Raw genomic sequence first — 131199 nt, forward strand, 5'->3', positions numbered from 1 at the left:
GACACAAACTAACACGGCTACTCCTCTGAAACTGTGCATATGATAGATAATGCATTCAACCTAGCCATGTCAATGGAGTACTTACATAGAATGTATGAGAGAGATTATCAAATAGCCCAAGCTCAGGCTATCAGCGCTTGGCATGTTGTGTAAAGGAAATTCCACCAATGGCCATTTTAGGATATAGAGTGTATGGATGATTATATCCAGTACAGTACTTGTGCTCTTCTGACAAAAGAGTAGAGATTTGGCCTGTGTTAATGCAGTTTAGTGAAAGAAGAGTCTAAGTCTAGTGATTGTAAAACCAATTTAAGTAATAATCAGCCGTGTTCCCTAAAAATGTCAGTTCCTGTAGTCTGCAAGATTCCTGTTGAGAGGAGTTACTGCTTGAGAAGCATGACAGAGAAACCTGGGTCTTTGCTTTCAGTGGGATTTTTTTTTCTTATAATCTGCCACGTCAACACTGAGGACACAAGAGAAAACTCAGAGTTTGGAAGGAAGAGTTAGCATTTTGGCAAGTGCATGTGAGTCTTGCTATCTATTGTGTCATGAGACACTAACAGCAACATAATCTGAAAAACAAAACAAAAAAATTGAATTTTCTCTCCTGTGTTTCCAAATGATTCAGGTTGCAGTTGCTGATGGTGTTAATAGGTTAGTTATTTTCCACACTAAGATCTTTAATAATCTGCATTAGGCTCCAGGAGATGAACTCAACCTGATGTGATAGAAATTTTTATATAGAAAACAGCTATGAAACCACAGTCTATGCACTTTATGGGAAATGAGCCTTATAAACAAAGGGAGGCAGTGGAGCAAAGGGATTGAATTTATTTTTCTGTGGTGTAATTTGCCAGACTGCATCAGTTCAGCTTGTCTCAAGTCATTGCACTGAGACAAGTAAATAGGTAAGTAAAGAGAGAAAACTTGCAGATACATTTCTTCAGAAAGACAAATGTAAGCGATTCTACCTTGAAAGTGGGACTGTACATCAGTAAAGAGAATCACTATGATCAAAGGTTTTCCGAGATTTTCAGACCACATGATCCAAGTACCTTCTGTTTTCAGATGATTCATCTTAATACTTGAGGATTATTTTTTGACATCTCAGCGCTCCAGAGCTGCAGCTTTTCACTGCAGTGCAGAGAGGCTGCTCCAGCTGGCTCCCTACCAGAGGGGGAAAAAGGAACAGGAGACATACAAATTGGAGTGAAGACTAAAAACAATGCCCCGTCATGGTGCTGTTCCACAGAGACTAGAACCTCTAGGGAAGATTGCTTACGCTTACAAATGAGACTGCTTTAAAATGGACAATGCCCTTTCTGCCCTGCCAGCAGCATACAGATGGAATAACTGGTAATCTCTTGCTTTCTAGTATGAATATACATATAATAGAATCTGCATAGCAATTGCTGTCCAAATTTTTTACTTCAAAGAAGCTATGACAATCTAAATTATCTGAGGATCTGCCCCAAAGATTTTTTTACTATGTGATATTTATTGCTATCATATTATTATTTATTTGTTTGTATTGTGGTAGCATCTAGCAGCCCCCGTCAGGAATCAGTGGCCCACTATGCTAGGGACTGTTATACGTATGTAATGAAAATATGATTCCTGCCCCAAAAAGGCTTTTACAATCAAAACTTATGATGGGAGACAACAGGTGAATACAACAGACAGTGGGAGTGCCAGGTAACAATGAGATATTTATGGTTAGCAGTAGTCATGAAAAGGGAATAAAGCAAATAGCCTCAAATCATAATAAAAAGGCTCTTGAATGTGCCAGAACAAAAGTAATCCCCAATATTTCAATTTTCCAGTCCTGTAGCCCAGGACCTACTGCTACAGAATAATCAAACCGATCAATGTTCATTAAATGTCCACTCTTCCTAGCCAAAAGAAAAAAGAAGAAATGTCCATATGAATAAAGTCCTCTTGGGAATTGGAGACCTATGAGAGCATCTAAAAATGTTAAAACATTTAACCAAGTAAAATAAGACATAATACCAGTGATAGCAACTGTTACATGTATAAGAAAAAGAGGTGAATTACTAATGTGACTTTTTTTCTCCGAATGCACGGCCTTGATAGATTTCCATGGTGAGATCACCTGCCCAAAAGAACCCATTTAAAAGCAACTGGGGGGAGGGATAGCTCAGTGGTTTGAGCATTGGCCTGCTTAACCCAGGGTTGTGAGTTCAATCCTTGAGGGGGTCACTTAGGGATCTGGGGCAAAAATTGGAGATTGGTCCTGCTTTGAGCAGGGGGTTGGACTAGATGACCTCCTGAGGTCCCTTCCAACCCTGAAATTCTATGAACTGGATGAGTGTCAGAGGGTTCCATTTAAGGGTAAGCTTTGATCTAGCATATTCTCTGGCCCTTTAAGAGTAGGCATTCTGAGAACAGTAGACCTAGGGGGTCATGTCACTGCAGGTAGGAAGTAAGATTTGCTGAGTAAGCGGGCAGAACTGAGTAAGAAGCAGCCTTTCTTTCAGAAGGAGAAACACAAGGGACAAAGCAAGATCTGGTGTAGGTCTCTCCAGTGAGGTAGAACTGAAAAGAGGAGTGCTAGTAACTGATTGGTGAAAGTTCTCAAGTACTATGGGTCTAGATAAGATCAGTTATGGGGCCTTTTGGAGAACAAGACTGGAAAAGGAGCTTGGAGGGGTTTGGAAGAGGACTTGTAGGGAAAGGCCAGGGAGAAGGTCTAAACCAAGGTGCATTGTAGGAAGTAGCCCAGTGAAGCAGGTCAGTTTTGAGATTAGTGCACACAGCTGCCGTATGATTTAGGGTTCCAGGGCAAGGCACCTCTTCATGACACCAGCTAGAGGATGAAGGCTGGTTTGATTCCTTTTATAAAAGAGTAGGAGAATCCCTGTAGGAGGGGGTGAAGAACTATGCATTTTTCTTTTATTCGGAACATTTGTTCACCTTAAGAAGGAAAGGACTTTTGATTAGTCCAGTGTGTGAGAGGAAACTAAGGAACAGATTACCTGACCCTGACCCAGGCAACCTGACTTTATCACAGAGTGCAAGTGGATGCCCTCTGCCCTGTTCCAGGATTCTAGGACACACAATATAAAAGGTTCACCCCAAATTGTCACTTAGCTCCTCTCTAACCCTGGGCATATCCTTTACGTTTCCAGGGTGAAGGGGAAGAGGGAACTTTAGTGTAAATCTATGGCGGCAACATATTTGGAGGACAAAAGTTACTTCAGTATGTAATATTTTCTTCATCATGTGACTGGTTCCATAAATGGTCTGATTTAAATAAAAATCCATGATCATAGGCAAGAATTTGGCATGATATTTTAGGACAACTTCATCCTTACAAAAATGTGTATGAGGATGATCTGCCATCCAAGCCGGCAGTACTGGAACATTCTTAATAGACCATCAGATATTTTGTGCTGTCAGTCGTTCTCAACGGGGGAGGGGTCCATGGGCTCTTTCAGAGGGGCCGCGGAGCCCTGCAGAGGAAACCCAGTTCCTGAGCCCCAGTCCCTTTCCCCCCGACCCTTCCGCGGGGCTGAAGCCCCGAGCCTCCCTGCGGGGCTGCAGCCAGGAGCGGCGTGGGGCTGAAACCCCGAGCTGCCCCCCTCCCCCCACTGCAGCTGGGAGCAGTGTGGGGCTGAAACCCTGAGCTCCCCTCCTCCACCATAATTTGAAAAGGACTAACTTGTATGACAGTAGAGAAGTGTCAGACACGAGATCTGCTGTCTTCATGAGGCTCCTGGAAGGAGACTCATTCTCTCTACCTGGGGTAAAGGGGTCAGAAGCACACACCAAAGGTCATACTTGTGTAGCAAGAATGATAAAAAAAGAAAGCGAAGAATCATAGCACTTAGAGATGGAAAAATTCTTTTTGACCCCATCTAATGAGGAATGAGAAAGTATGACGTCCAAACTGTCTTCATTCTATACAACGTGCTTCCATATCTTTTGGCCCAGAACAATCTCAAACCAAGATCTATTGACAGAGTGCAGCCAAGAGGATCTGAGCACCATCATTGCTGGGAGGCATTGGAGATGGATTGGTCATGTGCTTTGAATGGAAACTGATTCCATCACCAGAGTAGCAATAAGATGAACACCTGAAGGCAAGCGAAAACGAGGCCGCCCAAATACAACATGGTGAAGAGCTGTGAAAGCTGAGCTGAAAAACCTGGGGCACAGCTGGGGAACCATTGAAAGACTTGCCAGAAACAGACAGGAGTGGAGGAGCTTTGTCACTACCCTAAATGCCAGAGTTGTAATAGGAACATGATGATGATGAATTCTTCTTGACTTCACAGTTTCTAGAGCCAGGGCAAGAAGTCAGCAGGCGGATTCATAGGTGGAGTTGAGGGGTTATGTGGTCAGAGTAACAGTCAAGGAAGTTGGTCTTTCCAAATGTATTTTGTGTTGGTTGAAAAAGGGTTATATTGGTGTCAGGAAAGCCAAGGAAGAGGATGCACTAGGCAAGACAGGAGATGATTAAGGCTTGGATGGGAGTTTTAGTTGTGAAGTCATCACAAATGCAGGAGAGAAAAAGAGAGCAAAAGTCAAACAAGGGAAAAGATAGGTGCTGGACTGAGCAGAGACAAGACAGTCTGACAGAGAAGTGGAGATACAGAGCAAATCAGCTAATTTGTAACCAGGACTGTAAATGTACTGACTTCTACAAGACCTTTAGGGAGGGGATTACTGGATGAGATGTAACACTCTTACCATTTCACCTTCATGAAGGTGAAAGTAAAGTAAAGTAAAACAGGTGTCATGTTTTGTCGTCTCCTCTAGTCTTGCTCAGAGTGTTGTAGGTGAACGTGAAAACAGAGCAGATTTCTCGGTTTACCTTAGATATCAAACTCAGAACAGGAAGTAGTTTCCAAACAGAGATATCTTTTCAATGAAGAATGAATGTTGTACTCTACTTAATGTTCTCTTTCTTCATCTGCTGTTTAGTCACCTAATTTATACCCTGTCCCATAATCCTGTTGTTTTGCTCCAGGTTACAACTGGATTAACTTAATCTATAGGCAAGGGTGTGACATTCTGTACCTCAAAGCAGCACCCTGAAACCGTGATATTCACCATTGTCATATAATTTCATTTTATACAAAGTATGGCTTGTGAGATATTTAAAAGTCTTGATCTATTGAACATTAATATCATGTTGGATTATATGTGAAGTTATTAAGTATTGTTATGTGTGTGTGTTACTGAAATATGTTGTGAGGTTGGGAATACCCACAACCAATCTTTCAGGTACAACAATGGAGTAGTCAGATGTACTGATCGCCCATTAAAGGGAATTCACTTTCCCAGCAGCCATCCCAGAGAGAGCACGTAGACAATGGAGATGCTTGACCAATGAGGGTGGATCCCCACCTCACAAGCATAGATCTTTCCTGCAATCTGAAAGAAACTATAAAAGAGGGGAAGTGACATCATCACTTGGTCTCACTCCCCCCCTAACTGAACACCTGGAAACACATCTGGAGGACAAAGACTTTGAACCGGGGAGGGTGGTCTCAGGCTGGGAGGCAGTTCCAGCCTGTATATTGAAGATTTGCAACCTGTTTGTACCATCTGTCAGGGTGAGACACTGCTTAATTCAAATCCTGTTTAGTTTGTAGAATGCAGACTGTGAATTTATTTTTGTTTCTTAGGTAACAACTTTACTCTGTAATGCTTGCTACTTATAATCACTTAAAATCTATCTTTCTGTAGTTAATAAATCTGTTTTATATTTTACTTAAAACAGTGTGTTTTGTTTGAAGTGCTTAGGAAATCTACTCAGGTTACAGAGGCCGGTGTATGTCCGCTTTTTTCTGTAGAAGTGGCAAACTGCATAATGCTTTTAAATCAAGATTGGATGTTTTTCTGAAAGCTATGATCTAGAAATTATTTTGGGAAAGTTCTATGGCCCGTAATATAGAGGCGGTCAGACTAGATAATCACAATCATCACTTCTGGCCTTGGAATCTATGCAAGAAAGGTTTAAAGTAGGAAGTCCATGGGAACTTGTAAAGAGAGAGAACCTTACATCAGAATCTGTGTCTACAGGGCTAACTTTGTTTTAAAGGGCACAGGATTACTAGGAATTAAAGGCTCAGGAAGTAGAGTTCCTTCTAACTTGAGGAGTTTTTAGTGGCAAAATGTTTACAGTGTTACAGAAGAATCATCAGGTCTCCCCAAAACTTTCAGGCAGTCATATGATGAGACTGAACCCTGATTGCCATCCTAGTAACCAGCAGAACAGCTTTAGGTTTTGATGCTGAAAATGATTAAATTTGATATTATTTAACTTTGACAGCATTTCCCAGTAGAAATGGTTGGAGCTGTGCTGCCATTTATATTGTGATTTCTTGGATGAGCTTGGGAGGGGTCTATGGAGAGAGAAGCAAAGAGGAAAGGCTCTTTGTTCTGATAAACCACCCTCTGCTCCTCACTGACCTCTTAGGCGATTTGTCAGGGCAGAGCTCCTCTTCCCTCTCCACTACTTTCTTATAAAAGGCCCTGTAAGATGCTCAGTGTCTCCTGTGAGATCCTGAACACGCTTAGTTTCCATCTGTGTTAAGACCTAAGCACATATCTCTTAACAACCCCTCCCCCCCTACCCAAAGCTACTGCATGTTCTCAGTATACAATTTTCAAAGTCTCTTAGCTTTGTAAAATAAAAACAATTATTTTTCAAACTAAGCAAAACCACTAATCCTCAATGAGGACTATATCCAGGCCAGGTTTCAAGTTGGAAACATGGAAAGTGATTCTATGGCTTGAAATTTTTAATGGAAGAAAACTATTTGTTCATTTTTCCACAATCAAAAAATGGTTGACACAATGTAACTTACGTTAAAATAAACAATTCACCTTCAGGCAGAGAACAAGCATAGAAAATATCTGATCCAAATGCATTGGAAAGCTACTAATATGCAAAAATGGAAGATTATAACTAAGTATTCTGCAACCTTAACTCTAATTGTTGCTAACAGCCCACCTGTTCAAAGGATCTCCACACACAGCTAGGAATATGGAGGAAAGTGCAGTTCCTTTGAGCAAGTGGGGGCTATTAGCAACTGCTAAAGTTCAAGTTGCAAAATACTTGCTGTTGTTCTCTTCCTTTCATTTTGTCTTACTGCAGGTGTAAGGTGATGTGTCATCCCTGAACTAGAGCCTGATTAATCTTTTGGCATTGGGAAGGAAAGGAGGGACAGAGGTCAGGACTATTCGGACACCCAGGTCCTCCAGCGGCTCCAGGGGGACGAATACGCCCCCTCCCCCACCGCCAGGCCCTTCACCACCACCTCCTGGGCGGAGGCCTCCGATACTAGGAAGAAGATGACCTTTCCATACATTTTGGAGGTTGCCATGACGGCTGTGGGCCCCACCACACCCGCCAACGCCCGCACGTAGGTTTCTACGTGGGGCGAGGTGGGCACCAGGAGGTAACGGACACCATGTTTCCTGGTCAAGCTGGGGAAGGGGCCCCAGCCGCTATAGATGCTAGCAGAGGTGGTGGTCGGGAGAGATGACGTGGCAGCAGGCAGGGCAGCCGCTGCCACCTGGGTGTACGCCCTGGGGGCCGGGGGAGGGGCACCCACAGAGCTGGTGGAGGGAGCAACGGGGATGGATGCTGTGGCCGGTGGCGGGGCCGCAGCAATTGGGGCAGCCCCTGCCATGGAAGGCCTAGTCTTTTTGGCGGGGCCCTTCCCCTTCTTCCTGCCCTGGCCTTTCGTGCCAGCTGGGGGAATTGGAGGAGGCGAGGGACATGGCAGCAGCGGAGTTCACCCCGTTGCCTGCTGCTGCTGGTGCCCCAGCGGGGGCGATAGCAGGTGGTTTGGTAGCGGTGGTTGAGGTAGAGGCTGGGGGGGCGATGGGGGGGCAGGTGGGGGAGGGGCGGCGGGGTCCACCTGAGGGGTACCACCCGTGTCCCCCGTCATAATGAGCAGGGAGAGAGGGGAAAACACCAGAGAGAGGAGGGGAAAGGGGAAGCAGGTCAACCACTCCTCCCCACTAGGCTGCTTAAGCCAGGTACACTAAGTCATTCCTGTGCTAGGCTCCAGCCAATCCACAACCCAGGAGCTGGTCTGGAGACTTTTAGGGTAGGTATATAAGCCTCACAGGAGGCACAGCAGAGCAGCTCACCCTGATTACTGTTACTTGAGGGCTGTGAGCTTGCTCCTGTCTGAGAATAGCAGTGGATGTGCCAAACCTTAGCCTGCTCCAGCTTTGGTCTCACTCTGGTCTTGTTCCAACTTCATACTGGACTCTTGATTCCAGCTGTGACCATTAGGAATGGCTGTCCTCATCATGGTTGCTGACTTGAAGGCTTGTAAGATGAATATTGTTAATTCTTCTCCAGTAAGATTGTCCAGATAAATTTATTTCTATTTAACTTACAACCTTAGATGCACATAGATAGCATTTGGTATTACTGTATATGTTTTGATCACGTAATAAAAGACCCTATGGTAATATGCCCCACAGGACAGCTAAACTGTTGAGAATTCTGAATTTCCTAATGTTTGTGTGATGAAAATCTGACTTAAGGTTGCATTAACCTGTTTTTTGCATGTATGATAAACATGTGTTTATTAATCTATTTGTCATATTTATGGATTTACATATGCTGCAGTAATACAGACATAAACTTAAAAAATATTTTGTCTGAAGAACACTACACAAAAGTGAATTGGCTTGCATTACATATGCTATCAACTCCAACCTCCTCTCAGTATTCCACAGTTTTAAGAGCAGCACAGCATTTGACAGAGTTCATTAACTATTGGTAATCTGATCATATACTTGTAAGTATGGTAGCTTGATTCCACTGTAATTCAACATAATTTAAAAGCAAACTAAACAGCCCTTTAAATATATACATAATCCGATTAAAGTAATTTAAACTAAAAATGAGTGGCTTTAAAAACTAGAAATGAGAATATTTTATAACAAAATATTTTAAAAATTTCCTGTTTTACTTTCCTTTCAGGACCTGGCTTCAGGAATCTGTGTTTCTCCTGCAAGAGTTGATGGCATCACTGACATCTAAAGCAGTGGTTCTCAACCAGGAAGTACACATAATCCTGGGGGTATGCAGAGGTCTTCCAGGGGGTACTGTGATGGGTTGGATCACAGAAACCCCTTTGGGGCTGCCAACTGATGTGCCAAGACTACTTCTGCCCCTGCTTTCCCTGCCAGCCTGGGACTCCAGAACCCTGCCTGGTTGTGCCAGACATGCTTGCTGGCTACAAACACAGACCCAGGTCTGAACAACATCCCACAAGGTGCAGGCTTAACTGAAAACAGCTTAAGAAGTGTTCCTGTCTCCACCACTCAGATGCCCAACTCCCAATGTGGTCCAAACCCCAAATAAATCCGTTTTACCCTATATAAAGCTTATACAGGGTAAACTCATAAATTGTTTGCCCTCTATAACACTGATAGAGAGAGATGCACAGCTGATCTCCTCCCCCAGGTATTAATACATACTCTGGGTTAATGAATAAGTAAAAAGTGATTTTATTAAATACAAAAAGTAGGATTTAAGTGGTTCCAAGTAATAACAGACAGAACAAAGTGAATTACCAAGCAAAATAAAATAAAACACACAAGCCTATGCCTAATACAGTAAGAAACTGAATACAGATAAAATCTCACCCTCAGAGATGTTCCAATAAGCCTCTTTTACAGACTAGCCTTCTTCTAGTCTGGGTTCAGCAATCACTCACACCCGTGTGGTTACTGTCCTTTGTTCCAGTTTCTTTTAGGTATCCTTTGGGGATGGAGAGGCTATCTCTTGAGCCAACTGAAGACAAAATGGAGGGGTCTCCCAGACATTTAAATAGACTTTCTCTTGTGGGTAGACACCCCTCCGTGTAGAATCCCAGCTACAAGATGGAGTTTGAGAGTCACATGGGTAAGTCACGTGTCCATGCATGACTCAGAACTTACAGGTAGCAGCCATTGTTCAGATGCCCCACCCCCACTCCACCCCTTCCCCTGAGGACTGCAACAGGGGTAGGGCACCCTGCACGCACTGGGCAGCGGCGAATGGAGCGACCCGGCCTCAGCCCACTCCTCGCCGCTGGCTCCCAGCTGTGCTGCTAGTGAGTGCTGGGGGGAGGTTCCCCCTTGCCCCCCAAAGCTGGGAGCCAGGGGAGCAAAGCAGAGCGGGCTGGGGCCAGGTCACTCCACTTCCTGCTGCCCCGTGAGTGCAGGGTTGGGCCTGCCTTGCACTCACCGGGCTGCAGGAAGTGGAGTGACCCAGCCCCAACCCAGTCTGCTCTGCCGGCTCCTGCTGGGGGGCAGTTTTCCCCTCCGCGGAGGCCTGGGGCCAGCCCCTCCCATGGGGGGGACTGCATAGGGCACCAAAATGGCTAGGAAAAGCCCTGAGTACATCCAAAGCAGCAAACTTGCCAGTGAGTGGGGCCACTGGATAATCAAGGTGCTAAAGGAGAACTCAGGGAAGACAAGACAGTTGTTAGAGAAGCTAAATGAATTATTTGTATTAGTCTTTACCGCAGAGGATCTGGGGGAGGTACCCACACTCAAGCTTCTCTTTTTAGGTGGCAAATCTGTGGAATGGTCCCAGACTGAGGAGTCAATAGAGGAGGTAAATTAAATAGCAGCAAGTCACCAGGACCAGATGGCATTTACCCAAGAGTTTTGAAGGAACTCTTATATGAATTTGCAGAACTACTAATTGTGGTATGTTTCAGAGTAGCAGCCATGTTAGTCTGTATTCGCAAAAAGAAAAGGAGTCCTTGTGGCACCTTAGAGACGAACAAATTTATTTGAGCATAAGCTTTCGTGAGCTACAGCTCACTTCATCGAATGCATTCAGTGGAAAATACAGTGTGGAGATTTATATACATAGAGAACATGAAACAATGGGTGTTACCATACACACTGTAACAAGAGAGTGATCACTTAAGGGGAGCTCTTACCAGTAGGAGAGCTGGCGGGGTGGGGGGGGGTGACGACGACGACAAACCTTTTGTAGTGATAATCAAGGTGGGCCATTTCCAGCAGTTGACAAGAACATCTGAGGAACAGTGGGGAGTGGAGGGGTGGAATAAACTTGGGGAAATAGTTTTACTTTGTGCAATGACTCATCCACTCCCAGTCTCTATTCAAGCCTAAGTTAATTGTATCCAGTTTGCAAATTAATTCCAATTCAGCAGTCTCTTGTTGGAGTTTGTTTTTTTTTAAGTTTTTTTTGTTGAAGAATTGCCGCTTTTAGGTCTGTAATCGATTAGAGTGACCAAAGAGATTGAAGTGTTCTCCAACTGGTTTTTGAATGTTATAATTCTTGACGTCTGATTTGTGTCCATTTATTCTTTTACGTAGAGACTGTCCAGTTTGACCAATGTACATGGCAGGGGGCATTGCTGGCACATGATGGCATATATCACATTGGTAGATGCGCAGGTAACGAGCCTCTGATAGTGTGGCTGATGTGATTAGGTCTGTGTGATGCTTTTGCCGGGAACAGAAAGGGAATGGAGTCTTAGAATTTAGTAAATAATCTAGCTAGATATGCGTTAGATTCTGTTTTGTTTAAATGGCTGATAAAATAAGCTGTGCTGAATGGAATGTATATTCCTGTGTTTGTGTCTTTTTGTAACTTAAGGTTTTGCCTAGATGGATTCTCTATGTTTTGAATCTGATTACCCTGTAAGGTATTTACCATCTTGATTTTACAGAGGTGATTCTTTTACTTTTTTCTTCAATTAAAATTCTTCTTTTAAGAACCTGACTGCTTTTTCATTGTTAAGATCCAAGGGTTTGGGTCTGTGTTCACCTACGCAAATTGGTGAGGATTTATATCAAGCCTTCCCCAGGAAAGGGGGTGTAGGGTTTGGGGAGGATTTGGGGGGGAATGACGTTTCCAAGCGGGCTCTTTCCCTGTTATATATTTGTTAGATGCTTGGTGGTGGCAGCAATAAAGTCCCAGGGCAAAAGGTAAAATAGTTTGTACCTTGGGGAAGTTTTAATCTAAGCTGGTAAAAATAAGTTTAGGGGGCTTTCATGCACCTCAGCAGGTTACATCAAAGAGGAGCTGCAGTGACTAGGCATGGGGATGCCTGTGCCTTTAAGAAAAAGCATTGGAATGCGTGTGCCTCTAAGAACCCAGCCCTGGGAAGCCCATGCTGAGAGGTGCTGTCGGTGGCAGGGGAAATAAAAAAGCCCCTCTGCTCCCCCCACCCTATTGTTTGCTAAGCACTGGTGCCTCAGTCCACCGGGGTAACTGTTACCCCCTCTGCCCCTGCCTGTGTCAGGGTTTTACCCTCTGGCAGCGCCTCACGCCTGGGCTTAACTCCGTCTCTTCCCCCCTCATTCCTGATTTTGCCTTCAGCCCTATCCTAACACTGCTTCCAGCTGCTTGACTCCCCTTGACCGGTCAATTTTCACCCCCTGCTCAGACCCTGGCCCCCCCTCCTCTGATTTGCCCCTTTGCCACCCTGTGAATAGCAGTCAGCAGACTCTCACCGCGAATAAGGGCAGAGTGAAGGGCAGTGGCTTCAGCAGATCTTACTGAGCATGCTCAGGTCGTGTGCGCATGCTCAGTCCACCCGAAGTAGCCCATTGCTCCACGGAGCAGTTTCCTGTAGTGCACCTGGCCCGCGGCTTGCGGGAGGCAGGCCCAGCCGCTCCCTGGGAGCGTGCACCGCGGGCGGCCCTGCCTCGCTTCCTCCGCAGCCGCCCCGGGCCCGGGCCCGTGCCCGTCCCGCCCCGCCCCGCCCGCAGCTGCTGGGGCCTGGTCGGCTCCCCGGCCCCGGAGCCCGAGGGGCGGGGAGAGAAGCTCGGCGTTGCTGTGGTAACCACGCAGCCGTGCGTGGGGCGGGACGCGCTGCGGCGGCTCCCAGCGGCGCGGCTGAAGCATGAGCGGCCGCGGGAAGCAGGCAAGCGGCGGGGCTGGCTGCGGCCCGGGCCGGGGGGCCGGGGGGCGGGGCGCGGCGCGGGGTCCCGACGTCCCGACACTGCGGGGGCCGCCCCGCCTTTAGGGGCGTCGCTTGAGGTAGGCCCTGTTGCCGCCGTGCTGATTGTCACACTTGCCCTCTGGGCACCCTGCCGGGGGGGTGAGAGCCGGAGGGGGGCTGTGAGAGGCGGGGGGCGACAGAGCCGGGGCCGCCCGAGCCGGGGCCGCCCGCGGGGTGAGCCGAGCCGAGCCGAGCCGGGGCCGCCGCGTGCGGGCCTAGCCCAGGGCCAGACGCTTGCCCGGGCTCAGCCCTGGTAACTGCCTCCCTCTTGTCCCGCCTCACCTTGCAGTGCCCGGGGGCAGACGGCGCACGGGCTCTGGGGAGGTGAGGGCGTCCGACGGGACGGGACGGGGCTGTGCCGTGCCTGCAGGGAGTACCGTGCAGGATGGGGAGCTGAGGGACTGGGCACCGGCCCTACACAAGGCGGGGCGTGAGAGCTAGAAGCTCTGGTTTGGGTGGGTGCCTCTGCGTGCTGGTATCTGTCTCCTGTTTCTGCCTAGGCTCCAGGGGGAGACAGAATAACTTCCACAGTACCTGGAGCAAGTTCCAGCTGCACTGACCCCTTTGTCCTCTCTCTTTAGGGCAGTGGATGGACCCCAGCCAGAGCCAGCTAGATTTAGGCTTCTCTCAGCAGGACACTCCCTGCTTGATAGTTGAGGACTCCCAGCCAGAGAGTGCAGTGATCGAGGAAGACGCTGCTCATGGCTGCATCAGCCTGCTAGCCCTACGTCTTCCCAACTGCAAGAGCCCAGTATTGGTGAGTGGAAGCTCCTTTGAGGGAGGTAGGAAGGAAGTGAAATACAAGCATCTATCCAGCAAGTATATATGTGTTTGCTTGGGCTGTGTGGGAGAAGTAAGCTCAGTTTAGGCTGAATTCTCTCCAGGTGCTTAATGAAGAACTGGAGATGTAGAAATCAGGTGCATGTGTTTTACAGGAGATGACCAGCCCTCAAGGTAGCAAACTGGCTGCTGGTGGTGGTGGAGGAGAAGACAGAGGCCTTGAGGAAAAACAGCTCACAGGTGAGGGAGCCATAAGTAACTTTACCTTTTATTTATCTCTGAGAAGTTAACGTTCTCCGATTGCTCTAAAATTCATTCTCCTGCAATGCTTGTGTTGATGAGATATTTGGGGGTTGCTGGCTTTGGAGAGGATGGTACCAGGGCTTTGGAAATTATTGTGAAGAGTTGAGTATCAGGGCATGTGACCGTGAAAGGGGTGAGTGGGCTAAGCAGATATAACAGTGAGCTGTTCTTGTCAGAGCGCTGCTGACTTCCTCACTTCTCAGTGTCTGTCCCTATAGCCAGAAGTTTGCCTCTCTTCCATTCTAATGGCCTATTATGTTTTCAGAGCCCATGGACAGTTCTACCCATCAGGATGCGACAGGTTCGCTCAGCCAAGTTATTGATCGATTGCCTCAGCCTACCAGGAAGAACAGGTGGATAGAATATTCCTTGACTTTGTCCCTGCCCCCATCTCCAACTCCATTTCTGTTTGTCTTAGAGGGATTATCTTCGTGACGTTTCCCCCTTATGTGGTGGCATACCTGGAATGCCAGTGCTGCTGGGGTTAACTGATGTGTAACAGGACAATAGCAAATCAGTTCAGAATGCAGAAGAAAATCCTATTTGTGCAATTTAGCTCATTTCCTGGATATCTGTGTGATCCTCTGGGATGGTTCAGATGTACTGAGGAACAGCCCTGAATTCAAGGGACACTGATTTTTTTTTTTTTTTTTAAGATGCTGAGGGTGTCTGAGGGACCCATGTGTGAACAAAAATAAAAATAAACTTAAGAAAACAGCCTGAAGAAAAAACCCAGTGTGCTATGTTTCTGACTGTCCAGATCATCTCTTCTCTCCACTGCAGGGTTCTTGAGATGGTAGCAGCTGCTGCTGAGGAGGCAGTTGAAGATGCTGCACACTGCACTACCCACTTGCTGGGTGCTGAAGGTAATTCTTCTGCTCTAGAGCCTTCCGTGACTTCCTCAGAGCATTAAAATCTGCTTGGAGCTCCACTAGCTTGTGTCTGCATTCATATAATTTTCCCCTTCAGCAGGCTCACTGTTTTCCATCAGATTAAGATAATATGAAGCAACTGTTAAGAAATCAACAATTTGCCTAGAGAGCTCATCCCCAAATACTTTAGGGCTTTAGAAATCAATACTGATTGTGTGCCGCGTGTTTGAAAACTACCAGTTTTCTACCCACCCATACACCCTCTCAGATGTCAGTGGAGTAATTCTTATCCTTGTGCTGGCTCAGGTCTTTAGGACAGGAAGGGGCTTAGGAGGGGCATGGAAGTAGCCAGATCATTAGAAAATAGTTGTTTTTTTCCTAAAAGTTTGTTATGCTAGCAGTAAAGGAAACTTGATGTGATGGTTGTCATTAAATGTTAGCGTTTACCCACAAGTGCTACACTTGGAGGCTGAATTACCACAATTATTTCCTGGGATACTGTACACTACCTGATACCATTGTTTGGTAACGTGTTGGCAAATGATGGCTTTTTAATGTCAACCATTATACCGATTATGTTGTTGGGTTTTTTTTAATTATCAAAGAGGGGCTGTGCGGCTTTTGTAGAGTACTGAGAGCAGCTGAGTTTCTGTCTCCGTGGGTAGTTGCTCATAGTTATCGTAGGCACTTTAATGCGTCCTCTGTCTGGGAACATGTCTGTGAGCTAGCTATTTTGTTTGTGTGCAATGGGTGTTAATTCTAATGGCAATTTATACATAAATTATTTTTTTCTTCATGGATGTTTGGTGCTAGACTCTGGCACATCGCAGTTGGGTTTTGGAGCTCTGGAACTCTCACAAAGTCAGGACTTTGAGGGAGACTCAATATTGAGTGAAGAGGGTAGAGGTCACCAGCTTCAGCCATCAGGCACTGTCCCTACCTGTTCTAATCCCATGAGGAATGACCCTAATGAGGGTATGTAAATGGTCTTGTTCATAAAAACCTTTTCCTTAGATGGTAAATTTCTCTCTGCTTCCTTTTGAGTTGTAGATGGCATGTTTCCTCTGATACGAAGTGCAAGATCAGGAATGATATTAAAGCTGCCCAAAGCTTGAAAAGGAGAATTCTGACTTCCTTTTTTCCTTCGGGCTTGTTCCTTCACTGTTGTGGTGTTGCCCAAGTGTCAACATCTGTCTTTCTATGAGTGCCTCTTTTCTTAGCTAACTTCTAACAATCCAGAAAATCTGACACTGAATCTATTCTTTGCTACAGACCTCACAATCCCTTTCTAGTTTTCTCTATCAGTGGACCTTCTATATTGTAAATTCATGACAGGGTTGTGTTGATATCTGTGTTATGTGAAGTGCCAAACACTTGTTGATACTTGTCAGCACAGATTATTTAAACTGAGTAACAAATGTTTTCTGTGTCTCCTGCTAGAGCTGCACATAGTTAGGAGTGAAGCTCTGTCCGCTGGAGAAAGTTACACAGGTGCACAGTGCTGGCAAGAGAAGTCTGGAAGGTAAAACAACTGCCCTCTCTGTAGGTACCTTGGGTGGGGGCATGCAGAAGGAGGAAAGCTGAGAAAACAGCAAGGATTACTGGTTGTAACAATGTGCTGCAGGGCCCTCTTGGCTCCTGCCCCTTGGGTTGATTAAGACCAAGAGACCCTGGGTTCAGTAACCACTGGTGCAGTTTATTTACAGGCTGTGCTCCCACCACATTTTCACCATTTCAGTAACTCTTTATTCTCTGCAGGCGGAAGGAAGGAGAGAGCTACCTCCCTGCTTCCACTACCTGCCTTTTCCCTTTCTTCCTGCTGCCCCCTGGTTTTTATACAGCCGCAGCCTAATTAGGCAGCAGCTGTCTCTGTTTCCCAAATTACGGCCAGGTGGTCCAACCAGCTCCAATTCACCTCCCTTAATTGGAGCTGGAGTGACAGAGGGCTGGCTCAGCAGTTCTGGTTCAGTGACCTGTCACACTGCTTGAAAACTTCCTATAGTGGAAGTTGCTGAAAGGAATGTCTCAGTAATGGTGGCTGAGGAGAGCTCCCATCCTTTCCTGGCTGGGAAGGGGGGTGGGGTGGAAATGGTGTAGGAGCATTCAAGGAAACATGACCTTTTTTAATGTGGCAATGCAATAGGCTAGAAGAAAATGTTAGTGTTTCATTTTTAACTTTAGAAAGCAATATATTTATTAAAGGCCATTTTGAAACCCACGTCACTGTCTGTCCCTGTTTTTAGGGAATTGGCTGTGGTCTCTCAGGAGTCTAATGATACTCCCAGCAGGGACTTTGTTGGGTATTGGAGAATTTCACTGTTGTAAGTTTTATAATTATAAGTTGTTTAACCAAAAAAGTTAAGTTTTTATTAGGTTTCAGAGTAACAGCCGTGTTAGTCTGTATTCGCAAAAAGAAAAGGAGTACTTGTGGCACCTTAGAGACTAACCAATTTATTTGAGCATGAGCTTTCATGAGCTGAGCTGTAGCTCACGAAAGCTCATGCTCAAATAAATTGGTTAGTCTCTAAGGTGCCACAAGTACTCCTTTTCTTTTTGCGAAGTTTTTATTAGTAACTCTTAATTATAAATCTTACAGCGGTTAAACTCTCCAGTTTCACTGTTAACTGGCAAAGTGTATTCTTTAGGTTCCATTTGCATTGCCCTGTTTTCATTAGGACAGGAAGCCGTCATCTAAGTAATAGGGCTGTCAAGTTGATTAAAAAAAACCAGAATACCATTTATATAAATATTTTTGTATGTTTTCCACTTTTTCAAATATATTGATTTCAATTACAACACAATACAAAACGTACAGTGCTCACTTTATATTTATTTTTTATTAATATTTGCATTGTAAAAATAAAAGAAATAGTATTTTTCAATTCACCTAATACAAATACCATAGTGCAATCTCTTTATTGTGAAAGTGCAACTTACAAATGTAGATTTTTGTTGTTGTTACATAACTGTTTTATTTTTGAGTGCAATGTAAAAGTTTAGAGCCTACAAATCCACTCAGTCCTCCTACTTGTTTGTCTGAGCAATTGGCTGAACAAGTTTGTTTACATTTGCAGGAGGTAATGCTGCCCGCTTCTTGTTTACAATGTCACCTGAAAGTGAGAACAGGCATTCACGTGGCACTGTTGTAGCCGACGTTGCAAGATATTTACGTGCCAGATGCGCTTAAGATTCATATGTCCCTTCAACAACCATTCCAGAGGACATGCATCCATGCTGATGAAGGGTTTTGCTCAATAAAGATCCAAAGCAGTGCAGACCGATGCATGTTCATTTTCATCATCTGAGTCAGATGTCACCAGCAGAAGGTTGATTTTCTTTTTTGGTGGTTCACGTTCTGTAGTTTCTGCACCGGAGTGTTGCTCTTTTAAGACTTTTGAAAGCTTGCTCCACACCCCGTCCCGCTCAGATTTTGGAAGGCACTTCAGATTCTTAAATCTTGGGTCAAGTGCTGTAGCTGTCTTTAGAAATCTCACATTGGTACCTTCTTTGCATTTTGTCAAATCTGCAGTGAAAGTGTTCTTAAAACGAACAACATGGTGAGTTATCATCCAAGACTTCTGCTATATATTTCATGTTATAGCATGCAGGTAAAACACAGAGCAGGAGACCTACAATTCTCCCCCAAGGAGTTCTGTCACAAATTTAATTGATGCATTATTTTTTTAACAAAAAGAAAAGGAGTACTTGTGGCACCTTAGAGACTAACCAATTTATTTGAGCATAAGCTTTTGTGAGCTACAGTTCACTTCATCAGATGCATATTGTGGAAAATACAGAAGATATTTTTATACGCACAAACCATGGAAAAAATGGGTGTTTATCACTACAAAAGGTTCCCCCCCCCCCAAACTACTCTCCTGCTGGTAATAACTTATCTAAAGTGATCGCTCTCCTTACAATGTGTATGATAATCAAGGTGGGCCATTTCCAGCACAAATCCAGGGTTTAACAAGAACGTCTGAGGAACAGTGGGGGGTAGGGGGGGAGAGAGGTTACTTTTTATAATGACTCAACCATTCTCAGTCTCTATTCAAGCCTAAGTTAATTGTATCCAATTTGAAAATTAATTCCAATTCAGCAGTCTCTCGTTGGAGTCTGTTTTCGAAGTTTTTTTGTTGAAGGATAGTCACTTGAGATCAGAAATCGAGTGACCAGAGAGATTGAAGTGTTCTCCGACTGGTTTTTGAATGTTATAATTCTTGACATCTGATTTGTGTCCATTTTATTCTTTTACGTAGAGACTGTCCAGTTTGACCAATATACATGGCAGAGGGGCATTGCTGGCACATGATGGCATATATCACATTGGTGGATGTGCAGGTGAACGAGCCTCTGATAGTGTGGCTGATGTTATTAGGCCCTGTGATGGTGTCCCCTGAATAGATATGTGGGCACAGTTGGCAACAGGCTTTGTTGCAAGGATAGGTTCCTGGGTATGTGGTTGCTGGTGAGTGGTATGTGGTTGCTGGTGAGTGGTATGTGGTTGCTGGTGAGTGGTATGTGGTTGCTGGTGAGTGGTATGTGGTTGCTGGTGAGTATTTGCTTCAGGTTGGGGGGCTGTCTGTAGGCAAGGACTGGCCTGTCTTCCAAGATTTGTGAGAGTGTTGGGTCATCCTTCAGGGTAGGTTGTAGATCCTTGAAAATGTGTTGGGGGCTGAAAGTGATGGCTAGTGGCGTTCTGTTATTTTCTTTGGCCTGTCCTGTAGTAAGTGACTTCTGGGAACTCTTCTGGCTCTATCAATCTGTTTCTTCACTCCCACAGGTGGGTATTGTAGTTGTAAGAATGCTTGATAGAGATCTTGTAGGCGTTTGTCTCTGTCTGAGGGGTTGGAGCAAATGTGGTTGTATCGCAGAGCTTGACTGTAGACGATGGATCGTGTGGTGTGGTCAGGGTGAAAGCTGGAGGCATGTAGGTAGGAATAGCGGTCAGTAGGTTTCCGGTATAGGGTGGTGGTTATGTGACCATCGTTTATTAGCACTGTAGTGTCCAGGAAGTGGATCTCTTGTGTGGACTGGACCAGGCTGAGGTTGATGGTGGGATGGAAATTGTTGAAATCATGGTGGAATTCCTCAAGGGCTTCTTTTCCATGGGTCCAGATGATGAAGATGTCATCAATATAGCGCAAGTAGAGTAGGGGCGTTAGGGGACGAGACCTGAGGAAGCGTTGTTCTAAGTCAGCCATAAAAATGTTGGCATACTGTGGGGCCATGCGGGTACCCATAGCGGTGCCGCTGACTTGAAGGTATACATTGTCCCCAAATGTAAAATAGTTATGGGTAAGGACAAAGTCACAAAGTTCAGCCACCAGGTTATCCGTGACATTATCGGAGATAGTGTTCTTGACGGCTTGTAGTCCATCTTTGTGTGGAATGTTGGTGTAGAGGGCTTCTACATCCATAGTGGCCAGGATGGTGTCATCAGGAAGATCACCGATGGATTGTAGTTTCCTCAGGAAGTCAGTGGTGTCTCGAAGGTAGCTGGGAGTGCTGGTAGCGTAGGGCCTGAGGAGGGAGTCTACATAGCCAGACAATCCTGCTGTCAGGGTGCCAATGCCTGAGATGATGGGGCGCCCAGGATTTCCAGGTTTATGGATCTTGGGTAGCAGATAGAATATCCCAGGTCGGGGTTCCAGGGGTGTGTCTGTGCAGATTTGATCTTCTGCTTTTTCAGGAAGTTTCTTGAGCAAATGCTGTAGTTTCTTTTGGTAACTCTCAGTGGAATCAGAGGGTAATGGCTTGTAGAAAGTGGTGTTGGAGAGCTGCCGAGAAGCCTCTTGTTCATATTCCGACCTATTCATAATGACAACAGCACCTCCTTTGTCAGCCTTTTTGATTATGATGTCAGAGTTGTTTCTGAGGCTGTGGATGGAATTGTGTTCTGTATGGCTGAGGTTGTGGGGCAAGTGATGCTGCTTTTCCATATTTTCAGCCCGTGCCCGTTGGCGGAAGCACTCTATGTAGAAGTCCAGTCTGCTGTCTCGACCTTCAGGAGGAGTCCACCTAGAATCCTTCTTTTTGTAATGTTGGTAGAGAGGTCTCTGTGGATTAGTACATTGTTCAGAGGTGTGTTGGAAATATTCCTTGAGTCGGAGATGTCGAAAATAGGATTCTCGGTCACCACAGAACTGTATCATGTTTGTGGGGGTGGAGGGGCAGAAGGAGAGGCCCCGAGATAGGACAGCTGCTTCTGCTGGGCTAAGTGTATAGTTGGATAGGTTAACAATATTGCTGGGTGGGTTGAGGGAACCATTGCTGTGGCCTCTTGTGGCATGTAGTAGTTCAGAAAGTTTAGTGTCCTTTTTCTTTTGTAGAGAAGCAAAGTGTGTGTTGTAAGTGGCTTGTCTAGTTTTAGTAAAGTCCAGCCATGAGGAAGTTTGTGTGGAAGGTTGTTTTTTATGAGAGTTTTTTATGATCACTTTAGATAAGCTATTACCAGCAGGAGAGTAGTGTGTGTGTGGGGGGGGGGGGGGAAGAGAATCTTTTGTAGTGATAAACACCCATTTTTTCATGGTTTGTGTGTATAAAAACATCTTCTGTATTTTCCACAGTATGCATCCGATAAAGTGAGCCGTAGCTCATGAAAGCTTATGCTCAAATAAATTAGTTAGTCTCTAAGGTGCCACAAGTACTCCTTTTTGCGAATACAGACTAACACGGCTGTTACTCTGAAACCTATTTTTTTAACGAGTGTCATCAGCATGGAAGCATGTCTTCTGGAATGGTGGCCACTTTGTATTGGTGTGGTGTAATGGTGGTGTACACTTTGTATTCTGTGTGGTAGTTGATATCAATATTTTTGAAAATGTAGAAAAACATCCAAAATATTTTAATAAATTTCAATTGGTATTCTATTGTTTAACAGTGTGATTAAAACTGAGATTAATTGCATGAGTTAACTGCAATTAATCACAGCCCTAATAAGTAATGTTTTAAAATTCTATTTAAAACCTGTTTTTGCAACTTTGTAATGAGCGGAAATCAGAATCTTGAGTTTACTTTATAATAAAAAGTGTTTAACTCTGCTTTAAATTCTACTTACCCCCACCCCATATTCACCTTGGGCAGGTGTATTTTGACATGGGTAAAAATATTTTATTTGTCCCTGCTATTGTGGTGAGGACGAGTGAGAAGATTTTTGTACCTGGGCTGGTAAATATTCATGATAGTTCTGCAACACTACTATAAATTGAATTTCCTAGGTCAGAGGTTATGTCTAGCTCTCCCAGAATTCCACAGCAACACAAAGAGACCAGCAGGATACAAATGTCTGTCTGTGATCTGCTTGAAAGTGGGTTGCAGGCTGAGAAGACACCTGATCCTGGTCTGCAGGAGTCAGAGATTTTGTCAACTCAGGAAGATATGTTTTCCCAGAGCCACACAACAGGTAAAAACAGACCAACTAATGCCAAAGTATCCATCCTAAGGGACAGTCACTGTTCTATTTTTTAGCTGGGGGCTATGCATCTGTCACAGGGTGACTGGCCCCTTTAAGAGGAAATAAGGTCCAGTGTAACTGGACTGATTATCTGCTGCCCAACTGGACTTGAGGGAAGGCACCTGGGGCTTATAAGCGTGGTTGTCTGCAGCTGCCTGGAAACACTGTAGGAGCAAGAAAGCTCCTATGAGGCCCTGAATCAGCAGGGAGAAGTCATCAGAGGGGGGGAAGTCCAATGGAGAAGGCCAAACTCTAGGCAAGAGGTGCTGGGAGATCAAGAAGACCGATCCTCAGCGGGAAGGGCTATGCCCAGCTTGGGTTTGGGGCAAAAATATTGAACTGTAATGAGACGACAGATGCTCAGCCTAGCTGAAATTGGGATGAAGACTTTGTAGGTTTAACTTCTGTTTTGAAAGACTTTATACAAGATTTAAACTGGATCCCAGATGGCGAAATGTTTGAATATCTCAACTGTGTGGACTTTTTAAGGGACATTACTGGGCAGATGTGCCCTTTGATGGCATCTTACAGGGAAGCAGGTTACAGTGGGCAGAATGCTTTGGGTGTGTTTTGATTAAACGAATGTTTCTGTTCATGTGAAAGTACTCTGGAAAGCAAAACACAGCCTTCGCCTATGTGGGGAGCGTTCAGATGTTCTCTCGTTGTTCTGAAGTGAATCATAATAATGCCATTAGAATGGGTTGTTTGAGTATTCCTCACTTTTTCCTGCATGCTCTCCCCCCCCGCCAAAAAAAAAAAAAAAAAAAAGCATGGCCGTAAAACTGCTAATTGTTTTTGTGACGCTAGAAAAAGCATGGGCATGTATTTTAAGCCTTGTCCATGTTGGGGAAACTTACCCCAAAAATTCCTGTTGGTTCAGCTGAACCGGCATTATAATTGGCACAAGTGCTAGTGTAAAGGCTTCAGCAGCCAGAATAATTTTTTACCATATTTCAGTTACACTTGCTTTTCAGTAAGTTTAGCAAAACTTGGCTGTATGAACAGGAATATACAGAGGAAGAATAGGGAGGTTGTGTATATGTAGCACTTATAAGACCACTACTGGAATATTGTGTCCCCTTCTTGTATCCATACTACAAAAGGATATTGAAAAACTGAAGAGGTTTCAGAAAAGAGTTACAAAAATGAATTGCGGTCTGTAAAACATGCCTTACCATGAGAGACTTAAGACATTCTACTTAGTTATTGAAAAGAAGTTTAAAAAGGTGACTTGATCGTGGTTTAAAGGCTGGGTCAAAACAAAATTGCACTGGTTTAACTAACAGGTGTGATTTTTAAACAGCTTTAGTTAAATTGATATAACTTTAAGTAGATTTTACATCCAGAAGGTTTATCTAACAAAAACGGTAAAAGCAGTGAGTTTTCTTCTTTGTTGTTGCCAGAGCCTTGTCTATACTTGTGCTCCCACCAATTCGAACCTTGATTTGGCTGAACTGGTATTGGAACCATTGAGAATTTTTTCCTACAATTCTTTAGTGTAAACACTTATAATCCAGTATGAGAGAGCAGGCCACTTTTGCCAGCCAGTAACAAGCCTTTTACCTTTTAGGGATATGACGCTTGCATTTCATGTGCCTTGGACCTGTGGTTCCAAAATCCATTTTTGTCTCACTGAGAATATTGGTCTTTGTCAAACTGGGAGGTAACTTTGCAGAAGTGAAAATCATCATCATGATTTTATCTGGATAACTTGCTTTATAATAATCCAGTCTGTTTCCTCTTGCTCCAAATAGCTTCAGAGAGTGACTGTACCATAACCAGGGTGGAAGTGGGAGGTTCCGTGGCATGCACCCCTGCTGGCACTCTGCAACTCCTGCATCTCTCTGTGCAGGGGTCCCTTGGTCAGGAGAGTCTTTCCACGTAAGCAAAAAAAACAAAACAACAACACAACCCCACAACACACAACCAACACCTCTAATATGCACTTGTCCTGCATGGGATGAAAGTCACTGAGATAAACAGCCCAGCACAGCAGGTGGGGTTAAATCTTCCAACATGGATTACATTGTAATTGTGGTTTTCTGCAAACTGAAGTCTTTGAAGCTTAATAGCTAATAAGGTATAATTCTGGCTTTTCACATGGGTTTCCATGGGGGGGGAAAGACACTGGGCTCATTGGTAACCTTTCAGCCTTCCTCAAGGAGAATAGGGGACCTTACAGGGTTTTCTGTTAGATGAGTGGGGACTTCATGCTGCTTGGGAGAGAATTACTCTTTTTTGCCTTTTGGTTCTATTCAGGTTATGCCAAGTTGCAGGATGTAGAGGAGTTGTAAAATCTGTTTGGTTTTAGCCTCCAAAGTGATAACTAAAAAATTAAGCTACATTATCTTCCATCAGTTTTCCTGAACTCCCAATAGCTTTCTTGGGGAAGGTGTCCCCAGCTCCATGCACACTTCAGGATCTCCTTGCTAGCTGTCTCTGAAATAAACGTCAGTGCAAAGCTGACTGAACGGGGATACTTCAGAGTGTCTACCTACAGCTGAGAAGAGGGTTTAAAACTTGTTAGGCATTGAGGAGCTATTTGGGGAAAGGGGTGCCTACACAAAAGGAAATGTCTCCATTTTATTCAGAGGAGCCATACTTTTGATGCAAAAACACCTTGTTAATTTTCTGTGGCTAGGGTGGAGGCGTATAGTTTAAATTAGGAGAAACTGGGGGGAAGTTGACTGGTACTAAAGATGACTGTGGTCAGACAAAGTTCTCTGCTGATGATACAAAGATAACTCTTCTGGTAAAGGATAGAACAGATTGCTTCTTTTGACCTGCAAACTGGATCAACTTTCCCATTCCCTAGGATAGCCATTCATATCTTCACCAAGCACTGATCTCCTCTTCATCACTGAGTCCCCCACTCTGCCAATCACCTGGTCTCTCTCAAAATAGGATATCTGCCTGCTGCCCACCATCTTATGCTTCTGAGACTTCCAGACCATCAGTGTTAGTGACTTCTCTTCCACTCTCAGCTTGCTCCTCCCTGTTGTCTCTTCCCATGACATGGTTGTCGATTCTCTGCATTCTACACTCCCCTCCACACTTCTTTGCCCCTCTCTCCCATCACAAGGCCCACCCTAACTCTTCCCCATCATCTGCATCCTCCACTGCCACATTCTCACAGCAGAACATCTGGCAGTAGTTCAGTGAGCATGGTTACTTTCTCCACTACTGTTCTCTCCTCCTTCAATTCTGCTAACATCCTAGCCAGGCCCTCTGCTTCTCCACTCAGATTCCCCGTGTGCGCAGTCCCACTCACCTGTTCATCACCTTTGACTCCTTTCTCAAACCTCTCCCCAGCCCCACTTCACTCTACACAGGATCTTTACTGATTCTCTTCCCCCCCCCCCCCCCCCGACAAAACTGCCAAATTTTGATGACTTCTAAGCCTTCCCTTCCTCCCCACTACTTTCCCCATTGCCCCTGTCACTCATGCAGGAGCTTTTCATCCTCTGGTGTTGTCCTCTAACCCTTCAGCCTACCCTCGTAACCCCACCCAGGCACTAATCTCCCTTTCACCCATTCTTCTCTTCACCCTTTGTCCTTATTATTCTGTCTCTCTTCTCCTTCTACTGTACAAGCTGCTTTAGTCTCTCCCACCTTTAGAACAAACAAACAAAAAAACCTCCACATGGTTGACCCCCATGTAGTCCTGCAGCGACCGCCCCATCTCTTCTCCCCTTCACTTCTAAATTCATTGAACAGAATGTTTACAGCTTCTGTCTGGAGTTCCTCTCTTGACTATCTCCAATATGGCTTTTTTCTTTCTCCTGCACACCTCTATCATGTTTTCCTGGGCTACAGTTCAGAACTGGTACTCCATCCTCGTGATAGAAGGATACAAAACAATGAACGGTATGAATGATTCCCATTTATCTCTTCTCATAATAGAAGAAACAAGGGGACATAGTTAAACTCAAAGACAGCAGTTTAAAGCTGTTGAGAGGAAATTTGTGTACAATGTATAACTAATCTGTAAAACTCATTGACTTCAGTGCTATCTTAAGGCAAGATCTTAGTAAAAATCAGACTACGCACTAACATGAGGAGTAATGCACAGCTTCATTAGGTAGAATAAAAATGGTACAATGGACTTGAGAGGCTTTGGTTCAAGTACATGCCCCACCACAGACTTCCTGTATGGCCTTGGGCAACTCATTTAGCCTGTCTGTGTCTGTTCCCCATCTGTACAATGGGATAACAGCATTTCCCTGTCACTGTAAGGTACTGTGAGGGTAAATTCATTAAACATTGTGAGGCATTCAGGTACTTTGATAATGGGGAGCAGATAAGTACCTGAGATGATAAATAAGGGAACATGCTTCAGAGCATTAGTCAACCACTAACTTCCTCTCCGGGCAGGTTTCTTCTTAACCAAAGGACGTTATTGCATAACTTTCTACCCCAGAGTTCCTTGCACTTTCCTCAGAAGTATTCAATATTGGCAATTATCTGAGACAAGATAGTGAATTAGAGGTCTCCTCCATTCTTGACAGTTTTTTTTCTGTATGTCAGTACAATGCTTGTTTTCACATCTGTCAAGTTATTTTAACTGCAGTCTGAATATGTAGGATTCTCCCTGCTTTTGGGCTGTGTTGTGATCTGTAGACTGTTGCTACATGGAAACTGAGCTGCGGGTCCCCTGCCTGTACTCCTCTGCAGTCGTTTGAGGGATTTAGGCTCATTGGCTTGATTGTGTTAGCTGGTGAAGCAGGCTCCCGTTGTGAAAGGCTGGAGCTACTCTTGTGGAGTATGAGAAATAACTAAAGCATTAAGTGATCTGTGATTTTATTTTTATTTATTTATTCCTCTGCAGTTATTCTTCAGGCCTGATTACTCCTTCTCCTGATGCCTTTAGATCCCATCCTCTTATCTCCAGCAGTCCCTCAGAACAGGAAGAAACAAAAGGTAAAACTTCTGTGAATACTGATCTGGTTTTGGCTTTTCCCTATACCCACTCCTCCAGCCTGTGTGTCTAGCTTCCTCCAAACACTGCTTAGAATCATGTCATATGGTAATCTGCATAACAAGCGCCTCTCCTTCTCCCCCTATACAGCTCTTCCTCAAGAGTCTTCAAACTTGATTGATTCCTTAAGTGCACATGCAATGGGCCACTCCCGCATTGGCTTTCCCTGTACCTTTGGGAGAAGGTGATAGTACGTCAAGAGTAGGGCATCATCAGCTAGTTTCCCCTTCTCTCTTGGTAAGATGGGGATGCACTGAACACGGGATGCCGAGGGCCAGTTGCCATTGTGCTTCCTTGGAGGAAAGGCATTCATGCAACAGGATAGGTACTGCAGGGCAGCAGGAATCCCTCTTCTCTTTATGTATAAATATATTTGGAGGGGCGGGGAGCCGACAACTACATTAAAGAATCACTGTACCTTAATTCAGACCCTTGGTGCATTATAATACCATCTTTAATTTTATAATCACATACTACTGTTTCCACAGGACCCCTGCCTCATTCAGTGCACGGAAAGGACAGTGCTCAATGAATGGGTAGCTATTTGATATTTTTCTTCACCCCCCCCCAAATACTTGATATTTTTCTTATCTTTCTCATTCAAAGTGTGACTCCAGGCCTTATTAAAACATACACTATCCAAACCCTGCACTGAATAGAAAATTATTAATTTCCTCATGAGTGTTGCTATGGTGTATTCATTGTAGCATCTGGGGGCTTCAGACATTATTTTCAGATGATTCTCTTACCGGTACCCATGCAAAGTCAGGTGGTATTATCCCTATTTTACAGATTAAGAACCAAGAAAGTGACATTAAAGCCAAAGTTATCAAGTGTTCACTAATTCTGAGTGCCCAACTTGAGACGCTTAAAGCTTGATTTTTTTTTTAATAGTACTTAGCATTTTTTAGCACCTTTCATATTCAAAGCACAGAACCCCTTGGACTTCACGTACAATTGAAAAGCTCAGCACTTTTGCAAATGTGGCCCCAGGTGTGTCAAGCTAGGCTCCCAGAAAATTAGGAACACACAATTAGTGACCACTGGTGGAAGGATTGATTTCAGTGATTTGCTCAGCATCTTGTAGGAGCTTTGTGGAAAAGGCAGAGGTAGAATCCAGTTCTCTAGGATGGCATTCTAATGCCTTAACCATTTGTGGTGGTCTTCACTCTGGAAGTGATGACTGGAAAAAGGCTAATGTAGTGCCCATCTTTAAAAAAGGGAAGAAGGAGGATCCTGGGAAATACAGGCCAGTCAGCCTCACCTCAGTCCCCAGAAAAATCATGGAGCAGGTCCTCAAGGAATCAATCCTGAAGCACTTACACGAGAGGAAAGTGATCAGGAACAGCCAGCATGGATTCACCAAGGGAAGGTCATGCCTGACTAATCTAATCGCCTTCTATGATGAGATTACTGGTTCTGTGGATGAAGGGAAAGCAGTGGATGTATTGTTTCTTGACTTTAGCAAAGCTTTTGACACGGTCTCCCACAGTATTCTTGTCAGCAAGTTAAAGAAGTATGGGCTGGATGAATGCACTATAAGGTGGGTAGAAAGTTGGCTAGATTGTCGGGCTCAACGGGTAGTGATCAATGGCTCCATGTCTAGATGGCAGCCGGTATCAAGTGGAGTGCCCCAAGGGTCGGTCCTGGGGCTGGTTTTGTTCAATATCTTCATAAATGATCTGGAGGATGGTGTGGATTGCACTCTCAGCAAATTTGCGGATGATACTAAATTAGGAGGAGTGGTAGATATGGTGGCAGGTAGGGATAGGATACAGAGGGACCTAGACAAATTGGAAGACTGGGCCAAAAGAAGTCTGATGAGGTTCAACAAGGATAAGTGCAGGGTCCTGCACTTGGGACGGAAGAATCCAATGCACCGCTACAGACTAGGGACTGAATGGCTAGGCAGCAGTTCTGCAGAAAAGGACCTAGGGGTGACAGTGGACGAGAAGCTGGATATGAGTCAGCAGTGTGCCCTTGTTGCCAAGAAGGCCAATGGCATTTTGGGATGTATAAGTAGGGGCATAGCCAGCAGATCGAGGGACGTGATCGTTCCCCTCTATTTGACATTGGTGAGGCCTTATCTGGAGTACTGTGTCCTACAGTTTTGGGCCCCACACTACAAGAAGGATGTGGAAAAATTGGAGAGAGTCCAGTGAAGGGCAACAGAAATGATTAGGGGTCTGGAACACATGATTTATGAGGAGAGGCTGAGGGAACTGGGATTGTTTAGTCTGCAGAAGAGAAGAATGAGGGGGGATTTGATAGCTGCTTTCAGCTATCTGAGAGGTGGTTCCAAAGAGGATGGTTCTAGACTATTCTCAGTGGTAGAAGAGGACAGGACAAGAAGTAATGGTCTCAAGTTGCAGTGGGGGAGGTTTAGGTTGGATATTAGGAAAAACTTTTTCACTAGGAGGGTGGTGAAACACTGGAATGCGTTACCTAGGGAGGTGGTAGAATCTCCTTCCTTAGAAGTTTTTAAGGTCAGGCTTGAAAAAGCCCTGGCTGGGATGATTTAATTGGGGATTGGTCCTGCTTTGAGCAGGGGGTTGGACTAGATGACCTCTTGAGGTCCCTTCCAGCCCTGATATTCTATGATTCACTCGTGGGGAGTATTGCCTAGTAGTCAGGGGCTTAGGCCTTTGACTTGCAGAGGGGTTTTTAGGAGGGGAGCTAGGCCTTCGCACTCTAGCCCAGGGCTCTGTAAGGGTAACAAAAGCATCTAATGACCAAGAATGCCTTAAGGCTGCCTTCCCTGGGCCACTTCGTATCATCCCTCTGTTGTTCACAGTCCATACAGGAAAACGTGAAGGGGGTCAGTTCACTGCATGGCACCTCCTTGTGTCTGGGCATGGCAGCTTTCTCCCTTTTGGGGCATCAGCTGATTCCTCTCATGCCTTGGCCCTCTGGTCAGTTCAATTCTAAGTCTCTTCCTTTCAGGGGCAGTCTATAAACAAAACACAGAATCAATACACATAAGCTGGGTTAGTATGTGAGAGAGGGAAATGCCTCCCTCTCAGAGTTGATAAAAAGTAGGTCCTCCCTTCCCTTGGGGGGGAACCTTCAAGCAGTTGTGGATGGGAGATATCCTGCTTTCCCTTAGGAGCTGCAAGGTGTAGGTCCTCTCTCTTCCCTGGCCTGCCCACAGGTGAGCTGTTCTGCTCCTTTTAACTTCTCCAGTCTGTGCTGAGCTCAGAGAAGCTCCTGAGCCCCTTGTTGCCTGGTATATGGTTTGTATATGCCATCATACCATGAGACAGTCTTCATTCTTCCCGCAATCCCCTCTTTGTTCACCATACACCTTCCAAAGAAGCAGGGAACCTATAGAAAACATCTTCATTTGTTACACAACCCTGTTTCATTCCTTAAGCACCATCCAGCTTGTGCACTGTAGGAGACAGGTTCTGTGGAAAAATAGTATGTGATTAAAGTCCGAATTATCATCATGGAGCCACAGAAGGGGCTGAATTATGTATGCAGAGGCAACCCTAATCTTACGCTTCCTAACTTCTGAGTACATGTCTTTGCTACCTTAGTGTTCTTTTAACATTTTTTTAGGGCCCTACCAAATTCACAGTCCATTTCGGTCAATTTCACGGTCATAGGATTTTAAAAATAATAAATTTTATGATTTCAGCTATTTAAACCTGAAATTTCACAGTGCTGTAATTGAAGGGGTCCTGACCCAAAAAGGAGTTGCGGGGGGTCACAAGGTTATTGTAGGGGAGGTTGCGGTACTGCTGCCCTTACTTCTGCGCTGCTGCTGATGGGGCGTTGCCTTCAGAACTGGGCGCCCGGCCAACAGCCGCCACGCTCTCTCTGGCAGCCCAGTTCTGAAGTCAGCGCAGAAGTAAGGGTGGCAATACCATGACCCACCTCTCCCTCAGATAATCTTGTGACTCTCCTCCTGCAACTACCTTTTGGATCCGGACCTCCAATTTGATACACTGATCTTCCCCAATGAAATCTCTATAGTATAGAGTAAAAGCCTACAAAAGACCAGTTTTCACAGGGAGAGACCAGATTTCGTGGTCCATGATGTGTTTTTCATTACCATGAATTTGGTAGGGCCCTAAACATTTTTAATGTAGTATCCCAAGGGGTGTGTGTGTATGTTTTGTTTTATTTCTTTTTTTCAAAGACAACTGAAAAAAGCACAGATTCAATCATACAGATCAATATTGATCCCCATATAGGTTGTTAGCAGGGTTGGGATCTTTAGCTCCACAACACAGACCTCTACAACTTGAGCTAACTGAATGAATAACTGGTAGCAGGAGTAGGCTGTTATCCTCCATGTAGACAATCCACTGGAAGGGGGAGAAGACGTGTTTTGCCGGTGAGTTCATGCCTATTTGCTTGACAGCAGAAGATTGTTTTGTCTCTGGAATCCTGGATTCATTTCCAGGCCCTGGAAGGAAATATTCTATAATGGTTGGATCCATCTATCCCTGTTTCTTTGCCCCCCTCTCCCTACTCCTTCACATTTTTTCATTGCTTCCTGCTTTGTCCTCAGTGCTGCCTGGGTGCTAATACGAGACACTGAAAAGAAGGATGATCTAATGGTCATGGTGCTAGCCTAGGACTTGGGGGATCTGGGTTTATTCTCTGCTCTGAGCAAGTCATCTTGGGTAAAATTTTCAAAAAATGCCTAAGTCACTTTTGAAAATGGCATAGGTATGCGGGAGCCTAAATCCAGTTGACTCAGTAAGATTTAGACTTCAAGTCCTTTTGAAAATGGCACTTAAAGATTTTTGAAAATTTTACGCTTAGTCTCTCTCTCCCTCAGTTCCCCATATGTAAAATGGGGATAACACTTCCTTACTGCACAACAGCTGTGTGGGAGAATAATTACATTAAAATTTTTAGGTGCTTGGATATTAGGATAATGGGGACCGTAAAAGTGCCTACAATAGATTTTAAAAATCCTGTGGCTGGAAACTGAAGCTAGATAAATTCAGACTAGAAAAAAGGGACTCTTTTTTTTTTTTTGGGGGGGGGTACTGTAATTAACCCTTGGAACAATTTCCCCAGGGCCGTGGTGGGTTCTCCTGCACTTGGAGTCTTTAGATCAAGATTGTATGTCTCTTTTCTAAAAGATCTGCTGCAGCCCAACCAGAAGTTATGGGCTGGATGCAAGAATCACCAAGTGCAATTCTCTGGCCTCTGTTATACCAGAGGTCAGAGTAGATGGTCATAATGGTGCCTTTTGGCTTGAAATCCGAGACAACACACAAGACACTTTCCCTGCTCTGTTTTGGTGCCCAGTGCTACAGCAGACCTCAGTTGCTGGGAGGAGCAATTGCAGGAAAAATTCTGCACAGCCCTGAAATAGCGTGCTCAGTTGCTCTGTGGTATGATGCATGCATGGTTCAATTGACATTTAGGAGCTGGGTGGGGATGGAGCATGCTCAGTGTGGGAGAATAATGCTGCCAAACTCGGAACAACCTCTACTGAGCATGTGCAAAACAGATTTTATTTTATTTTCCACCAGGGGGTTATAACATGGGTACATTTAGGTTTATTTTCACAGAGATGGCAAAACGCACATCCCTGATACCAGGGCAAACCCTCTGGCAAATTTCAAGTCCCTTATTCAAAACAGAGATGTGGTAGAATTTCTCTAACAAAATGGTTGCATGAATTTTTTAACATGGGCAAAACATATTGTTTCCTAACCTGGTCCTAGGAAATGGCTGAACCACTTTTGCTGATTCTTCCCAAAAGAATTCAGCTTGAGACAGATGCCTCATATGAAAAATTTCAACACAAACCATTAGTTTGGCAAAGCTATCAGCAACTAAACAGGATCTTCTAATGGAATATATTAACCATTAATTTTAAGGTGTTGCTTGCAGCTATAATTAACTTTTTAATTTCCTTCTTTTAAATCAGATGAGCAGATGGATATATCTGCTCCAGCAGAAGGAGGAGACCTACAGGAGAAGCAGAAAGGAGATGAGCCAGTGGACACTGGCAGTCCACCTGTCCCACCAGAACCTCATGTACTACCACAGGTTTCAACTCCTGTATCCCAGAGTGCCCCAGCCTTTGTTCCTGGATCCTTCCCTATACCATCACAACCAGAGTTTTCCCATGTGGGTATTGAAGTGGAATTTCCCTGCTTAGTTTCTTCCTGTACCGTGGTCCCTTAAGTTTTGGTACATGGTTGATTGTAGGGGATTGGTTTTTGGCTCATTCTCTGTACCCTGATGTGTGGGGTTCTCCTGCTTAGTTGGCTATAGAGATCTTCCTCATCCCCACTAGTCATTCTATGGTATTCTATTACACCCACCATGTACCATTGTATTCTTGGAAGAAAACTGCAATGTGATTTAAGAGACTCTTATTTGATTTATTCTTGCTGCCTGTCTTTTAGTCTGTCCTAGGAAACACGTGAGATTCTCTTTACAATGGCTTTGGAAGTCTCTTTCTGATTTGCATATCCTATGTCTCAAACTACATCCTCAGGCTAGTCTTCTGCTGGGATATGTCAGTAAAATGGGGGCTGTGTGAGACCCCAGCACCACTCTTGATTATGGAGAGAGTGAAGCACTGATATTTTGTAGCACTGCATTTAAAACGTAGTCTTTTAAGGCCTATAACTAATCATTGCAGTTTTCCTTTAAGAATTTCCTGTCTAATGTCATTTTGGTCTTTCCCTTGCACCTTTTGCTACAGGAAGTGAGGTATCCTTTTTGAATAGTGGACTCGTGTGGCTTTTTTATGACTTAAGAAGACTTCTTTTCATCCACCTAAGAGTGGGTGGGGTTTAAGGTTTTATTGGGAGAATTTAACCAAGACACACCAGTTAATAATGTCTCTTCCTGAGGAAAAGGTGACTTTGGTGCTCTGATATCGTGGCTGGTTGCTGCTGTAGAAAAACCTAATAGAGCACTTTGCATAGCTTCCTAGCACCCGGCTGACAACATAGCACCTTTCTTCCTTCCCTGTGTTTATACTGGGGGGTGTGTCATGTGAGATCAAAGAGGTATCCATCATCGTACCTCTGACCGCACAGTCATCTCTTTTGAGACGATGATGAATGATGGTCACTTCCCTTCACAGCAGAAGGGCAGTTATTGCTCAGATAAGTGGAAAATAGTCCCCTTAAAACTTGAACAGGAGTACTTGTGGTACCTTAGAGACTAACCAATTTATTAGAGCATAAGCTTTCATGGGCTACAGCCCACTTCGTCGGATGTTAGTCTCTAAGGTGCCACAAGTACTCCTGTTCTTCTTGCGGATACAGACTAACATGGCTGCTACTTTAAAACTTGAGTTTCTGGGTGAATTTTCTGTGTCCCTGAACCAAGGTCCCTTACTAGGAGATAGGACTGCTTGTGAGCTGTTTGGGTGCCTGATGGATGGATCAGATGCCAAGCCTGTAGGCCAGAAGAATGTAAACTGTAGAGTTCTTTATTTTTCTTCTATTTTTATCCTTTTTAGGATATTTTTATTTCAACTCCAAGTCTGGAGGAGAAGCCTAGTGGAGAAGAGAGGAGTGGAGTTTTACCTAGTTCATGCTTGCCAGCAGATGTCTCTGAAACCACAGAGGCTCCACCAAAGATCCCCACAGGAGATCCTGAATTTTCCTGTAAGCTAGTACTCTCTGCAAGTGAATGCAGCCAGCCCACAAAGACAGAAGGCAACACAAGCTCTCTGAAAACCAACCAAGACAGTGAAAACACACAGGTTGAGATGGATTCTACACTGCAAGCTTCAGAGCTGAAACCCTGTTCCACAGAAAGTTACAGTGTACAACTGAGGCTGAGTGAGGACAGCCAAGCCCTGCTCAGTGAAAACTGTGAAAAGCCAAAAAGGGAGGCTGAGCGAGCTACAGGAGAACCTACCATTTGTCCTGTTGCTGAAGGTGTAGCAGCAGAAGGGTCTGTAGCACAGCTGGCTTGCATTGATCTCACATGTGATTCTGGAAGTCAGACAGCTGCCACTCTGTCTGTTCAGTCTGAGACTTCAGCACACACTCTGGGTCAAGAAGCATTGACTGAGATCAAGGAAAAGTTATCAGGAGAGGCGTCTGAATTTGAAGCAGTCCCTGAGACTCTATGTGAGGAACAAGGAGGAGAAAGGCAGGCAGAAGAGAAGCAGCTAAATGAAGAGGGATCCTCTGACCCTCTAACTCTGTCTCGGGGGCTGATTCTTGTAAGGGAAACACAGGAACATGAAGGCAAGGAAGTGATGGAAGTGGAATCCAGTGAGGCTTTTGGCAAAAACTCAGAAAAACTATGTGACCTGAGCCATGGGTTGGTACAGATGGATCCAGAGATCAGGAAAAAAGAAACCTCTAAAGATTCTAATGTGGTCGCTGAAGTTAAAAGCATGAAGGATCTGTCCCTGAAGCCTGCTCCAGAAGATGTGCCAAAGCTCAGTGAAGTTCCCCCTCAGCCTTTTGTGGGAGAGTCGTTGCAACAGCAGGATGGCTCATTGCCCCAAGTAAAGGTGGATGTTGCCCCAGGATTAGCATCATGTACCAAAAAGTGTCCAGGCAGTCCAGGGAATAGGAGTCAAGCTGAAGGTGACCTGGAATTGAAACAAGTTCAGAAGGATCAGCAGCCACCTCCAGCTCCTTTAGAGAGAGGGGATGAAGTGCCAGCAACACCGCAAGAGAGCCAGCAGCCACTTCTGATGACGTTGGAGAAGGCAGCAGATATGCCTGAAAAACCATTTAAAACGAGTAATCTGGAGCAGGAAGAGGAGAGGGCAGCTGACCAGTCCCCCTGTCCATCCAGTGGTAAGTGTATTTAATGTAGTAGTTCATCTCTGTCTAATGTGTGTTGGTAATGCAGAGGAACAGTTTTGTGTAATTCTCAAAGCTTCCCCAGTAGGGCTGATCCCATGCTATCTAAGGGGCATATTGTCTTGCAGTGATATCTAAGTGCAGAGCGGCTCCAGGACTTGATACTACTTGCATAACATGCATTTTTTCTCTTTCCTCTTCTTGGTTGTGCTGATACCATCCTCAACACTGAGGTAACTTCTGCGGGTTCCCATTTCCTTCTTTCCTAACCACTCCCTCACTCCATTATTCTGGGATTCTGCTGCCACACAACCTTGAAAACTCAGAACACTCTTTCACTGGCAAATGCTCAAGGATTTTTAGGACTTAGTGCTTTTGTTCCTAGTGAAAAAATTAAGCATGGAAGGGAGGGGACTCCTGTGGGAGTCTCATAGACTTTAAGGTCAGAAGGGACCATCATGATCACCTAGTCCGACCTGTGGCCTGCCCGCTCCTGAAATAGACCCCTAACCTCTGGCTGAGTTACTGAAGTCCTCAAATTATGATTTATAGACTTCAAGTTTCAGATAATTCACCATTTGCACTAGTTTAAACCTGAAAGTGACCCATGCCCCAGAGAATGCGAAAAACCCCAGGGACTCAGCCAATCTGACCTGAGGGAAAATTTCTTCCGGACCCCAAATATGGCAGTCAGTTAGACCTTGAGCTTGTGGGCAAGATCCACCAGGCAGATACTTGGGAAAGAATTCTCTGTAATAACTCAGAGCCCTCCCCATTCATTGTCCCACCTCCAGCCTTTAGGGATTTTTGCTACTGGCAATTGCTGATGGACCACATGCCATCATAGGCAGTCCCATCATTCCATCCCCTTCATAAACTTATCAAGTTCAGTCTAAAAGCCAGTTAGTCCTTTTACCCTAACTACTACCTTTGGAAGGCTGTTCCAGAACTTCCCTCCTCTGATGGTTAGAAACCTTCATCTAATTTCGATCTTAAACTTGTTGATGGTCAGTTTATAGCCATTTGTTCTTGTGTCCACATTGGTGCTTAACTTAAATAACTCCCTTTTCCTCCCTGCTATTTATCCCCTCAGATGTATTTATAGAGAGCAATCATATCTCCAGGCCTCTCTTATTGTTTTCATAATCTTCTCTTTGCATTTTCATGTTGAGTTTCTTGTTGGGAAGAAAGGAGTAACTTTGAGGTAGATGAGGCTCCCACTAAGACTAGATAGTGCGGGGGCTTGTAGGAGAGAGAGAATGGAATCACTATGGTTTGGAAAGTCTGTATCGCCAATACCAGCGCTGCTCCTGGATCCTCCATCTGCACCTGTGTTCAGACAGAGAGCCTGAGCATGGATGCCTCTACCCAAGTCTTGATGTGGATTTGCAGAGGCTGTGGCCTTTATTTCCCCATCATAGAAAGCCAGGCTGGCGAGATCATGCAGTGTGGCAGGTGCCTAGTGGTAGGCTCTCTCACGCATCCGGTGGAAGAGCCACAGGAGGAGGTGGCCAAGCTGAAGAGCATCCAGGCACATCAGGAACTCCTTGAAAATATGCATATGGAGACCTACAAGGTTAAGGAAGCAATCCAACTGGAGAGGACTTCGGAGGATAAAGCTAAAATTCAGAGGGATCTTGATAAAATTGGCGAACTGGGCTACATGTGAAAAAATGAAATTCAACACAGACAAATAAAAGGTGCTATACTTAGGGAGGAAAAACCAAATGCACAGATAGAGAATGGGGGACAACTGGTTTGGCAGCAGCACTGCTGAGAAGGATCTGGGAGTTGTGGTGGATCACAACCTTGACGTGAGTCAGCAATACAATGCTGTTGCAAAAAAAGCAAATACAGTTTTGGGTTGCATTAACAGGCGCATAGCATGCAAGTCATGGGAAATGATAATACCACTCTACTTGACGCTGGTTAGGCCTTAGCTGGAGTACTGTGTCCAGTTATGGTCACTGATGTATAGAAAGGATGTAGAGAAACTAGAAAAGATACAGAGGTGAGTGACAAAGATGGCCAAAGGGATGGAATGCAAGCCATATGAGCAAAGGCTGAAGGACCTGGGTATGTTTAATTTGGAAAAGAGGAGATTAAGGGGAGGACATGATAGCGGTCTTCAAATACTTGAAAGGCTGCCATAAACACAATGGAGAAAAACTGTTTTCTCTTTTCTCAGAAGGCGGGACAAAAGGCAATGGGTTCAAACGGTTGATAGCAGTTTTAGATTAAGTCTCAGGAAAAACTTCCTAACTGTAGGACCAGTAGGAGAATAGAACAAACTGCCTAGAGTAGTCATGGAAGCTTCTTTGTTGGAGGTTTTCAAAAAAATGCTGAATAGCCATCTGTCTTGGGTGGTTTAGACACAACAAATCCTGTATCTTGGCTGTGGGTTAGACTAGATGATACTTGTGGTCCCTTCTAGCCCTATGGTTCTAAGATTCATCCATGTGGGCACTTAGATGTCTGTGCATTGAATAAAGACTATAAATAATAAACAGGAAAAACTAGAAATACTAATTAATAATCATAATTATAACATAATTGGCATCAAAGAGACTTGATGGGATAATTCACATGACTGGAATATTGGTGTAGAAGGGTACAGCTTGTTCGAAACGGACAGGCAGGGAAAAATGAGAGGTGGGTTTGCCATGCATGTCAATGACTACATTTACACTGAGGTCAAGATTAGGGTGACCAGATGTCCTGATTTTATAGGGACAGTCACAATATTTGGGGCTTTGTCTTATACAGGTGCCTATTACTCTATTTTTCACACTGGCTTTTTATTCCTTGTCAAGATAGAAGTGGGAGGCAGACCTGTTGAAAGTCTCTGGGTAAGGATAAAAGGGGTAAAAAACCAAGAGAGATGACATGTTAGGGCAGTGGTTCTCAAACTATTGTACTGGTGACCCCTTTCACATAGCAAGCCTCTGAGTACGACCCCCCCTTATAAATATATAAACAAGTGTTTTTAATTTAACACTATTATAAATGCTGGAGGCAAAGCGGGGTTTGGGGTGGAGGCTGACAGCTCGTGACCACCCCCATGTAATAACCTCGTGACCCCCTGAGGGATCCCGACCCCCAGTTTGAGAACCCCTGTGTTACGGGTTTACTATAGACCACCTAACTAGGAAGAAGAGTAGATGAGGGTTGTGGATTTTTTGTTTTGTTTTTAAAACTAATACAAAATCATCCAAAGCACAGGACTTGGTGGTGATGGGGGACTTGAAATACACAGATATCAGTTGGGAAAATAATACATCAGAGCACAGATTATCCAGCAAGTTCTTGGAAAACATTGGAGACAACTTTTTATTCCAGAACATGGAGAAAACAACTAGAGAAGAGGCTGTTTATAGATTTGATTCTGACATGTAGGGTCACACTGGTTGAGAATTTGAAGATACAAGGTAGCTTGGGTGAAAGTGATCAAGGAATGGTAGGAGAGAAACCAGCAAAATAAAGACAATGGACTTCAAATTAGACTTTAGCAAACTGAGAGATTTGGTAGGCAAGATTCTGTGGGAAGCAAGTCTAAGGGAAAAAAAGAATTGGCAGTTTTTTAAAGAGAGATTATTGAGGGCACAAGAGCAAACTATCCTAAAGCATAGGAGGGATAACAAGTATGGTAAGAGATCGCTATGGCTTAACCAGAAGATCTTCAACAACCTGAACTTATTTAAAAAAAAAAAAAAACACACAAAGTGGAAACTCGGTCAAATTATGAAGGATGAATATGAAAAAAGCCCCACAAGTATGTAGGGACAAAATTAGAAACGCCAAAGCACAAAATAAGATTCAACTACCTAGGGACATAAAGGGTAACAAGAAAACATCTTACAATTACATGAGAAGCAAGAGGAAGACTAAGGACATAGCAAGTACATTACTCAATGAGAAGGGAAAGATGGTAGCAGACAATTCAGCAATGGCCAGAGTGTTAAATGCCTGTTTTGCTTCAGTTTTCACCAAGAAGATTTGCAGTTGATTTGGACGACTAACATAGTGAAGATTAATGTAAATAGGGTAGGATCTGAGGCTAAAATAAGGTCAGAACAAGTTAAGAATTATGCAGTGTTGTGCTGTGTTGGTCCCAGGATGTTACTACCTCACTCACGTTATGTCTCTGTCTTTTATTGGATCAACTTCTATTGGTGAAAGAGACAAGTTTTCAGGCTTACACAGAGTTCTTCTTCAGGTCTGGAAAATGTACTTAGTCTTTCCCTGTTGCAGGGAGTTGATGGAGCTTTTCCCCACTGCCAGACCCTTTCTGTGTGGTGGGGGAATGCTCCAGCAGCTCCCCACTAGTGGTGCCTTTCCTTGCTGCCAGAGCCTTTCTGGGCAATGGGGAAAGGCTTCAGTAGTGGGGAGGCTGCAGGGCACTACATTGCTGAAAATAGATGCATAGATAGGGGAGGCACTCTTTGGGCATGTAGAGAGCCATGTAGGGTACATACCCTAAGGGTTCAGGCATGTCCTTACTCACCTAAGCAATGCCTCATCTTCTACACTGCTGTTTATATCCGTACTAGGGGCATACAGTGTATGTACTCTACATGCCACCATAAGGAGTGTGTAGTGTAGACATACCCTTAGATACGTGTGCATCAACTCTTTAAATGCCGTTGACTGCTCATTCATATCACTGAGTACTACTTCACTTAGTGCACTGTTAGGTCATTAAACAAGAACTCTGGGTTGCTATCTCTAAATTCTGCAGGAAATTTCCCTTTTAAAAAAATTGTTTCATTTAAAATACAAGAACAAACGTAGTAATTTCACTCATTTGAAAAGATATACAAGGGAAGTTTCATTAGAAGGCAGTAGTGGTAATCTTGATATTTCAGTGTTAAATCAAAAATGAGGTTTTTTGGGCTCTGGAGTTGTCTTTGCAGGATGGACAGTCTGAGAGGTTGTCGCACAAAGTTGAGAGAAATGGATAGTAGTTGATTCCGAAATGGAGTAACTCTCTAATGATTCTCCCTCTTTCCCCCGCCCCCATATTTGTGCAAATTTTATAAGATTTTGGCCATATCAGTGCGGGTAAGAGTGCCCTCTACAAAGAGGTGTGAAATTCCAATATCTTACAGCACCGTTTTCCACTGAACGTAGCAGTACGTTTCTTCTACAGTTGAAACTGTATTCACAACAGTTTTGCCATTGTGAACTAAATACATTGTTTTTCCTATCCTATTACTGCAGTAGAGGGATGCCTCTCGCTCTGAAGTTGATCATGAAAGTGAGGAACTGGGAACATTGAGTATCAGTAGGTGACTGTGTGTTGTCTTTATGCAGCTCTGCAAAGATTGTGTTATGCCAAGTTAACCATATCTAAACCTTCACAATGATTTTCTGGGTATATGAGCCGCTATTTGCTTTGTAGGTTCATCCATTATAGCAATATGTATATTGCTGTGATTATGGCAGGTCTTACAATGCTACATAATTCTGTTGAGCTAAATTAAACTGCTCAGTAGGAAGGCATGTTTGTGAATCATTTGGCAGATTCAGATAGGGCAGTCTGGGACCTGGACCAATGAAACACATAAAAATATTGGACTAGTTAAATTCCATCCCCTGAGGATGAGTGACCCCTGCAGGATTGTCCCCTAAAGCTTGTTCTAGATTGTTTGTTCAGGTGATTAGTCTTTTTAGCTCTGCTCTAAAAAAACTAGACATAAAGTAATAGATATCACTGTCAAATTTTCCTACGTTGTTGTAGCAATATTGGTCCCAGGATATTAGAGAGACGACGCATGTGAGGTTATAAGTTGGTCCAATAAAAGATATTACTTCTCACCTACCTTGTGTCTTAAGACATTCAGCTTAAATTTCCCTTGCTTAACTTCTGCCCATAACTGCTTACTACTCTAAATTGTGCCACTCCCTTTTTGTTTTCAAAGACTTGTATACCTTTATAACTTCCTCTTCTCTCTCACTTCGTCCATCAGTCTTCAATTGGCCAAGATATACTAATTTATTTGAATCTTTCCTGGTCAGTCTGTTTAGCCCCTTAATCAATTTTGTTGCTGTTCTCTAACTTACTTATCTACATCTTCCTTCCTTTTGTTGTTGTTGCCTTTTATGGCATCTTTAACTTCTTCCTGATAACTTTTCCAACTTCTTTATATTCTTTTTGGCTCTCTGCCCTTTTCCTCAGTTTTTGTGACATGGGACACACTAACTGCTGGGAATGAGAGATCCTGGTTGGAAAGGTCAAGGAAGGGTGTGCCTACATTGTAATTAAAAACATGCCTGGCCAGTGCCAACTGACTGAGGCTAGCAGGACTCTGGCTAAGGGGCTGTTTAACTGTGTTGTGGGCTCGGGCTGCAGCCCAGGCATTAAGACCCTGCAAGGTGGTAGGGTCTCAGTTTGGACTGCAATCCAAGCCCAGACATCTACACCACAGTTAAATATCCCCTTAGCCCAAGCCCTGCTAGCTCAAGTCAGCTGATATGCGCCAGCCCCTGGTTTTTAATTGCAGTGTAGGCATCCCCGAAGTGGCAGATTTCCTTATGCCTGAACAGAAGTCGTTGAGATGAAGTCCAAGTGTTAGAGGGAAGTTTGGATGAAATGAGATCACTGAACATTTGTGTGTCTTCAATACCAGACTTTGTGAAAAACATGACCACATAATAGGATGGAACAATCCAATAAATGAGAAGAGACTTTTGGAGTTTGAAAGTATGATGAAGACCATAAGCACATTATTTAGTGAGATGGAAGAGAAACATGGAGAAGTGTGTGTGTGTGTGTGTGTGTGTGTGTGGATATTTGATTGGGGGTGGAATATGGAAATGCATAGATTCCAAGGCCAGACGGGACTGTTGTGATCATCTAGTTTGACTACCTGGATAACACAGGCGATAGAACTTCCCCAAAATAATTCCTAGAGCAGATCTTTTAGAAAAGCATCCAGAGTTGATTTTGAAAATTGTCAGTGATGGAGAATCTCCCATTTTGAGCTGTAGCTCACGAAAGCTTATGCTCTAAATTTTAGTCTCTAAGGTGCCACAAGTACTCCTTTGCTTTTGATGCGGTCTCATATGGCATTCTTATGAACAAATTAGGGAAATATGGTTTAGATAAAATTACCATAAGGTGGGTGCACAACTGGTTGGAAGACCATACTAAGAGTAGTTATCAATGGTTTACTGTCAGACTGGGACTGTCTATGAAATGGTTCAGTCCTGGTCCGGTACTAGTCAATATTTTTGTTAATATTCCCTCCATGGCTGATGGAGCGGAGAGTATGCTTATAAAATTTGCAGATGTCAAAATGGGAGGGAGTTGCAAACACATCAGAGGAAAGAATTAAAATTCAGAGTGACCTTGATAAATTGGAGAATTGGTCCGCAATCAGATGAAATTCAATAAAGACAAGTTCAAAGTATTGCACTTAAGAATGAAAAATCAAATGCATAAATAAAAATTTGGGAATAACTGGCTAGACAGCAGTCCTGCAGGATTGTAAAAAAGGCAAATATCGTTCTGGGATGTATTAACAAGAGTATTGTATGTAAGAAGTGAGAGGGAATTGTTTCACTCTGTTTGGCACTGATGAGGCCTCAGCTGGAGTTATGTATCCAGTTTTGGGCACCACGCTTTAGGAAAGATGTGAACAAACTGGAGAGAGTCCAAAGGAGAGCAGCAAAAATAAGGTATAGAAAACCTAGCCTGTGAGGAAAAGTTCAAAGAACTTGTCCTATTTAGTTTAAAGAAGAGATGGCAGTAGAGGGAATGTGATAAGTCTTCAAATATGTAAAAGGTTGTAATAAAGAGGACTGTGATTGTTCACCATATCCACTGAAGGTAGGACAAGAAATACTTAGCCTAGTTTTCAACAAGGGAGAGTAAGGTTAGATAGTAGGAAAAACTTTTTAAGTATAAGGATAGTTAAGCAGCAGAATAAGTTACTTAGGTAGGTTGACTTGTTTAGCCTAACCGAAAAAAGGCTAAGGGGAAATATGATTGCTCTCATATATACATCAGAGGGATAAATACCAGGGAGGGAGAGGAGTTATTTAAGTTAAGAACCAATGTGGACACAAGAACAAATGGCTATAAACTGATCATAAACAAGTTTAAGCTCGAAATTAGATGAAGGTTTCTAACCATCAGAAGAGGGAAGTTCTGGAACAGCCTTCCAAGGGGAGCAGTGGGGGCAAAAAACTTAACTGGCTTTAAGACTGAGCTTGATAAGTTTTTATGGAGGGGATGGGGCTTCTTATGATGGCATGTGGCACATCGGCAACTGTCAGTAGCAAAAAATCCCCAACGTCTGGAGATGGGACACTGGATGGGGAGGGCTCTGAGTTATTACAGAGAATTCTTTCCCAGGTATCTGCCTGGTAGACCTTGAGCATGTGGGCAAGATCCAATTAATTGCCATATTTGGTCTTGGGAAGGAATTTTCCCCCACATGGGATTGGCTGAGACCCTGAGGGTTTTTCGCCTTCTCTGCAGCATAGGGCATGGGTCACTTGCAGGTTTAAACTAGTGTAAATGGTGAGTTCTTTGTAACTTGAAGTCCTTAAACCATGATTTGAGGACTTTAGTAACTCAGCCAGAGGTTAGGGGTCTGTTACAGGAGTGGGTGGGTGAGGTTTTGTGGCCTGCAATGTGCAGGAGGTCAGACTCGATGGTCCCTTCTGACCTTAATGTCTATGAGTTGTGGAATCCCCATCTCTGGAAGCTTTTAAAAACAGGTTAGAGAAAAACATTGGACAGGGATGCTTTATGTGAACTTAAAACTGGCTTAGCATATAGTCATGGACTAAGTGAGCCCTCGACGTCCCTTCCCTCCCTAAATTTTTGTGATTCTATCTTGGGTTGTGCTCTGCCTCAGTAGGGACTTCTGTTAGCACAGGAAAGCAGCGGTTCCTTTACTAGACTGGATCTAGATATCTGATAGTAGGACAGGATTGATTGAAAACAAAATAACGCTTTGAAAGCAGTTCAAGGTTTGGGCGAGAAAGTAGAGGTTCTTGGGGCCAAGGAGACTTAGTAGCCTCTAAATATCCAGGAATAATTTCCTGTGTTGTAGTAGTAGTTATTTTATTCAGAGCTGACATTGTGCTCCGTGTTGTATAAAGATTCCTGTTCATTGGGGAGTCAGGTCTCTTACTTTGGATTAACAGGACGCTCCTTCTGCCCTTCTTCAGTTGTTTTTATTGCTTGGCATTGTGTAACGTACCAGATATTATGTTGTCTTAACATGTATCAATTCCTGTACTGGATGGAATCGGACCCAGTCAAGGGTTTTTGTGTTGTCCCCTATTGGCTGAACATTGCAAAAGAGGTAATAGCCTTAATACTAGTAAGATACTGGATCAGAAATCCTTTGTGATTGCGCATGATTGTGCATGTCCATTTCATTTCAAGTGCACCAGTGTCAGAGAATTTCCCCTTAGTAGTACTTGTCAAGGCAGTGCATGTGTCATCTGCTGTCTCGTACTGCTGCATGATGGTTTCTTCGTACTCCCTGTGGTCAGTAGTCAAAGTGCGTTAGCTTGCTTCTACAAGCGTTATTTCTCAAGGAAATTGTTCTTGTGTATATAGTTGGTACGTGATTTTTAGTAGTTGTATAGTATAGTTAGTGTAGATTTAACGTAGTTTAGTAGATCTTGCAGAGTCCCACTTGTTCTGGATCCTGATGCCCAGTACCTGGGGATACCTCAGTTTCTGGGCCTTAAGCCTTGCACTGGTTGCAGAAAATCTATGCCAGTGAGTGAACCTCATTCTTAGTGTCTAAAGTGCCTTGGCAAGGGTCATCTGAGACAGGTGCTAGATCTGCAGGGACTTCATGCCCCAAACTAGAAAAGATAGGAAGGTGAGGCTTTGTCACCTTCTCATGGAGGCTGTCTTGTGTCCAGCTTTGGAGATTTTCTGCTCAGGGTGAGGACTGATTGCTCAATAAGAAGTGGTCCTTTGAACGTTTGAGTCTCAGCACCACTCTCATTTCCTGGTGCCAAGGAAGAATCATTGGCAGGATGCTTAGAAGGACTCATCTTCCAAAAGATCAAGGTTTCCAACACCATCAACCAGCAAAGAAGCTGAGAAACTGGTCCTCAGAGAGGAGAAACTCCCTGGTGCTGACAGCACCTCAGGTAGGGTGGTTGACTCCAGCTGTTGCTGGAGCACTGTCTCACTTCGTGGTGCCAACCCCTTCAATGCAATAGCAGCCGTATCAAGGGAACCTCTGTGCCAACAACCTTGGAGGCATATGCAGCTGCTTGGAATCTCCTGTGCCTCTCGGTACTGGCCTCTCCAGTGGTTCAGGAGACATCTTGTCTGGTGCTGATAAACCCTTAGACTGACTTATCTTCCAGAAAAGATCAACTATCAGTACCATGATTGGCTTTGCTTCCTCCTGCACCTCTGTGCCTGGTGCTGCCAAGAGACAAGCCTAGTATGCTTTCCTCAGTACTGTCATGTGTATCAGCCTCTGGATAGGAAGTGTTATTCTCCATCCCAGGATTTTTGCCCTTGGTTTCCAGCAGGAGTTCCTCATTGGTTAAGGAGCATGGATCCTTGCTATGGAAGAGGTTGGTGCCCAGTGCTCTCCCAATGGCCATATTGGAACTCATTGGGGTTTCCTCCCACCATCAGATCCTCCCCTCACCCTACTCCTAATGCCAGGATAGTGCGTGCTATGAGACTTGCAGAGTCACTGCTGGTACCGAACTGGGTACTGAGCACGTGTAAACTGCCCTCCATTGGAACCTCCATTGGAGAAGTTACTGGCGGCTCCACCTTAACCTGCTTTGGCTTCCTCCTCATCCTCCCCAATGAGGCGGTAGTGTCCAGGGGCCTTACCTCTTCAGGATAATGACAAGACATATCAGGACCTGTTGAAGAGGGTGGCCTCCTCTCCAGACATACAAGTGGAGCTGGTTCAGGAGAGCTCACGTCATGTGGTGGATATTTTGGTTTCAACAGGGCCCTCCTGCATTGCTGTCCCCATAAACAAGGCCATTCCAGGAGTGCTTTGTGGCAAACACCATCTTCTCTATCAACAGTGGTCAAAAGGATTGAACGGAGGTACCTTGGCTCCTGACTGGGGTAAGAGCACTTTTACACACACCCCACCACTACCAGAGTCTTGGTGGTTTGGCAGTGAATGAGAAGGAGCATGACTGGCAGCCTGCTTCTAACCCAAAGTTGAGAGGCAAAGAAACTCATCTGCAGCAGTGGATTCCATATCCTGAACCAGCAAGCCGTGCTGGGAAGATAAGATTTCTCCCTCTGGTACAATGTTCTCAAAATGGCAGACAGGTTATCAGAATGCCAGAAAAGAGTTTCAGGCAGTAGTGGATGAGGGAAAGCTGGTGGCTAGGACCCCTGCCTCATCCAGAGCAGCCTGGAGAGAGAGAGACTGCAACTGTGGCCATGGCATCTGCTGTCACAATATGTAAGTGTTCATGGGTCCAGTCATCAGGTCTTCCTGGATAGTCTGTTGGACCAGCTGTGGATCTCTCCTTTGAGGGTCTAGCCCTTTTTCCCCCAGGAGACTGATGATAAACTCTGCAGTCTCAAGGGGTACTTTGAAGTCTTTGAAGATTTATGCTCCACTCCCTAAAAAGAAGCAATTCCATCCTCAGTCATTTTACTGTTACCAACTCTTTTTGCCTACGTAACTTGACCAGTCTTGGTGGGATTGGGAGAGTCATAGGAAGAGACACCCCTCTCCCCCCCATCATTTTTCATCTACTTTGAGAGTCATCCAGACAGCCTGAGAATGCCATGCAGTCTGACTGCCTTGTTTGAGGACAGCTTACCAGTTTACCTTATATCCTAGCCCTGTTTTTTCTAACAAGTTATCCCACTTCCTAAGTGTTTGGACCCATACTACCACAGGTTGGTGGGGGTGGGGTGGGAGGGGTGGTTCTCCACATATACCTATTTGCAGCTCATCACAACAGAAAGTGTCACTAATTTTGTTCAAGATCAGGCCACGGTCCCGGGTCCCTGATGGATGCTTTCCTGTTGCCTGGAAAGACAAACTTACCCTCCAGTTCCATTCATTCCCAGAGTAGTGTTAAAGAACATGCTCTCATGTTCCTCAGCACTGGCATGGCCTTGTCAGTATTGGTTTTCCACTCTGCTGAGCCTTGCAACCAGCGCTCCATTAACACCAGAGCCACACTGGATCTCACATGACCACGGTAGTCTCCTTCATCTCAGCCTAGTTGTCCTTAATGTTACAGCCTGCATGTTCCATGATTAATGCCTCAGTGTTTAAGGGATATCAGAATTTACTCACAAATAGCAGTAAACCTTCTAGGTATGTTTACTTGCTAAGTGAAAATGGTTCTTCTTGTGATTTCAGCAAAAAAAAATGGTTCTCCCGTCTGGGCACCTATACAGCATGTTCTGGACTGTGTTATACATGGTCTTTCCATCAGGGTTCACCTGGCAGCTATCTCCGCTTTCCGTCCTGCACTTGATCACTCACTTTTCTCCAATCCCCCATCACCCAGGTTTTTGAAGGATCTGTTCAGGTTATATCCCCAAGTAGAGAGTCCTATTCCTCCTCAAGACTCAAATCTTAACTATGATATGGGGTCCACCCTTTGAACCGCTGGCCACCTGTTGCTTCATCTTTCAATGGAGGCAGCCTTTTTGGTGGCAGTTGCCTCTATGAGGTGATCAGGAGAATTGAGAGCCCTAGTATCTGACTGGCCATATACAGTCTTTTGGATGAGGGCGTAAGTACCTTGCCCTCACAAGATTTCTCATCACAGTGGTTTCTCACGTCTCCATCAATCAGTGGTATACTTACCAACTTCCTTTCCTAAGCCTCTGATTCATAAGGATAAGGAGAGACTTAACACTCAGGATGTCAGGAGAGTGTTAGCTTTTTACTTGGACAGGACTAAATCGTTTAGGTCATTCTCACAACAGTTCGTGATAGTCACGGATAGGATCCAGTCTCCTCTCAAAGAATCTCGTTACAGATTTCCTCCTGCGTATGTTTGTTACAGCGTTGCCATTGTAACTACACTAGCAGCGCCCTCAATGAGATCACAAGCATCTTCTGTAGCATTTCTAGCTCAATTACCTGTACAGGACTTTTTTAGAGCTGCAACTTGGTCATCAGTATATTCTTTTGCATTTCACTGTGCCATCTCTCAACAGGCTAGAGACCATGCCAAATTTGGACGTGTCCTTCGGTCATTATTTAGGTAGACTCCAGTCCCACCTCCAGGTTGAACTGCTTTTAAATCCCCTGAAGTGGAATGGATGTGTGCAATCAATTGTAGAAAAACTGTGACTAACTTGTCCTGTAACTGTTGTTCTTTGAGATGTGCTGTGCGTGTCCATTCCACGACCCACCCTCCTTCCCCTCTATGCTGGAGTCTGTCTGGTAAGAGGAAACTGAGCAGGGTCGGGGAAAGCTCTGCCCTTTATACCATTGTGCAGCACTATGAGGAAGCGAAGGGCTATGCATTGCTCTGATGGGTAGTGCTAAAGCAGAGGTGGGCAAACTACGGCCCGTGGGCCACATCTGGCTCGCAGGCCCATCCTGCCTGGCCCTTGAGCTCCAGCCGGGGAGGCTAGCCCTCAGCCCCTCCCCTGCAGTCTGAGCACGCCGCACTGCACCGCCAGCTCTCTGGCCTGCCGCTCTTGCTGGGCAGTCCGGTGGCGTGGTTGGTTCTGACATGGTAAGGGGACAGGGAGCGGGGGGTGGGGTTGGATTGGTTGGCGGTTCCGGAAGGGCAGTCCGGGAGCAGGGGGGGTTGAATGGGTTAGGGGTTCTGGGGGAGGGGGGCCTGTCAGGGGTCGGGGGTGTGGATAGGGATTGGGGCAGTTGGGACAGGGAGAAGGGAGGGTGGATGGGGGGCAGTTAGCGGCGGGGGTCACAGGAGCAGGGGGGTTGGATGGGTCAGGGATTCTGAAGAGGGCAGTCAGGGTGAGAAGTGGGAGGGGGCAGATAGGGGCCAGGCAGCCAAGCTGTTTGGGGAGGCACAGCCTTCCCTACCCGGTCCTCCATATAGTTTTGCAATCCCGATGTGGCCCTTGGGCCAAAAAGTTTACCCACCCCTGTGCTAAAAGAAAAATCTCATCTGACACACTGGGTGTGCACACCTTGAGTGGAATGGACTGGACATGTGCAACACATCTTGGAGAATAACATTACAGAACAGAAAGAAAAGGAGTACTTGTGGCACCTTAGAGACTAACCAATTTATTTGAGCATGAGCTTTCGTGAGCTACAGCTCACTTCATCGGATGCATACCATGGAAACTGCAGCAGACTTTATATACACACAGAGAATATGAAACAATACCTCCTCCCACCCCACTGTCCTGCTGGTAATAGCTTATCTAAAGTGATCATCAAGTTGGGCCATTTCCAGCACAAATCCAGGTTTTCTCACCCTCCACCCCCCCACACACAAATTCACTCTCCTGCTGGTGATAGCCCATCCAAAGTCACAACTCTCTACACAATGTGCATGATAATCAAGTTGGGCCATTTCCTGCACAAATCCAGGTTCTCTCACCCCCCTCCCAAAAACCACACACACAAACTCACTCTCCTGCTGGTAATAGCTCATCCAAACTGACCACTCTTCAAGTTTAAATCCAAGTTAAACCAGAACATCTGGGGGGGGGCGGGGGGTAGGAAAAAACAAGAGGAAACAGGCTACCTTGCATAATGACTTAGCCACTCCCAGTCTCTATTTAAGCCTAAATAAATAGTATCCAATTTGCAAATGAATTCCAATTCAGCAGTTTCTCGCTGGAGTCTGGATTTGAAGTTTTTTTGTTTTAAGATAGCGACCTTCATGTCTGTGATTGCGTGACCAGAGAGATTGAAGTGTTCTCCGACTGGTTTATGAATGTTATAATTCTTGACATCTGATTTGTGTCCATTTATTCTTTTACGTAGAGACTGTCCAGTTTGACCAATGTATATGGCAGAGGGGCATTGCTGGCACATGATGGCATATATCACATTGGTGGATGTGCAGGTGAACGAGCCTCTGATAGTGTGGCTGATGTTATTAGGCCCTGTGATGGTGTCCCCTGAATAGATATGTGGGCACAATTGGCAACGGGCTTTGTTGCAAGGATAAGTTCCTGGGTTAGTGGTTCTGTTGTGTGGTATGTGGTTGTTGGTGAGTATTTGCTTCAGGTTGGGGGGCTGTCTGTAGGCAAGGACTGGCCTGTCTCCCAAGATTTGTGAGAGTGTTGGGTCATCCTTTAGGATAGGTTGTAGATCCTTAATAATGCGTTGGAGGGGTTTTAGTTGGGGGCTGAAGGTGACGGCTAGCGGTGTTCTGTTATTTTCTTTGTTAGGCCTGTCCTGTAGTAGGTGACTTCTGGGAACTCTTCTGGCTCTATCAATCTGTTTCTTCACTTCTGCAGGTGGGTATTGTAGTTGTAAGAAAGCTTGACAGAGATCTTGTAGGTGTTTGTCTCTGTCTGAGGGGTTGGAGCACATGCGGTTGTATCGCAGAGCTTGGCTGTAGACGATGGATCGTGTGGTGTGGTCAGGGTGAAAGCTGGAGGCATGCAGGTAGGAATAGCGGTCAGTAGGTTTCCGGTATAGGGTGGTGTTTTATGTGACCATTGTTTATTAGCACTGTAGTGTCCAGGAAGTGGATCTCTTGTGTGGACTGGACCAGGCTGAGGTTGGTGGTGGGATGGAAATTGTTGAAATCATGGTGGAATTCCTCAAGGGCTTCTTTTCCATGGGTCCAGATGATGATGTCATCAATATAGCACAAGTAGAGTAGGGGCTTTAGGGGACGAGAGCTGAGGAAGCGTTGTTCTAAATCAGCCATAAAAATGTTGGCATACTGTGGGGCCATGCGGGTACCCATAGCAGTGCCGCTGATCTGAAGGTATACATTGTCCCCAAATGTGAAGTAGTTATGGATAAGGACAAAGTCACAAAGTTCAGCTACCAGGTTAGCCGTGACAGTATCAGGGATAGTGTTCTTGACGGCTTGTAGTCCATCTTTGTGTGGAATGTTGGTGTAAAGGGCTTCTACATCCATAGTGGCCAGGATGGTGTTATCAGGAAGATCACCGATGGATTGAAGTTTCCTCAGGAAGTCAGTGGTGTCTTGAAGGTAGCTGGGAGTGTGAGAGAGACAGTGTGTGTGTTCGGGGAGAGTGTGGCATGCTGTCTCTCTAAGTTCAGACAGCAGCCAGAAGCAACCAATCCTGAGCCAGAAACTGGTGCACAGACAGCTGGTGTCCACCTGTCTTCCCAACCCTGACATCAGCCCCCACCTCCCTCCCTGGGTCTGCACAGTGCATCAGGAGTCTCTTCCCCCGCCCCCCTCCTGCCTGCAGCAATCTGTCCTGCCTCCCTGCCACTGTGGTCCTAGTGTCAAGGAGAGCAGGATTCCATGTTAATGTTTTGATTCCATGATTCTTTCAGAGTTCTCCCACAGCCCCAGGAGATCCACCCTCTCCCCTGTAGTCCAGGCACGAGTGCATTTGCTGCTGGGAGCGAGCATGCTCAGCTGGGCAGTAGCTATGTGAACTTTCCAGGCTGAGCAGTTTCAAAACTTTCTGGGGCTTTGAAAGGGGAGGGGGCACGTGCTTGTGTAGCTGGGCGCAGGGCAGCGGAGTTCAAAACAGTGAGCAGAGCAGTCACGGTGGGCATTGTGGGATACCTCCTGGAGGCCAGTTACAGCAGTGTAACAAACAGTGTCTGCACTGATGCTTTGTCAATCTAACTTGGTTTTATTTTGTTGGCAAAGCAGGAGAGTTTTGTCAGCAGGAGCATTGTAGTGTGCATATCTCCACTGTTTTGTCAACAAAAGCTGCCTTTTGCTGACAAAACTGTTGTGTAGACAAGGCCTTAACCATCTTTAATTCTTAAAGCATTGTAACAACTTTTATAGTTATTGAATATAAAAGTCAAATATGAAGAACTCTTAGTAATGAAACAATAATTTTCTTGAATTTCTTATGCTCCATTAGCCTTGCTGCACTCAGTTGTGTATTCTCCAAGATAATTCAGTTTGCAAGAAAGTTTGAATAGCTTTTCTGAATCTAAATGTGACTTAAACATTAATTTAAAAAAAAAAACTAAACTTTTATTTGAGAAGAGACTTGCCTTTCAGGGGATTATCTTGTCATTCCACTCATGAAAGCCATGTCATAAGGGCTCCATTTGTTCTGCGACACAGTGAGATCAGATTCTATGGTAGCAACCCCTTATGCTGTGACAGCCTTAAATTATTCAATTGCCATCAAATATGTAGTTTCTGGTACTTCCCCATCCCTAGCAAGCTATGTCTCGTAGTTGAAAATTCTAAATAATATAAAATTAGTTGGTAGTCATTTTTCAACAATGTTTTTTTCTCAGTTTATTTCCTTCAGGTTTCTTTATCCAGGGAAACTTTTGTGGCTGTGCTCTCTAACTCTTTTAAATGTCAAGCTGTCCTTTCTCAGAAAGGTATTTAGACCTGTATAGAGGGCAGCCAGCTGTTGTGTAAGTTTAAGATTTGTAAAGCTTTCTGCACTTGTTCAAAATAGTGCTTTATCTTCAGAGTTTTATTTCAAGCTTCTCCTTCCCTCCCACACAGCTCTTCTAATGCACTTCAGTCCTAACCTGCATTCCTGCCCTCTCTTCTTCCACCCTTTTTTCTGTTACAGTGTGGGCATACCTTGAACACAACACTCCTTTCTACACATTACAAAACCACTACCCACATTTGCATAATTAATCTCTCCTTTTGTTAGAGTGTGGAGGAAGGTGTATGAAGCTATGGTTGTGGCCCAAGTCTCCCACTGGGGAATTCTTTCTGGGATGACAGATTTGTAGGGTAGAAAGACATGAGTTGTGAAGACCTTAGATTCAGAAAAGCTATTCAGTGGAGTGGTCGGTTTGAGATCAGTAACTTACTTATTGGAGAGCAGTCACCGAATCTATTCTCCAAACACCGCACTGGGGTGTCCCAGTTCACTGCAGAAGCAGGATGAACTCGTCCCCATCCCTAGTGAGCTCCAGTGCTCGCCACGTATATTCAGATACAGACCTCTCCTGCAGATCACTAATTCTGCGTCTCTCTTTAAGGAACCCTGTTTCATTTCACTTTGCCAAAGGAAGGTGATGTCATTCAGCCCTTGACTAGTGTGACCCCATCTCTTATTGGGCAGCTTAAAATGGGACCCAGAAGACACAGCACTCCTATCGGTGAGTTTGAATAGAATGGCCTCGATTTGAAATGGAAGCAGACTTGAGTCTTGATACAGGACTTGATTAAAGCCTTAAACCTAATTTAGGAGCTGGCATTGGGCTGGCCCTGTGCTGTGAGCAGGGCATGTTCACCTGTCACAGTTTCCCCCTTTATATGTAGTCTCTACTGTACCACAGGTGGGTGTGCCTGTCTTGTGTCTTCTTGCCGTGAATTCTATATGCATGGTGCTGTCAGTCATAGGCTCCTGACAGTAGGACTCAGAAGGCCCTCCTAGTCCAAATCCTTGCCTTTTGCTAAGGCAAGATCATTTCCTGTATATACCATGTTTTGCCTCATCAGGCAGCATCCCTTGTGATGTCCAACTTAGCAGTTGACTTCTATAGTGGTGTCTATAGTGGATGATGGAACTAGTTGGCCTTTGGCTAAGGCTGTTGTCACTACTACAGAACTGAATCCCTGAGACATTCTTAAGGGCAGCCTGATAGGAATGTGCACTGCTATGCTATTTGCCACTGAAGCATATAATTGCACCACTCCTAGGCACCCACAGGGAGCTGAACCCAATGCAGCAAACACTACACTGGCCATTTTCACTTTGTATTTTGTGCCTTCTTTCCTTTCTCATTTTAGTGGATGGCAGCTGCCCAGATAGAACCATAATAACCAGTGATGTCACAGCAGAGGGCAGTATTGGCACCAATGATGTCACTGTGGAGAGCGCTATGGCATCAGCAGATGTGTTGGAAGAGTGTGAAAAGGGGGATTCTGATGCAGCTCCTGAGGCTGATGGAAAACTCTGTCTTCGAATGAACCTTGCTACCCCTGTGAGCGAGGAGAGTGAGGGGAGTCTGCCCTTCAGTCTGGAAAGTAAGGGAATGGAAAACTGGGGAATATGTAGGTGCTGACTGTCTCCTCACCCAGGGATACCCCACCCAGTGCCAGTCACTTGACAAGGGCTTGGAATCAGATTTGTTTGGAGAGCTGCTGGCCTCCTCTCACAGGAATCCTTTTTTTAGTTCCATTGCACAGTAATGTCTAAGAAAATAGTGTGTCCTACAGCTGAGAGGGGTGTAGAGACCCACTTAGGTGGGGGAGGGGAGCTCATGTCCCATTGGCATTGCAGTGAAGCAGAGGCCCTTCCAGGTGGGGGGGGGAGACGTTCCTATGGCAGGAAGCTAGGTTTGTGTGTTTCAACAGAGTTGGGGGGCAATTAGGAGATGTGATCCCAGTCGGTTCTCTTGAGAAAAGTGTAACTTCAGTATCTGAATGCTGCTCTTCTGCTCAATCTATGTAATATGCTCAAGTATTCATACAGGCTGAGGGTTGCAGTGGGAAGCTGAAATGGCTGGTTGAGGGGGGATGGGATGGTTTCCTAGCTATCTTCTCTTCTGTTGCTCAACCCCTCTAGCTGCAGAGCTCATGGGGGCAGGAAGGCTGTTCAGGTGTGGTACTAACAGGATTCTTTCTCCCCTCCCCCATCTCTTTCAGAGCCTGCAGCCAGTGAAAGGAAAAATGGATCCTCTGCTGTTGCTGGAGCTGTTGCCAGGTAACTACTGCTTGTTGCCAAGCAGAGTGGTTGAACGCAAAGTTCTTGGTAATGAGAGAAATGATCATCTACTAACAGCAGGAAAAATAAAAATGAGACCCAGCAGCATGGAGCTGGCTCAGCCACTGCTTTTGACTTAACCCCTTGCCACCTGCCGTGATGCTTCTGGTGCAAGGCACTTGCCTTGGTTCAGGTGCTCCCACCTGCCATTTTATTCTGGCCTGGGGGCTTCCTGCTAACTTCCTGCCTTTCTTGGCCCCATGGGGCCCTGGCAAGAGTGGAGGGGCTAAAATGGTGGCCCAGCAGGATTTGGTTGTGAAAGATTCAGATTGTTTGGGGGGTGGAATCCTGAAATAAGTGCTATTAAGAGACCTTTGCCACAGAATTGCCTGCTGTGTGTGAGCGTTGCCATCACTCATTTTTCTGAGAGTGGGGAAGCTTTCTAGTTGTGTGATGAGTTTGACCTTTCAAGTGTGTTGCGAGCTTGTCATCTCAGGTGTTTTTTTGCTGTGTCATGAAAGCTATTATCAGCTCTCACTGGGAAGAGGAGGGTATTAAAATGTAGGGTGCAAATGATCTAATATCGCCACCTTGTGGCAGCAAGGGAGTACTGGACCATGATACTGTACTTTCTCGAAAGCTAGTGTAATGCTGACATCATGCTTATTGCACTGTCTCAAGCTACCGAGTTTCTCCTGGCTGGCAAAAAGGGGCCCGAGATGAAGGAAGTAGGCAACAACTTCTTACAATTGTGAGTTGTCTCTTGACCCTGGAGAGCTCTGACCAACTCCAACTGCTTTGCTGATTTATGGCACAACAAATTAATCAGCCTAAAGGCCAGTCTTTTGTTGGTTCTAGTGATTTTAGACATTTCTCCTTTCCAATGACAGTACTTTCCTAGTTCCTGTGATTGTGACCTGTTTCTTTAATCTCTACAACTAGCTCACAGAAGACACTGTCTGTGTTTAGTCGTGTCTGTGAAGTACGACGAGAGGATGAGGCCAGAGGTCATGATCTTCCTGCTGCTCCATTTAGGTATAGAGCTTTGCGTTTTATTCTTGTTTGGCCCTGTAGTGAGGTTCCATGTCCCTTTAGGAGCCCTGTGCTGTGTCACTGATTCTGGGGTGACCTCTAGAGAAAGATGGGGGGAGCACTGTGTGCATGTACTCAGTAATATGACTGGTAGGTGTGGGTCATGCAGTAACCAAGCTGTGCTCTCTAGCTTTGAAGTTTGATGTGAGGATTGCTGCTGGGTGAGATGCCCAGAGCCGAAGAGAGTGTTGTAGGTGGGGTCATTCAGAAGCCATCCATACAAGGGCTATTGCCTCCCTGCCCTTTGCTTATCCTGCCAAAAATCGCATGGTCTTATTTGCTACCATATCAGCTATTGTTTCTTGTTTTTTCCAAGTAATTTTTTTCCTCACACATGCAGCTGGCTATCGCCAGATTAAAATGAAAGGGTTATAGAAGTGCTTACTGGTAGCTGTTAGATGACAATGCAGTATAACTGTGTAAGCCACTAGCACCCAGAAGCTTTTCACTCCTGCACCTTGCTTAACATCTGTTGATTGGGGAGTGAGATTACAGGGGTATGGGCTCTCACATACAGCAGATTAACATACATTGTGTACAGTATTATTAATGTTTGTTATGGCAGTGCCTATGGACTTACCAAGATTGAGGCCCCATAGTACTAGACACTATACAAACACAGAGCAGTAGGTAGTCCCTGCCCTGAGAAGATTAGTCTATCTAGACAAGACAGACAAAAGGATGAGATACTAGCAAATGCCATGTTTGGTTCACTACCTTTTTTTTTTTTTTTGGTGGGGGTATAATGGGGTTTAGCCAAATGGCAATACAAGGAAAGGGAGTGGGGTGACAGGGATAGAGCAGGAGAAAAGAGGGAGAGAAGGAATGCATGAGGGGTATGTGTGAAGTGAGGCTGAGGTGAAGAGACTGAGAATCAGTGTGGGAGTAGGTTGGGGCAAATGGCCAGTCAGCAAAAGGTAGATAAAGTCTAGTCAAAACTTGAGAAAATATTAGTGTTTGCTCCTCTACATCATCTCCCAGTTACTTTTCTCATTGTCCTTAGCCACTGTAACACCAAAGGAATGGTACAGTAAAGTGTGATGGTTCCTGAAGATTGGATAACTACCAGTAGGGCTGTGTCTAGCTGGTATTGGATACCTGGAGCAAAACACGCTTCAGTTAATGCTTTAGTTTGTGCTAAGTGTCATCTTTGCCACGGGTTGGGTAACTTTGGAGGTGCTGACATTTCAAAGGAACATTGGCACTTAGAGGAACACTGCTGTGTTTAGCTACAGGAAGGTTGTAGTAGAACCACCAGTTAATCTGTTCCCAATGCATAAAACTAAGTGATTCTTATGCACTCCTGACAGATTATTAAATGAACATCACATAAAAAGCCATGGGGAGTCCTGCTTGCGTGTGGTGGGTGCTTGGGCACCCATTGCTTTGAACATCTTAATATTGATCTGCATTTGATTGGTTTGCAGGGGGAACCTGTTCAGTTTCCCAAGCACACAGGAGGAGGAGGAAATGCATGATGATCCTGAAGCTTGGCAACAGTGTCAGAAGCGCACCTCTTGTGGGGAAATTAAAGTTTCTCAGCCCACAGAGCAGGACTCCGGACATCCGCCATCCCATGCAAAAGAGGGAGAGGCTATGGAAGTTGATATTGAAAGAGATCTGGAAAAGGAAGGGAAGAGCACACAGGAGAAGCTGAGTAAGGCTCTGGCAGCCCAAGAGAGGGATAAAGGCCAGCAGATGTGGGCTGGCACCAGTAACAAAGAGGTCCAAACTACAGGAGGTTCTCTTTTGGCCTCAGCAGCTGTGTCAGCAGCAACACAGACAGTGACGGGAGTGAGCAGCCAGATAGAAGTGGGAACGAGCATGGCTGGGCAAAGGCCTGGCCAACAGGATGCCAAGGTCCAAACTGAGGAGAGTGGGGAGAAGCTTGTGAATGCCCCTGGAGATGACACTGAGTCTCTGCACAGCCAGGTGAGAATGAGCAAAAGCTCAGGTCGCTTTTATGTAGTTTCAAGCCCCTGGGTTCTGAAATTGAAGACTTTACTGCATTAGATATGGAAATAATACTCCAGTCAGTACAGTATCCTTCTGGTGGTTTTACTTTGCATCCTCAGCCCTAAAGTTTGAATGTACCAAAACTGCAATGGAGAAGTAGTCTCAGTGGGTGGGGAGAGCTGTGTAGTGGAATGTTGGGCATCTGTCACCTGGAGAGGTGTATGGCTGGTGACTGTTGCTTTTTTGTACCCAGGATACAGGTAAGGTAATACATTTCCTCTTTCCCTCTCTCTGCTGGGCAGGGGTGGAAGTAACTTCTTGAGGGAAGGGGTTTGAACTCTTCTGCACGCAACCAGCCCTTATCACTGTGACTTCATCCAATAGCCATGGATAAGCATGTTCATGGAGTGTTCCTGGAAAGAAATACCTTTAAAATGTTGTTCTATTACATTTTCTTCCTGAGATGAACCCAGTGAGAGGAATGTAATGGACTGACCAAAGCCTCAGAACTATTGTAAGGAAGTGTGCATACTTGAGAAGACCACAGCATTGGGGTCACATTCTGAAGGTTTCTTCACAACCATAAGGGCTAGAAAATATGTGGTGGCTTTAAATGAAAGCAACTGGTGGATTCTCTGGCAAACTCCAAATCAGAAGGAGACACAGGGCCCGGGATATGACTTATTAGGCAAGAAGATTCCTTGATAAACTTATGCAGATTGAATTGACCCAATTGGGTATTTTCATAGTTTCCATCACATCCAGCTTTGGCTCCTTCCATTTACTTCAGTCCTATGGCACCCTTGCCATTGGACTACCTCAAGGAGAAGCTGAATATGATCTGGATGTTCCCGTTTAATCACCTAGCTTCCTGTGCAAGGGCTGTTGTTGGACTGGAAACACTATGGGAAAAGAGCTCCTGTTTCCTAAGGCTTTTTACATATTCTGCTCTGTTTCCAGAGCACTGGTTGGTAATATTTTGATAAGGGGGCATCTCATATCCAACAAGTGTTAAGCTGTTAAAATATCTTACTTTCACATTAAACAGTTTTGTGGTTTGGGATTCTGTATCAAGTTATCATTGGCTTCCTCTCATTATAACAATTGCCATTAAAAACCTTTTTATTAAACACAGAAGAAGGAAAACAGCTAAAGCTATTGAAACATAAAGAATTCTGTAAGGCTTTCATTTAAACAATTGACTGTCCTGTTTGGAGGAAAAGAAAAAGTTCATTTGGATGGTCCTGAGCTCTTGTTGCTGTTGAAGTCTGACCCAACTTCTTTGTAAGATGAAACAAGACAAACTCACCCAAAAGGGAAAGAATAGCAAAGAGCACTTCTGCTGTCACAGCCAAGACTTGTCACACAGTTGTATCCATCTTTCCAAGACCGGGCAAACTTTTACCGGCAACAAGCTGTTTAAGGCATTGCTTTTTAGCTTGCCTGTCTGGTCATGGGGCTTGCAGCAGTGTTGCAAGAGTAGATTTGTCTTGACTGTGTAAGCCAGAAAGAGAGAGGTGAGAGAGGAGAAATGAGGTGGAGTGGGGAGATGACGTGACTGAGTGGGCCACAGCAGGAAACTCTGACTTGCATCCTAGATGTTTTGTTGAGACACCCCGACCCCAATAAGCAATGCCCAGAAAGGAAAGGCAATTTCATTCCCAACTTTAACCAATAAATGTGTATTGGTGATTTTAACTTCCTCCTGTTTCTAGAATCTTTCAGCCTGTGCCATGACAACTTGTGACTTTACCAGGGTGCTTGAAGACTCCCTACCACACTTCTTTTAATTTAAGCAGTCTAGTTAATACCAATATTTGTCTTCAACTTTGCTGACTTACACTATATAATATTTCAGGGTTGTCCCTCTGTGGGTCACTCTGCTTTTTAGAATATCTGATTCAGTGTGAAACAATGGAAACCGCTAGGAGCATGTTTGAGAGTTCTTTTTGTTCAGAATGTCACTAGGTTCAATCAGCATTGGGATTCACTGTGTGTGACTGTTCCGTTTTTAAGTTTTCAGCCATTTTGATTTTACATATTACATCAGTGTGACACCACAGGCTTTCAGCTACAGTAAGGCATGTATCTATGACTTGCCAAGTGTCCTAGACCAGTGTTTCATGAACTGGGGTCTGTGAGGGTACTCCAGGAGGTCCGCAAGTCATGTCCAGGTCTGCCGGCGCCACTGATCAACAGGAGGCGCTGGGAGGGCGGGGGAGGAGCGTGGATGGGGCTTGCTTGGGGGAGGGGGCAGGAAGAGGAGAGGCGGGGGTGTAGTGGGGGCAGGGCCTGGGGCTGAACAGGGGTTAAGCACTCCTGGGGAAAATTAGAAGTCGGCACCTGTGCGTTGAAGCTCATGTTCTTACCCTTGTTTTGTGGTATCATATTATACATGTATTTTCTGTTTTTATACACTTTTTGACATTATTTTACGTGCCAATAATTAATTATGGATCACTGGTTAAAATGTAAAAATAATGGTGACTCAAGTGAAGGTGCATCATGCTTGAGTGAAACTACTCAAACACTTGAACTAAAATGCAAAATACATAAGTACTGTGACGAATATTTATTGTTTGGATTTATGAGTTCAGATTCTGAAGACTGGCAGAAAGCACGTGTCCTCTGTTATGAATTATTATCCGATGAATGCATGAAACAGCCAAATTTCACCAGCATCTAGAAACTAAATATAAGCAAAATGTGAACCAATCTTTCGAATTTTTCCAAAACAAGCAGCGAAAACTATGTGCAAGCCAGAAATTGATAACAAAAGGCTGTGTTTGCTTCTTATCAAGTATCCCTACTAATAGCAAAGGCAGGGAAACCTCACACTATTGCACAGGAACTAATTCTGCCTGCTGCAAAAGCAATGACCAGTGCAATGCTTTGGGATAAAGCTGCAAAAGATTGAAATTTGATCTCACTATCCAACAACACTGTCACCTGTAGAATCGAAGATATGTCTGTGAATATAAAAGAGCAGTTAACTACAAGGGTATACAAAAGCCAATATTATTTACTGCAACTGGATGAAAGTACAGATGTTTCTGGCAATGCTAATTTGCTGGCATTCATTTGATATGAATTCGACAGTAAAACTAACAAAGATTTCCTATTTTGCCATGGATTACCAACACATACTACCCCTGAAGCTGTGTTTAATAATCTGAATGATTTCATAATAAATAAAATCAAGTGGTCAAAATGTGTAGGAATCCCTACTGATGAGACTCGTGCAATGTCAGGAAAGTACAGCAGACTCATTGCACACGTTAAGGATCTCATACCTACAGTTACGTGGAATCATTAGCGTATACCATGAGAAGCATTAGCTGCCAGAAAAAAGGCAGGAAAACTGAAGACAACGCTGGATGAGGTGGAGAAAGTGGTCAACTTTATTAAAGCTCATCCACTAAATTCCTGCATCTTTAATGCCCTTTGCGATGACATGAGTAGCGATCATAAACGGCTTTTTACATTCATAAGTGCGTTGGTTGTCTCGTGGGAAAGTACTCAACCGCTTGTTTGAGTTATATGATGAAATATGAATATTTTTCATAGATATGACATTTCAGTTGAGCAAGCATATCCGTGATTTTTTGCGCTTAGTTATGGTAGCGTACTTGGCCGATATTTTCACCTATTTGAATGGACTAAATTTGAGCCTACCAGGGGTAGCTACGCCCAATATTTAAAGTTGAAGACACAGTGGAAGTGCTGATTTAAAAAATTGGACTTTATGGTCAAATTGTCTTCAGAACTGTGTATGAATCATTTCCAATGCTGAATGATTTTCTTGAAATGTCTGAAGAAAAGCTGTGTGATGAAATACAAAACGTTCTTATTGAACATTTGCAGGTTTTGAAGAACAACTTCAGGGATTATTTTCCTCTTCCCGATTCCGGTAACAATTGGATCCGGGATCCATTCAATGTTAGATGTCAACATCACCAAAAGTTTAACTTCATCTGAAGAAAATTGCCTTTCATGTGACACCTCCTTTGAAATTTATTTTCAATCAGTACAGTCTGGTAGACTTTTGGTTATGTCTGAGACTTGATTATGCCAAACTGTCAACCAAAGCGTTCAAGTATTTAATGCCATTTCCCACAACATATTTATGTGAATGGGCATTCTCTGCACTTTTATATGTGAAATCAAACTACAGAAACCGACTGACTGTAGAAGCAGATCTAAGAATACAACTTTCCACCAACGAGCCAAACGTTTGTGATCTTGTTTCGACAAAACAACATCCTTTGCATTAATGTTTTGTTAGCTTGTGTGTTTTTTTATGAAGTTTTCTTTATTTTTATTATCATTAAATCTAAACAGCTAGAATAGTTCCTTAGATAAATGTGTCTGGGTATCTGTCTAATAAATAATAAAAAAAATTTTAGTGGTACAATAGTTTATAAACAAAAAATTAATAATAGAGCTTTTCATGAACACGGAATTTTTTTCTTCAAATGTAAATAACATCAGTAGCCTTGGGGGGTCCGCAAAAATTTTTAAATAAAAGTGGGGGTCCTCAGGTTGCTAAAGTTTGAGAACCGCTGTCCTAGACTATTGTGATATCAGATGTAACTCAACCAATCATTATCTTTACAGCTAATTTGCATGCAACAGTTGCATTGGTTATATGAGGGACACTGCACAGATAGTGGAATACTTGACCCAACTGCCTCGCTTTTGCAACAGCACGGGCTTCCAGCTGCGAGTATTGTGTAGCAGGCTGAATTGGGCTTCAGTTATCTTGAACAATTTATGAAGTCCTCTGCACAACAGTCCTGAGGCAGCCCAGAATCAAGAATGTTGTGGAGAAGCCTGTGTGTGGAATCATGGCAGAAATTTGATCAGAGTCTGGTGTTAAAACAGTTTGTTGAATGTTGTCTCCTGGTAACATGGTGCTCACAGAATTACACAACAAAAATATTTGTGCAGTGGGGTGGCTTACTTTCATATTTATTAGTTCATTTTGTTATTTCAGGGAGAGGAGGAGTTTAACCTGCCCCAGCCACCCCGAGGCCATGTCCAGCATCGCCACATGCGAACCATCCGTGAAGTGCGCACAGTTGTCACACGTATCATCACAGATGTTTACTACGTAGATGGTGCTGAGGTAGAGCGGAAGGTCATTGAGGTAAATCCAATTTCAGGGGTGAATGTGGTGATCTGTTTTCAGGAGGACACATTAAATCCAAATAAGCAGGGACCTTGCCTGCTGGTATTTGTGTGGCCACAGGAAACAGCAAAGTTAACTTAACAGGCTGCCATGCTCTGGCACTGTTCTTTGCTCACCCCCTATGAGACTTGAACATCTTTCATTAAGAATCACACTGTGTTTAAACGAAAAGCTGCTTCCTTGTGTTGATGCCACGTTTCTTGTGTGGTGATAGTATTACTTCAGCGTAGTGTAATATGTGCTACCCACAACATTGAGGGTTTCAGAGGGGTAAAAATTCCAACAGGGAACAACAATCTCTTTGGTGATTTAACAAAACTGTGTAACTTAGTGCTGCATTATAATCATTCTGGAGCTAACATTCCTCCTGGGAGACCGAGGAATCAGTAGAAACCTCCTTGATTGCTTTGCCATAGCAAGTGACTTCAGAGGGGTTTCCATTCCAATCCCTAATATCCTATCAGAAGAGACTCAAAAACATTCCTTTCAATGTTCCCTCTAATTTTTCCAATCCATGTGCAGAATTAATTTTGTTATGTGCACCAGTATGAAGGTGATGTGTGGCAGGGATGGGGCCGAGGGGTTTGGAGTGTGGGAGGTGCTTCAGGGCTGGGGCAGAGGGTTGGGGTGCAGGCTGCCCAGGGCTGTGGTGGGGAGAGAGGACTCCCTCCAACCCTTTCTTTCCACAGCGGCACCTGAGCTGGGGGAAAGCGTCTTTCCCGCTCTGGTCCCGGGGCTGCTGCAGCCGGGGAGAGTCGCTGCAGCCCTGCACACCCCATGCCCCTGAGTGCAGTGTGCACACCTGCGCAGCCCTTGGTGGCCTCCTGCACAGGTGCACACCTTAGAGGGAACATGGCTTGGGGCAATAAAACATCTTATGCTTTCAGGCTGAGATCCAAGTTCTTACCTTACAAAATCAGTTGAGCCCTTATATAGATATATGGCCCTATAGAAGTGAGAGATTAATTGCTGCTGCTGTGTGAACATACACCTACATTAAGAAATAGTGTGCCTTTTTGGTATTCAGACAACTGGCAGGTTAGATTTAAATTGCAACCATCCCTGGGACTCTGCTGTTGCTGAGAGTGAGGAATCTTAGGGCTATCTGAAGAATGGTGATTTGGAAAGTGACTGACTGACTGAAAATTAGGACATGTCTAAATGGTGAGTTAATGCATGGTAAGCTGGTGTGTGAAATCTGCAGTGATCCAGTGTACCATGCGCTAACTACCAGAGGGTAGTTATCAGTGGTTCACAGTCAAGCTGGAAGGGCATATTGAGTGGGGTCCTGCAGGGATCAGTTCTGAGTCTGGTTCTGTTCAATATCTTCATCAATTATTTAGGTTATGGCATAGAGAATACACTTACAAAGTTTGTGGGTGATACCAAGATGGGAGGGGTTGTAATTGCTTTGGAGGATAGGATTAAAATTCAAAATTATCTGGACAAGCTGGAGAAATGGTCTGAAGTAAATATTATGAAATTCAATAAGGACAAATGCAAAGTACTCCACTTAGGAAGGAACAATTAGTTCCACACATACAAAATGGGAAATGACTTCCTAGGAAGGAGTACTGCAGAAAGGGATCTGGGGATCATAGTGGATCACAAGCTAAGTACGAGTCAACAGTGTCACACTGTTGCAAAAAAATCAAAGATCATTCTTGGATATATTAGCAGGAGTGTTTGTAAACAAGACAAGAGAAGTAATTCTTCCACTCTACTCTGCGCTGATTAGGCCTCAACTGAAGTATTGCCCAGTTCTGGGAGCTACATTTCAAGAAAGTTGTGGAGAAACTGGAGAAAGTCCAGAGAAGAGCAAAAAAAGTGATTAAAGGTCTAGAAAACATGGCCTGTGAGGGAAGATTGAAACAATGGGGTTTGTTTAATCTGGAGAAGAGAAGACTAAGGGGGGAGGAGGTGATAAGTTTTCAAGTACATAAAAGGTTGTTACAAGGATGAGGGAGAAAAATTGTTCTCCTTAACCTCTGAGGATAGGACAAGAAGCAATGGGCTTATATTGCAGCAAGGGCAGTTTAGGTTGGACGTTAAGAAAAACTTTCTAATTCCTAAATCAACGGGTAGTGATCAATGGCTTGATGTCTAGTTGGCAGCTGGTATCAAGCGGAGTGCTCCAGGGGTCGGTCCTGGGGCTGGTTTTGTTCAACATCTTTATTAATGATCTGGATGATGGGCTGAATTGCACCTTCAGCAAGTTCACAGATGACACTAAGTGGGGGGGAGAGGTAGATACGCTGGAGGGTAGGGATAAGGTCCAGAGTGACCTAGGCAAATTGGAAGATTGGGCCAAAAGAAATCTGAGGTTCAACAAGGACAAGTGCAGAGTCCTGCACTTAGGAAGGAAGAATCCCATGAACCGCTACAGGCTGGGGACCGACTGGCTAAGCAGCAGTTCTGCAGAAAAGGACCTGGGAATTACAGTGGACGAGAAGCTGGATATGAGTCAGCAATCTGCCCTCATTGCCAAGAAGGCCAACGGCATATTGGGCTGTATTATTAGGAGTACTGTGAGCAGATCGAGGGAAGTGATTATTTCCCCTCTGTTCGGCACTGGTGAGGCCACACCTGGAGTACTGTGTCCAGTTTTGTTCCCCCCACTACAGAAAGGATGTGGACAAAATTGGAGAAAGTCCAGTGGAGGGCAATGAAAATGATCAGGGGGCTGGGGCACATGACTTACGAGGAGAGGCTGAGGGAACTGGGGTTATTTAGTCTGCAGAAGAGAAAAGTGAGGGGAGATTTGATAGCCTTCAACTAACTGAAGGGGGGTTCCAAAGAGGATGGAGCTCAGCTGTTCTCGGTGGCAGGTGACAGAACAAGAAGCAATGGTCTCAAGTTGCAGTGCGGGAGGTCTAGGCTGTATATTAGGAAACACTATTTCACTAGGAGGGTGGTGAAGCACTGGAATGGGTCACCTAAGGAAGTGGTGGAACCTCCATCCTTAGAGGTTTTTAAGGCCCGGCTTGACAAAGACCTGGCTGGGATGATTTAGTTGGTGTTGGTCCTGCTTTGAGCAGGGGATTGGACTAGATGACCTCCTGAGGTCTCTTCCAACCCTAATCTTCTATGATTCCTAACTGTCAGGGTGGTTAAGCACTGGAATAAATTTGCCTTGGGAGGTTATGGAATCTCCATCATTGGAGATTTTTAAGAGCAGGTTAGACAAACACCTGTCAGGGATGGGTCTAGATAATACTTAGTCCTGCCATGAGTGCAGGGGAATGAACTAGATAAGCTCTGGAAGGGATCTCCAGAGGTCATCTCCTTCCCCGCCCCCCCCCCTCCGTACACAGCTTACACCTCTTCAACAGCACTGACAGTAACAACACTAAAACTCAAGTTGGCTCTTTCCTCCTCAGGAGATTCAGACCCATTGGAAGAACTGCTCCTTTTGTACTGCTCTTATTCATTTCCCAGGAGAAGCCCACAGCCTTGGGACCAGCCACCACCTCACTTGGCTCAGTCACTCAGACTCCTATTACCATCTGTTGACTCCTCCAACAGGCCATAGTGAGGGCCCTGGGATCAGTTACCCCTCTTCGGAATCTATCCGATTTGGTAGGAAGTCGCCACGTGCCTCCTCCCACCCCCCCCAAATTAATATGCTAATTAACATATATGCTAATAACCATCAAATCTACTCCTGAATCTGATGGAGGAGGAGTGTCTTCTGCGAGACTGCCCATTCCACTAGTCACAATCCACATCTGTTGCCCTGCTTTAGAACATGCCCACTGAAGACATTTGAAAAGCTGATGCCTGGCCATTGTGCACACTTTTTCCCAGCACCATGCTATTGTGCATGCTTCCAGGGCAGATGCAGCCTTGGGTACAGCTGTTCTCCGATCTGTACTAGATCTCTCCTCAGCACCCACCTCCATTATTGGGACACTGCTCAGGAGCCACCTAATGTAGAGCACCCACAGGGACAAATACTCAAAGGAGTGGCTACTTATCTGTAGAGTAACTGCAGTTCTGGATGTTTTGTCTCAATTGGCACTCCACTTTGCCCTCCTTTCCCTCTATTTTGGAGTCCTTGCCATGCCAAATTTTGAAGTTGAGAGAGAGTTCCATATATGCCCTCGGATCAGAGCACGAGGATATACAGGATGCAAGTGCAGACCCCATGGGCTCTGGTACCAAAAATCTGATTGAAAGAGCACGGGGATATGTATACACACTTAGTGGAGCACCCTTAAAAACAAAACATTTAGAAGAATTTCAGTTACTGTAAAGGTAAATAACCTCTTGTTTTCCAAAACCACTTCAAGAGGATCACCAAGAGCTGGACATTCAGGAGAAACAACATAAACTGTTGAACATCCTCCACACAGCAACAATAGGCATGGTTCCCACCTCAAAGAAAGTGGACAGAAAATAGCAAGGCCCCACAAAGGGATTTCAGTATTTCTTTCAGTGCATGACCTCTGACTTCCTGGTGGTCCAGGAGGTTCAGTAGAAATCCAAAGAGCTTCTAAAAATGCCCCTTGAGAGAAGGATTTGAAAAGATTGGATCTCTTTGGCTGCGAGATCTATTCCTCTACCTGCCTCCAAATGAGGGTGGCGGATTTATCAAGCTTTGCTCTCAAAGTATGACTGACTTCTTTGTGGGAGACAAAGATGGACCACTTGCCACAAGACCAGCAGGAGGAACTGAGAACCTTGATTGCAGAAGGACCACTGATGGCCAGGACCTTCCGCCAAGCCACTCTGTATGCCTTGGATATGGTGGAAAGACCATGGCATCCACTGCTGTCGTGAATCATGCTGCTTGCCTCCATCTGGGATCCTACAGTAGGTGCAAACTGCCACAGGGGACCTCCTGTTCAAGGGGGCTGATCTGTTTGCCAATATTATGGATGAAGCACTCCACAGTCATAGGGACATTATGGCGATTCTTCAGTCATTGGACCTCTTATATTCCCATGTCGCAGAGAAAGCAGCAACAGAGACAGCAGCCTTATTGCAACTGCAAATGCTAGCCACAGTAGTGCACATCTGAGCCCCTGCACAGGAGGAAGAGATTCCATAGGCATCGGTCATCAGCTCCACCTTGTTCCATCTGACATACATCAGAACTGGTTTTTGGAGGAAGGTGCAGCGAGTGTCTAGAGCCCTACGGAACCTCCTACAAATCCTACTTTCCTGACCCTATTGGGAACCTTTCTTTTTTCTGGAAGACTGGATGAGAATATCTTAAGGACTCACTGGCCTGAGGTTAGTAAGCCCAGGGGTATTCCATTCGGTTCCAGTGTCTGCCTACCCCGCACTTCCCTGTCCCTTTTCAGGGACCACTCTCTTGAGTCTTCTGGAACAGGAAGTGAACTCCTTAATACATCTTGGGGCTGGGAGGAAGTAGCCTCAGAATTCAAAGGAAGAGGCTTCTATTCCCTCTACTTTCTGGTTCCAAAGAAGAAAGGGTATTGAAGGTTAATCCTCGACCTTTGAATTCTCAGTATCTTCATTCAGCGTTTTGGATTCATTATGGTTACCCTAACTACTGCTATAATACCCTCCTTGGTTCTCTTAGACTTTTAGGTCTTGACCTTCAGGACACGTACTTTCACATCTCTATTCACTTGACTCACAGAAAGTACCTTAGATTTTTGTTTTGGATCCTTCATATCAGTATTGATGTAAGCATGAAAAGGGATCAATTTTTATAACTTGCCGTGGTGCCCCTTAGATTTAAAGCTGAAATCTAACAAACTAGGTTTGCCAACTGGATACGTGTTTATAGCCAATGTAGAATGGAATATTTTAGGATAGTCCTTTTTTATTTGGTCCAGGGACTGTTAGCTTACTAATGTGATTTTTCTTTTTTTTAAATGCTGGGTTCTTTTCAGGTCAGCTTTTAACTTGAACGGTATTTCTTAAATCAGGACACTTGCTTATTCTTCAACAAACAATTTATTAGTTGACCCAGAGCCACATTAGTATACAAGCAACAGTTCAGCACTCCACTATAGACATAACCACTGTTCTGGGTGTGTGCTATACACACAATAAAGTCTTGCAAGCCATTATCACAGACTCTAGAGTTGAGGTTCAGCATTTACACCAAGAAACAATGGCGATTATCAATATTTCTTATGATATTAACTTACGATAATCAGTTCAGTCCTTTAGTACCTAACACATTTATCACACTTCCAAGGATGCTCTTGTCTTTAAGGCATTTTTAAGAGGGTGGTTGTTATCTGTTTGAGCAGATTTGTCCAAAAAGGGCAAGTTTAGAACATTAAAAGGAATTACTTAATGTTGTTGTAGCCTACAGGTATGTGTATTTGCTAGGTAAGACATAGGTATAAGTTAAGGAAGTAATGCAATGTGTCTACGAACCTCATGGCCTGCAAAACAATAGCTTAGCTAAACTAGTCAAGGCCTAAAAAGCCTTAGCACAAGCTGCTAACCAAGAGTAACTCTTGATCAGAAGCTGGGAATGGGCGACAGGGATGGATCACTCTATTACCAGTTCTGTTCGTTCCCTCTGAAGCACCTGGCATTTGCCACTCTTGAAAGACAGGATACTGGGCTAGATGGACCTTTTGTCTGACCCAGTATGGCTGTTCTTATCAGAAGATAAAATGCTGTAATGACTAAACTGCTGTTTGGTAACCATAAGATATACTTGTTGATGCCAGCTTGAGATATTTTAAGATAGGAACATAAGCAGAAGTCCAACCATGCCGTGGTAACTAATTTAACACACATGCTAATAAGCTTGAGATAAAAGGCCTAGTAACTTGTGGGAAAAGGGCACTCCAACATTCGTGGGGTGTGAAAGTTTAGATAAGGAAATGGATCTGAAACCTCTAATGAATATGCATTAGGCATCATGGGCATCAACATAATACATTATAACCTGTTTCCTTCAATTTGGGACCCTACTTTACCCTGGCACCTCAATTTCATGCTTAGTGTGTTGAGAAGTCTTCCTTTCAGACTCATGGGAACCTGTTCATTCTTCCACCTGTCCTTCAAGACTTCTTTCCTCATGGTAATCACTTCAGCGAGGAGAGATTGGGAAGTAGGTGCCCTCATGCCTAACCTACTGTACGGTGTTCTACCTAACAGTTACTTTGCGTCCCCATTCTTGTTTCATCGGAGTTCCATATCCCTCAGGACATCCAACTACCAGTCTCTTACCCCAAGCCTCACTCTTTAAGGCAAGAGGCCAGTCTCCATACTTTGGATGTAATTAGAGCTCTGGCCTTCTGTCTACACAGGACTATGCCCTCCAGGGTTTCCCCCAGTCTCTTCCTTTCCTTTGCTGAGAGGATGAGGCTTCGCTCTTATTTCCACCCAGAGACTACCCCAGAACCCATTTAGGTATATTCTGGCATGGTATGCATCCTCTGGTGTACACCTCCTCCTAAAGTCACTGCTCCTTCCAGAAGGGCTCAATCAACTTCCATTAGGAAGGTATCCATCAAGGACATTTGTAAGGCAGCCCACTCATCCCCCATGTTCATGTTCTCACAGCGTTTTATGCCTTAGTATAGGCCTCCAGAGCAGATGCAGCCTTTGAAGCTGTTCTACCTCTGTACTGAATCTACCTCTGCAGCAGCCTCCTGTGCATTGAAATGTGGCTCAGGAATCTCCTCATGTGGAGTGCCCGTAGGATAACTCCAAGAAGGAAGAGGTTACTTACCATGAACAGTAACTGGAGGTCTTTGAGATGTTTTGTCCCTATAGATGCTCCACTTCCTACCTCCTTTTCCTTCTGCTTTCGAAGCCTACCATGATCTGAGCTTGAGAAGGAAGTGGAGTGGTACAGTCTGCTCCTCCCTATATGCCCCCATACTGGAGCATGAAGAGGCATATGGTGCAGGCATGAACCTGCAGGTACTGCTAATGAAAAAAATCTCCAGGCAAGAGTGTATGGGTGCACGCATGCCCTCATGTGGAAATTCCATAGGAAGCAAATATCTCAAAGAATTCCAGTCACTGTACAAGGGAAGTAACCTCTCATCACTCACATGGAGCTCGTCCAGCCCCTTTCTGAGATAGGGTTCCCTCTCTTGGGCTGGATTTATGTTTTCAAGTTCACATGATATGAACATGATCCCCTCTTCTCTCAGAGTTCTCTTATCTGACCACTAGAGACCCTCCATCTACATACAGCTTCTGTCTCTTATAGACTGACCTCTCCTTTTCAGGAAACTGAAGAGCCCATAGTGGAGTGCCAGGAGTGTGAGACAGACATCTCCCCCTCCCGAACAACAGGGGGCTCGTCACTGACCTCCGGGGATCTCGGTGACATCAGCTCCCTTTCATCCAAGGCCTCGAGTCTCCATCGTACATCTAGTGGAGCCAGTAGTGGCATGTCAGCTACACATGGTGGCAGTAGCTCAGGGAGGGGAGCTGGATCTTTCAAAGGGAAAGTCAGCGGAATGGAAGCTGGAGAGTTTGCCTTGCCCAGTGGTAGAGGAGTCCTAGGAAAATTGAGGTGTGTATAATGCCTTGGGGACAGGAAGCCAGGCGCTTCATTGCGGGTGGGGTTGGGGTAGGGTTGCCAATTTTGGTTTGATGTATTCTTGGAGATTTCATCACATGACATAATCTTTAATTAAAGATTAATCTTTAATTCCTGGAGACTCCAGGCCAATCTTGGGGGGTTGGCAACCTTAGGTTGGGGAGAGGGTGAGCTGCTAAGTGTCATGAAGACAAGTGGATGGTGACTGTCCTAAGGGTGGGGTATTGCATACATTTCCTGGGAGGGATCTGATTTGATATATGGAAAAGGGAAAATCTTCTATTCTCCTTTATTTTTCCCAACCCCTCCTTTCTCCTGAAAGGACAGGATTTGCCTCCCCTTTGTGCAGTGCTTCCCATAGACTTCATGAAACTCTGCCAGCAAGGTAGCTGTCAGACAAACTTCTCACCAGAAATCAGGGACACAATAAAACTTGAAAGGAGTGGATTTGCTGATGGCTTCTTCTAGGGCAGTGAAATAATCTCACTTAATTCCCTAGCCCTAGAAAAGGAGCTGGCCAGCCAGGGTCCCCTCTCAGGACTGGTCAGACAGGAGCAACAGCATGTGAGGAGGATGAAGACCCAGCACCTGGCATCCGACAGGGTGGGAAAGCACCTCTTACACCTCGTGGGCGAGGGAGAAGGGGCCGCCCACCATCTCGAGCAACTGGAACAAGGTACCCTGGAAAAGTAGGATGGAACCAGGTCTCTTTTTTGAATGAGTGAATAGGGAGCAGGTGGCTGCATATGATGGGAGGAGTGGGTGAGAAGGGACTCAGTGGGGAACTGCAAGGGTTCATGGTTGGTGGGGGAGAAAGGAGTGGTTGTGCAATGGGAAATCTTCCTTTGGTACATGATAGTTGCTTTCTCTGCTCCCATGGAGCTCACATCTCTTTTCTCTCCCTTTCCCAGGGATGCAGCTGGGAGTGGCCTACTAGGGGTGGAAGATCTCTCGACTACAGCATCACCAGAGGAGAAGCCCTTTGTGCGCATTGTGGTTCACCCACCAGATGGTGGGGACAGATTTGATGCTGCTGGCCCTTGCACTTTGCGCCGAAGTGACTCTCCGGAAATTCCCTTGCAGGTGGTGACAGGTCCCTCGGACAGTGCGGACTTATCCTCTGGGAGCAGCTTTGTGGGCCTGCGAGTGGTAGCCAAGTGGTCCTCAAATGGCTACTTCTATTCTGGGACAATCACCCAGGATGTTGGGGCAGGGAAGTACAAGCTGCTCTTTGACGATGGATATGAGTGTGATGTCTTAGGCAAAGATATTTTACTCTGCGATCCCATTCCACTGGAAACTGAGGTGACTGCGCTCTCTGAGGATGAGTATTTCAGTGCAGGTAACAACAGCTGTGCTCCTGCAGCTCAATTTCTCACTTCCTCTCTGGTCTGAAAAAGACCAGTGGCCTTGGTCTTGGTCTAGGTCTAGGTCACTGCATCCAGCAGGAACTGTCTGCTGGGAAGTGGGTGCCAGGCTGTGGGGTAGAGTCAGGAACATAACATAAGAACGGCCCTATTGAGTCAGACCAAAGGTCTGTCTACCCCAGTATCCTGTCTTCCGACAGTGGCCTGTGCCAGGTGCACCAGAGGGAATGAACAAAACAGGCAATCAAGTGATCCATCCCCTGTCGCTCATTCCCAGCTTCTGGCAAACAAAGGCTAGGGACACCAATCCTGCCCTTCCTGGCTAATAGCCATTGATGGACCTATCCTCCATGAAATTATCTAGTTCTTTTTTGAACCCTGTTATGGTCTTGGCCTTCACAACATCCTCTGGCAAGGAGTTCCACAGGTTGACTGTGTATTGTGTGAAGAGTCAAAGATCTTGTCAGTAAACAGTTCTAATTTGCTATCTTGTCAGGTGTGGTGAAGGGACACCGGAAGGAGTCTGGAGAGCTGTATTACTGTATTGAAAAGGAAGGCCAGAGGAAATGGTACAAGCGTATGGCAGTAATCCTGTCCTTGGAACAAGGAAACAAACTTCGGGAGCAGTTTGGGCTGAGTCCATATGAACCAATCACACCCCTGACCAAGGCAGCTGACATCAGCCTGGGTAAGAAGTGGCTGCATTGAACTGTTGGAGGCTTCCCAAACTGCATCCAAACCATGTTACTCCAGGTGTGAAGCCAGTAGAACCATAAGCTGACAACACACTGACTTTGCTAGTCATATTATGTCTTTTTGCAGCCTTGAGGCATTGCATGATATCCATAAGAATTCAGTGGGAACTGACTCTGGACAGGCCCTAATTAAGCATGGATCATGCCTTTGCTGCTTCTGCTTTCTAGTGCTGCTCCGACAGCACTGTGTGGTCGCTGCATAGGTATGATTCGCCTAGAAGGAACAGATGCCCAGAGTGGGAGGTGACTGGAAGAGCAGGGAGCTGCAGAGGCATCCTTAGCTCAATGAAGGGATGTGATGATGTCGGCCCTCTAAAGGCAGGTAAGGAAAAGTGAGTATCATGGGGAGTGAACGAAGACACAAGATGTAGGAAAGCTGATCCTCTCCCCCTGGGTCAGGAGATGGTGTGTAAAGCTCTGTGTGCTCTGCTTATGAGGCTATCGCTCTGGGATGGGTGATGCTTGTGGGTTTGGTGCGGGGGAGCGGGAGATGGATGACTGGCCACTGACTTACTGTGGTTTAGATAACCTGGTGGAGGGGAAGCGGAAGCGGCGCAGTAACTTTGGCTCACCCAGCACTTCCAGCAGCAGCACTACACCCACTCGAAAAGGACAGGAGAGTCCCCGTGTCGCCCCAGGCCTGCTCTCTGGGAAGAGGAAGCTAGTTGCTTCTGAAGATGAGAGATCCCCAGCCAAACGAGGGCGCAAGTCTGCAGCAATGAAACCTGGTAAGAACCTTCCATTCTGCTCTAAACAAACTCGGGGGCTGCAGGCTTCTCTCCCTACATGCAAAAGTACACCTTTCTCCTAAGCAAATGTGTGGAACCCACAGCCTCTGTGTTTGAGGCTATCCTTCTCCCTGGCCATGTATAGGCTCTTTTACCTTGGACGGAAGGATTAAAAATACACTGCAATGCTGTCCCAAGTTCTGCCCATTCATGATGTCCTTTGCAGAGTATTGGTCAGATCTTAGTGATGTGATCATCCTCCCCCTTCCCCCTTGAATGTTTTGATCAGCACTGAAATACCCTAACAATATTGACATTTCGATTGACATGATTAGACTTCAGAATTAACACTCATGGAGATGAGTGGGACAGCTGTCCATTTTCTGAGCTATTGTTTCAGGCTGTCTGCATGCTCTAGCAGACGTTGTGCTAGATACACTCCAGTTACATTTTGAAGATTCTTTGCAACCACGAGGGCAAGAGACTTTAACTATTTTTTTTTTTTTCATTCTGGAGCACAAGGTGGCATCCACCAAGGAAAAGTACCAGCATGGTGAGCCATCTGGAACTGCCTGAATTTATCCCTGATGCCGTTGCATTGGGTGACCCGATGCTGGGGCTTTCATAGCAGTTCCTTCTCTCTACAGGGGCTGTGAGGGCAGGTGAATTTGTGAGCCCCTGTGAAAGTGGAGATCACACAGGAGATCCCTCGACACTGGAGGAGCATCATGGGCCATTGCCCCACAACAAGACCCTCTTTCTGGGCTATGCTTTCCTTCTCACTATGGCAACCCCCAGTGACAAACTGGCTATTCACCAGAAACCATCAGATGGTCCTGCAGGCAGTAGTGAGGAAGAGGAAGGTGAGATGAATCTTTCCAATTGTATTTCCAGGTGGAATCCTGTAGGTTAGGGAAAGGGGCTGGGTGGTATCTGCTCCGGCATGTATGCAAATTCATGTTGTCCCCGCTTTTTTACTGTTTATCTCATTGTGTGTTAGGCCCTTCACAGAAATGAACACAGACCCAGTCTCTGCTTCAGGGAGTTTAGCCTACAGTGAAGGATATGATGTCTGGGAAGGGAAGGCAAAGGATGAGAATTATGGTAACGATTGTAGGCCCTTCAGTCAGTGAAGGAAATGAAGATGGTGTTGCGGCTGGCATTACTGGCAAATTGCAGGAGGAGATATGGAAACAGAGTCTCTCTCAGACACAGGATGGGGCTGAGTGACTTAAGGCTTGAAAGCAGAAACAAGAGGCTTGAACTTGCCTTTGGCAGATACAGTGGTAATATGCATGAACTTGATGTTTTGATTTTAAAAGCAGCTGTTCAGATTCATGAGTTACTTGCGTGACCATTTTGGCCAGCAGTGTGCTCAGTTCTCTGCTGTATCTCCATGGGGTGCTCTGTGTCCTCACCACATCTTTCTGATACTAGAATCTCTGTGGGGTCCGTTTCAGAGTACCAGCCATGTTAGTCTGTATTCGCAAAAAGAAAAGGAGTACTTGTGGCACCTTAGAGACTAACAATTTTATTTGAGCATAAGTTTTCTTGAGCGAGCTGTAGCTCACGAAAGCTTATGCTCAAATAAATTTGTTTAGTCTCTAAGGTGCCACAAGTACTCCTTTTCTTTGTGGGGTCAGTCTGTCTCTCTCTGGTGGGCTGAGGGAATGGGCTGTGCATAGCTTAGGTAGCCAAGGCTTTTAGCTCTCTTCTCCTCCTGTTCTAGAATTCTCAATTCCTTACAACAAACAGTACACAGCATTGCAGCTGCGAACTGGAGCCGGCTACATCCTGGAGGACTTCAATGAAACCCAGGTGAGGACATGCAGTCTGATTGCCCAAAATGCATTCCTATAGAAATGGTGAGGAGCTGAAACTGTGTGAGGGGAGGGCGCAGTACAGAGCAGGGCAGTTGGAACCATGTGGTGATGGGTGGTGTAAGCAATGTTTGTGTCATGCCTAGAACGCTCATGTCTGTGGGGAGGGATGGGCTGGATGATGGAGTGGGGTCCTAGCACCTTTTTCTTCCTCTTTTGATCTTCCCACAGCATTTGATGCTCTTGAGCAAAAGCAGATGAAAGTCACTGACAAGTGCAAGGTAATTCACATTGGAAGAAATCATTTAAACTGCTCTTGAACCTCATGGGTTCTAAATTAACTATATCCACTTAGGAGGAGACCTGGGCATTGTTTTGGACTGCTCAAAGACTGTTGTGAACAGAGATTGAAAAAATTCAGACTGTTGGTTTAGAGAGGAGATGACAAGAGGGGATGTGATGAGCTCAAATTCACCGTCTGTCTCCTTGATGTCTGTATGGCACCTAAAGAAAGGCAACAAATTTAAAATCGATAAAACAAATTCTCATAACAATTGTCTGGTCTGGAGACTGACTGATTCAGTTAGCCATTCCCACAGAGTGTTTTGCTTCTATGCCACTGTCCATAGTGTCTCTCGATAGCTCTGCATCATAGAGGGAAATAAGTCACAACCCCGTAGGTACTGTGGGCAGCTCTCCTCCTTTCTCTGCGCCTCCCTCCCCACCAGAGCTTAGAACCATCAGGAATGCCCTTAAATGCTTTTCCCCTCCCTTGACCTCCTCTGCTGCCTTAGTACAGTTGGGCAATAGGCAGCAGTGGTCTATATCAACAGGCAAGACAGGACCTGCAGTTCCTCTGTGCAGGCAGACGCCACCAGAATCCTCCTTTGGGCAGAAAAGAAACCATTCTCTCTCAGGACAGCCTATGTCAAGGGCAAGTTCAACACCCAAGTCAATTGGCTCAACTGCTGTACTCGTTCCCCAGGGGAATGGGAACTGAACAACAGGATTCTCCCTCTAGTGCTTCTCAAATGGGGCTCTCCCCAAATAAATTGGTTTGCTTCCAGCAAGAACAAAACATTGGATCTCTTCTGCTCCAGGCGCTGGAATCAACAGTCTTGAGAACAGATGACTCCTCATTCAGCTGATCTGACCTTCATTCCTCTGCCTCTTCTCATCAAAGTTGCTCGGAAGATCATGTTGGAGAGGGTCAGGGAATCCCCAATAGCCCCCAGCTAACCTTACAACTCCTGGATCCCTTGACTCCAGAAGTGTCTGTGAACTCCTCAGGAGCTACCTCTCTCGGAAGATCTCCTGATGAAAGGCCCAATGAAATACAAAGATCCAGACAGCTTCCAGCCTGAGGGTTTGAAACTTGAGGTTAAATCTCCAAATATTTGGATACTCTCAGATGCCTTTATGGGCTTTCCAGAAAAGATTCCACCTCCCAGAGTTTAGAAGATCTTTAAGTCCTGTATCACAGCGTGAGGTGGTCTTTTAAGAAGGCTGAGGGCTCAGCTGCACCAGAGTTGGTCTCCCTCCCCACATGGAGGCAAAGAGTCAGCTGACTAGGAGCCAGGCCTGCTGAGGATGTAAAGACAGTCATCCTGGGACAGACAGACTACTGGTGAACGGGTGTCTGCTCATACTGTTCCTGAAGAGGCCAAAGACGGCTGCACTGTGGCAGAAGGCATGCTGCTGCTAAAGGAGTGCAGAGGCAGGGTGAAGAGACCAACACCAGGAAGAGTAGTGATCTGTTGGAAGCTGGGAGAGCCAAGCTGAGAGGGACTGCTAGGAATCAGTGTTCCTCGAAGGGTAGGAGGCCAGCTAGGAAGGCTGGTAATGCACTCTTTCCCAGGGCCTCTTCCTACAAGTCCTTTTTTTGTTTGGTTACAGGGGCAGGCAATCCAACTCTTTTTAGGAGGTCCCAGGGCTCGGTACAACTGAATAGGTTGGGCTCTGGGTTCCCCCATACTGCCACCTTATGAGGTGAAACACTGATATTAAGGAGATGAGTGGTAGACTGATAAAAGCCCAGGAGGGCCATAGCAGAGCTCAGAAGCAGAACAGATGATTTCTTGGACTTTAGGACCCTGGAAGGGGTGGACTTTTCAGGCTTAGCCATATGACCAAGTCACCTTAACCACCTGACTTCACAGAAGACTGGGGGAATATACTTCATGTGCGATGCCTAAGTGAATGGCTAGGGGAGTGTAGTCCTTCAGGGAGCAGCTGCACACCTCTCCTCGTGCCCTGTGTGCTTCCTGACAGCTCTTAGTTGCACTTTTTTTTTCCTCTAAAGAGTTTTTATGGAAGGATACTTCCTGCTGCCTAGGTAGTACCAGGCTCTGACACTTTGTCTCTTTGCCTCCCCCCAGTGTAACGCGGCATATCAGTGTCTCCTGATTGCAGATCAGCACTGCCGAACCCGGAAGTACTTCCTGTGCCTTGCCAGTGGAATTCCCTGTGTATCTCATGTCTGGGTCCGTGACAGTTGCCATGCTAACCAGCTTCAAAACTACCGTAATTACCTTCTCCCAGCTGGCTACAGCCTCCAAGAGCAAAGGCTGCTGGAGTGGTAAGCACTGAGTAACCAGGATCTGAAGGCATAGGTAGGGTTAAAGTAAGAGGGTTGTTGTGAAGATAAATACACTAGTGATTGGGAGGTGCTGCACTACTGTGATGATGGGAGTCATAAGTAACTAGATAGAGTGGGGGAACATAGCTCCCCATTTTCTCCCTAATGCGTGGGAGCAATACTTGGGGGTCGTGCAGTGAGCAGACCATCTCCTGTGACAATCTGCCTTTAGCCCTGGACACGAGAAGCAAAACTGAAGTAAGGAAGAGAAGAGCAGCTGGAGCTGTCTAACAGAATTCTCTAGTTGGGAAGGTCTGTGTCTATAGCAGACGCTATCTCCCCCCCGCCCCAATAGGACAGAAATTATTCTCTGTACCACGTGATCCTGGGCTCCATCAGGACATGGGCTTTTGGGGAGCAAACGGGTTAAATACATGCAGTTGGGCAGAGGGAGCTGTATTCCTCACTCTAGTTTCTGGGGCAGATTCTAGAACCCCCCAGCTTTCATCGGCCAATCTCTTTTGTCCCCTCTGCTTACCTCCTGTGCTTCCATATTCTGGGGCCAGTGTTTCCCAGGTGCTAGAAAAAGGGGAATTCAGAGGAAGGCTGAATTCCAACAGCATGAGTGAAGGAAGATTAGTTAGAATCAAGGACAACTTGGGAGGGCCCCATAGAAGAGACTTGAAGATGACTGAAGCAAGTGATTTCATGAGTGAGTGAAGAAAGGGAAGGGTGCGACACAGGCCCAAATAGAGGGTTTTTTCAAGTCTCAGAACATTAGAATGACTTGTGAACAGGCAATTACTTGGTTTGACAGGCCCCAGAAGAGTTACCCAGCCCATGAAAACTAGCAGATCTATTGCAAAATTTGAATGACAATTGTAGTTGATTAAAGAAAGCAGCAGATGTTGGCTGTGGACTTGAGTAAAGCAGCTGATAGGTTATCATATTCCTTGAGATTGGCTGTGTAGTGGATGCAGCAGAGTCACACAACAGTATCTATTTTATTAAATATTAATGATCTGGTAAGGGAAAGGTTAACATGTTAGTTGCACTAGCAAATACATAGTAAACTGAGAGGACAGAAAAATAGAGAGGGAACTAGAAAGAGACTGTTATTTCTTGCATATTTCCAAGGAGATTCTTCAGGGAAAATGCAGCTAATGCATCTGGGAAAGAAATAACCCAATGTTCCCAAATACTCAGTGGGAGGGAGAAATCTGGGATGCAGGAATGTGGGCTTTCAATGAGATATGGCAGCAGGAGGTCTGCAATTTTGGTTTCATAAACAGTGGCATCTTAAATTTTAGTTATCCTCTTAATTGAACAGGGAAGTGACAATCCCTCTGTATGCAGCTCTGGTGAAAATGCACCCAGGATATTGGGTTCAGCTGCAGGCACCTTGCTACCAGAAAGATCTTAAAAAATTAGAAGAGGACAACACTAGTATACTTTGTTTCAGCAATGCCCTCCAGCCACCGCTTTTCTTGTCCTGCCACACCCCTCTCTCTCCCCCCACTGAGAAGGGATGGTGGCATTGCGGCTAAGGCACGGCCTGGAACATGGGAGATCTGTGTTCATGTCTCAGCTCTGCCATAGATTCATCATGTGACTGAGCAAATCAGTCTCTGTGCCTCAGTTTTCCTATCTGTAAAAGGGGTTAATACTTCCTTACCTCAAAGGGCTGTTGGGAGGATAAAATTATTGATGTTTGTGAGGCATTGAGATATAAGGGTGTTGTGGGGTCATATAACTAACCAAACAGGCTACCAGAGTAAGTGGCCGTAGAATTAAGTTACTGTTTTGAGTCTGTAGGGATCTGCCACGCCTTCCCTCCTCTTGTTCCTTTTCCAGGCATCCCCGAGAGAACCCCTTTGGTAACCTGAAAGTTCTTCTGGTATCAGACCAACAGCAGAACTTCCTGGAGCTCTGGTCAGAAATCCTCATGACAGGGGGAGCAGCATCAGTTAAACAACATTACTTGAATGCCCAGAACAAAGGTACCCACCAGCCAGAGAGCCTCGTGTGAATCTCGCATCCAGTAGTTGGGACTTCAGTGCCTGTGCAGTCTTGTGTGGAGTTTAAACTGATTTAGAATTGACTTGATTAGGGGCTTAGGCTGTTGTAGGTGAGAGCAGGGATGGGGTAGCAGACATAGGGTAAGATAACTGATAGCCCTCTGCCTGGATAAAATGGGGAAGTCTCCACTCTTCCACAGACTCCATTTTGGGAGTGAACTTTTGCATGCTGCAGTGGTTCAGGTGGTGGTCCAGTCTGTGCTTTTAGAAAGGGAAAACGAGGTCAGCAGTTGCTTCACTTCTGGGTCTGCTATCAGGCAATGAATCTCCTCTCCCTTCAGTCCCTCTCCAGGAGAGGTAGTGCAGGTGAGCCATGGAGCTCATGTAGGATGTGGACCCAAGCAGCTGCTTATTCATCTGCCAAAGGGCAGCCTTGTTTTTTGATCTTCGGCACTTGAGGCTCCATCTGAGCTCAAACTTTGATGTGGAATACTTTTAACTGTACAAAACATAGAATTTTCTGACTAGGGTTGCTGGACCTGTGAGACTGCATCTCTTGACTGCAGGGAGGGAGGAGTCTTTTCTTTTTCCCCTGACAATAGCCTGTGTCCTGCTCCCTGCAGATATTGCTTTGGGGGTGTTTGACGTGATGGTGAGTGACTCGTCCTGCCCAGCTGCTGTCCTGAAGTGTGCGGAAGTGTTACGGCTGCCTGTTGTGTCGCAGGAGTGGGTTATTCAGAGCCTCATTGCTGGGGAGAGAGTTGGCTACAACCAGCATCCAAAATATAAACATGACTATGGCCCCTGCTAATGCCACCCCGTGTCCTGCCCTCTCTGCTGGTGTGAAGACTGTGTTTTTAATCAGGTTTTAAATGTCTGTGTGTTACTGGCCACATGCATGGATCACTGTATATAGTTTTATTTGCTGGACTTTTATGATGAAATAAATGTTGAATCTCTTGTGGTAACACATTTTTTCCCCTCATATGAACCTGTGACTTGGCTCCTTTTCAGGGGCAGATAGTGGATTGCAGCTAAATTTCCCCATGCTAAATACCTAGTTACTTTCCTGCTTGCATTAAAGGTGGCTACCAGGTCTAAAATCTCAGCCCAAGTAAGTCCAGAACAATGAACTGAATACCCTATTTGACTGTGGGAGCATTCACCCCACAACCAAGTGCCAGGTCTAGTGGGCACTGAGTACTCCCTTTCTGTGTGTACGCACTGGTTAGGATGTACATATCTCTTGCTGAGCAGCCTGGTTTGCTGATGTGGCTCTCTTTCCAGGATGCGTTTGAGATGAAAGTGGGTGAAGGTGTGCTTGGCACTGTTGCGATCCTGGAATTCTAGGGTAGAGCAAGTGCTATCTTGCCTGCCTTCCTGTGACCATTCTGGTTACTGTTTCCTGGTATGCGTACTAGACTCTGCAGACTGGCAGGGCTGATACCAGAGAAGGCACATAAACACTGGGGACTGTTTATCTGTGTTAGGAGTGCAGGGCAGAGTAGAAAATTGGAACAGGCAACAGTGTTTGAAGGGTTAAAGTTGTCTTAAGTAGGGGGTGGCAAGCAGTTAAAAAAAATTAATGGTGATTAATCACAGTTTGAACTGCACTGTTAATGGAATACAATTTATTTAAATATTTTTGGATATTTTGAAATATGGGCTCCTGGCCACCCCCCTCCCTAGAGGTATGTGATTAATGCATTAATTTTGTTTTCAGTTAATCACAGGTGTTAAGTGCGATTGACAGCCCTACTTTTAAGATTCCAGGTATGAGGCAAGCCATTTCCTCTGCAGGAACAGTACAGCATCTGGCCCACATCACACAACCAAGCAGTTACCACACAGGCCTTAGCCAGCTGCACTCCGATACCAAGACCTCATATAGTCCATAGCTGGCAGAACGCTGTAGGTACAAAAGAGGCTGAGTAAATTGTAGGGCTGTCAAGCAATTAAAAAGATTAATCGCACTATTAAACAATAACAGAATACCATTTATTAAATATTTAGATTTTTTTACATTTTCAAATATTGATTTCAGTTACAACACAATAAAGTGTAGAGTGATCACTTCATATTTTTGATTAAATATTTGCACTGTAAAAAAACATACTATTCAATTCACCTAATACAAGTACTGTAGTGCAATTTCTTTATCATCTCATCTCACATGAGCCATCTTGCATAAAGTATATCTTATGTCATTCATATTATAAGCATATTTTCATAAAGAATATGGAATGTCACAGATACCACCTTTGCATTTTGTCAAATCTGCAGTGAAAGTGTTCTTAAAATGAACATGTGCTGGGTCATATGAGACTGCTATAACATGAAATATATGGCAGAATGCAGGTAAAATAGAGCAGAAGACATACAGTTCTCCCCAAGGAGTTCAGTCACAAATTTAATTAACGGACTGTTTTTTAAAATGAGCATCATCAGCAACGAAGCATGTCCTCTGGAATGATGGTGGAAGCATGAAGGGGTATACAAATGTTTAGCATATCTGGCATGTTAATGTCTTGCAATGCTGGCTACAAAAGTGCCATGTGAATGCCTGGTTTCACTTTCTGGTGACACTGTAAATAATGTTCCCTGCTTCTTATCTCCAGTAAATGTAAACAAACTTGTTTGTCTTAGTGATTGGCTATACAAGAAGTTGGCCTGAGTAGACTTGTAGGCTCTAAAGTTTTACATTTTGTTTTTGAGTGCAGTTATGCAACAAAACATATCTACATTTGTAAATTGCACATGCACATGATAAAGAGATTGCACTGTGGTATTTGTATAAGGTGAATTGAAAAATATTAATTTTTACAGTGCAAATATTTGTAATAAATATAATGTGAGCACTGTACACTTTGTATTCTGTGTTGTAATTGAAATCAATATATTTGAAAATGTAGAAAAAATCCAAAAATATTTATTAAATTTCAATTGGTATTCTACTGTTTAACAGTGGGATTAAAAGTGCGATTAATTGTGATTAACTTTGTTTAGTTAATTGTGTGAGTTAAATGTGATTAATCAACAGCCCTAGTAAATTATTGTGCCTTCTGGCATAGCTGTACCTGATCAGAGGTGCTGCAACAACCAGCTGACACACTGATGAAGGAAAAGCCTCTTCTCTGCTGCAGGAAAGTGATGTGATTGGAGATGTGTACATGAGCCTGCCCAGCTCTTCTCTCCCCCCTGGGCCCCACTTTCTTCTGATCTAATAATTTGAGAACCAAACCATTCTAAAACAAAAACCTCTGCTAAACTGTTTTGTAATCCGCTCCTGTGTCCATGACCTCCACAGCATGATGTATTGTGTGTCCCTTTTCTATTAATCTGTTAGATATTTTCTATTAGCCTCCCAGGCTTCTGTAGTTGCAGGCTTAAGTGCAGAAGAGATGTTTGCTTTTGCTATCTTCTGTCTATTTTCATACTGAAGCAATCAGAAGAATGAGAAATGGGAGAGAGAAAAGATAAATTAGCACCTCACCTCAGAGGAGGGGACTTTATGTTCTTACAGCCCACCACTAGGGACAGACCAGGATTGAGTTTGCTTCTGACCCTATTGGCAGGATAGACAAAAATTACAATTTATCTTTACCTTTTCCCTTCTGTTGCAGTGGCAGAAACAATGGTCTGATTTAACCTAATGCTATAGAAACTAGAGAAAACACCATCCTGCCCAGCTCCTGGACCAAGCAGGCTTATTACATGGCTAAAGGCAAGAAAATGAGCTGTGCTGAAGGAGAACTATTGGGTTGGAAGGTGGTTACAGTAGTTTCCTGAGGATTAGCCTGGGGGTCAGTCTTTTCAATTGTGACCTTAGCAAAAAAAATCTAGGAGTCTGCTAATGAAATTTGCTAATGATGCATTGGAGAAGAGGTTTGAATTATTTTACAGAGTGGTCTCCACACTTTTGTGGCCCCCTTTAACCCTGTCTGTGCCACCCAGGGCCTGGGTAACTCATTTGCCCTCCTGCTGGGGCCAGGGCTGCAGCTCCCCATGGAGTAAGGGGAGATGCAGACAGGGGAAGGGGTCTGAGAGCCTGGGGCTACAGCTGGGGATGGGGCCAGGAACAGAGCCACAGCCTGGCCATGGTGGGGGCTAGCAGACAGGCACCCAGGACCAGGTGTGGGGTGGGTGGTGCTTCCCCTGGGGGCTTGTCCAAGCCTGCTGCATCCCCCTGAACATTCCTCCATGCCCCCCTGGGGGGGGAGGTGCACACCCCACAGTTTGGGGACCTCAAATACAGTAATGAAAATGGGATGAAATTCAATAGTATAAAGTGCAAGATCATACAGGTAGTAATTAACAGTAGCCCTATAAACTAGGGAGTGCAAACAGAGGAAAAAGTTATAGGTGTATTAGTTGATCACAGGATGACTCTGTTCCAGTAGCATGATGTGGCTGTGAAAAAGTCAAATACAAAGCTGGGAAGCGTGAGGTGAGGTATTTCCAGTAGAGCAAGGGAAGTACTAATGTCATTGTACAAGGGACTGGTAAGACCTCATCATGACTACTTTACACTGGCAAAAGAGAGGCTGCTAAGATCAGGGAAACAGAGCCTATCTTGAGAGGAGATTAAATGACCTGGGTTTAGTTAGCCAAGCACAGTGAAGGCTGAGAGGAGATGATGAACACCATGGAGTGAATTTAAGCTGAATCACACTTAGCACAAGAACAAATGGGTATAAACTGGCCCTGAGTAAATTCAGGCTGGCCAATTAGAAGGCTTCTAACCAACTGAGGTCCTGGGACACCCTCCCACTACAAGTAGTCACAGCAAACGATCTTCCTAAGTAAGAAAGAACTCAATAAGTTTATGAATGAGTTTTTATGAGGGAGTTGCCTGTGGAGCAGCAGATGTAACATTGATGTTCCATGCAGCTTATGTTTGACTGTCCCACGGATTTTGGTTGCCATCACTAGTTGAGCCTCTTCGCCTCCACTCTATCCAGCCTAATATTTTTCCTTTCTAAATTATAGCTCCCCCCCAACTTACTGCACTAAGTAATTCGTTTGCGGCCACGCATCTTTCACTTACTTATAACTTAGCTAAGCTGTCTGTTTTCAAAAGTTATTTTAATCTTTCCTTACTCAGTCCCACCAGCTCCTTCATGCTGCTTTGTTGAACTCTCAGGGTTTCTATAGTTCTTGATAAGGTACATAGAACTTGGGCTCTTCCTCTTATATTACTCCCTCATGGGCTTGCACATCCTCATATTATTACTCCCTCTTGGGCTTGCACATTCTATCCTGCTGTCCTCTATGCTTGGAAAACTCCCATTGTCTAGTCAGAGTGGATGGATTTCTTTTTCAGTTTTACGGTTCTTTTGTGCATTTTAGTTGGCTAATTAAAAATCCCCCAGTAGTCTTGGCTATGCTGGAAGGGAATGCAGAAATTCCACTCTTGCTTTCCCTCAATGGCAGTGAGCTGTAGTAGGTACTGTAGTTTCCCTTTACTCTTCATTCTTTTAGGTCTTAACCTGACGTTTTTTGCCTCTTGCACCACTGTTGCAGGGAGCTCAGTGTTGTATATATTGGAAATAAGGCTCCCTCTCTCTGATTCAAATGAATTAATACTCTTATGTCAAGAGTGTTTGGGTCACCCAGATCAAACTAAGCACGTTTAAGTTTGTGCCATGTTAAAGCAAAAATAGCTTCCTCCTATAGTGCCCATCTATCCTGCTATTCTAGTAGTAGCCAGAGCAATGTCTGTTACAAGGAGCTCCTGCCCCGAGCAAAAACATGCTTAGACCTAACCACACCACCGCCTTTACCTCTCCTTGGGTTAATCTAAAATTCTCTTTACAGAAAGAAAGCTTGCATCAATAACCCCATACTTCTCTCTTGCTCAAACAAAGTACAGTGTGCATTTGTACAAACCTTTGGCTGTACAGACACTGTTAGTTGCCTAATCAGGCACTACAGCAACATACACCTACCACCCAATTCTTGTCATTTCTCCCTGCTGCATCAGACATACCTGCAGATTTGTCTGAATCTGAGATCATGGCAACTGCAAAACGATTTATTGTACAAACTGAACCCTATGCAAACAGTCGGAGCCTTTTTTCATACACAGGCATTTAGTAGGATACTTCTCTCTTTGCTTTCCTAGTGACAAAGGTTAACAGTTCGGCTGAAGAGGTAGGAGGAGCTGCGTGATCTTGCGTTTCCTCTTCTTCAGAAAATGACACCCGGCATGAAGCACAACAGGGATACAGAAATGCCACAGGAGTGTGTGCCCACTGTGGTGTTCAGTGAGTGGAATGGCTCCCTGCAGTCACTAGGAGCACTGACTGCATGAGACATTCTCCCCATTAGTTTTTTCCAGAAGAGATTGATACCTGGCAATAGTTGACTATAAACAGCTATTGAGAAGGACTTGGCCAGGAAAATGCAAATTCCCTAGGAACAGGACCAATGGCTATGTACACTCACTGCAGCAGCAGTTGGTGTTCTTGCTACATCTTGCCGTGCGCTAGTTCTCAGCCAGAAAAACTGGTCCTGGTGCTCAAACCCCAAAACTGCAAGAGAGGAGGAAAGAGACACCATTAATTACATACCCTAAGAAATTCTCTCCATGCAACTGGGTAGATTGTTCCAGTGATCAGTAAACACCACATGGTAGGTAGCTTGCATTGATCCCAAAGTAAATATACAAACAGTGAGGAAGAGGTGGCTATGGTGTGTGGCTAATTCAGACCCACTGGCCTCATCACGTGGCAGCACTTTAGTCCATGTAATGCAGATGTGAGCCTTTTGATACAAGTAATTTTGGGTCCAGATGGAAAATGACAAAGTCCTCCCACGACAGAACCTCTTAATAAAATCACTGAGAATTAGTTCACAAGTACTCCTCAGTTTTTTGCTTATACAGACTAACCTGGCTACCACTCTGAGCCCTTAACTGACTCGTTTCAGTAACCTCAGAAAGGAGAGTTGCTGCTACCACCAAGCCTGGTGCCCTTCCAGGCTTCAGTGCTGCGTATTCCTACCTGCCCAAGGTCCCCCCAGCCTGGGTGTAGTATTTGTTGTAGTCCAGGCGGAGCAACAGCTGAGCCAAGTCAGAGTTTATCTGGTGGTTGCGAACGCTGGAGAGAATCTTGAAAAGGAGCGAGGACTGACGGCTGAAGCCCTGCAGATTACAGAAGATCAGAATTAGAGGATGCTAAGGCTACTGTGGCTTTGTCTCCCACTGCTGCCAAAACAATCTTTCATGGACCTAAAGTGACATTTCCTTCCAGATACAAGTGGCCTGTGACAGCAAAGTGACACTGCCATCTCCACTGTAAGGTAAGCTAGCTATTACCCCCATGACATTCTAGTGCTTGATACAACAGGGTGAAAGTACAGACCCTGAGACTCACAAGCTGCTTTTCCCAACTCCACAATCTTATAAAGTTTATTGCAAGCTTGTATTTGCTTGCTCAACACAGGCGACTTGAGATTGCTGGCTGCAGCTCTGCACTCATCAGTGTAGATAGGAAGGGGCAGGGCTTGGCTGCTGCCTTGCTTACACAAGAGTTGCCCCAATTTAGCTAAAACTTGTTTTTAATTTCAGTTTAACTTAAAACAAATTCCTGATTGACATAGGGTGGCTACTCTTAACCCTAAGTAAGTGTCCACACAGGGATTTGCACTGGTTTTACTAAATCAATTTAAAAAAATGTAACTGTCATAGTCAAGCCTAAATCCAAAATCAACTCTGTTTGTCATGTCCCATGTATGCACACAGCAGGAAGGAGGAGAGATCTGGATGGACAAAGACTCACCTTTACCAGGATGCTCAGCTGTGCAGCTCCACGCTCATCCAATGGGCCCAAATTCTGACTGACCAGAGAACAGAAACTGTGACAGAGATCCAGGATTTCATTCAGGCAATGGAAAACCTGCAGAGAGAGAGTAAGTCATAAGAAAGTAATTTTAAAATTAGATGCCAAAAACAGACCCAATGAGAGGGCATTTTCACACATTAGTTCATTGGGTCTTGCTTGACCTGACCATTTAAAAACTGCAGGAATATCCTAAGAGGAGGAGGAACGTAGCATAGTGTCATTTGCTGCCCTCCCTCCAATACCTTTATACCTTTCAACTTCTTCCGCTTTAACTCACCCTTTCCTTTCCTTTCAGCGATGAACAGGGAGCCCACTACTTCTACACATAACCTCTTTTAAAATTATGACACTTTAGTGCTGTAATATGGAATATTTTGAACAAAACTTTTCTTATTCAGAAAGCTGATAATCTAAAATCATACTAATAAAGTTGAAGGGACGCTGCTTAAATGTAGCCTAACATTTGAGTTTTTTGTACAAATGAGACATGCTGCCACAATTTAAAATGCGAGTGAAAACAATTTTTAAACAAACATTCCGCTGCAGGTGTTTGAAACACAAAAGTAGCAATAAGAGCCTGAAAGATTTTCATCCAGTGAGAGAAACACAAAAAGAAAGCAGCATAAATAGGACAGACTTTTAAAACTCACTTTTTACAATCTGTTAGGGACTCTAACAGAAAAATATTAGGGGACAGATATAAGATTCCCTGCTGAGTCACCTAGCAAGGACTAATGATCTGAAAAGGAGACAAAGGGAGACTAGAAACTTGGGATGAATAAGCAAAATAACAAACTACCATACTGGGTCGGACCAAAGGTCCATGTAGCCCAGTAATCCTGTCATCCAACAGTGGCCAATGCCAGGTGCCCCAGAGGCAATGAACAGAACAGGTTATCATCAAGTGATCCATCCCCTGTCACCCATTCCTAACTTCTGGCAAACAGAGGCTAGGGACGCCATTGATGGACCTATCCTCCATGAACATATCTAGTTCTTTTTTGAATCCTGTTATAGTCTTGGCCTTCACAACATCCCCTGGCAAGGAGTTCCACAGGTTGATTGTGCACTGTATGGAAAAAATACTTCCTTTTGTTTGTTCTAAACCTGCTGCCTATTCATTTCATTTGGTGACTCCTAGTTCTTGTGTTATGAGGAGGAGTAAACACCACTTACTTTCTCCACACCAGTCATGATTTTATAGACCTCTATCCTATGCCCCTTTAGTCGTCTCTTTTCCAAGCTGAAAAGTCCCCTAATCATTTTTGTTGCCCTTTTCCAATTCCAATATATCTTTTTTGAGATGGGGCGACCACATCTGCAGGCAGTATTCAAGATGTGGGCGTACCATGGATTTATATACAGGCAGTATATTTTGTGTCTTACTGTCTGTCCTTTTCTTAATGATTCCCAACATTCTGATCGCTTTTTTGACTGCCACTGCACATTGAGTGGATGTTTTCAGAGAACTATCCACAATGACCACAAGATCTTTTTTGAGTGGTAACTGCTAATTTAGACACGATCATTTTATATGTATAGTTGGCATTATGTTTTCCAATGTGCATTACTTTTCATTTATCAACATTGAACTTCATCTGCGATTTTTTTGCCCCGTCCCCCAGTTTTGTAGAATTCAGCTTGGGAAGAAGGCACAATTTTTTTTAAACAATGATAGTCATTTTCTTGCGGTCTTTAGATCCAGCCTGGTGCTTTTCTGGAAAACTTGCTTTAGTCAAACAAGTTAGCAGGCTCAATGAAGGGTAACTGGGTGAAATTTTGTGGCCTCCAATATATGTCAGAGGTTAGGGTAGATGATCTAAGGGCCCAACTGGCCTTAAATGCTGTGGGAGAAAAGCAGCTAATACTGCTACAGAAATACAATCAAACCCAGATACTCAAAGCCAGGGAGAAACCTAGAATACCATAATATGAGTGTGTGAAATATAATATGGCAGCAAAACAGGCCATAGCAATTTTGGGCTACATACAAGGAAGCAACAGGTCTCAAGTAGTAAGGTGCCAGTTTCCCTTTATGCGGCTTTGAGGTGATCACATCTGGGATATTACATAAGAATATCTTATGTTTTTATACTCTGAAAGGAAGTAATGGGGGCCCTATCGTAGTAGAGGTTTAAACCTGGACTATAGAAGGTGCTAGAAAATGTACTTGCACTGTCCACTGCTTGTGGGAATGGACAAATATTTTAATGACTCATTCTACTTTTTGAGGTCACTAGGTGTGAGCAGCTGAACTGTTAAGTTTATCAGACAGACATTAGTTAAACACTGACGCCATGAACTGGAGGTGGGCTTTAGACTGGCTGATAATTTGATTGGACAACTGAGCACTCATTTGGCATAAAATCAAGATGTTAAGAACAAAATTATTCAAAACACCATGGATATGAAGAGAAGAGATTGTTTAATTGCCTGTACACCCATGCTAGCAGCCTGAGTAATAAAAGAGGAATTGGAATTATTCATTTATGAGCATAAATTAGACCTATGTGGTATTACTGAAATCAAGTAGAAAGACTTGCATGTTGGGAATGTTAAAATCACTATTTGGGAAGTACAGCGTAGGGGAGAGGGCACACTGTCAAAAATAGAAACACCTGTTTCCAAGTCACTGACAACTTTGAAGCAAATGATCTTCAGTGCTTACAGATAAAACGTAAGATGGGGTATTGGTTGGTATCTTCTGCCGACTACCACATTACATTAAGGAGCAGGATGATCCCTAGCTGCATTACCCTGGGGGACTTCAATCTGAGCAGCATGATGGAAGTCTTATGCTACCAGTATTAAAATGTCCTTGAAATTCCTAAAAATTATAGATGACAATTTCCTAGCTCATGCAATGATGCATCCAACACAGGAGAATTCTATATTAGACTTCATGTTGACAGATAGAGGAATTGATAAAATTTAGTGGTTGCATAAATGCAAAGGATGACGACTTGATCATGCTATTTGTACATAATAAATGTGAAGTCCAAACCAGTAATATATAACTTGGCACTTTGAGAGCCAGTTTCACAAACCTGGATACAATTATGAGACATCAGCAGAGAGAATTTGCACCAAAAAAAGGGGAATATGTTGAACTATAAGAACATTTTACTAGATGTCCCAAAGCCCACAATGGAGAAAAAGACTCCACTAATTTAAAACAAAAACAAACAAACACCAACCATGGCTTAGAGGGAAAGTGAAAGCACTGATAAAAATAATTACAAATGGAAAAAAGGGGAAGTTGATAGAAATTAATTGTAGAAAATTGGTAAGGGAAGCAAAAGAACACAAGAAGAAATATATGGCCAGCAGAGTTAAGGACAATAAAAAGGAACCTAAAAGCGTATTAGGAAGGACAAAAATCCTAAATGGTTTGTTGGTCCATTACTAGATGGAAATAGAATAGTCACTGAAGAAAAAGCAGAAGTGTTCATTATGGATATTTGTTTCATATTTGAGAAAAAGCTAGATGATATGATATGGTGATTGAAATATTTTCCATTCTAACAGTAACTCAGGAGTATATTAGTAGCTGCTTTAAATAATTTTAAAATAAATAGGTCCAGATTAAAAAACACAATTGCAAGTTAAGAGGACTGAGGAGCTCTCTGGATCATTAATTTTGATTTTCAGTAAGTCTTGGACACGGGGAGGTTCCAGAGGACAGGAAGAAAGTAAATGGAATGGTTGTGATGGGACTCTTAATAAAAAGAATTAAAGGAGGGTAATATAAAAATAAACATGAGTTCATAGGAAATAGATCCTGTCAAACTAATTTGGTATATTTTTTGAGATAACAGGTTTGGTTGATTATATTACATCAACACTATTACCTTTTCCTTCTGTAAGGCATTTGTCTTGGTATTACACAACATTTTGATTAAAAAACTAGAAAGATACAAATCAACGTTGCACACATTAAATGGATTAAAAACTGGCTAACTGCAAGGCCTCAGAAAGTAACTGAACAGGGAATAATAATGGAGCAGATGTGTTTCCAGTGGAGCTCTGTAGGAATCAGTTCTTAGCCCTACCCTGTTTAACAATTTTATAAGTGACCGTCTTAAAAGAAAAACTGAAAGTTTGTAGATGATAAAATCTGGGGGAGTGGTAAATAAGGAAGGAGGACAGATCACTGATATAGTGATCTAACATCTTGGTAAGATGGATGCAAGCAAATAATAAGCATTTCAATATGGTGAAATGCAAAATGTAGACATCTAGGAACAAAGAACATAGGCCATACTTACACAATGGGAGACTCTACCCTGGGAAGCTGTGATTCTGAAAAAGATTTGGGGGCATGTTGGATAAGCAGCTGATCATGAGTGCGACACTGGGCCAAAACAGCTAATGCAATCACTGAATGAATAAATAGGGGAATATTGAGTAGGAGCAGAGAAGTTATGTTACCCCTGTGTTTGGCACTGGTGTAACTGCTGCTGGAATACTGTGCCCAGTTCTGGTGTCCACAATTCAAGAAGGAGATTGAAAAATATGCCTTATAATGAAGGACTGAAGGAGCTCAATTTATTTAGCTCCTCAAATAGAAGGTTATGGAAAGACTTAATTACAGCCTATAAGTACGTATACAGGAGAACAAAACTTTGATAATGGCCTCTTCAATCTAGCAGACAAAGGTATAACAAGATCCAGCTGCAGGAAGCTGAAGCTAGACAAATTCAGACTAGAAATAAGGTAACTTAACAGTGAGGATAATTGACCACTAGAACAACTTATCAAGGATTGTGGTGGATTCTCCATCACTGGAAATTTTTAAATCAAAATTGGATGTTTTTCTAAGAGATGCTTCAGTTCAAACAGGAATTAGTTATGCAGGAGGTCACAGATGATCACAGTGGTCCCTTCTGACCTTCTCTATACGAATATGGGAAATGTTATTGGTATATCATATATTCACAATGGAATATAAAACCCCTGGGGTATCTTGTGGAAAAGAACCAGAGAGCAAAATCTACTTACAGGTTTGAGCAGGATGAAGGATTGAGCCAACAGGTTACTTAGGAAGTGATCATGAGCCAATCGGATGCTCTCAAAATCCCGAGTGGAGTTTATCTGCAGCAGAAGCTGTGAGAACTGAGACTCCAGCACATCCACCTGATAGGCAGGTACAGAAATTTCATTAGTACCACCTCTTCCTTACCTGCTGGGAGCAATTCCATCTCTACCTAGCCTCCTCAACCTGCCTCCAGCAAGAGCTAGAAAAATCTCAGGAGTGCCCTACCCCAGACGAGTCTGAACACTTTTTTGTCTGAACCTTCATCTAGGATCTGTGTAGAGCTTGTCAAAAATGGGCCATTTTCTGCCCTCCCCCCTGAAATTTCTAAAAACCAGTTTGAAGTTCTCACAACCTTTAAATTCTGTTAAATATTTAATTAAATTCTCATCCATTTTTTTCCTACTGGCAAACCATGAAATATTGGATTCTAAAGCAGGATTAGCAATTTGGTTTTTCGATCTTTTAGATACTTAATTATGTTAACATTTCAAGAGTTTCACAAAAAGTTAATTTGCCCCTTTGTAGCTCTCACCCAAATTCTGGAAGCCAACCTGAGTCCCATACTGTTGTCATTAGCAGTCCCTGTGTCCACATGCAAGAGGCACTGAGACTGCCCAATTAAGCTAATTGGAGAAAATATCAGATACAAGGTTGGGGAAGTTAAATATTTTCAGTTTAACTGTCACTTGAGGGGAGAGTTAAATGGTTATTTTCTTTTAAGGTTTGTGACACTTTTTATATAGTTAATATTCAACAAAAAACTGAAAGTTAGGTACCGCTGCACTTCAGAATCAGTTTTCTTCTATCGTTGTCTTGTTCATCCCTCATGCTACCACTTTCATTTCACAGTGCCAGTGGTGATTTTAACAGCCAATAGTCTCACAAAATCCTGGCAACTAGAAGTTCCATTTTTACCCATTGAAAACTGCAGTTTCAAGCTCAGATGTTTAGAACAGTGGTTTTCAACCTTTTATCCTTTGCAGACCCCTTAAAAATTTCAAATGGAGGTGCAGACTCTTTTGGAAAATCTTAAACCACTAGTGTCCACAGACAGGTGGAAAATCACTATTCTATGGTAAAGATAATAGTCTGCGGACCCCAGACGTTCATGGATCACAGGTTGAAAACTATTGGTTTACAGCATTGTTTCTAACTGCTCAAAACAGCAACAACTAAACTCGGGATGCGGCTGAATTTGAAGGAGAGAAAGGCAGGATGGTATCTTGGCTACCTATGAACACTAGGTATCACTGGAAAGCTGGAATTCCTGCATAGCATTCACTTATTGCTCTGCTGGTTCACGAGAGCACAAGCTTTAAGATAGTCACTGGTCCCTCAGCTCAGCAGTTCTGCTTTGGCACCAGTCCAGGAATTAATAGCTCTTGCCTTGCACTTTTCAGTCCTTGTTCTCCCTACCCTATCCACCCTTCTCCCCTACAACCTGCAGGCAAACTCCCCAGGAAAAGATGGTGCGTGGCATAATCTGAGTCTTTCTTGCTGTAGAGGATTTAGACGCCTGCTCAGTGCCTCCCCTTCATTTCCCTCTTCCTGTTTATCTGCCTAAATGGCACACCACGTCCTCTTCTGCACCCTGACCTGCAGATAGTACTGAAGATTATCCACAAGGAAGGCCATGTGATCCCTCAAACGCCACTTGATGGCATCAGTTCTGTTGGACTTCAGGTGCTTGCGCTGCATCTGGAGAGCCCAGCAGTGCTGCAACTCAGCCTGGACCCGCCGCACACTCAGCAGGTATTTGAATACAACGTTGTATCTGCAGCCAAGACAAATAGCAACCATTCAAGAAAAAGAAAGGCTTCCTTGGAGCCCAAGTCCCACACCAGACAAAGGCTGGAACATGGACATGAGACAAAAAGCCAGAGAGCTGAACAGCAACATGTAGAACAGGTGGGGGTATGGCCCAGCCCTGTAAATAGAAATGTTTTTTGTCCTTAATGGCATTGAACTCATGGTGTAGGCAAGAATAAAAAAATATCAGGTATATTGAGAATACAGAGGTGAAATGTATGTATTAATGTGATCCAGAGCCTACTGGCTTCAGGGCTGTAAGATATTTAGCTTAGTCAAACAAGGCCTCAGGCTTAGAAATAGGCTGACATGGGTAGCTAATTGATGAGTAAGGCTACAAGTTTGTCACTGATTCTGTGACTTTCCATGACCTTGGGGACTTCTGCAGTGGCCACTGGCTCAGGGGAAGCTCAGGCAGCCCCTACACCAGATGCACCAGTTGCTGCTGGGGCAGTCTCAGGCCACTGCTCCCCCACCCGACCCTGCCACAGCAGAGTTTGGGTGTGGGAGGGGGCAGGGGCACAGGATGGGGTGAGGTGGGCTCTGGGTGGCGCTTACCTGGGCAACATCCCTCTCAGATACTAGGTGGAGGCGTGGCCAGGGAACCGCAGCCAATGGGAGCTGCGGGGGTGGTGTCTTCAGGCAGAGCCAGCACGCAGAGCTGCCTGGTGGTGCCTCCGCCTAGCAGTGAGTGAGGGGGATGTTGCCACCGCCGGGGAGCCCCCCCAGGTAAGTGCTACCCAGAGCCTGCCTTACCCCATCCCCTGCCCCCTCCCACACCTAAACTGCTGCTGCGGGGAAAGAAGGGGGGAGGCATGGAGCCAGGTAGGGAGCCTTCCGGCCTTGCCAATCCCCTCTCCCCTGCTTCCCCTCCCCGCACCAGCAGGGGTCCCAGGCCATGTGCCACTGTCTCCCCCCCGCCAAGATTTATTCACTGGTATTTTTAGTAAAAGTTATGGACAGGTCACGGGCCGTGAATTTTTGTTTACTGCCCGTGACTTACTAAAAATACCAGTGACTAAAATGTAGCCTTACTGCTGAGTCACCCTGTCACAAAATGAAACAGTCACAGGAACAGAAGTGTTAACTGCTGATATTTAGGAAATATATATTGCAATGTACCAGTTAAAGCCGGTTAGAGTATTTTGGGCATTTTTGCAGACATAGGGTGTCAGTAAAGTGCTAACCACAAGTTGTTATAGTGACTGAGTAATGTAAACATTAATGGGTATAAAAGGAACTAACAGGTTATTCTATGGAAAATGGGGCACCCCAAATTTAGTGGGGTATAGAAACAGATTAAAATATAGATTAAACCTACATAAATACGTATGAACCCAAGTAGGCATCAGCGTTACAGATTATAAAAGCTGTATCTCAGCCTGTGTGCCTTGGCAGATGCCACAATGAGACCCACTGGTGGTGGTGATGACAATGAAGAGGAGGAGGAGATCATGACTGACACTCCAGGGTTCCCCAGCAGGAGATCTGATGCCAGTTACAGGGTTGAACACTTTTCACTCTATCTGCTGTAGTATTTCAGTGTTTGTGTGACTATTCAGCTGCTTAGTGGATTTATCACAAATTCCTTTATTACAAATTGCAATAGTTTATGTGCTCCTCAGGTCTCACATTCTAGTGATACTGGGAATAACCTTCCTGATGCTGTAGCCACTCAGAAGACCGAACCCTTATTGACCAATATGGTCTAAGAAATTAATTGATACACCTATCAGGCTACAGTGGTTCTCTATTGCTCTGCGGGAGTTTCACCATGAGGAGGAAGGAGTAGAGCTGTAGATGGACAGATTTGTAAGGGAGAAGCAAATCTAGCAGTACCATACCGCACTCGTCATGACATCAGCAACAAGTGGCCATAATGTAAGTAAGTTGTACTGAATAATTTGGAGAGCAGACAAAGGCACTGAAGCTCTTTTCCCTTCATTCAGTGTGAAGGATAGAGAATCACTGTGTGCCTGAAACTTCAGAGGTGGGATGCCTACAGTGAACAGACAAGGATCTGGTACTCACTTTTCCAAGACAGCAGGGGTGAAGAGGATGTGCAATGGCCACTGCACTTTATAAGAGAGTCCCAGAGCTGCCCAACCAGATGTGGGGGCTTCACGAGGAGATAACTCCCGGGAAGGCCCTTCCCGAGCCTGAGAAGCATCTGGAAAAGAATTGCTGAACTTTAACCCGTGTACAGATTTAGTGGGGAGTGACATACCTGGTAATAAACAAAGAAGGGAAGAACTGAATGAAGAGAGGCAGCAGCGGCAGGGAGTCTAAAGGTACAGTGTGGTGTGCGGGAGGGAGGAGAAACTCCTGAATCATGAAGGCCAAAGAGGAGAGGGAGCACAGAGTTACGATTTCTTAATCCTAAAAGTCTGCAGTATGAATAGAGGCTGAAGCAAGCCAGCACCACTACCCCCCACCCTTAAAAAGCAGGCACAACTCAATACCTTTATGCTCTTTTCCATGATACTCAATGGTAAGGTGGACTAAAGGAAGGAGATTATCATCATCTAGCAACACCTTGTGAGCAGACTGCTGGAACGCCACATTGACATCTGATAGGGAAAGAGCATGAATGTCACAGAGAGCATCAAGGTGCAACTGACACCAACCACAGAGTTGCTATGGGGCCAGAGGCTGAGAATTCTACTCAGTCCTTAGTAGCTCATGCTGGGACTCGATGGCAATCTTCTAAATTGCAACTAGTTCCCATCCCTCTGTGATTTCCTGCCTCAGCTTTGGAACACTGACCTGCCCTGCCACATGGGATACTTGACACAGTCATGAAGGGATGGCCAGTCTGTATGACACTCTACATTCTAGTTCAGCAACCCGCATGTAAACATCTCTAAGAAGTAAAGGGGGTGCTTCTGTATGCCAAGATGGCGGCTTCTCTCTCCCAGTGCACTAATCCATAGATACGACCTTCTCATGTTTGCAAAGTAATTTACCAAATTACTAGGCAATTGTTTGGTAAATTATCAATATAAGAAAAGGAAAAGCCCTTTTAGATCCAATTTAGTTGATCTTACTCCGTGGACAGTGCAGGGTTGTTCTCTACAGCACACTGTCACCTACACCTGCTTATCTCTGATGTCATGGAGACTATCCAGAGCAATGTTAAGAGAGCTGCATGCTGCAGTGGGAAAATACAGGTTCATCCTTGGTGACTGCTCAAGAAATTGAACAAGTCTCACACTTGCTGTGCTAGGCAGGGCTGGCTGTCCTCTTGCCACAGCGGGCAGAGCAAGCAGGTCTTGGCAACTCAATTATGATTACTCACCATGTTCAGTTACAGCTGTGGGTGGGGTTTTTAACATGTGCTGTGCAGTGTCTATGAAGGCTTGGAACAATTCTCCTCTCCCCAGGAGATAAAAATCCTTAATAATCTGTGAAGAAAAACATTTAAATTCAAAACTCTAAAGAATTGAACAGAAACTATAAAACCCACACTTACCTTTCCTGGTTTAGTGTCTGCTTTCATTACTGGATGGACTGCAGTTTGTACCATTTTAAAGAGCAGCAGTACAACCTGAATCTCCAGAGCAGGATTTCTGGTTTTGGGAAGAATCCATCTTATGTCCCAAAGGTCTGTGGTGTCTTGCCATCTCTCCAAGATGCAGATTGCAAAACACACACACACAGGTGAATCCTAGAAAATGACTCATACAGAAATTAGAGACACGTAGTCTAGATAAAATTACTATAAGGTGAGTGCACAACAGGTTGAAAGACCATACTCAAAGTAGTTATCAATGGTTTGCTGTCAAACTGGAAGGACATATCTACTGGGGTTCCACAGGGTTCAGTCCTGGGTCTGGAACTCTTCCATATTTTCATTAATGACTTGGATAATGGAGTGGAGAGTGTGGTTATAAAAGTTGCTGATGACACCAACCTAGGGGGGAGTGCGGACACTTTGGAGGACAGGATTAGAATCCGAGACAACACTGACAAATTAGAGAATTAGTCTAAAATTAACAAAATGAAATTCAATAAAGACAAGCGTGAAGTACTGCACTTAGGAAGGAAAAATCGAACACACAACTATGAAATGGAGAATAACTGGCTAGGTTTAGATTGCTAAAAAGAATCTGGGGTTATAGTGGATAACAAACTGAATATGAATCAACAATGTGATGCAGTTATAAAAAAGGCTGATATTCTGGGGTGTATTAATGGGAGCGTCGTATGTAAAACGTGGGAGATAATTGTCCTGCTCTTCTCAGCCCTGGTGAGGCCTCACCTGGAGCACTGTCTCTAATTCTGGGAGCCACACTTTAGGAAAGATGTTGAAAAATTGGAGAGGCCAGAGGACAGCAACAAAAATAATAAAAGGTTTAGAAAAACTGATCTATGAGTAGGGCCCTACCAAATTCACAGTCCATTTTGGTCAATTTCACAGTCATAGGATTTAAAAAATCATAAATTTCATAATTTAAATCTGAAATTTCACAGTATTGTAATTTGTAGGGTTCCTTACCCAAAAAGGCGTTGGGGCGGGGGGAGAAAAATCACAAGGTTATTGTGGTGGGTGGGGGAGGTTGTGGTACTGCTACCCTTTCTTCTGCTCTGCTGCTGTTGGCAGCGCTGCCTTCAGAGCTGGGCGGCTGGAGAGCAGCGGCTGCTGGCTGGGAGCCCAGCTCTGAAGGCACAGCCCCCGCCAGCAGCAGCACAGAAGTAAGGGGGGCATGGTATGGGATTGCCTGCTAGCAGAGGCACTGCCTTCAGAGCTGGGCACCCGGCCAACAGCCGCCGCTCTGGCCGCCCAGCTCTGAAGGCAGTGCAGAAGTAAGGATAGGAATACTGCAACCCCCCCTAAATTAACTTTGTGACTCCCCTGCAACTCCCTTTTGGGTCAGGACCCCCAATTTGAGAAACACTGGTTTCCCCCAGGAAATCAGTATAGTATAGGGTAAAAGCACACAAAAGACCATATTTCACAGGGGAAGACCAGATTTCACTGTCCATGATGTGTTTTTCATGGCCGTGAATTTGGTAGGGCCTTATCTATGAGGAAAGGTTTAAAAAAAACTGGGCAAGTTTAGTCTTGAGAAAAGAAGATTTGGCATGGGAGGAAGTGGAGACCTAATAATCTTCAAACACATGAGGGGCAGTTTATAAAGAGGATGATGATCAAATTGTTCTTCATGTCCATTGAAGGTAGGACAAGAAGTAATGGCCTTAATCTGAAGCAAGGGAGATTTAGGTTAAATATTAGGAAAATTCTTCTAACCATAACGGTAGTTAAATTCTGGAACAGGCTTCCAAGGGAATTTGTGGAATTCCCATCACTGGAGGTTTTTAAGACCAGGTTACCAGCAGTTCTCAAACTCTTGGTTGAGACTCCAAAGTGGATCGCGACCCTGTTTTAATGGGGTCATCAGGGCTGGCATTAGACTTACTGTGGCCGGGGACTAAAGCCAAAGTCTGAGCCCTGCCACCCAGGGCTAAAGCTGAAGCCTGAGGGCTTCAGCTCTGGGTGGCAGGCTCAGGTTACAGGCCCCTCCAACCTGAAGCCCTTGAGTTATTGCTTTGGACCCCCAGCCAGGGCCGTGGGGCTTGGATGTGCAGGCTCAGGCTTCAGTCCCCCACTCCTGGGGTCATGTAAGTAATTTTTTTTTTTGTCAGAAGGGGATCGCAGTGCAATGAAGTTTGAGAACTCCTGGGTTAGACAGATATCTGTCAGGAATGGTCTAGGTTTACTTGGTCCTGCCTCAGTGCAGGGGACTGGACTTGATGGCTTTGAGCTCCCTCCCAGCCCTCCATTTCTCTGATTCTATCGTAGACCCTGAAAGATCATGCCATGCTCTCCCATTTTTAGGATACAGGAGGCGAGAACAGCTTTGTCCAATGGAGGCAAACACAGAAAATGAGTGTGGACACTGGATAGGAAAGAACTAATTTAAAAATCTCTCAATTTCAGCTTTTTCAGAGAAATAGTTATGTTACCTTCAGTTGTCCTAGTAAATCTGATTCTTCTACCATCAGCTTCCATAGGTGCTAAGGAGAAACCAGAACATGCTCAGCAGAACCCAGCACTCCAAACTCTGTGTTCTTAACTGAACCTACTCAATCAGAACATTAGCCACCACCCTCAGAAAACCATGATGATGAGCATGGTTAAAAAAAAAAAATCTACATATAACTGAATCCATCCAAAACTAGGGCAGAATAAGAAGAGGGAGTATCCGTTTGCTGGCAGCCCATGTTAGTAATTAATGAACCCTCTAACTCACACCATCATGATTACTTTTGGCAGCAATCTTAAATATCAGTCAAATACAAGTAGCTCTTATAAGAAACTGTAATGGAGTCAAACTCTGTTACCAAACCAACTCCATCCCCCCTCCTAGGAAATATTTTATTTCAACTCACTTCCCTCAGGGGGATGGCTTGGGAAAATGGGCAGAACTAGCATGATTCCTTTGAGGTTCCCACTGATATGGGCTCTACTGACAAGTTTTATAATTAACAGACCAAACTTCATTAAAGTTGCTTCTTTGGGTGTTTTGGACTGTAACTCTCCTTGATATGTATATTTTAACTAAGTATTTAAAAGTATGGAAATGAAAAAATAAAGGAGGGTAGGTAAATGTTCAAATACTCACTTTTCATATAATCTGATAAATAAATATACAAGTACATTATCATAATGTACATTCAATAAACAAACATCCTCTAGCATTATCCTTTCTCAGTACAGTTTTAGAAGTCAAAAACCTTTAAAGTCTGTGGACACTAACTCCTTTTTTTTCCTCCCATAGCAAATAAGCAATAGCTGTCCATTAATTTCCTTGTCTCACTAAAAATTGACACAACATACAGCTCAGGAGCCCTGTAAAGTCGCCTGCTCCTTCCATGCCTGTTCACCTCATGAGCTCTAGAGAGTGTCCCACCTTCCCCAAAACTCACTCACTCTGCAGGTTCTGACACACACCATCTTCTAGAATCAAGGAGCTCTCCAGGGGTTCTTGCTTCTCTCCCTAGCTATCCTTGGGATCTAGTCAGCATTCCCTCAAGCACATTCCCTCCCAAAAGATTTGGTCCATGTGGTCTTTCTATGCTGCAGAGGCATACGGTTCCAAAGTGTTTAAGCCCCTGGTAGGAGTTGTGGACTCAGGACCCCAATATGTTTGATTACCTCAGCAACTGTGCTCCGAATCCAGTCAACCACAGCCTCAAAGTCCACCAGACTAAAGAGTGGCTGCTGCTTGAGGCGGTGTAGCTCTGCAGCGAAAGTGTCTTCCTGGTTCTTCAAGATGGAGCCTACCCAGAAAAGGGAAGAGCATCTGGACTGAAGTAAAACAGTACAAAAAAAGCAAGATACTTTCCAGGTAAGCTATTAACAGACTGTTCAGCAGCCTTTGCCAAGTAAAGTTGTGTGTGTGGATTGCCTAGGAACATTTTGCCAGCCCTTCATGCCCAAAGTCGCTTACTCATTGGACAACAAATACTTCTTACCTACAGCTCTAGGCCATCTGGTAAGTGGAACATTTCCAGAGAGCCTACAGAGTGGCTTGTCACAATAGCAAAGCATCTGTCACTCTGCAAGCAATGATGTTTCCTGCTAGTTCCATCCCAATCCAGGACTCAGATCAGATTTTTTGACCAACTAAGCTAAAAACCAAGCCCCTCTCTCTTACGGTCTTTGGCCTTGTCTACACAAGAATACTGAATGAAGCGCATCCTCACTAATCACCCTCACCTGGTCTAAGGTTTGCCTTTGTGTCTTCATTGCGCACCCCCGCCCCCCATAACTGGATGCAGGCTCATCTTGGCCGGCTCAGCAGTGACAACTTAGTTTGTTGGTTGCAAGTCCCATTCTGTTTCTACCTCCACACCATGCCCTCTTTGGGAATGGCCCCCCACAGAATCTCTCCTACCCAGGAATGGACTCTGATCCTTCTACCCCTTCTCCCCGACCCATGCTCTCTCACATGTGCCCTGCCCCACCAATAATAAACCCCCCTGCTTCAGCGGTGCCACACCTCAGCTGGCAAGACACTGATGGTTCACCAGTTAGTATTCACTGACGAACATCAGAGCAGGAATTCCAGCTGGTGATCCATGGATGGACTGCGGGATGGGGTTGAGAGGTGGTAGCTGCTCTCCTCACCACCCCTCAGCTACCAGCTCCATGCCACCTCTTACTGCGCCTGCTAGTGGCAGACACCCTTGTGCTGGCAAACCAGTGTGCGCCTCAGCTGACTCACTGGCTAAGGCATAAGCGAGGGAGAAACCCTGAAGGGGTGTGGCAGTGTACACTCCCAGTGGAATCGCCATGTAAAGACCTCTGAACCCAAGGTGGGAGGCTCTCCAGGATGCTTGATGGGGGTCCACTTCTGATGAAGAGGAAATATTAAGGGAGACTGAAGTGAGGTGGGGAGAGGAGGGGGAATTCAGGAAGTATGCCAGCAAAGGAGCTGTTGATTTTGATAGTGCACAGATTTTACTGCATCCACAGTCAACTGTGCTACAAAGTTTCAGGGCTAAGTTGCACTAACTATTGCCTCCCCAACAATTGTCTGTCAAACTTTTGCCTGTGGTCCTAATAGCTATGAAGTCATTTGTCCGGGGTGGGGGATAGACACATGACCACTGCTGTCCCTGTACTGGCATCTGTGCGTGACTCCAAAGCTGAGAGATCAGGGCTGAGTGAAATTGTGAATGGAGCTCTGTGGTAGGTCTCAGAGGAACCTGAGTCTTTGGCCTTGTCTACACAAGAATACTGGCATCACATCAGCTCTGAGAGCTTGCCTCATCTGATGGAACGGGTTTCTACACCATAAGGAGCTAGAACAGCATTTATATCACTAACAAGAATGGATACTGATAGTTGCTCTAAGCCTCTTGATAGCCAACTTGTGCCATGTTGCTTCTGCTGGAAAGTTGTGAGATATGGGGTGAGGGGGGGGAAAAACTAGGATACTGGATGAAATAGAATTTGGGCATCCTTCTGGCAGGATCTTAGGTGTTGATATAGACAAGCTTTTCTCTATGTAACACTGAAGGGTGAGTCAGCCAGAAATACTTGAATACACACTCTTGGCCGCTGTGATAACCACAACTTTAAGAGCTAAATGGGAGGGAGTAGAAACTTCCATGGCTTCAAAGCATGGCTTGTAAGTCCAAAGTAAGTGCTGGTTCTTGCACGGGAGGTGCACCAACTCTTCTCAGACATGTCCAGACAAACCAAAGATCATAGTATTGAGAGATGTATCATACAACTCTTTGGAAAGTATTCTCCGGTTAATCAAAATGAACAAAGACCATGGGGAAGCCAAGTTCTGGCAAGGAGCCAAGTAAACAAGCCAGACAGCTGTTTCCTACCTTTTCTGGTCAGGTTCACATTTTGATTCTCAAACATCTGTACTGATTCTCCCACAAAGAGGATTTTCTCAGCAACCCGCACAGGTATGTATGATGGTAACATTTCCACTCGCAGAGAAAACTGTTTCAGAGATGGTGCTAACATGTTCTCCTCCTCAATCAGGCGCTATCACAACCCCCAACGAGATGAAGGGGGAAGCAGTAGAAAACACAAGGCCAGGCAGAAAGAGGGATTGGGGGAACAAACAGAAAGAAAGGTGCCAGGGACGAAAAAACAAGAGAGGGGGAAAACCAATGTAAATAAGGTGGCAAAAAGGCAAACCCACCCTACATTATTAAGATACAGGTAAGTCTAACTGATTCCAGTGGTGTTTTAGCCTGTTCCTAATCTATGCCAGCAGCCTCTCACCCCTTCAGTAATTTGTTTCCTTGAAAGCTGCATATGAAAGGCTTTTTGAAAATACAGTGTTATATTAACTGGTTCTCTTTTATCCAATATTCTGTTAACATATTCAGACATTCTGTAAAGTAGAAATGCATGATTTTCCTTAACAGGAGCAGTGTTACTTTGTCCTTATGTTAATCTAGATATTTCATAACTCTCTAATCAGTATTTCACCCAGTTGTCTTGGTACTGATGAGTAAGGTTCACTGGTCCATAATCCAAGGATCACCTCAGTACCATTTTTGAAGAGCTGAATTGCTACTCTCTCTGGTTCTCCAATTTAGTAGTGGATTTCAGGAAGTATTTGCATATTTTTGTTAACAGTTCAGCCACTTTGTTCTCAAGTCCCTCCAACACTCTTAGATGAAGACTGCTCAGTCCTGCTGACTTGTTCTTAATTTATCAGTTCATTCTAATATCTCCCTCCTCTGCTGACACTTCAATCTGAGGGTGCCTCACAATCATAGAATATCAGGGTTGGAAGGGATCTCAGGAGGTCATCTAGTCCAACCCTCTGCTCAAAGCAGGACCAATCCCCAACTAAATCATCCCAGCCAGGGCTTTGTCAAGCCTGACCTTAAAAATATCTAAGGAAGGAGATTCCACCACCTCCCTAGGTAACGCATTCCAGTGTTTCACCACCCTCCTAGTGAAAGTTTTTCCTAATATCCAAACTAAACCTCCCCCACTGCAACTTGAGACCATTACTCCTTGTTCTGTCATCAGCTACCACTGAGAACAGTTTAGATCCATCCTCTTTGGAACCCCCTTTCAGGTAGTTGAAAGCAGCTATCAAATTCCCCCTCATTCTTCTCTTCCGCAGATTAAACAATCCCAGTTCCCTCAGCCTCTCCTCATAAGCCGTGTTCCAGTTCCCTAATCATTTTTGTTGCCCTCCGCTGGACGTTTTCCAATTTTTCCACATCCTTCTTGTAGTGTGGGTCCCAAAACTGGACACAGTATGCCAGATGAGGCCTCACCAATGCCGAATAGAGGGGAACGATCACGTCCCTCCATCTGCTGGCAATGTCCCTACATATACATCCCAAAATGCCATTGGCCTTCTTGGCAACAAGGGCACACTGTTGACTCATATCCAGCTTCTCGTCCACTGTAACCCCTAGGTCCTTTCTGCAGAACTGCTGCTGAGCCATTCGGTCCCTAGTCTGTAGCGGTGCATGGGGGTTCTTCCGTCCTAAGTGCAGGACTCTGCACTTGTCCTTGTTGAACCTCAGATTTCTTTTGGCCCAATCCTCTAATTTGTCTAGGGCCCTCTGTATCCTATCCCTACCCTCCAGCATATCTACCACTCCTCCCAGTTTAGTGTCATCTGCAAACTTGCTGAGGGTGCAATCCACACCATCCTCCAGATCATTAATGAAGATATTGAACAAAACCAGCCCCAGGACGAACCCCTGGGGCACTCCACTTGATACCGGCTGCCAACTAGACATGGAGCCATTGATCACTACCCGTTGAGCCCGACAATCTAGCCAGCTTTCTATCCACCTTATAGTCCATTCCTCCAGCCCATACTTCTTTAACTTGCTGGCAAGAATACTGTGGGAGACAGTGTCAAAAGCTTTGCTAAAGTCAAGGAACAACACGTCCACCACTTTCCCCTCATCCACAGACCAGTTATCTCGTCATAGAAGGCAATTAGATTAGTCAGGCATGACTTGCCCTTGGTGAATCCATGCTGACTGTTCCTGATAGCTTTCCTCTCCTCTAAGTGCTTCAGAATTGATTCCCTGAGGACCTGCTCCATGATTTTTCCAAGGACTGAGGTAAGGCTGACTGGCCTGTAGTTCCCAAGATCCTTCTCCTTCTGTTTTTTTAAAGATGGGCACTACATTAGCCTTTTTCCAGTCATCTGGGACTTCCCCCGATCGCCATGAGTTTTCCAAGATAATGGCCAATGGCTCTGCAATCACATCCGCCAACTCCTTTAGCATTCTCGTATGCAGTGCATCCGGCCCCATGGACTTGTGCTTGTCCAGCTTTTCTAAATAGTCCCGAACCACTTCTTTCTCCACAGAGGGCTGGTCACCTCCTCCCCATGCAGCGCTGCCCAGTGCAGTAGTCTGGGAGCTGATCTTGTTCGTGAAGACAGAGGCAAAAGCAGCATTGAGTACATTAGCTTTTTCCACATCCTCTGTCACTAGGTTGCCTCCATCATTCAGTAAGGGGCCCACACTTTCCTTGACTTTCTTCTTGTTGCTAACATACCTGAAGAAACCCTTCTTGTTACTCTTAACATCTCTTGCTAGCTGCAACTCCAAGCGTGATTTGGCCTTCCTGATTTCACTCCTGCATCCCCAAGCAATATTTTTATACTCTTCCCTGGTCATCTTCATTATCTGAAAAAAAGCACCCCTCAGGAAGGAATCTCCAATGTTCTCTGTGGTGAAGACTGAGGAAAAGATATCATTAAGCTCCTCTGCAGTGTCTTTATTCTCCTTAATAGCCCTTTCACCTCCTCGGGATTGTGCAGATTTACCAATTCTCAGTCTTCCTGTAGAATATACTGAAAGAATTTGTCTTTCACAATCTGCCCTTAAAAATCCCTCTTAGGTCCGTCTATCTGTGTGTAAACTACACTAAGTGTGGTTTGGTCCCCCTCTAGTCTCCCACTAGTGGCTGGATCAACGAGAACTTTGAGTCTGCTACTGCCTCTAAGCAATCCCCATACACGCCACACTTTGGTAACAATGTCCCAGTCAGGCCATCTGAATGGAATCTGGGAACGGTGGATCTTAAAACAGTGGCCTCTACTGTTTGAGCTAAAGGACCAAGTTCATTAGTTTGAATTCAGTACCAAACTCAAACCTTGCTGATCTAACTGCTAGAGAAGGACAAAGAGCCATACTGTGTTAGGCCGCATAATAGTACACTTTACTTGCTGTATTCAGTGTTGTGCACAAGTGAAGATGATGATGTGGAAAAATTCTATCAGGAGCTCAAGGAAACCCTCGCTCAAAAATCCATATATACGATTGTGAAGGGAGACTTCAACGCCAAGGTCGGAAGAGGGAAAGAAGGCGAAAAGTTCATTGGAAGGTATAACATCAGCGAATGGAATCCATGAGGAGAGCGCCTGGCAACTCTGGCGGAGACTAAAGAAATGTTCATTGATAACACCTGGTTTAAGAAGAAGACCAAGAGGAGGTGGACATGGATCGCACCCAATGCGAAGAATAAGAACGAGATTGACTATATTCTGATTGATAAGCGGTGCATCATAGAAGACATTTCACTAGTGCCATCATTCAACACCAGTAGTGACCATCGCTTGCTCAGAGCAAGGCTCAACTTCAATAAAAAGATGGAGAAGAAAGCACTACAGATGGCAAATCAGAGACAGCACCCTGAAAATATTCGACAAGGTAATCCTGAAAGCAAACATTTCCAAAGAAGACTGGAGCCTCATAGATAACTGATGAGGACTACAAAAACTTTGCTGATAAGCTGAGGCAATGCATGAAATTAGCCTAGAAAGAAAGACCAAAAAGAGCGAAGGGAAGAATCTCAGAGGAAACGAGGAACTTGTTAGAGAATGTGGAGGAATATGAAGCGAAATGATGGCGACAAACTCGAGTACTCCCTCCTCTGCAAGGTGATAAGAAGACTAAAGGAGGACTTCGAGAAGTACCGAAATGAAAGGCTCTTAAAGATGGCTAAAGATCGCCTCAAAAAATGCAAATGGCAATTGACGCTGAACAGGTTGACAATAAGGGCGCTGAAAAGCAAGGACGGAAAAGCAGTAATTGACAGAACAGGGATGGAAACGGTCTGCAAAGATTTCTACACCAAACTGTTCGCATCTCAAATAAATGTCACACTACCAACACTTCAAGAGACCAACTAACACGTACTCCCAGTCCTCATCAGCGAAGTTTGACATACAGTTTATCAGATGAAGGAAGGAAAAGCTCCAGGAAAAGACAGACTTACAACTGAGATAAGAGCTAGAGGCCAAGACCTCTGGTAAACCCTTACTCAAAGGTTTAGCCTCACTTAGAAATGCAAAAATACCATATAGATGGAAAAAGTCCAACATCATTTTTCTGTATAAGAAAGGTGATCATAAAGATCTGAAGAACTACTGTCCAATATGCATCCGAGGGTGCTGAGGAAATTGGCTGATGTGATTGCAGAGCCACTGGCCATTATCTTTGAAAACTCATGGCAACTGGGGGAGGTCCCGGACCATTGGAAAAAGGCAAATATAGTGCTCATCTTTTAAAAAGGGAAGGAGGAGAACCTGGTGAACTACAGATCGGTCAGCCTCACCTCAGTCCCTGGAAAAATCATGGAGCAGGTCCTCAGGGAATCAATTCTGAAGCACTTGGAGGAGAGGAAGGTGATCAGGAACAGTCAACATGGATTCACTAAGGGCAAGTCATGCTTGACCAACCTGATTGCCTTCTATGATGAGATAACTGGCTCTTGACTTTAGCAAAGCTTTTGATATGGTCTCCCACAGTATTCTTGCCAGCAAGTTAAAAAAGTACGGATTGGATGAATGGACTATAAGGTGGACAGAATGCTGGCTAGATTGTCAAGCTCAACTGGTAGCGATCAATGGCTCAATGTCTAGTTGGCAGCCGGTACTAAACAGAGTGCCCCAGGGGTCGGTCCTGGGGCCGGTTTTCTTAAGCATATTTATTAATGATCTGGATGATGGGATGGATTGCACCCTCAGCAAGTTCGCAGATGACACTAAGCTGATGGGGGGGGGGAGAAGGGGAGAGAGGTAGATACGCTGGAGGGTAGGGATCGGGTCCAGAGTGACCTAGACAAATTTGAGGATTGGGCCAAAAGAAATCAGATTCAACCAGGACAAGCGTAGAGTCCTGCTCTTAGGACAGAAGAATCCCATGCACCACTACAAGCTGAGGACCGACTGGCTGAGCAGCAGTTCTGCAGAAAAGGACCTGGAGATTACAGTGGACGAGAAACTGGATATGAGTCAGCAGCGTGCCCTTGTTGCCAAGAAGGCTAACGCCATATTGGGCTGCATTAGTAGGAGCACTGCCAGCAGAACAGGGAAGTGATTATTCCCCTCTAGTTGGCACTGGTGAGGCTACACCTGGAGTACTGCGTCCAGTTTTGGGCCCCCCCAACCCCCAGTACAGAAAGGATGTAGACAAATTGGAGAGAGTCCAGTGGAGGGCAACGAAAATGATCAGGGGGCTGGGGAACATGACTTACGAGGAGAGGCTGAGGGAACTGAGCTTGTTTAGTCTGCAGAAGAGAAGAGTGAGGGGGGATTTGATAGCAACCTTCAACTACCTGAAGGGGGGTCCAAAGGGATGGAGCTTGGCTGTTCTCAGTGGTGGCAGATGACAGAACAAGGAGCAATGGCCTCAAGTTGCAGTGGGGGAGGTTTAGGTTGGATATTAGGAAACACTATTTCACTGGAGGGTGGTGAAGCACTGGAATGGGTTCCCTAGGGAGGTGGTAGAATCTACATCCTCAGAGGTTTTTAAGATGACCTCCTGAGGTCTCTTCCAACACTGAAATTCTCTGATTCTATGTGCGGCCATGCCTTTTCACAATAAAATCTTCCCATCGCTTTGGAGGTCATCTGAGTGGTTGTTTCAGCTCCTGTAGGTGCCTCTCAGCAACAGCTGCAGTCCATCGGTTGCCAGTGAGCCTAGCTTTATGACTCAGGAGGTCATCTAGTCCAACCCCCTGCTCAAAGCAGGAACAATCCCCAACTAAATCATCCCAGCCAGGGCTTTGTCAAGCCTGACCTTGAAAACTTCTGAGGAAGGAGATTCCGCCACCTCCCTAGGTAACGCATTCCAGTGTTTCACCACCCTCCTAGTGAAAAAGTTTTTCCTAATATGCAACCTAAATCTCCCCCACTGCAATTTGAGACCATTACTCCTCGTTCTGTCATCTGCTACCATTGAGAACAGTCTAGATCCATCCTCTTTGGAACCCCCTTTCAGGTAGTTGAAAGCAGCTATCAAATCCCCCCTCATTCTTCTCTTCCGCAGACTAAACAATCCCAGTTCCTTCAGCCTCTCCTCATAACTCATGTGTTCCAGACCCCTAATAATTTTTGTTGCCCTCCGCTGGACTCTTTCCAATTTTTCCACATCCTTCTTATAGTGTGGGGCCCAAAACTGGACACAGTACTCCAGATGAGGCCTCACCAATGTCAAATAGAGGGGAACGATCACGTCCCTCGATCTGCTGGCAATGCCCCTACATATACATCCCAAAATGCCATTGGCCTTCTTGGCAATAAGGGCACACTGTTGACTCATATCCAGCTTCTCGTCCACTGTAACCCCTAGGTCTTTTTCTGCAGAACTGCTGCCAAGCCATTCGGTCCCTCATCTGTAGCGGTGCATGGGATTCTTCCATCCTAAGTGCAGGACTCTGCACTTGTCCTTGTTGAACCTCATCAGATTTCTTTTGGCCCAATCCTCTAATTTGTCTAGGGCCATCTGTATCCAATCCCTACGCTCCAGCATATCTACCTCTCCTCCCAGTTTAGTGTCATCTGCGAACTTGCTGAGGGTGCAATCCACACCATCCTCCAGATCATTAATGAAGATAGTTGAACAAAACCGGCCCAAGGACCGACCCTTGGGGCACTCCACTTGATAGCGGCTGCAAACTAGACATGGAGCCATTGATCACTACCCGTTGAGCCCGACAATCTAGCCAGCTTTCTATCCACCTTATAGTCCATTCCTCCAGCCCATACTACTTTAACTTGCTGGCAAGAATACTGTGGGAGACAGTGTCAAAAGCTTTGCTGAAGTCAAGGAACAACACATCCACTGCTTTCCCCTCATCCACAGAGCCGGTTATCTGGTCATAGAAGGCAATTAGATTAGTCAGGCATGACTTGCCCTTGGTGAATCCATGCTGACTGTTCCTGATCGCTTTCCTCTCCTCTAAGTGCTTCAGAATTGATTTCTTGAGGACCTGCTCCATGATTTTTCCAGGGACTGAGATGAGGCTGACTGGCCTGTAGCTCCCGGGATCCTCCTCCTTCCCTTTTTTAAAGATGGGGACTACATTAGCCTTTTTCCAGCCGTCCAGGACTTCCCCCGATCGCCATGAGTTTTCCAAGATAATGGCCAATGGCTCTGCAATCACATCCGCCAGCTCCTTTAGCACTCTCCAATGCAACACATCCGGCTCCCTGGACTTGTGCTCTTCCAGCTTTTCTAAATAGTCCCGAACCACTTCTTTCTCCACAGAGGACTGGTCACCTCCTCCTCATGCTGTGCTGCCCAGTGCAGTAGTGTGGGAACTGACCTTGTTCGTGAAGACACAGGCAAAAAAAGCATTGAGTACATTAGCTTTTTCCACATTCTCTGTCACTTGGTTGCCTCCCTCGTTTAGTAATGATTTTCTTCTTGTTGCTAACATACCTGAAGAAACCCTTCTTGTTACTCTTAACATCTCTGGCCAGCTGCAACTCCAGGTGTGATTTGGCCTTCCTGATTTCACTCCTGCATGCCCGTGCAATATTTTTATACTCCTCCCTGGTTATTTGTCCAATCTTCCACTTCTTGTAAGCTTTTTTGTGTTTAAGATCAGCAAGGATTTCACTGTTAAGCCAAGCTGGTCACCTGCCATATTTACTGTTCTTTCTACACATCGGGATGGTTTGTCCCTGTAATCTCCATAAGGATTCTTTAAAATACGGCCAGCTCTCCTGGACTCCTTTCCCCCTCATGTTATTCTCCCAGGGGATCCTGCCCATCAGTTCCCTGAGGTTGTCAAAGTCTGCTTTTCTGAAGTCCAGGGTCCGTATTCTGCTGCTCTCCTTTCTTCCCTGTGTCGGGATCCTGAACTCGACCATTTCATGGTCACTGCCTCCCAGGTTCCCATCCACTTTTGCTTCCCCTACTAATTCTTCCCAGTTTGTTAGCAGCAGGTCAAGAAGAGCTCTGCCCCTAGTTGGTTCCTCCAGCACTTGCACCAGGAAATTGTCCCCTACACTTTCCAAAAACTTCCTGGATTGTCTGTGCACCGCTGTATTGCTCTCCCAGCAGATATCAGGGTGATTGAAGTCCCCCATGAGAACCAGGGCCTGCGATCTAGTAACTTCTGTGAGTTGCCAGAAGAAAGCCTCGTCCACCTCATCCCCCTGGTCCGGTGGTCTACAGCAGACTCCCACCACGATATCACCCTTGTTGCTCACACTTATAAACTTAATCCAGAGACTCTCAGGTTTTTCTGCAGTTTCATACCGGAGCTCTGAGCAGTCATACTGCTCTCTTACATACAATGCAACTCCCCCACCTTTTCTGCCCTGCCTGTCCTTCCTGAACAGTTTATATCCAGCCATGACAGTACTCCAGTCATGTGAGTTATCCCACCAAGTCTCTGTTATTCCAATCACATCATAATTCCTTGACTGTGCCAGGACTTCCAGTTCTCCCTGCTTGTTTCCCAGGCTTTGTGCATTTGTGTACAGGCACTTGAGGTAACTTGCTGATCGTCCCTCTTTCTCAGTATGAGGCAGGAGCCCTCCCCTCTCGCGCTTTCCTCCCCGTATCCCACTTCCCCACTTACCTCAGGGCTTTGGTCTCCTTCCCCTGGTGAACCTAGTTTAAAGCCCTCCTCACTAGGTTAGCCAGCCTGCTTGCAAAGATGCTCTTCCCTCTCTTCATTAGGTGGAGCCCATCTCTGCCTAGCACTCCTCCTTCTTGGAACACCACCCCATGGACAAAGACTCCAAAGCCTTCTCTCCAACACCACCTGCGTAGCCATTCGTTGAGTTCCACAATTCAATGGTCTCTACCCAGGCCTTTTCCTTTCATGGGGAGGATGGACGAGAACACCACTTGTGCTTCAAACTCCTTTATCCTTCTTCCCAGAGCCACATAGTCTGCAGTGATCCACTCAAGGTCATTTTTGGCAGTACCGTTGGTGCCCACATGGAGAAGCAGGAAGGGGTAGCGATCCGAGGTCTTGATGAGTCTCGGCAGTCTCTGGTCTCTCTCATCGTGAATCTGAGCTCCTGGCAAGCAGCAGACTTCTCGGTTTTCCCGGTCGGAGCGGCAGATAAATGACTCAGTCTCCCTGAGGAGAGAGTCTCTGACAACCACAACCCGCCTCCAAGAGAAGAAAGGCCAGGATAAAAGAAGAATGGAAGACGTGTTGTGATCAGCGCAAGCTATATGCGGGCTGATGGACTGATCAATTAAGGTGATCAGGGTGATGTAGTATTGGTCCCAGGATATTAGAGAGACATGGTGGGTGAAGTTATAACTTTAACTGGACCAACTTCTGTTGGTGAGACAAGCTTTTGAACTTATACAGAGCCTTTCTTCAGGTCTAGGAAAGGTGCTAAAGTGTCACAGCTAAGTTTCCCAGACCTGAAGAATTCCGTATAGCTTGAAGTTGGTCCAATAAAAAAATATTACCTCACCCACTTCCTCACTTTACTTGGTGTAATTTGATCCTTTCTAATGGCCTCACTAGAATTGAATCTCCCTTTTCTGAAGATGATCTGCTTAGTTTGAACCTCTTGGACTTAGCCATTTATCCATGCTAAACTTTTCTCCTTTTCTTACTTTCCTGCTTCCTTTCTTGTTTGACGTATGTGTGCCTTATGTTTGGCATAATCCTTAAAACATTCCAAATCCCTCACCTCTATGACCTCACCAGTCCTTTTTGCCTAGTTTATAGCTGCATATTACAGTATCTCATTGATTTGTCATCCTACCATGGCTTATTAATGCCCGTTAAGTCATGGATCTTTCATTGAAGCAGAAAAAGACAGATTTCTGACTACAATCTCTAATGCTTTGAGAATGCAGGTTAAAACATGGCAATCTCACCAGGTCCTGCAGCTCTCGCAGCTGTTTTCCTGTTAGTCCCCCAATTCCCAGGTCATCGTCCTCTTCTTCAGGCTGGGCAGGGACATTCCCAGAAGATGGGCCCTGTTTAACAAAGAACTCTTCATGTTGATCTAGGAGCAGTCCATGCAGCATCCAGGCAGAGAGCTGCTTATACATGACTCCATGACACACAGCCAGGATCCTGGGGACCAAGCATAATGGAAAGTGAAAGAAGGCAGTGTATATAACAATCAGAATGAAATACACACCACGCATCCTGCCTCATATTGAGAAACAGGGGCGATCAGCAGGTTACCTCAAGTGCCTATATACAAATGCATGAAGTCTGGCAAACAAGCAGGGAGAACTGGAAGTCCTGGCACAGTCAAGGAATTATGATGTGACTGGAATAACAGAGACTTGGTGAGATAAGTCACGTAACTGGAGTACTATCATGGACGGATATAAACTGTTCAGGAAGGACAGGCAGGGCAGAAAAGGTGGGGCAGTTGCACTGTATGTAAGAGAGCAGTATGACTGCTCAGAGCTCAAGTATGAAACAGCAGAAAAACCTGAGAGTCTCTGGATTAAGTTTATAAGTGTGAGCAACAAGGGTGATGTGGTGGCAGTCTACTATAGACCACCAGACCAGGGGGATGAGGTGGACGAGGCTTTCTTCTGGCAACTCGCAGAAGTTACTAGATCGCAGGCCCTGGTTCTCATGGGAGACTTCAATCACCCTGATATCTGCTGGGAGAGCAATACAGCGGTGCACAGACAATCCAGGAAGTTTTTGGAAAATATAGGGGACAATTTCCTGGTGCAAGTGCTGGAGGAACCAACTAGGGGCAGAGTTCTTCTTGACCTGCTGCTCACAAACCGGGAAGAATTAGTAGGGGAAGCAAAAGTGGATGGGAACCTGGGAGGCTGGAAAAAGGCTAATGTAGTGCCAATCTTTAAAAAAGGGAAGAAGGAGGATCCTGGGAACTACAGGCCAGTCAGCCTCACCTCAGTCCCTGGAAAAATCATAGAGCAGGTCCTCAGAATCAATCCTGAAGCACCTGCATGAGAGGAAAGTGATCAGGAACAGCCAGCATGGATTCACCAAGGGAAGGTCATGCCTGACTAATCTAATCGCCTTTTATGATGAGATTACTGGTTCTGTGGATGAAGGGAAAGCAGTGGATGTATTGTTTCTTGACTTTAGCAAAGCTTTTGACACGGTCTCCCACAGTATTCTTGCCAGCAAGTTAAAGAAGTATGGGCTGGAGGAATGGACTATAAAGGTGGATAGAAAGCTGGCTAGATTGTCGGGCTCAACGGGTAGTGATCAATGGCTCCATGTCTAGTTGGCAGCCGGTATCAAGTGGAGTGCCCCAGGGGTTCGTCCTGGGGCTGGTTTTGTTCAATATCTTCATTAATGATCTGGAGGATGGTGTGGATTGCACCCTCAGCAAGTTCGCAGATGACACTAAACTGGGAGGAGAGGTAGATACGTTGGAGGGTAGGGATAGGATACAGAGGGCCCTAGACAAATTAGAGGATTGGGCCAAAAGAAATCTGATGAGGTTCAACAAGGACAAGTGCAGAGTCCTGCACTTAGGACGGAAGAATCCCATGCACCGCTACAGATGAGGGACCGAATGGCTTGGCAGCAGTTCTGCAGAAAAAGACCTAGGGGTTACAGTGGATGAGAGCTGGATATGAGTCAACAGTGTGCCCTTGTTGCCAAGAAGGCCAATGGCATTTTGGGATGTATATGTAGGGGCATTGCCAGCAGATCGAGGGACGTGATCGTTCCCCTCTATTCGACATTGGTGAGGCCTCATCTGGCATACTGTGTCCAGTTTTGGGCCCCACACTACAAGAAGGATGTGGAAAAATTGGAAAGAGTCCAGCGGAGGGCAACAAAAATGATTAGGGGTCTGGAACACATGAGTTATGAGGAGAGGCTGAGGGAACTGGGATTTTTTAGTCTTCAGAAGAGAAGAATGAGGGGGGATTTGATAGCTGCTTTCAACTACCTGAAAGGGGGTTCCAAAGAGGATGGCTCTAGACTGTTCTCAGTGGTAGCAGACAACAGAACAAGGAGTAAGGGTCTCAAGTTGCAGTGGGGGAGATTTAGGTTGGATATTAGGAAAAACTTTTTCACTATGAGGGTGGTGAAACACTGGAATGCATTACCTAGGGAGGTGGTGGAATCTCTTTCCCTAGATGTTTTTAAGGTCAAGCTTGACAAAGCCCTGGCTGGGATGATTTATTCGGGGATCGGTCCTGCTTTGAGCAGGAGGTTGGACTAGATGACCTCCTGAGGTCCCTTCCAACCCTGATATTCTATGATCCTAAGGAGGTCAGTCAGCACAGTGAGAGCTGAAGTGCTAACAAGTGAAATTTGCTCATGGAGAAAGGTGGGAGGCCTTGAGTGTGCCATTAAAGTACAGTTTGTTTACCTCCCTCACACGAAGTAGGATCAAACTGCTCCTACTCACTTAGCTGCCATCTCAGCAGCTCCATGATATGCACCTGGAAAGTCAGTGCCCTAATTTCCTCCTCCAAGGGAACCCATTTCTAGTAAAATTCAACCAATCAAATCACCCCATGTCTGAATCTCCAATCTATGTTCTAGGGGGTCAGCTGATACAATGGAACTTCTTCCATTGCAACTTCCACGCAAATTGCATTAGGTAAGGGGAAAAGCGCGGGGGTGGGAGACAGACTTACAAAGCCATCCCTAAACCAGTCATAACTTTCCCTCATTGTCAGTCTCAGCAAAAAGGCCAGGGAGAGTAAACTCCCATCTACCATAGGAAATGCCTCACAAGCTCAGGAGTGAGATTACTGGCAGTTCAGTGTGTGAAGGAAGCTTATACTGCAGCTGTCTATGGTGTACTTATCCTATACATAAACAGAGGACTTGAGCCTTCAGGGCTGTCAGCCTAGCATTCCACTCCTGCCTTTCAGATTGCACAGGGCTCTTGTTAGACATCTCTATTTGTTATAGCTAAAGAGAGAAGATATTTTGGCACTAACTTCAGCTGTTACAAGAGCATAATAGCCAAGCAGTAGTATTAGTGAATCTCCTTACTTTTCCAGTGCACTACGCACAGGGGGCAGCCCCCCACAGCTGTGTTTATGGACAGTCTCCAGGAGTTGACAGCCATGAATCTGCAAAGAAACAAAGTGGTCAAACTGGATTTGCAGTGAGAAATCTTCCCTTGATTCTGTACCGAAGTTTCAGATGTTCAAATGCTACACTTACAGCTGAATGTACAAAGAAGGCTTTGCAATGACAAGGGAAATGGTGCATGGGTCTCAGTGAGAACTGGAAGGTAGGGGAAATATGGATAGTAATTCCATGTTCAAATAATAAGAATATAGCAGTAGAGATATGTTACCGACCACCTGACCAGGATGGTGATAGTGACTGTGAAATGCTCAGGGAGATGAGAGGCTATTAAAATAAAAAACTCAATAATAATGGGGGATTTCAACTATCCCCATATTGACTGGGTACAGGTCACCTCAAGATGCGATGCAGAGATAAAGTTTCTTGACACCTTAAATGACTGCTTCTTGGAGCAACTAGTCCTGGAACCCACCAGAGGAGAGGCAATTCTTGATTTAGTCCTAAGTGGAGCACAGGATCAGGTCCAAGAGGTGAATATAGATGGACCGCTTGGTAATAGTGACCATAATATAATTGACATCCCTGTAGTGGGGAAAACACCACAGCAGCCCAACACTGTAGCATTTAATTTCAGAAAGGGGAACTACATAAAAACGAGGTTAGCTAAACAGAAATTAAAAGGTACAGCACCAGAAGTAAAATCCCTGCAATCTGCATGGAAACTTTTTAAAGACACCATAATAGAGGCTCAACTTAAATGTATACCCCAAATTAAAAAACATAGTAAGAGAACCAAAAAAGGGCCACCATGGCTAAACAACAAAGTAAGAGAAGCAGGGAGAGGCAAAAAAGCATCCTTTAAAACGTGGAAGTTAAATCCTAGTGAGGAAAATAGAATGGAGCATAAACTCTGGCAAATGAAATGTAAAAATATTATTAGGAAGGCCAAGAAAGAATTTGAACAACAGCTAGCCAAAGACTTAAAAAATAATAGCAAAAATATGTTTAAAGTACATCAGAAATAGGAAGCCTGCTAAACAACCAGTGGGGCCACTGGATGATCGAGATGCTAAAGGAGCACTCAAGGACGATAAGCCCATTGCGGAGAAACTAAATGAATTCTTTGCATCGGTCTTCATGGTTTAGGACGTGAGGGAGATTCCCAAACCTGAGCCATTATTTTTAAATGGACAAATCTGAGAAACTGTCCCAGATTGAGATGTCATTAGAGGAGGTTTTGGAACAAATTGATAAACTAAACAGTAATAGGTCACCAAGACCAGATGGTATTCACCCAAAAGTTCTGAAGGAACTCAGATGTGAAATTGCAGGACTACTAACTGTAGTCTGTAACCTGTCATTTAAATCAGCTTCTGTACCAAATGACCGGAGGATAGCTAATATATCACGAATTTTTTAAAAGGGCTCCAGAGGTGACCCTGGCAATTACAGGCCGGTAAGCCTGACTTCAGTACCAGGCAAACTGGTTGAAACTAAACTAAAAAACAAAATTGTCAGACACATAGATTAACATAATTTGTGGGGGCAGAGTCAACATGGTTTTTGTAAAGGGAAATCCTGCCTCACCAATCTACTAGAATTCTTTGGGGGTGGGGGTCAAAAAGCATGTAGACAAGTGGATATAGTGTATTTAGATTTTCAGAAAGCCTTTGACAAGGTCCCCCACCAAAGGCACTTAAGCAAAGTAAGCTGTCATGGGATAAGAGGGAAGGTCCTCTCATGGATCGGTAATTGGTTAAAAGGAAACAAAGGATAGGAATAAATGGTCAGTTTTCAGAATGGAGAGAGGTAAATAATGGTATCCCCCAGGAATCTGTACTGGGCCAAGTCCTATTCAACATATTTATAAATGATCTGGAAAAAGGGGTAAACAGCGAGGTGGCAAAACTTGCAGATTATACGAAACTACTCAAGATAGTTAAGTCCCAGCAGACTGCGAAAAGTTACACAAAAGGATCTCTCAAAACTGGGTGACTGGGCAACAAAATGGCTGATGAAATTCAGTGTTGATAAATGCAAAATAATGCACACTGGAAAATATAATCCCAACTATGCATATAAAACGATGGGGTCTAAATTAGCTCAAAGAAGAGATCTTGGAGTCATTGTAGATAGTTCTCTGAAAACATCCACTCAATGTGCAGCAGCAGGCAAAAAAGTAAACAGAATGCTGGGAATAATTAAGAAAGGGATAGATAATAAGACAGAAAATATCATATTGCCTCTATATAAATCCATGGTACACCTACATCTTGAATACTGCATGCAGATGTGGTTGTCCCATCTCAAAAAAGCTATACTGGAATTGGAAAAGGTTCAGAAAAGGACAACAAAAATCATTAGGGGAATGGAACAGCTGCCATATGAGGAGAGATTAATAAATTTGGGAGTTTTCAGCTTGGAAAAGAGATGACTAAGTGGGGATATGACTGAGGTCTATAAAATCATGACTGGTGAGGAGAAAGTAAATAAGGACACGTTATTTACTCCTTCTCATAACACGAGGACAAGGGGGTCACCAAATTAAATTAATAGGCAGCAACAAAAGGAAGTATTTTTTCACACAATGCACAATCAACTCATGGAACTCCTTGCCAGAGGATGTTGTGAAGGCCAAGACCGTAACAGGGTTCAAAAAAGAACTAGATAATTTCATGGAGGATAGGTCCATCAATGGCCATTAGCCAGGATGGGCAGGGATGGTGTTCCTAGCCTCTGTTTGCCAGAAGCTCAGAATGAGCGACAGGGGCATAGATCACTGGATGATTACCTGTTCTGTTCATTCCCTCTGGGGCACCTGGCACTGCCTACTGTCAGAAGACAGGATACTGGGCTAGATGGACCCTTGTTCTGACCCAGTATGGCCATTCGTATGTTCTTATATACCCTCCTCCCACACCCCACATAAGGGCCCAGCAGACTTGTGGACTCCAACACACAAGTTCTCCCATAACCACCTGTTACTGGCTAGAGGACAGTTTAATTTCATGGATTGTGAAGTCAGAAATCCTGCTTCTCCATCCTTGTCTTTTGGATTTATAAGACTCAAGAAAAAGAAATCCCAGTCACCAACACACAGTAAAGGTGGAAAACGTGCTCCATACTTTTCTCCTGTGAATTAAATGTGATCCAAGACAAAGACTCTGTGCAGTTCCACCTCCAAAACTCATCTGCTTCCATCCTTACTCCCAACCATTCCCTCTGTTTCTCCATTCAAACCTGTCTCAGAATCTCTTTCCCCAACCACAGAAATGCACAACCTTCCATTCCCACCAGCTCCAATTACAGTCTTACCAGCTCACTCCCTCCCCTGCAAATCTGTAAATTACCAAAGGGAAAATAAGGGAATTTGATATCAGTGCACAAGCTTCATGCTGCTGGGCTACCTCCACCATATAATTTTTCTGCCTTAGTCTCTCCATCTATTTATGTAAGTGACACCAAATGAGCAGTGTCCAAGATGCCTCACTGACATTAGTGAAAAATCAATCCATAGCCTGTAAATAGATAATCTGCTCCATACACAGGGAGCACATATGGATGGTTCTGACGAAGCCAGAGCTTCATTCTTGCTGATCCTCAAAAACCTTCCCTGGCCTGAACCATGCAGTCTTCAGGAGGAAGATACAAACTCTGAAAGGAAAAGCAAATGTTTCCTGAGGAGCCCCATCTACCTATCTCCGACAACCTCTGTCAAACATCTGGTGTCACTTACACCATCATGCAATTTTAACTTAAGGGAATGGATGGGAACAACAGATTCTGCTACAGAGAAACCAGCTCCTAGTTACTATACCTTCTGGGTCTTGATCTGCTCCACCACAACCATCACCGAGGGGAAGAGGAGTTGGAACTGCAAAGCAAGGACCAACATGTAAAAATAGGGTCCTAAGTAGCGATATGTATGGATGGGGCACTTAGGGGCTAGTATGGACAGCAGCTGGTTGTGGTAGTTTATCAGTCTATCACCCCACTGGCCCCACTTAGTGTTCTGGATGTCCCTGGAAGAGAGACCATGGCTTCTGCAGAAATGAGATGATGATTATACCAGAATACTGGTGATGTTACTCTACCTTAACATCAACAACTAGATTGAACAGTGGAAGTGACGCTTATCCGGAGAGTCTCTGGTCACTTAGTAAGGTTGGCATGGATGACATGAGTTGTGCCAATGTGCTAGAAGTGCTGTCTAGGTGGGTACTGAAGTCTCTCAAGATGATAAATTTAGGAGACCACTAATTTGAGGATAGGAAGAGCCGCACTGGTTTCCCTCTATGTTTCAGCTAAACTCTAAATGGGACTTTTGGAGGCAGAGAGAAACTGTTGGATGGTTAAAGGGGGAGCTATTATATCCCTGACAGGGCAATAATGTGTGCCTCCCCAGCTGACATCTAGTCAAAAAGGTTCCATGGCCACATAGGTAGGCACAAGACCCCAACAGCTGCGCTCCGTGGTGAAAAGGTCATTAAAGAAAACAAATTGGTATGTAATCTGAGAGCTAGAGCTGCTTAAAGTCAAGTGCAGACTGTAGCTTTCCTAACATTTCTGAAGTGTGATACATGCTACCAGCTATTTTAATTTTGCATAAAGGTGGAAATGGGAAAGGAAAATTTCTTACAAGTATAACTACACCATATTAAAAGCTAAAGATGACATTAATACAACTTTTAGTGTATTTAAGTGCTCGGAATTTAAGTGTACAAACATCAGAAATTAAAGTTTTAGTAACAATGGTAGCTCTGCAACACTGCACATGCTGTATATACCAGTAGTAAGTCTTCAGTAAGATGACAACAAATGGAACATACCTGATCCAGGGAGTAGTTAATGTGGGAGATGGAGAGGTGAGGGTCAGCCAGGAACTGCAACAACAACAGAAAAGTTAGTAAAAACCAAAATAAGCCTCTAATCTATAGCACTAAACCTTGGTGGAAAAAGGTAAAGAGCAGAACTGTACCCTCAAAAGTCCCAATAACTTTAGCTCACATAGATCTTTTCAGAGACTTTTGAATCATATCCCCCTTCAGGCTGCTACTTTGATGAGAGTGAGCAGCCCATGCAATCACTGGGCATTGACTCAAAGTGAATCTACCCAAGAGATGGTGTGACGCCTACCAACTTGGCTGACACACCATAGATTTAACCAAGGACCTTCAGAGCTTGACCTAGAGAATGAGGACCTGAATCTGAGGACTGTGACACTTGCATTCTCTATGGATGACAGAGTGGATCAGACACAGAGGGGGTCATGTAGCACACTGCCCAGTGGGTTATAGTGGAACCTCACAGCAGCAATTTGGAAGACACCCCTGCACAGTATTTCAGCTCATAACATTGAATAGAGCACAGCTTCTTCCTCCAATTTTCTCTCCCTTACCTCCTGCTCCAGGTCAAGCAATGCCTGTCGATAGGGCTGCAGCACTGAATCAAGCCCTGTACAGAAGGCCCGCAAGTAAATCCCATGTAACCCACACTGGTTCTGCTGGGAAGGGTGATGATCCTAAAATCAAACAATAAGTTTTGAATTAGCCCCAGTACACTGGTGAGTGGACTGGGGACTAAGACCCAGATCCCTGAGATATTTAGGCACTTAGCTCCCATTGAGTTCAACCTTCAGCACCTAAATATCTTTGAGGAGCTAGGCCTAAGTGACTCAGTGGATAGATGTGTTCACCACTAAGTCACCAGTTTAAACATAGTGAAGCCCAACCACTGAAAGTACCAATAAAATCAGCTGTTAATCAGAGGTGGGTCAGCTGGCAAAGATGGAGCAGAATTGTATTCAGTCCCTTTGGATGTACAAGGAACTCCTGAGACAGAAGACTGCATAATACAGTGACCATTTGTACATTTCATTTTGTGCTGACATGAACTGTTCACAAGTGGATCTCAAACTACTTTGCAAACTATAACACAGCCTTGCCATCCCTGTGGGATAAGTGAGCATTATCCTTATTTTACAAATCCAGTCTGTTAGTAACAAGAAATCATTATAACCTATGTTAATGCTTTTTTTTTTTTTTTAAAAAAAACCAGAATAAAAGATTTGAGTCCAGTTTTGAATATGTAAGTATCCATATCATGCCAACATACATAGCCTCCTGCCTCTATCTATTTAAGGGTTTTCTATACAATCATCATGGTAGTATTTAAGCACCTAGCAGATAAATTTAGGTTTGCACTGTAAAGCCAGTAGTGGATTCATGAGTCATTTGTTCTTCTCTCTTCCTTGCTATAAGAGACTGCTTGGCATGCATATGTATGTTTCTCCCCCATCAGTCTACTCTTCCCTCTCTCCCCCTCCCAATTAATTTGGTTAAGGTGGGAAAGATGTGAGATTGTATTCTGGAAAGCAGTGTCTTTGAAAATTATGTGGAAGGTCATTGTAGATAACCAACTGCACATGACCTCCCTATACAATGCTGTTGCAAAAAGGGCTAACAATACTGGGATGTATTAACACAGGAATGAGGCACAGGAGTAAGGAGGTAATATTACCTCTATACATGACATTGGTGAGCCCACTACTGCAGTGGAGTGTCCTGTTATGGTATCCACTTTAAAAAAGGATGTGGTCTAGAAACCCTGGTTTACTATTAAAGGCTAGAGAGAAACTTGATATATGTAGCTTATCAAAGAGATATTTAAGAGACAACTCTACCAGTCTATAGTTACCTACACAGGGAGAAGGCAACTAATATTAGAGGGCTCTTTAAACTAGTTGACCAACTCATTACATGATCCAGTGGCTAGAAGCTGAAGTCAGCAAAGTTCAAAATGGAAAAGAAATGCAGCTTTTTAATGAAAGGGTAATTCACCACTGAAACAGATTACCAAGGGATGTGGTAGATTCTTCATCAGGGACTTTTAAAAAGATCTGATCTAGCTCAGTGCAGAAATCACTGGGTGAAATTCTATAATCCATGTTATGTGGTAATCAGATTAGAGACACAATGGTGTTTTCTTACTTTAACACATATGAATTAGTCGAAAAGGAGTATCTTGATGACCTATCTATTGACATTAAGACCGCATGAACCATGAAGACCAAAATCTTTTCTTAGCACTCTAGGTAGTTGATCCAGTTCAAGATTGAGATACATTGGTAAAGGAAAATATGGAGAAAAGTTTGTACGACATTTTCTGGGCTGTACCTATTGTGCGGCTAAAGGACTACAGCCTCCAAGACTGTCTGTCAGCTTTCTCCAGCAATTTTTTTTAGGACCTCAAAGGCTGAAATGGGACCCTGGTGTTTAGAATGAAGATGCAAGTTAATAAGCTTTAACTTTTATCAAGACAAAGTAATCCTACCCTTCTAATATCCTTTGTTCATTCCCTTTGTTCTGACATTCTCATTTCTACACCCTGGTCGTTTGTTCCATTGCGATGAAGGCTTCAATGAGCACAGAGGGCCTCTAACTAGATTTCTGCAGCTCTATCCAAGTTTATGCTTGCAAGTCTTTTAATCCATTCCATTAAACAAGACTGAGCTGCTCCATGCAGACAGCATCAACCTTTGGGAGCAGGCTAGGTTGATGCACAAATGCAGAGAGAAGCATGTTGAGTGACCTTGACTGAGGGGAAGAGAAAGTGTGCCTGAGAGGTACCTTACAGACCTCACAGTTCAACTGGTTATGGAAGAGTCACCCACTGCATAAAACCGAGAGCTACACGTCCCCCCACCTCATATCTCCAACACACTCATCCTGTGGTTTCACACCTTTGTTCTACTTCCCCATTCCAGACACTTCCAAATAAGTTATATAAACAGAGCAGTGAGGTATTTAAACCATAGGAGGAAGGAACTCATTTTTAAGATTACTACCTAAATGTGTTTTAATTGTTTTACTGAAATTTCATTATTCTGTATGTACAAGTCTAACATACAACTAGAGAGAGTTTCACAATGCTATTTTTAATGTGAACCTAACCTGGAAAGAGTAAACACATAGTGGCATAAATTTCAGAGTGGGAGCTATTCATAGAATATCAGGGCTGGAAGGGACCTCAGGAGGTCATCTAGTCCAACCCCCTGCTCAAAGTAAGACCAATCCCCAACTAAATCATCCCAGCCAGGGCTTTGTCAAGCCTGACCTTAAAAACTTCAAAGGAAGGAGATTCCACCACCTCCCTAGGTAACACATTCCAGTGTTTCACTACCCTCCTAGTGAAAAAGTTTTTCCTAATATCCAACCTAAACCTTCCCCACTGCAACTTGAGACCATTACTCCTTGTTCTGTCATCAGCTACCACTGAGAATAGTCTAGATCCATCCTCTTTGGAACCCCCTTTCAGGTAGTTGAAAGCAGCTATCAAATCCCCCCTCATTCTTCTCTTCCGCAGACTAAATAATCCCAGTTCCCTCCGCCTCTCCTCATAAGTCATGTGTTCCAGTCCCCTAATCATTTTTGTTGCCCTCCGCTGGACTCTTTCCAATTTTTCCACATCCTTCTTGTAGTGTGGGGCCCAAAACTGGACACAGTACTCCAGATGAGGCCTCACCAATGTCGAATAGAGGGAAACGATCACGTCCCTCGATCTGCTGGCAATGCCCCTACTTATACATCCCAAAATGCCATTGGCCTTCTTGGCAACAAGGGCACACTGTTGACTCATATCCAGCTTCTCGTCTACTGTAACCCCTAGGTCCTTTTCTGCAGAACTGCTGCCGAGCCATTCGGTCCCTCATCTGTAGCGGTGCATGGATTCTTCCGTCCTAAGTGCAGGACTCTGCACTTGTCCTTGTTGAACCTCATCAGATTTCTTTTGGCCCAATCCTCTAATTTGTCTAGGGCCCTCTGTATCCAATCCCTACCCTCCAGCATATCTACCTCTCCTCCCAGTTTAGTGTCATCTGCAAACTTGCTGCGGGTGCAATCCACGCTATCCTCCACATCATTTATGAAGATATTGAACAAAACCGGCCCCAGGACCGACCCTTGGGGCACTCCACTTGATACCGGCTGCCAACTAGACATGGAGCCATTGATCACTATCCGTTGAGCCCGACCATCTAGCCAACTTTCTATCCACCTTATTGTCAGTCCATTCCTCTAGCCCATACTTCTTTAACTTGCTGGCAAGAATACTGTGGGAGACCGTGTCAAAAGCTTTGCTAAAGTCAAGGAACAACACGTCCACCACTTTGCTTCTTACAGAAAGTAGTTCTATAGTTCAATAATGAGTTACTGAGTAAGTAAAGTTGAGAAAGCTTTTTCCAGGGATAATCTGAAAGTCTTGTGGAGAGAAAGTAGTTTTGTCCTTTCTGAAGTCTATTTTTCATAGCAATATTATCCCATCCTGAGGCAGCTTAGTTAATACATTTTGCTTTGAAAAATTAGTTTAGCCATAAGTGTTTCTCTGTTCTTTCATTTGTGGGGCTTAAGACCTAATTCAGCCCTGGCAAAAGCACCACCCACTGACTTCAAATGAGAGGCCAGATGCTCAGGGAAGTGCTGAAGTGGACTTTGTCTTTCTCACTGGGCAGATATTTCTGGAGACACAGTGTGATAGGTTTGTTTATTGCACATTAGCAAACTGAAGGACTATTTTCTAGTAGGGTAACAACTTAATAAGCCTCTGGGGTAGGCCTCATTTTATACGCAATAATCAATATATTATGGAGTTTAATTACAGGCACATCCTAGGGTGACCAGACATCCCAATTTTATCAGGACAGTCTCAATTTTAGGGGACTTGTCCCGCATCCCAACCTTACATCGGTCGGGATGCCCTTAGTCCCAACAGTGGGACCGTCCGGACCGCAGCCACGGTGCCACCGCTCACCGCTTCCTGGGGCAGCTCCCGGCACCTGCCCACCGGCAGGAGCGCCACGTGCTGCAGGGGTGGGGCTTGTAGGCACCGGGAGCAGGCAGAGAGCCCTCCGCCCTGACCCGACCTGCAACCCTAGGAGCCAGAGGGACCTGCCTGCTGGATACTTCCCAGGACGGGAGCCGCCCCAGGTAAACACCACTGGGACTCCCCACCTCGCCCCCCGGCAGGTTCCTCTGGGCTCCTAGGGTGGGGGGGCTCTGCGTGCTGCCGGTGCCTGCAAGCCCCGCTCCGCAGCTCCAGCAGCTCCCGCAGCTCCCATTGGCGCTTTTCTCAGTCAATGGGAGCCACAGAGCTCACGCTTGTGGCGGGAGCAGCACGTGGTGAGTCTGGAGACCCCCTCGCCGCTCTCACCCTAGGAGTCAGAGACCTCCCAGCAGGGCTGGTGAGTGCAGCCAGGGAAGGGGGTAGGGTGTAATGGTGAGTGTCTGGAAGATGTGTGTGTGGGGGGGGGGTGTTGGGCTGTGAGGGTGTGGAGGGCGCTGGGCAGTGAGGGAGGTTTGTGTGTTTTGGGGTGCTAGGCATTGGGGGCCTATTGGTGGGTGCTGGGCAGTGCAGGAGATCTGTGTGTGTCAGGGCACTGGGGGTCTGTGTGGGGCATTGTGTAGTTGTGGTGGTGGGGCTGTGGGGAAGGGCACTGGGAGGGAGGGAGGGGAAATCTGTGTGTATTGGGAAACCAGCACGTCGGGGGTTCTGTGTGGGGCGGTGGGCAGGGGGGCGCTGGGCGGGGGGTGTGCGCACAGCACTGTGCGTTCGTGGGGGAAGGGTTGAAGGGGGCTCTGGGCACAGTGGATCCAGGGGCGCGGGGCAGGGGAGCTGTGTGGCGCAGCGTGGGCCCACCCCAACAGGAAGGGGCACGCTGGTAGCACAGGGCCAGGTGGCCAGTGGGCTCTGGCTCGGGCCGTGTCTGTCTCTTCGCCCCCGCCCACCGTGCCCCGGTAGTTCACACGCGCGATCTGGTCACCCGAGCACACCCAGACCGGTGGGAGAGGGGCCGGGGCCGGGGCCGGGGCCGGGGCCGCTCCCCCCCCCCCCCGCCTCCAGCGCAGGGAGCTGCGTCCGGACTCCACGGAGGGCTCAGGGGATGGAGAAGGAGCGCGGCCTTCCCCGGGGGGTCCCGGAGAGGAAGGGGGAGCTCGGCCGCTCCCACCTGCTGTTGCACGTGGCCCGGGTACTGCTCGATGAACTCGGTGAAGCGAATGTAGTCGGAGCCCAGGCGGCAGAGCCGGTTCAGGACGCTGCTCTCGCTGGGGTGCAGGAACGGCAGCTCCTGGGACACCTGCGGGGAAGCGAAGCCGGGTGAGCGCAGGGCCCGAGCGGGCGGGACGGCGGGGGCGGGGGCCGGGCCGGTGGTACCTGGAGGCCGCTCCTCTTGCTCCAGGTGAACGCGGCCCCGGGGTACCCGCTCAGCGCCAAGAGCAGCTCGTGAATCATCCTGGGAGCTGGAGCCGGCGGCCGACGCCTTCCACGCGCCTAGCGAGCTCCGCAAAGCCCCCTGGGAAGCGTAGTCCCGCTCCTCTCCCAGATCGAGGGGGAAGGCTGCTCCCGCAAAGCCCCCTGGGAAGCGTAGTCCCGCTCCTCTCCCAGATCGAGGGGGAAGGCTGCTCCCGCAAAGCCCCCTGGGAAGCGTAGTCCCGCTCCTCTCCCAGATCGAGGGGGAAGGCTGCTCCCGCAAAGCCCCCTGGGAAGCGTAGTCCCGCTCCTCTCCCAGATCGAGGGGGAAGGCTGCTCCCGCAAAGCCCCCTGGGAAGCGTAGTCCCGCTCCTCTCCCAGATCGAGGGGGAAGGCTGCTCCCGCAAAGCCCCCTGGGAAGCGTAGTCCCGCTCCTCTCCCAGATCGAGGGGGAAGGCTGCTCCCGCAAAGCCCCCTGGGAAGCGTAGTCCCGCTCCTCTCCCAGATCGAGGGGGAAGGCTGCTCCCGCAAAGCCCCCTGGGAAGCGTAGTCCCGCTCCTCTCCCAGATCGAGGGGGAAGGCTGCTCCCGCAAAGCCCCCTGGGAAGCGTAGTCCCGCTCCTCTCCCAGATCGAGGGGGAAGGCTGCTCCCG

The 131199-nt window shown here is 45.1% G+C and overlaps 2 protein-coding genes and 1 long non-coding RNA gene across 8 annotated transcripts; 1 reads left to right on the top strand and 2 right to left on the bottom strand.

Moving 5' to 3' along the window:
- Nucleotides 1–831: 831 nt before the first annotated feature.
- LOC311526920 lies at nucleotides 832–10099 on the bottom strand. Of its 2 annotated transcripts, none has more exons than XR_014713191.1 (3): nucleotides 9649–10099; nucleotides 8201–8317; nucleotides 832–1167 (listed from the first exon to the last, which is right to left on the bottom strand). It is a non-coding gene; the product is annotated as an uncharacterized lncRNA (long non-coding RNA). The 2 variants fall into 2 exon arrangements; XR_014713192.1 differs by having other exon boundaries at nucleotides 8134–8317.
- A 2645-nt stretch (nucleotides 10100–12744) lies between these two features.
- On the top strand, nucleotides 12745–82836 carry TP53BP1 (tumor protein p53 binding protein 1). 5 transcript variants are annotated; one of them, XM_084641755.1, is made up of 28 exons: nucleotides 12746–12896; nucleotides 13556–13731; nucleotides 13910–13994; nucleotides 14323–14410; nucleotides 14841–14923; nucleotides 15743–15904; nucleotides 16370–16451; nucleotides 22150–22334; nucleotides 24140–24266; nucleotides 27214–27305; nucleotides 33263–33465; nucleotides 34817–36119; nucleotides 54194–54313; nucleotides 54948–55184; nucleotides 55806–55863; nucleotides 56806–56898; nucleotides 58383–58887; nucleotides 63908–64060; nucleotides 72286–72575; nucleotides 73102–73278; nucleotides 73514–73944; nucleotides 74466–74657; nucleotides 75249–75452; nucleotides 76100–76315; nucleotides 77182–77270; nucleotides 79651–79850; nucleotides 81705–81850; nucleotides 82492–82836. In XM_084641755.1, exons 2-28 carry the CDS (start codon nucleotides 13564–13566, stop codon nucleotides 82677–82679), a joined length of 5877 nt encoding a protein of 1958 aa, XP_084497881.1. In that variant the 5' UTR covers nucleotides 12746–12896; nucleotides 13556–13563; the 3' UTR covers nucleotides 82680–82836. The 5 variants fall into 5 exon arrangements, with proteins under 5 accessions (XP_084497885.1, XP_084497881.1, XP_084497884.1 ...); XM_084641756.1 differs by having other exon boundaries at nucleotides 12887–13012; XM_084641757.1 differs by lacking the exon at nucleotides 12746–12896 and adding an exon at nucleotides 13056–13073.
- A 5045-nt stretch (nucleotides 82837–87881) lies between these two features.
- On the bottom strand, nucleotides 87882–130665 carry TUBGCP4 (tubulin gamma complex component 4). Its single transcript, XM_084641760.1, has 18 exons — nucleotides 130512–130665; nucleotides 130306–130434; nucleotides 124702–124824; nucleotides 124133–124186; nucleotides 123121–123177; nucleotides 119262–119341; nucleotides 116177–116378; nucleotides 105908–106073; nucleotides 103719–103843; nucleotides 102527–102577; nucleotides 99858–99963; nucleotides 99022–99129; nucleotides 98591–98729; nucleotides 96347–96524; nucleotides 94714–94848; nucleotides 89650–89766; nucleotides 88873–89012; nucleotides 87882–88401 (listed from the first exon to the last, which is right to left on the bottom strand). The coding sequence occupies exons 1-18, from the start codon at nucleotides 130587–130589 to the stop codon at nucleotides 88389–88391; spliced, it is 2001 nt and encodes a 666-aa protein (XP_084497886.1). The 5' UTR covers nucleotides 130590–130665; the 3' UTR covers nucleotides 87882–88388.
- Between the last annotated feature and the right edge of the window lie 534 nt (nucleotides 130666–131199).

This window comes from Lepidochelys olivacea (genome assembly GCF_965140295.1).
Source record: "Lepidochelys olivacea isolate rLepOli2 genome assembly, chromosome: 10".
NCBI lineage: Eukaryota > Metazoa > Chordata > Testudines > Cheloniidae > Lepidochelys > Lepidochelys olivacea.

What these genes read in the sequence shown, in the direction of transcription:
- TP53BP1 (XM_084641755.1), top strand. Translation starts at nt 13,564, where the DNA reads ATGGACCCCAGCCAGAGCCAGCTAGATTTAGGCTTCTCTCAGCAGGAC. An exon ending in ACTGCAAGAGCCCAGTATTG is followed by an intron (nt 13,732 to 13,909) that starts GTGAGTGGAAGC and finishes TGTGTTTTACAG; the next exon opens with GAGATGACCAGCCCTCAAGG. An exon ending in GTCTGCAGCAATGAAACCTG is followed by an intron (nt 75,453 to 76,099) that starts GTAAGAACCTTC and finishes TTCTCTCTACAG; the next exon opens with GGGCTGTGAGGGCAGGTGAA.
- TUBGCP4 (XM_084641760.1), bottom strand. Translation starts at nt 130,589, where the DNA reads ATGATTCACGAGCTGCTCTTGGCGCTGAGCGGGTACCCCGGGGCCGCG. An exon ending in GCAAGAGGAGCGGCCTCCAG is followed by an intron (nt 130,435 to 130,511) that starts GTACCACCGGCC and finishes GCTTCCCCGCAG; the next exon opens with GTGTCCCAGGAGCTGCCGTT. An exon ending in AGCTGAGCATCCTGGTAAAG is followed by an intron (nt 89,013 to 89,649) that starts GTGAGTCTTTGT and finishes TGTAATCTGCAG; the next exon opens with GGCTTCAGCCGTCAGTCCTC.